Consider the following 144,179-nt stretch of genomic DNA (forward strand, 5'->3'; position numbering starts at 1 on the left):
CCTTTACATGCCTCTAGATGCCTTTACGTGGCTCTAGATGCCTTTACATGCCTCTAGATGCCTTACCTTGCCTTGCCTTGCCTTTACTTTACATGCCTTTACATGACATTAGATGCCTTGCCTTGCCTTTAGAGGCCTTTACATGCCTTTAGATGCCTCTTCTTGAATTGCCTTGCTTTGACTTTAGATGCCTTTACATGCCTTTATAGGCCTTGCATTGACTACCCTTGCCTTGCCTTCCCTTGCCTTTAGATGCTTTTTCATGCCTCTCGATGCCTTACCTTGCCTTGCCTTTACTTTAGATGTCTTTACATTCTTTTAGATGCCTTGCCTTGCTTTGCCTTGCCTTGCTGTGCCTTGTCTTGCCTTAATATAGATGGCTTTGCATGCCTACCCCTCTCTTGCCTTGCCTTGCCCTTCCTAGTCTTTACATGCCTTATGATGCCTTGCCTTTCCTTACTTTTAGATGCTTCTACATCCCTTTATATACCTTGCTTTACCTTGTATTGAGTTCCCATTAGGTTCCTTTACATGCTATTAGATGCCTTGCCTTCTCTTGCATTTAGATGCCTTCACATGCCTTTAGATGCCTTGCCTTGTCTAGCCTTGCCATTAGATACCTTTACATGCCTTTAGATGCCTTGCCTTGCCTTGTCTTGTTTTGACTTGTCCTGCCCTTAGATGCCTTTACAGGCCTTTAGATGCCTTGCCTTGCCCTTAGATGCCTTTAAATTTTTTTAGATGTTTTGGCCTTGCCTTACCTTGCCTTTAGATACCATTACATGCTTTTAGATGCATTTCCTTGCCTTGCCCTGCCTTTCCTGTAGATCCTTTTATATGTCTTTAGATGCCTTGCCTTGCTTTGCTGTGACTTGCCTTGCCTTGACTTGCCTTTAGATGGCTTTGCATTCCTTTGGATGCCTTGCCTTGCCTTGACTTGACTTGCCTTACCTTTAGTTGCCTGTACATGCCTTTAGGTGTCTTGCCTTGCCTTGCCTTGTCTTGCTTTGACTTGCCCTGCCTTTAGATGTCTTTACTTGTTTTGGGATGCATTGCCTTGCCTTGCTCTGCCTTGCCTTTAGATACTTCACATTGCTTTCCTTGCCTTTCCTTGCCTTTAGATGCTTTTTCATGCTTTTAGATGCCTTGCCTTGCCTTGCCTTTAGATGCTTTTATATGCTAATAGATTCCTTGCCTTACCTTTAGATGCCTTTACATGCCTTTACAGGCCTTGACTTGACTTGGCTTGACTTGCCTTGCATTTAGATGCCTTCCATGCTTTTAAATATCTTGCCTTGCTTTGCCTTCACTTGCCTCGCCTTTATATGCCTTTATGTGCCTTTAGATGCCTTGCTTTTCCTTGCCTTTAGATGCCTGTACATGCCTTTAAATGCCTTGCTTTGTTTTGCCTTGCTTTGCTTTTAGGTGCCTTTACTTGCTGTTAGATGCCTTTCCTTTCCTTGCCTTGCTGTAACTTGCCTTTAAATGTCTTTAAATATCTTTAAATGCCTTGCCTTGCCCGTAGATGCCTTTACATGCCTTTAGAGGCATTGCCTTCTCTTGCTCTGCCTTGCCTTTAGATGCCTTTACATGCCTTTAGATGCTTTTCCTTGCCTTGACTTGACTTGCCTTGACTTTAGATGCCTTTACATGTCTTTAGATGCCTTGTCTTGTCTTTAAATGTCTTTATATGCCTTTACATCCTTTAGATCCCTTGCCTTGCTTTACCTTGCCTTTAGATGCCTTTGCATGCCTTTAGATGCCTTTCCTTGCCTTTAGATGTTTTTACATGTCTTGCGTTGTTTTGCATTGACTTTCAATGTCTTTTCATGCCTTTAGATGTTTTGCCTTGCCTTGCTTTGCCTTTAGATGCTTTTATATGCTTTTAGATTCCTTGCCTTGCCTTTAGATGCCTTTACATGCCTTTAGATACCTTGCCTTGCCTTGTCTTGTTTTGACTTGTCCTGCCTTTAGATGCCTATACAGGCCTTTAGATGCCTTGCCTTGCCTTTAGAAGCTTTACATCCCTCAGATGCTTTGACTTGCCTTGTTTTGCCTTGCTTTTCGATGCCTCTAGATGCCTTACATTGCCTTGCCTCACCTCCCCTTTAGATGCCTTTACATGCCTTTAGATGACTTGCTGTGCCTGGCCTTGCCTTTAGATGCCTTTACACAATTTAGAAGCCTTGCCTATATTTTGCCTTGCTTTGCTTTTAGATGCCTTTACATGCCGTTAGATGCCTTTTTTGCCTTGCTGTGACATGCCTTCAGATGCCTTTAAATTCCTTTAGATGCCTTGCCTTGGCCTTAGATGCCTTTACTTGCCTTTAGAGGTATTACCTTGTCTTGCTCTGCCTTGCCTTTAGATGCCTTTACATGCCTTTAGATGCCTTGCCTTGCCTTGACTTGCCTTGCCTTGCATTTAGATGCTTTTACATGCCTTTAGATGCATTGTTTTGCCTCGCCTTGCCTTTTTATGCCTTTACATCCCTTTAGAAGCCTTACCTTTCCTTGCCTTTCTGTGCCTTGCCTTGCCTTGATTTATATGCCTTTACATGACTATACATGCATTGCCTTCCCTTGCCTTTAGATGCCTTTCAATGCCTTACCTAGAGTTGCCTTGCCTTTTTTGCTTTGCCTTCAGATGCCTTTACATGCCTTTGGAAGCCTTGCCTTGCCTTGTCTTGCTTTGACTTGCCTTGCCTTTAGATGCTTTTACATGCCTCTAGATGCCTTGCCTTCCCTTTAGATGCCTTTAAATGTTTTTAAATGTCTTGCCTTGCCTTTAGATGCCTTTAGATGCATTTAGATGCCTTGCCTTGTTTTGCCTTGCTTTGCTTTAAATGTTAGATGCCTTGCCTTCCCTTTAGATGCCTTAAAATGTTTTTAAATGCCTTGCCTTGCCTTTAGATGCCTTGTCTTGCCCTTAGATGCCTTTACATGCCTTTAGAGGCATTGCCTTGCCTTGACTTGACTTGCCTTGCCTTGACTTGACTTGCCTTGACTTTAGATGCCTTACATGCCTTTAGACGCCTTGCCTTGCCTTACCTTGCCTTCAGATGCTTTTACATGCCTTTAGACGCCTTGCCTTGCCTTTCCTTGCCTTTAGAAGCTTTACATGCCCTCAGATTCCTTGCCTTGCCTTGCCTTTATATGCTAATTTTTGTAATAGTAGAAGAGAAAAGATTTCACCATGATGACCAGGCTGGCCTGGAACTCCTGACCTCAAGTGGATCTACCTTCCTCTGCCTCCAATTTAGGTTTTAATGAAAAGATATTGGTCAACATTGGTGGCTCATGCCTTTAATCCCAGCATTTTTGGAGGCCGAGGCACACGGATCACCTGAGGTTGGTAGTTCTAGACCAGCCTGACCAAGATAGAGAAATCCCGTTACTATTAAATATACAAAATTAGCTGGGCATGGTGGCCCATGCCTGTAATCCCAGCCATTTAGGAGTCTGAGGCAGGATAATCACTTGAACCTGAGCAGTGAAGGTTTCAGTGAGCCAAGATCCTGCCACCGAACTCAAACCTGGGCAATGAGAGTAAAACTCTGTCTGAAAAAAAAAACACCTGGGCATGGTGGCAGGCACCTGTATTCCTAGCTACTCAGAAGGCTGAGGCAGCAGAGTCTGTTGAACGAGGAAGGTGGAGGATTCAGTTGGCTAAAATCACCCACTGCCCTTCTGCCTGGGCGACAGAGCAAGATTCTGTCTCAAACAAAACAGAAAGCAAAACAGAAGCAAACACTTCTGGGCTCATGCGATCCTCCTACCTCAGCCTGAGAAATTGCTGGGAGTATAAGCAAGTGCCACCATGCCCAGCCTGGGCCAAAATGTTAATGGAAAGTGGTCACCAGTGTGAGAAGTAAGGTATTGGGGGGTAAGCAGTTTCCAGACAGAGGCCACAGCATATAAGAGTGAGAATCTGCATTTTTAACACCCGGAGTTTTTCTCTCCACAGGACAAGTTGACAAGTGGTCTCCGTGTACAGGCGGTCCAAGCAATTTGAGAAAAAAACTTTGTAGCAAGATGATGATGTTTTCCGTAAAAACAATAAGTGACTAAATCCGTCAGCATGTTGTGCTTGGCTTCCGTGGGGGTCCTCAGCGGCCTGCCTGGACCTTGGTCTAGGGATTGGGCTTCGCCCCAGAAATCTTCTGAGCCGCTCTCTCCAGCGGATCCGCCCCAGAAGAGGCTGGTTCCCTGTGTGGCCGCCTCTACCCCTGGCTGGGCTTGCTGCTTTGTCTTTCCTCACACCTTCTCCGGACAGCAGTGCAGAGAAGCAGGGGTCCCTGGGCTTGGAGACCGAGGCAGCGCCCCTTGGTGGGTGGCCCAGGTGGAAGCGGGGCAAGGAGCCCATGGAGCCCGGCAACGTTCTCCTTACACCCTCCCGGAGGGTCCCAGGCATCTTTCTGGGTTCCACCGACCCCGCCACCCTTCACCAGACTGAATCTCCAGCCCCGCGGGACCCGATCCCAGCCGACGCCGTCCGATCCGGAATCCAGGGGGCAGAGCAGACCCGGGTGCGCACCTCACGGTCTCAAGCGCCCTCCGCATCCAGCCGACCCGAACAGCAAAGTCGGCTCAGGGAGGTCGGGAAGGTCGGGCTCTGCTCAGCTTGTGGCAGGCAGCCTCCTTCCCTGGGGCCGCCTCGGACGCCGCCGCCAGCATTTTCCGGTGCCCCTACGGCCCCCCTGCACGGAGCGCCCACGTTGCCGGGGCCAGCCGGGCACACCAATGCGCATGCGCAAGCGGCGCGTCAGACACGTGAGCTCCCACCCGGGGCTCGCGTCACAGTCACAGCCCCCGTGGCCTGCGGAACCGCCTTATCAGCGGCTGTGAAAACCACGGACCCTCCGTGGCAGTGCCTGGGCCTTGGGCAACAGCCTCCCCTCCCCGAGATCCTCGCCAGTGTCCCGCGATTTCAGGAGTCGGCCAGGGCGGGACCAGGCTGAGAAAAGCCGCAGCGGAGCTTCACGGATGTCCAGGCCGATCCCCAAGGATCCCCACGATGCTTCAGGCCTGCTCAGACGCTGTGGGGGGTGCGTGTCCTTGAAAGCTGTCCCTGCAGGGATTTCCAGGTACCGCCAGCCTGTGTGCCCGGTGGCTGCTCTCTCCCCGAGGGGCTTCCCGGTAGAGAGCAGAACCCCGCAGCCTCAGGAGCCGCCTGCGACTGTTGGATGTCTCCGTGTGTCTTGCTTTCTTCGTGCCTGTCTGTGTGTGTGTGTCCGTGTGTGTCTACAGGGACCCCTGGGCTTCCAGACCAAGGCAGGGCCCCTTGGTGGGTGGCCCAGGTGGAAGTGGGGCAGTGAGCTCATGGAGCCAGGGAATGTTCAGCTGTTGAAGGAACAGCAAGGAGGTCCCTGTGGCTGCAGCAGAGTGAGGAGTGGGAGAGAGGGAGGAGGAAAGGAAGACCTGTTGGGCAGGACCTGCAGGCTTTGGGGAGGTGAGGGAAGGTAAGCAGTTTATCTTTTAATGTAAGTGAGATGGGAAATAAGGAAGAAGGGAAGAAACAGTCCAATTTACGTTTTTGGGTTTTTTGTTTGTTTGTTTTTGTTTTTGAAGAAGGAGTCTCACTCTGTCACCCATGTGGGAGGGCAGAAGTGTGATCTCAGCTCACTGCAACCACCACCTCCCAGATTCAAGTGATACTTGTGGCTCAGCCTCCTGAAGTAGCGGGTATTATTGGCACCCACCTGCATGCCCGACTACTTTCTGTAATTGTAGTAGACAAAAGATTTCACCATGATGGCCCAGCTGGTCTGGAACTCCTGACCTCAAGCGGATCTACCTACCTCTGCCTCCAATTTAGGATTTAATGTAAAGATCTTGGTCAGGGTTGGTGGCTCATGCCTGTATTCCCAGCACTTTGGGGGGCCTAGGCAGGTGGGTCACCTGAGGTTGAGAGTTGGAGACCAGCCTGACCAAGACAAAGAAATCCCATTACTATTAAATATACAAAATTAGGTGAGCATGGTGGCCCATGCCTGTAATCCCAGCCATTTGGAAGGCTGAAGCAGGATAATCACTTGAACCTGAGAAGTGAAGGTTGCAGTAAGCCAAGGTCATACCACTGAACTTTAAACTGGGCAACAAGAGTAAAACACTGTCTCAAAAAAAAAAAATCATGGGCATGGTGGCAGGCACCTGTCATCCAAGCTACTCAGAAGACTGAGGCAGCAGAATCGCTTGAACCTGGAAGGTGGAGGTTTCAGTGGGCTGCAATCACCCACTGCACTCCTGCTGGTAACAGTGGAAGATTCTGTCAACAACAAAACAAAGAAAACAAACAAAACCAAACACTTCTGGGCCCTTGTGATTCTCCTACCTCAGTCTGCAAAATTGCTGGGATTATAAGCACTTGCCACCATGCCCAGCCTAGGACACGATCTTAATGGAAAAAGGTAACCAGTGTGAGAGGGAAGGTATTGGGGGTAAGCACTTTCCATACAGAGGGCACAGCCCATGCAAATGCCCTGGGGCAGGGCTATGTCAGGGGTCTTGAAGGAACAGCGAGGTGGTCCCTGTGGCTTGAGCAGAGTGAGGAGTGGGAGAGACTGAGGAGGGAAGGAGGATGGGTTGGGCAGGGCCTGCAGGCCTGGGGAGGGGAGGGAAGTTAAGCAGTTTATCTTTTAATGTGAGCGTGATCAGAAATCAGGAAGCAGGGAAGAAACAGTCCAATTTGAGTTTTTTGTTTTTTGTTTTCCTCGTGACAGACTCTCACTCTGTCACCCAGGTGGGAGTGCCGTGGTCTGATCTTGGCTCACTGCAACCTCTACCTCCCAGATTCAAGTGATTCTTGTGGCTCAGCCTCCTGAGTAGCTGGTGTTACAGGCACCCGCCACCATTCCTGGCTAATTTTTGTAATTGTAGTAGAGACAGGGTTTCACCATAATGGCCAGGCTGGTCTCGACTGCCTGACCTTAAGTGGATCAACCTGCCTCAGCCTCCAATTTATGTTTTAATATAAAGATATTGGTCTGGGTTGGTGGCTCATGCCTGTAATCCCAGCAATTTGGGAGGCCAAGGCAGTTGGATCACATGAGGTTCGGAGTTCAAGACCAGCCTTCCCAAGATGGAGAGATCCCATTTCTACTAAATATACAAAATTAGCTGGGCATGGTGGTGCATGCCTGTAATCCCAGCCATTTGGGAGCCTGGGGCAGAAGAATCACTTGAATTTGGAGGCAGAGGTGGCAGTGAGCCAAGATCCCGCCACTGAACTCCAACCTGAACAACAAAAGCCAAACTCTGTCTGAAAAGAAAATAGAAAAAGAAAAAAGACTGGGCATGGTGGCAGGAACCTGCAGTCCCAGCAACTCAGAAGGCTGAGGCAGCAGAATCGCTTGAACATGGAGGATGGAGGTTTCAGTGGGCTTAAATCACCCACTGCACACCTGCCTGGGTGACAAAGCAAGAATCTGTCTCAAACAAAATAAAAAACAACACGAAAGCAAACACGTCTGGACGCATGTGATCCTCCTACCTCGGCCTATGAAATTGCTGGGTTTGTAAGCATGTGCCACCATGCCAAACTAGAAGGTCTGGGGAGGACCGGACACACAAAGAGGAGCTGGTACCATTCCTTCTGAAACTATTCCAAATAATCCAAAAAGAGGGAATCCTTCCCAAATCATTTTGTGAGACCAACATCATCCTGATACCAAAACCTGGCAGAGACCGAACAAGAAAAGAAAACTTCAGGCCAATATCCTTGATAAACATAGATTCAAAAATATTCAATAAAATACTGGCAAGCCAATTGCAACAGCACATCAAAAAGTTTATCCATCATGGTCAAGTAGGATTTATCCCGGGGATGCAAGGCTGGTTCAGCATACGCAGGTCTACAAACGTAATTTCACCGCATAAACAGAACCAAAGACAAAAACCACATGATTATCTCAATTGATGCAGAGAAGGCATTTGAGAAAACTCAACAGCCCTTTATGCTAAAAATCCTCAATAAACTCGGTATTGGTGGAACGTATCTCAAATAATAAAAACTATTTATGACAAACCAACAGCCAATATCATACTGAATGGGCAAAAACTGGAAGCATTCCCTTTGAAATCTGGCACTAGACAAGGATGCCCTCTCTCACCACTCCTATTTAATATAGTACTGGAAGTTCTAGCCAGAGCAATCAGGCAAGAAAAAGAAATAAAGTGTATTCAAATAGGAAAGGTGGAAGCCAAATTGTCTCTATTTGCAGATGACATGATAGTATATCTAGAAGACCCCACCGTCTCAGCCCAAAATATCCTGAAACTGATAAGCAACTTCAGCAAAGTCTCAGGATACAAAATCAATGTGCAAAAATCACAAGCATTCCTATACACCAATAACAGACTGAAAGAGAGCCAAATCAAGAATGAACTGCCATTCACAATTGCTACAAAGAGAATAAAATACCTAGGAATACAACTCACAAGGAACGTAAGGGACCTCTTCAAGGAAAACTACAAACCACTGCTCAACGAAATCAGAGAGGACACAAACAGATGGAGAAACATTCCATGTTCATGGTTAGGAAGAATCAATATCGTGAAAATGGCCATACTGCCCAAAGTAACTTACAGACTCCATGCTATCCCCATCAAGCTACCATTTCATTTCTTCACAGAACTGGAAAAAACCACCATGAACTTCATATGGAACCAAAAGAGAGCCCACATAGCCAAGTCAATTCTAAGCAAAAAGAACACAGCGGGCGGCATCACACTACCGGACTTCAAACTATACTACAAGGCTACAGTGATCAAGACAGCATGGTACTGGTACAAAAACAGAGATATAGACCAATGGAACAACAAAACAGAGGCATTGGAGGCAACACAACATATCTACAACCCTACAAGCTTTGATATACCTGACAAAAGCAAGCAATGGGGAAAGGATTCCCTGTTTAATAAATGGTGTTGGGAAAACTGGCTAGCCATGTGCAGAAAGCAGCAACTGGAACCCTTCCTGACAACTTACACTAAAATTAACTCCAGATGGATTAAAGACTTAAACATAAGACCTGGCACCATAAAAACCCTAGAAGAAAATCTAGGCAAAACCATTCAGGACATAGGAGTAGGCAAGGACTTTATGAACAAAACACCAAAAGCATTGGCAACAAAAGCCAAAATAGACAAATGGGACCTAATCAAACTCCACAGCTTCTGCATGGCAAAAGAAACAGTCATTAGAGTGAATCGGCAACCAACAGAATGGGAAAATATTTCTGCAGTTTACCCATATGACAAAGGGCTGATTTCCAGAATTTACAAAGAACTCAAACAGATTTACAAGAAAAAAACAAACAAGCCCATTCAAAAATGGGCAAAGGATATGAACAGACACTTTACAAAAGAAGACATACATGAGGCCAACAAACATATGAAAAAAATGCTCATTATCACTGGTCATTAGAGAGATGCAAATCAAAACCACATTTAGATATCATCTCACGCCAGTTAGAATGGCGATTATTAAAAAATCTGGAGACAACAGATGCTGGAGAGGATGTGGAGAAATAGGAACACTTTTACACTACTGGTGGGAGATTAAGTTAGTTCAACCATTGTGGAAGACAGTGTGGCGATTCCTCAAGGACCTAGAAGTAGAAATTCCATTTGATCCAGCAATCCCATTACTGGGTATACATCCAAAGGACTATAAATCGTTCTACTATAAGGACACATGCACAGGAATGTTCATTGCAGCACTGTTTACAATAGCACAGACCTGGAACCAACCCAAATGCCCATCGATGATAGACTGGACTGGGAAAATGTGGCACATATGCACCATGGAATATTATGCAGCAATCAAAAATGATGAGTCCGTGTCCTTTGTAGGGACATGGATGAATCTGGAGAACATCATTCTCAGCAAACTGACACAAGAACAGAAAATGAAATACCGCATGTTCTCACTCATAGGTGGGTGATGAACTATGAGAACACATGGACACAGGGAGGGGAGCACTACACACTGGGGTCTATTGGGGGGATCTTGGAGGGACAGCGGGGACGGTAGTTGGGGAGGGATAGCATGGGGAGAAATGCCAGATGTGAGTGAAGGGGAGGAAGGCAGCAAAACACACTGCCATGTGTGTACCTATACCACTATCTTGCATGTTCTGCACATGTACCCCAAAACCTAAAATGCAATAAAAAAAACTAAAACAGTTTTACATGAAAACAACAAACCAAACCATTCAAAAGTGGGCAAGGATATGAACAGACACTTTTACAAAAGAAGACATTGAAAAATCGGAGACATCATTTTTCAACATATGAAAAAATGCTCATCATTACTGGTCATTAGAGAAATGCCAATCAAAACCACATTGAGATACCATCTCATGCCAGTTAGAATTGTGATCATTAAAAAACCTGGAGAAAACAGATGCTGCAGAGGATGTGGAGAAATAGGAACACTTTTACACTGTTGGTGGGAGTGTGAATTAATGCAACCATTGTGGAAGACAGTGTGGCAATTCCTCAAGGACCTAGAAATAGAAATTCCATTTGACCCAGCAATTACCTTATTGGGTATATACCCAAAGAATTATAAATTGTTCTATTATAAAGACACATGCACACGTATGTTCATTGCAACACTGTTTACAATAGCAAAGACCTGGAACCAACCCATATGTTCATCATCAATAGACTGGATAAAGAAAATGTTGCAAATATACACCATAGATTACTCCACAGCCATAAAAAACGATGAGTTCATGTCCTTCAGAGGGACATAGATGAATCTGGAAACCATCATTCTCAGCAAACTGACACAAGAACAGAAAACCAAATACCATATGTTATCACTCATAGGGGGGTGTTGAACAATTGGAACATGTGGACACAGGGAGGGGAGCATCACACACTGCGGTCAGCGGGTGGGGGGTGGAGGGGAGGAACAGTAGAGTTGAAGAGGGTGGGGAGGGATAATGAGGGGAGAAATACTAGATATAGGTGATGAGGGGAGGAAAGCAGCAAACCATCTTGCCATGTATGTACCTATGGAACAATCCTGCATGATCTGCACATGTATCCCAGAACCTAAATTACAATTAAAAAAAGAATGTATATGCACATATGTATGTATATACACGTACATATATATGTATATATATATATATACACATATAATCTATGAAGTGGAAATTTGATATTTTGAAAAGATGTTAGTTACCCCTGAATTAATCTATAGATTCAATGTACCTAATATAAATACTAGCAGCTTTAAAATAAAAATTGAAAAGCTAATTATGAAATTTATATGGAATTTTAAAGTCAGCTGTAACCAACATAATCCAAAGATGAATTTTTTTAAATCCAGTATAAAACTACAGTAATTAAAACTGTGTGATAAATATGGAAGAGTATACAAATAAATCAGTGGAGCAGGGGTGAGAAACCCACACATATATGGCGACTTGATTAATAACAAATGTGGTTCTGTGGTGCAGTAAGGAAAGTATAAGCTCTCCAACAAATGGTATGGGTTAATTACTTATCTTTATGGAAGAAAAAATAAAACTTGATCTGGACTGTAGATATAAATGTGAAAGCTAAAATAGCAAAGCTTCTAGGAAACGGGATAGAATAGCTCCACCTTGTTGTAGACAAATATTTCCTTTTCTATTTTTCTTTCTTTTTCTTTTTCTTTTTGATACAGCATCTGGATCTGCTGCCCAACCTGGAGTTCAGTGGCACCATGATCTTGGCTCACTGCAACCTCCATCTCCCAGATTCATGCAATTCTCATGCCTCAGCCTCCCAAGTTGCTGGGATTTACAGGCATGTGCCACCATGCCCAGGTAATATTTGTATTTTTAGTAGAGATGGTGTTTCACTATGTTGGCCAGGCTGGTCTCAAGCTCCTGACTTCAAGTGATCTGCCCACCATGACCTCCCACAGTGCTGGCATTGCAGGTGTGAGCCACTGCACCCAGTCAGACAAAAATTTATTAGAGAGGACACAGAAATTACTACTCATAAAAAAGGATTGATTAATTGTACTGCATTTAAGTCCAAATATTTATTGTTAAAACAGGAAAACACCATTATTGCAGTGAAAAAGGAAGTCAGAGATTGGGCAAATAATTTATGTTCCTTCAAAAAAAGACTTCTTGGTGAAGTTTCACAGTTCATTCCATATATATAATAAATTAGATACTCGTTTATATTTCTTTTGTTTCTGGTATACTTTTTACTCATAAAAACAAAAGATATGTTATTACATATCTCATTTTGTGTTAGTAACTCTATTCTATCATCCTCAACATGTGACAAGAAACTCCTGAATCAGGGTAGAGTTCTATGTGCATAACATTAAAAATGATTCCACACTTTTTTCCCAAATGTATCACTTAAATGTAGGCTGTATGCTTATTTTCAGGCATAATTGTAAGTAGTTTCTCTAGAAACCTTCCCCACTGATAAGTGCATCTTTTTAAATTTGTCTTATTTTGTTTCCATGCAGAAAAATTATGATTCATCCTTTTACTTAGAAATATTTATGTTAAGTCAAACTTCGTAGATCATTGACTACTTCTTTATCTGAGCAGAAGATTTAAAACTTATCATACCTTTACATGTAAGCAAGCAAATGATACTCCAGTGCTAAGAAGCTAACACACATCAATGAAGATACTGATTTTTGAATTAATTAAAATATGTGTGATATAATACATTTTAAATACGTGTTGTAAATTATAATAAATTTTTACTATTGCCAACTTCATAGTAACAACACAAATCACGAAGGTTAACACTGTTTTCTCTTTGCCACATATCTTCTGAAAATTTCTTTATCCTTCATTTTAGCACCTGCAACAAGACCTAAACCTGGTATGTGCTAAATAAATGTTTCATGGCCATGTGTGTACCTATGCAACTATCTTACATGTTCTGCACATGTACCCCAAAACCTAAAACGCAATAAAAAAATTAAAAAATTAATTTAAAAAACTTGTATGTAGAATATATAAAGAGCTTTTATGGATCAGTATGAAAAAGTGACAGCCAATAGAAAGAGGGTTGAAAGAGTCAAACAGGCATTTCCCTAAAACAGATTTTAGATGGTTAATAAGCAAAACTATGCCCAAAATCATAAGTCACCAGAAAAATGCAAATTAAAACCACAATGAGATACCATGACACATTTGGTGGAACATCTATAGTTAAATAAACAGATAATAATATCCAGTGTTGGTGAGGCTTTGGAGCAACTTTTCATACATTGTGGATGTGGTACAAGCTCTCTGGAAAATTGTTTGCCAACTAAACCTATGTAAACTCTAGGACCCAGTGATTTAATTCTTAAGTTTTTGTTCCAAAATTTTGTACAAATTCTTTAATTTAAGAATTAAATCACTGGGTCCTAGGGTTTACATGTGTAAAAAAGTAGATACATTTTTTAGTTAACTAAAAGATAGGAACAAGAATGTTAATAGCAGCACTCTGTAAAAGTCTCAAATTGGAAACAATCCAAATGCCTATCAATAGTAAAAAACATAAATGAACCATGGAGTATTTATACAGTGAAATACAATAGAGAAATGGCAACGCATCATTGCTGCTGGAAACTCAACAAGGGCTGAGGTGAAGTGGCGCCTGTCTTTAATTTCAGCACTTTAGGTGGCCAAGGCAGGCAGATTTCTTGAGACCAGGAGCTTGAGACCAGCCTGGGCAATATGGTGCAACACCATCGCTACTGAAAATACAAAAATTACCTGGTTGAGGGAGGACTCAAGATGGCGCTGTGAGAACAACCCAGGATTGGAGCTCTCCTTGAATCTGCGGAGAGGTGAGTCGGAGCTGTATTTCCAGACTGATCTTTGTTGCCCACAGAACGGGGAAATTCCCAAGTATAAAGGAGACACGGGACGCCTGGCAGTACCTCTGCCTGGCGAAGCTGGCAGCCGGGGTGGCGGCGGCCGACCCTACCCATCGCTCCCCTCAGGGCACGCTTGTCCAGGTGCCCTGTTGAACTGGCAACCTGAGACTTGAGAGGGCTGGACGTGAGACTGCACGAGATTTGGACAATGGGCCAGCCTAGGGGATTGCAGGGACAGAGTGCTTGGGCTAGCCCAGTGGGATGAACAAAACCGCAATTTCAAATGATCCCTGTACACTCGGTCCGAGACGCTCTGTGGGGGAGGGGCGTCCACCATTACCGAGGCGACCCACCCCAACTGAGATGCACGCCCACTGCTGACGCAGCAAGCCTATGCAGAAGCAACCCGTCCCTACTGAGATACACGCCCACAGCTGACGCAGCCTGCCGTTGCCGAGGCAACCCGTTACAACAGAGTGACTCCGCCTCAGGGCATGGCGGAGACCACAGCAGAAGAGCAGAGCCTGCCCCAACAGGGCGAGCCTCAGAACAGCAGGGCGGAGCCTTGGCAGGCAAACAGTGGCTAGTCTGCCTCCTAGCTGGGCAGAACACCTCAACGAACGTCCAAAAATAAAGCCCGAACCCACCACACAGAGCATTTCAGAAAAAAAGGGTTTTTTTAATGAGCTCTGTTGCAGCAGAATCAAACATAGCAGCCTAACAGAGCTGAATGAACAACAGAGATCAGAGCTCAGCAATTGAACTCCTATAAAGTACAGACTGTCGCCTCAAGCAGCTCCCTGACCCCTCTATATCCAAAAGACTGACATTTGGCAGGCATCATCCTGGGACAAAGATAGCAGAAAAAGAAACTGCTAGCATTCCTCACTGTGCCACAGCTGCTAGAGGTGCACCCCAGACAAGCAGGGCCTGGAGTGGACCTCAGAAGTCATACAGCGAAGGGGCTAGACTGGTAGAAGGAAAACCAAATAACAGAAATACTTCATCACCAACAATCTGGGTGACCACTCAGAGACGCAATCGAAAAGCCAGCAACTATGCAGACGACAAGCGGATAAATCCACAAAGATGGGAGGAAACCAGCGCAAAAAGGAGGAAAACACCCGAAACCAGAACACCTCACCTCCTAGAAAGGACCAAAACTCCTCACCAGCAAGGGAACAAAGCTGGACGGAGAATGACTGTGATGAAATGATGGAATTAGACTTCAGAAGGTGGATAATGAGAAACTTTTGTGAGCTAAAAGAACATGTATTAAATCAATGCAAAGAAACTAAGGAACTTAAAAAAAGATATGAGGAAATGATAACAAGAATGAATAACTTAGAGAGGAATATGAATGAATTAAAGGAGCTGAAAAACAATACGAGAACTCCGCGAAGCATGCACAAGTTTCAATAGCCGAATTGACCAAGCAGAAGAAAGAATATCTGAAGTCGAATACCAGCTCAATGAAATAAAATGCGAAACCAAGATTAGAGAAAAAAAGCGCAAAAAGGAATGAACAAAGTCTCCAAGAAATGTGGGACTATGTGAAAAGACCTAACCTACGTTTGATAGGTGTACCAGAAGGGGACAAAGAGAATAAATCTGGAAAATACTCTTCAGGACATCATCCAGGAAAACTTCCCCCACCAAGCAAGACATGCCAACACTCAAATGCAGGAAATACAGAGAACACCACAAAGATACTCCGCAAGAAGAGCAACCCCAAGGCACATAATCGTCAGATTCAACAAGGTTGAAATAAAGGAGAAAATACTGAGGGCAGCCAGAGAGAAAGGTCGGGTCACCCACAAAGGGAAGCCCATCAGACTCACAGCAGATCTCTCGGCAGAAACACTACAAGCCAGAAGAGAGTGGGGGCCAATATTCAACATTCTTGAAGAAAAGAACTTTCAACCCAGAATTACATATCCGGCCAAACTGAGCTTCAGAAGTGAAGGAAAAATAAAATCCTTTGCGAACAAGCAAGTACTCAGAGATTTTGTCACCACCAGGCCTGCTTTACAAGAGCTCCTAAAAGAGGCACTACACATAGAAAGGAACAACCAGCACCAGCCATTCCAAAATCACACTAATTGCTAAAGAGCATCAACATAATGAAGAATCTACAACAACTAACAGGCAAAACAGCCACTTAGCATCAAAATGGCAGTATCAAATTCACTCATAACAATATTAACCCTAAATGTAAATGGACTAAATGCACCAATCAAAAGACACAGACTGGCAAATTGGATAAAATTCCAAAACCCCTCAGTGTGCTGTATCCAGGAAACCCATCTCACATGCAAGGATAAACAAAGGCTCAAAATAAAGGAATGGAGGAAGACTTACCAAGCAAATGGAGAGCAAAGAAAAAGCAGGAGTTGCAATTCTCATCTCTGATAAAATATACTTTAAAGCAACAAAGATCAAAAGAGACAAAGAAGGCCATTACATAATGGTAAACGGATCGATACAACAAGAAGAGCTAACGATCCTAAACATATATGGACCCAATACAGGAGCACCCAGATACATAAGGCAAGTTCTTAATGACTTACAAAGAGACTTAGACTCCCACACAATAATAGTGAGAGACTTTAACACTCCACTGTCAATATTAGATAGATCAACCAGACAGAAAATTAACAAGGACATCCAGGGCTTGAACTCAGACCTGGAGCAAGCAAACCTGATAGACACTTACAGAACTCTCCACCCCAAATCCACAGATTATACATTCTTCTCAGCACCACATCACACCTACTCTAAAATTGACCACATAATTGGAAGTAAAGCACTGCTCAGCAAATGCAAAACAACTGAAATCATAACAAACAGCCTCTCAGATCATAGTGCAATCAAGTTAGAACTCAGAATACAGAAACCAACCCAGAACCACACAGCTTCATGGAAACTGAACAACTGGCTCTTGAATGTTGACTGGGTAAACAAAGAAATGAAGACAGAAATAAAGAAGTTCTTCGAAACCGATGAGAACGAAGACACAACATGCCAGAACCTCTGGGACACATTGAAAGCAGGCTCTAGAGGAAAGTATATCGCAATAAGTGCCCATATGAGGAAAATGGAGAGATCCAAAATTGACACCCTATCGTCAAAATTGAAAGAGCTAGAGGAGCAAGATCAAAAAAACTCAAAACCCAGCAGAAGACAAGAAATAACTAAGATCAGAGCTGCACTGAAGGAGATTGAGACACGAAAAACCCTTCAAAAAATCAATAAATCCAAGAGCTGGTTTTTTGAAAAGATCAACAAAATAGACAGACCACTAGCCAGATTGATTAAAAAGAAAAGAGAGAACAACCAAATAGATGCAATTAAAAATGATAAAGGAGAAATCACCACAGACTCCACAGAAATTCAAACCAACATCAGAGAATATTACAAACAACTCTATGCACATAAACTAGTAAACCTGGAAGAAATGGATAAATTCCTGGACTCCTGTGTCCTCCCAAGCCTAAACCAGGAGGAAGCTGAAACTATGAATAGACCAATAACAAGGTCAGACCTCGAGGCAGCAATTAAGAGCCTACCACACAAAAAAAGCCCAGGTCCAGACGGGTTCACAGCCGAATTCTACCAGACACACAAAGAGGAGCTGGTACCATTCCTTCTAAAACTATTCCAAATAATCCAAAAAGAGGGAATCCTTCCCAAATCATTTTATGAGACCAACATCATTCTGATACCAAAACCCGGCAGAGACCCAACAAGAAAAGAAAACTTCAGGCCGATATCCATGATGAACATAGATGCAAAAATCTGCAATAAAATATTGGCAAGCCGATTGCTACAGCAAATCAAAAAACTTATTCATCATGATCAAGTAGGATTCATCCCGGGGATGCAAGGCTGGTTCAACATACGCAAGTCTATCAACGTAATTCACCACATAAACAGAACCAAAAACAAAAACCACATGATTATCTCAATTGACGCAGAGAAGGCATTTGACAAAATTCAACAGCCCTTTATGCTAAAAACCCTCAATAAACTCGGTATCGATGGAACGTATCTCAAAGTAATAAAAGCTATTTATGACAAACCAACAGCCAATATCATACTGAATGGGCAAAAACTGGAAGCATTCCCTTTGAAATCTGGCACTATACAAGGATGCCCTCTTTCACCACTCCTATTCAATATAGTACTGGAAGTTCTAGCCACAGCAATCAGGCAAGAAAAAGAAATAAAGGGTATTCAAATAGGAAAGGTGGAAGCCAAATTGTCTCTATTTGCCGACGACATGATAGTATACCTAGAATACCCCATCGCCTCAGCCCAAAAACTCCTGAAACTGATAAACAACTTCAGGAAAGTCTCAGGATATAAAATCAATGTGCAAAAATCACAAGCATTCGTCTACACCAATAACAGACTTAAAGGAAGCCAAATCAAGAACGAACTGCCATTCGCAATTGCTACAAAAAGAATAAAATACCTTGGAATACAACTCACAAGGAACGTAAGGGACCTCTTCAAGGAGAACTACAAACCACTGCTCAACGAAATCAGAGGACACAAACAGATGGAGAAATATTCCATGTTCATGGTTAGGAAGAATTAATATCGTGAAAATGGCTATACTGCCCAAAGTAATTTACAGAATCAACGCTATCCCCATCAAGCTACCATTGACTTTCTTCACAGAACTGGAAAAAACCACCATGAACTTCATATGGAACCAAAAGAGAGCCCGCATAGCCAAGTCAATTCTAAGCAAAAAGAACACAGCGGGGGGCATCACACTACCGGATTTCAAACTATACTACAAGGCTACAGTAATCAAAACAGCATGGTACTGGTACCAAAACAGAGATATAGACCAATGGAACAAAACAGAGGCACCGGAGGCAACACAACATATCTACAACTATACAATCTTTGATAAACCTGACAAAAACAAGCAATGGGGAAAGGATTCCCTGTTTAACAAATGGTGTTGGGAAAACTGGCTAGCCATGTGCAGAAAGCAGAAACTGGACCCCTTCCTGACACCTTACACTAAAATTAACTCCAGATGGATTAAAGACTTAAACATAAGACCTGGCACCATAAAAACCCTAGAAGAAAATCTAGGCAAAACTATCCAGGACATAGGAGTAGGCACAGACTTTATGAACAAAACACCAAAAGCATTGGCAACAAAAGCCAAAATAGACAAATGGGACCTAATCAAACTCCACAGCTTCTGCATGGCAAAAGAAACAGTCACTAGAGTGGACTGGCAACCAACAGAATGGGAAAAAATTTTTGCAGTTTACCCATCTGACAAAGGGCTGATATCCAGAATTTACAAAGAACTCAAACAGATTTACAGGAAAGAAACAAACGAGCCCATTCAAAAGTGGGCAAAGATATGAACAGACACTTTATGAAAGAAGACATATATGAGGCCAACAATCATATGAAAAAATGCTCATCGTCACTGGTCATCAGAGAGATGCAAATCAAAACCACATTGGGATACCATCTCATGCCAGTTAGAATGGCGATCATTAAAAAATCTGGAGACAACAGATGCTGGAGAGGATGTGGAGAAAAAGGAACACTTTTACACTGTTGGTGGGAGTGTAAATTAGTCCAACCATTGTGGAAGACAGTGTGGCAAGTCCTCAAGGCCTTAGAAATAGAAATTCCATTTGACCCAGCAATCCCATTACTGGGTATATATCCAAAGGAATATAAATCGTTCTACTATAAGGATACATGTACATGAATGTTCATTGCAGCACTGTTTACAATAGCAAGGACCTGGAATCAACCCAAATGCCCTTTGAAAATAGACTGGATTGGAAAAATGTAGCACATATACACCATGGAATATTATGCAGCAATCAGAAATGATGAGTTTGTGTCGTTTGTAGGGACATGGATGAATCTGGAGAACATCATTCTCAGCAAACTGACACAAGAACAGAAAATGAAACACCACATATTCTCACTCATAGGCGGGTGACGAAAAATGAGAACACATGGACACAGGGAGGGGAGTACTAAACACTGGGGTGTATTGGAGGAAAAGGGGAGGGCCAGTGGGAGGGGGAGGTGGGGAGGGATAGCCTGGGGAGAAATGCCAAATGTGGATGAAGGGGAGAAAGGAAGCAAAACACATTGCCATGGGTGTACCTACGCAACTGTCTTGCATATTCTGCTCATGTACTCCAAAACCTAAAATGCAATAAAAAATTTTAAGAAATATACCAAAATTAGCTGGGTGTGGTAGGGGTGCCTGTAATCTCAGCTACTAGGGAGGTTGAGTCATAACAGGCTGAGGCTGAGACATAACCTACACCTGGGAGGTGTAGGTTACAGTGAGCTGAGATCATGCCACTGCACTTCAGCCTGTGCAACAGCAGCAAAACTCTGTCTCATCTCAAAATAAATAAATAAATAAAAATCAATTACCAGCACTCACATTTCTGATTTATTACTGCAGTTTGGGCAACATAGTAATACCACATCTCTACAGAAAAATAAAAGATAATTACCTGGGTGTGCGGGGGAGTGACTGTACTCCTAGGCATTCAGGAGGCAGAGACAGTAGGATCACTGAGTCCAGGAGATCAAGGCTGCCCTGAACTATGATCAGTTGTGCCACTGCATTTTAGCCTGGGTGACAGAGCAAGGCCCTGCCTCTAAAACAAACAAACAAAAACAAACAACAAGAAAAAGGAGAGCTGGGCATAGTGGCAGTGGCTCACACCTGTAGTCCCAACTACACAGGAGGCTGAGGCAAGAGGATTGCTTGAGCCCAGCCCTGGCAACATAGCAAGACCCCGTCTTAAAAAAATTTTTTTTAACTTGAAGCCAGAAGTTCAAGATCAGCCTGGCCAAGATGGTGAAAACCCAGCTCTACTAAAAATACACAGATTAGACAGGCATGGTGGCATGAATCTGTAATCCCAACTACTAGGGAGGCTGAAGCAGGAGAATCACTTGAACCCTGGAGGCAGAGGTTGCAGTGAGCCAATCGTGCCACTGCACTCCAGTCTGGGTGACAGAGCAAGACTCTGACTCAAAAAAAAAGAGGTAATTTTAATTTGGGGGGTTTAAGTCCTAACAAAGCAGCTCATTATTTGAGTATTGAAGAAGGCATGCCTAGTCTTGTATGAAAAATAAATGACTTTTGGTTTTCACTCAAAGGTTGTTAATAATTACTGAAAATTCAAAACTGAGTAAGTGTCATATGGCCATTTCATGAGAAGGATTCACTAGAAACCTACTGGTTAACAGAAAACAACTTTGATATTACCTAGTCACATACTGATACAAATTATTTATCAATGTAGACGTAATTTCCTACAATTATTTCTACATCTAAAGACAAACAAGAGAAGTGAAGAAGGCAGAGCAAGGTAGCAGAATAGAAAGCTTCACTGATCTTCCCCTGTTACAAGGATACCAAGCTAACAACCACATACACAGGAAAAACACCTTCATAAGAACTAAAAATCAAGTGAGCACTCATAGTGCCTGGCTTTAACTTCATATCATTAAAGAGATTTAAAAAAAAAAAAAAAAAAAACAGTGCTGAATCACCAACACCTGTCCTCTCCCCCAGCCCCAGCTCCCCACATGGAGGGAGCATTTCTTTTTTTTTTCTTTTTTTCTTTGACGGAGTTTCACTCTTGTTACACAGGCTGAAGTGCAATGGCGTGATCTCAGCTCACCGCAACCTCCACCTCCTGGGTTCAGGCAATTCTCCTGCCTCAGCCTCCTGAGTGGCTGGGATTACAGGCCTGCGCCACCGTGCCCAGCTAATTTTTTATATTTTTAGTAGAGACAGGGTTTCACCATGTTGACCAGGATGGTCTCGATCTCTTGACCTCGTGATCCACCCGCCTCGGCCTCCCAAAGTGCTGGGATTGCAGGCGTGAGCCACTGCACCCAGCTCGGAGGGAGCATTTCAACCACTCCTAGCCAGATGGGAATCCACTATCTAAGTGGTCTGAATTTGAGTGCCTGCAAACCAGGCCACCATGGGCCACAGCACTCTGTGTCTCCAAGTAAATGTGCAAGGCAGTCTAGGCCATAAGAACTGTAACTCTTGGATGAGTCCTAGTGCTTAACTAGGCCCCAGAGACAGTGGACTTGGGGGTTATGCCAGCTACTGAGACACCATCTGGGATGGTTAAGGGAGTGCTGGCATTACCCCTCCCCTAATCTCAGGCTGCATAGCTCACAGCTCCTAAAGAGACCCCTTTCTTGTGCTTGAAAAGAGGAAAGAGTGGGGAATACAGTGTCTTGCATCTAGAATACTAGTTGAGCCGCAGCATGATAGGGCACTGGTCAGAGTCATGAGGTCCTCATTTCAGGCCCCAGCTTCAAAACATTTCTAGATACACCCTGGGCCATAGGGAACCCACTGCCTTGAAGAAAAATATCTCAGTTCTGGCAGCATTCATTGTCTACTAACTGAAGAGCCCTCGGGCCCTCAATAACCACCAGTGATACCGAGGTACACATCAAGGTGAGCCTCTAAGACTTGGTGGCTTCAGGTGAGGCTCAGCACATAACCAGCTATGGTGGCAAGGTGGCAGAACTCCTTCTGCTTAAAAAAAGCAGAGGAAAAAGTAATGGGGACTTTGTTTTGCATCTTAGATACCAACATGGTTACAGGAGAATAGGGAACTGTGTAGACAAGGTATGAGGCCAGTTTTTCCAAGGGGCTTTTTATTGTCTTCATAAGTCAATTTTGACTCCAAAGTATTCTGTTTATATCTGTAAACATGCCATTACAGTCAAAGCCTTTGTAAAATAACCAGGGTCTCCAACTCTATTCTATTACAAAAGAAAACAGATTCTTATTGCAATTACACAAATAACTATACTGCCATAAGTTGAGAATACTCACAAATAGTTTCTAAATCCTGAAGAAATTAGGTAGAGAGAAAGCAACATGTTTCTAATTTTGTTTACTGGAGTATACTTTACTCAGATTGCTAAAAGTTATAAATAGCGCAAAAAAGAAAAATTTGTCTCAACTCTTAAAAACAGAAGGATTAGGCAATATTTAACATATTACCTTTCCATGACAGTCTTCGAAGTTTGGTGGGGTTTTTTTCCTCTCTAGACTAAAGTACAATGGCATGATCTTGGCTCACTACAACTTCTGCCTCCTGAGTTCAAGCAATTCTCCTGCCTCAGTTTTCTTAGTAGCTAGGATTACAGGCACACATCATCAGGCCTGGCTAATTTTCATATTTCTAGTAGAGACAGGATTTCACCATGTTGTCCAGGCTGGTCGCAAACTCCTGGCCTCAAGTTATCTGCCTGCCTTGGCACTCCAAAATTGCTAGAATTATAAGCCCAAAAGTCTTAAAGTTATCAGAGACATGCATTCAAGAGTACCCTCAGAGTTCTGTATATAGTTATAAACTACCTTTTCAAAAGGATTAAAACAAGACAACAATTGTCTGTGGGTGACAAATTCTCAGGACAGCCATAGTTAAATATGTATTTAAAAAAGAAATCCATCATCTCTATGACACACAACAATTTAGCATAAGAGTTATCATTATTACTGATAACATATTGAGTCACAGTTATAAGAATCTATGTTATAGCATATTTACATGAATGTAACCCAAAGTTAAACATCATTTCATATTTGACAATGCTTTCTGTATGATTTCAATACATCAAGTAAACTGAATATGTCTCCTTTGAATTTTAGAAAATCTATATTTTTTCTAACTTTAGAATTTGATATTGGAATGTTTGTCAAATATGAGAGGTTTAAATCACTGGATATCCCAAAAGAGAATCCCAGGTCACCATAAGTCATTCATTTAGTCAAAATTGTAACTCGAAAATTTTTTTAAGGGAAAAACTTTTACCCTGATTTATTTATTGTCTCTCAATATTAGATAAAATCTTTTTAAGGTGAAAATCAAATTTATTTTTGTATTAGTGCATCTTTAATGCTAAAGCTACTTTTTAATACAATTTTATGAATCTATCTAATTTTAATTAATCTGACTATGAGGTAATGTTTTCATAACTATTTATATCTCTTTTTTTCTTGTTAAAGAACAGAGATCAGTGTTCCCTAAAACTCTATTATTTTGACATATCGGCCCAGATTCTGGCTCTGTTTCAGCGTGCTTGTGTTTTAATACTTAATTTATGAAAGAACTAAATAATACCCTTTTAATTTTAGTCAACATGCTCACACCCAGAATTCTTTAATTTTTGTAAACCTCCTATAACTTGCTAAAACTTAATTTTCTTTCAAATAAAAATAATTCTTAAAATGTCTAAATTAGACAAAACTCATTTTTTTAAAAATCATATTCCTGAGAGAATCCCAAGATGGCTGAATAAGAGGCAGCTCCAGAAAGCACCTCCCAGTGAGAGAGACAGAAAAACCGAGTAGTCGCCACAATTCCAAATAAGGTACCAGGTTAATTTTGTGGGTCTGGGTGGACAGTGGGTATAAACAAAATAGGGCAAGTTGAGGCAAGGTGGGGCACTACCCCACCTAGGAGGTGCATGCAACTGACAGGAAAACTGGGGAATCTCCCCCTCTGGGACATTGGTTCAGATACAGTGCTCCACCTAAGCCCTCTACAACCCACAGAACAGACCATCACTGGGCTGAAAAGCCTCAGTGAGCTGCCTGAACATGGTAGAACAAAAACTTCAGCCAGCACTGGGGCTGTCAGCATAGATCTAGGTGAAAGCACTGGCTGACTTGAAAGCCAGAAAGCTGACTGGAAGGATCTACCCTTTCCCCAGAGGGAAGGGGAACTGAAAACAGGGAAACAGCCCATATAGCAGGACGGGTCCCCACCCACACCTCGACAAATCCCAGCAGACTGAAAAAAACTCTCATGCCAGAGTTTTGCACCTAGAGAGCAACCAGGAATGATCCAGCTCAGTGGAGGGAGGGCAGCCACCATTGCAGAAGCCAGCCTGACTTTTCTGAGTAAATAAAAGACACAGCAACTCCACTGAACTTGTGGCAGCCCCGCAGTCCTTCTGCTGGCAGACAAAGGAAATGCTGCCTCCCCAAGCAGTGACCTGAGATCAAAACAATATAGATCCAAAGAGATGGGAAAAAACAAGCACAAAAGTAATAAAACCATCAAAAACCAGATGCATCTCCCCCACCACAAGATCACAACTCCTCACAAGCAAGGGAACAAAGCTGGACAGAGAATGAATTTGACGAATTGACAGAAGCAGGCTTCAGAGGGTAGATGGTAACAAACTTCTCTGAGTTAAAGGAACATGTTCTAAACCAATGTGAAGAAACTAAAAACCTTGAAAAAAGGTTAGATGAAATGCTAACTAGAATAACCAGCTTAGAGAAGAACATAAATGACTTGACGGAGCTGAAAAACACAGCGCAAGAACTTCATGACAGATACACAAGTTTCAATAGCCAAATAGATCAAGCAGAAGAAAGAATATCAGAGATTGAAGATCAACTCAGTGAAACAAAATGAGAAGGCAAGAAAAGAGTGAAAAGAAATGAACAAAGCCTTCAAGAAATATGAGATTACTTGGAAAGACCTAATCTATGCTTGATCGGTATACCAGAAGATGATGGGGAGAATGATTCCAAGCTGGAAAACAGTCTTCAGGATATTATCCAGGAGAACTTCCCCAAACTTGAAAGGCAGGTCAACACTCAAATACAGAAAATAAAGAGAACACCACAATGATACTTCTCAAGAAGAACAACCCCAAGGCACATAATCATCAGGTTTGCCAGGGTTGAAATGAAGGGGAAAAAACTAAGGGCAGCCACAGAGAAAGGTCAGATCACACACAAAGGGAAGTACATCAGACTCACAGTGGATCTCTTAGCAGAAAACCTATAAGCCAGAAGAGAGGGGGGGCCAATATTTAACATCCTTAAAGAAAAGAACTTTCAATCCAGAATTTCACATCCAGCCAAACTAAGCTTCATAAGTGATGGAGAAATAAAATCCTTTATGGACAAGCAATTGCTGAGAAATTTTGTCACCACCAGACCTGCCCTACAAGAGTTTCTGAGGGAAGCACTAAACACAGAAAGGAAAAACCAGTACCAGCCACTGCAAAAAAGAACCAAATGGTAAACACCAACGATGTAATGAATAAATTATGCCAACCAAAGGGCAAAACAACCAACCAGTAATAAAATGGAAGGATCAAATTCATATATAACAATATTAACATAAATGTAAATGGACTAAATGCCCCAATCAAAAGACACAGACTGGAAAATTGGATAAAAAGTCAAGACCAATCGGTGTGCTGTATTCAGGAGACCCATCTCATGTGCAAAGACACACATAGACTCAAAATAAAGGGATGGAAGTAGATTTACCAAGCAAATGGAGAGCAAAAATAAGCAGGGGTGGCAATCTTAGTCTCTGATAAAATGGACTTTAAACCAACCAAGATCAAAAGAGACAAAAAAGGGACTTTTATAATGGTAAAAGGATCAATACTACAAGAAGAGCTAACGATCCTAAATATATACTCACCCAATACAGGAGCACCCCGATACATAAAATAAGTCCTTAATGACCTACAAAGAGACTTAGACTCCTGAACAATAATAATGGGAGACTTTAACCCTTCACTCTCAATATTGGACAGACCAATGAGACAGAAAATCAACAAGGAAATCCATGACTTGAATGCAGATCTGGACCAAGCAAACCTAATAGACATTTACAGAACTGTCCACCCCAAATCCACAGAATATACATTCTTCTCAGCACCACATCTCACTTACTCTAAAATCGACCATATAATTGGAAGTAGATCACTCCTCAACAAATGGAAAAAAAGAGAAATCATAACAAACATTCTCTCAAACCACAGTGCAATCAAATTAGAACTCAGGATTAAGAAACAATTTCAAAAGAGCACAACCTCATGGAAAATGAACAACCAGCTCCGGAATTTCGACTGCATAAACAATGAAATGAAGGCAGAAATAAAGATGTTCCTCGAAAATGAAGACACAACATACAGAATCTCTGGGACACATTCAAAGCAGTGTCTAGAGGGAAATTTATAGCAATAAATGCCCATGTGAGGAGGAAGGAAGGTCTAAAATTGACATCCTATCATCAAAATTGAAAGAGTTAGAGAAGCAAGATCAAAAAAAACTCAAAAGCTAGCAGAAGACAAGAAATAACTTAGATCAGAGCAGAACTGTAGGATATAGAGACACAAAAAAGTTCAAAAGATCAACAAATACAGGAGCTCGATTTTTTGAAAAGATCAACAAAATAGACCACTAGCCAGACTAATAAAAAAAGAAAAGAGAGAAGAATCAAATAGATTCAATAAAAAACGATAAAGGGGACATCACCACCGATTCCACAGAAATACAAACTACCATCAGAGATTACTACAAACAACTCTATGCACACAAACCAGTAAATCTGGAAGAAATGAATAAATTCCTGGACACTTGCACTCTCCCACGACTAAATCAGGTAGAAGTTTAAATCCTGAATAGACCAATGACAAGGTCTGAAGTTGAGGCAGCAATTAATAGCCTATCAACTAAAAAAAAAGCCAAGATCCAGATGGTTTTACAGCTGAATTCTACCAGACTTATAAAGAGGAGCTGGTACCATTCCTTCAGAAACTATTCCACACAATACAAAAACAGGAAAGCCTTCCCAAATCATTTTATGAGACCAACGTCATCCTAATACCAAAACCGGGAAGAGATACAACTAAAAAAGAAAACATCAAGCCAATATCCATGATGAACATAGATGCAAAAATCTTCAAGAAAATACTGGCAAACGGAATGCAATAGCAAGTCCAAAAGCTTATTTATCGTGATTAAGTAGGCTTCATCCCGGGGACGCAAGACTGGTTCAACATACGCAAGCCTATAAATGTAATCCACCGCATAAACAGAACCAAAGACAAAAACCACATGATTATCTCAATTGACACAGAGGTCTTCAACAAAATTAAAGAGTACTTTATGCTAAAAACCCTCAATAAACTAGGTATCAGTGGAACATACCACAAAATGATAAAACTATGACAAACCCACAGCCAATATCATACTGACTGGGCAAAAACTGGAAGCATTTCCTTTGAAATCTGGCATAAGGCAAGGATGACCTGTCACCACTCCTATTCAATATAGTATTGGAAGTTCTAGCCAGAGCAACTAGGCAAGAAAAAGAAATAAAGGGTACTCAATTAAGAAGAGAGGAAGCCAAATTGTCTCCATTTGCAGATAACATGACTGTATATTTAGAAGACCCCATCATCTCAGCCCAAAATCTCCTGAAACTGATAAGCAACTTCAGCAAAGTCTCAGGATACAAAATCAATGTGCAGAAATCACAAGCATTTCCATACACCAATAACAGACAAACAGAGAGCCAAATCAAAAGTGAACTCCCATTCACAATTGCACAAAGAGAATAAAATACCTAGGAATACAACTAACAAAGGATGTAAAGGATCTCTTCAAGGAGAATTACAAACCACTGCTCAATGAAATAAGAGAGAACAAACAGATGGAAAAACACCCCATGCTTATGGTTGGGAAGAATCAACATCATGAAAATAGCCATATTGTCCAAAGTAATTTATAGATTCAATGCTATAGCCTTCTTCTCAGAACTGGAAAAAAACACTTCAAACTTCATATGGAACCAAAAGAGAGCCTGCATAGCCAAAATAATCCTAAACAAAAGAAGCAAAGCTGGAGCCATCATGTTGCCTGACTTCAAACTATGGTACAAGGCCACAGTAATCAAAGCAGCATGGTACAGGTACCAAAACAGAGACATAGGCCAATGGAATAGAACAGAGGCCTCAGAAGCAACACCACACATTTGCAATCATCTGATGTTTAACAAACCTGACAAAAACAAGCAATGGAGAAAGGATTCCCTGTTTAACAAATGGTGTTGGGAAAACTGGCTAACAGGACAAAATCCAGACCTTCCCACTGGCACTCAAGGCCCATTTGTCTCTGCCACACCATCCCTTCACCAAGCAAGGGTGTCCTGTCCCATCCCAATGACTCCATCCCCTATAGCCCCATGGCGTTGAGGGCAAGGAGGCCCTGCAGTTGTCTTGTGTGTCCCCTCCGCATCTCCCTCCTGCAGTTTGGGAGCATGAGGTATAGGAGGAGGAGGCACTGAGCTGAACAGTGTGCCCCAGGCCCTGGGCCAACATGGGGCTGGCAGACTCCAGGGGGGATAGTGATTAGGAAAGGGGACAGCTTCCTGAAGGTGGTAGAAGTTCAGGGAGGATGTGCATGAGAGGACAGCAGGGCCTCTGTGGCAACACAGAGGGGAGGGTCTGTGGAGTCAGCGCAGATGCCCAGTCCATAGGCCCCACCCAGGGCTGACAGCCTGGATGATAGGTCCAGTCCTGTCCCCATTTGGAAAAACATCATTTTCTGGCTTCTGTTGTCCACCAGCCCCTGGGTGGGGTGGCTCCCTGGACCCACTCCTCAGCCCTGCAAGCATCCCCACCCAATAGCTGTCCATCCTGAGGCCCAAGAGGTGGAAGCCACTGACCCAAGATCCTACTGCCACTCAGGGGCCAGGTTTGGACCCACTTTTCTCTGTGGCAGGACCAACACCCAGGGAGGGCTTGGAGTTTTGACATTCTCTTTGCTTCCCTGCATCCCTTCTTCTGCAGAGGCCCCATATGCTGCACCTCATGGGGCCACACTCACACCTCCCTCTTCCTTAGCTCACCAAGCACAGGCTCCAATCAATTTACCTAAATGGGGTTCCTGGGGCTGCTGCAATGCTCTGTTCAGAGCTGCTGGTTTGCCAGCCATTTAAAAGGTCCCTGAGGAGGGCTGGCAGGAGGGCTGTCTACAGGGGAAAGCTGGTAAGACAGGGCCCCAGGAACCCCATTGCCTAAAGTCCAGCTTCTGGCCAGTGCCTGACCCAGGCCTGCAGGGGTAGAGCGGGAGAGTAGCAGGCAGCATTCCTACAAAAGGCCCACAGGGAATGAGTCCTGAGGGGCTGGCTGCAGTCTCCAGGCAGGGCAGCACTGAGGAGGCTTGCACAACTCTGCTATACTCGAGCCCTGGCCTTGCCAGTGGCTTGCTGGAGCCAGCTTGTGAGAGCTAATTTCCAAACTCAGGAGTTTTATCAGCCAGTGATGAAACAGTTGGTAGTCATGGAGGGAATATTTACACCATAGAAATTGTCAGTCGCTACACATCAGGGCTGTTTTCTGTGCCAGGGTACAATTGGTCCCTGCCTTTTCACCCACCCTAACCACGGTGACACCACAGAGGGGGCAGGTCCAGCCTCAGTCCACGTCACGCTCTCTGCTCAAGCCTCAGGATCTCCTTCTCAGGCCTGTCCTTTTTCCCTCCTTCTGCCACATCAACCAGAGCAAGCTCTCTAACCTCGAATCTGGTAGAGCCTCTTCTGGGTACAGCAGGCTCCACGTGGCTCCCCAACCAGGCTGAGGGATGGGAAAGGCTATTCCCACTGTGCGTCTCCTGCCCAGTCACAGGGACCACCTTCCTCATCTACCAAGCAGGTGCTTTTCCCTCATAGAAGCGGGCCACCATTTACTGTGCACCACACCAGGCCCTGAGCCAGCATGGCGCTAGTCAGTCCAGCCATCCTCAAGGCAGGTATTATTACCTCACTCCTCTTGTACTCTTGCAAGGCCACTGCCTAGAGAGGCAAATCAATCATACTATGTTTGGGTTTCGGTCCTGGCTCTGGCTGGGCTCAGTGGCTCAGATCTGTAATTCCAGCACTGTGGGAGGCCATGGCAAAAGGATAACTTCAGCCTGGGAGTTTCAGACCAGCCTGGGCCACTTAGCAAGGCCCCATTTCTACCAAAAAAAAATTAATTATTCAAATATAGTAGCTCACACGTGTAATCCCAGTTACTCAGGAGGCTGAGGCAGGAGGATTGCTTGAGCCCAGAAGTTCAAGACCAGCCTGGACAACATAGTGGGACACTGTCTCTACAAAAATAAAAAATATATATTAACCAAATTTGGTGGTGCATGTCTGTAGTCCCAGCTACTTGAGAGGCTGAGGCAGGAGGTTTGCTTGAGCTCAGGAGTTGAGGCTGCAGTGAGCCATGATTGTGTCCCCCCTCAAAAGACCCTAAGCCCTCAAGAAGAATATGGACAAGGGGCAGGGCAGAAAGTGCAAGAGGCCAGGAGGGCTGTTTATCACAAGGACCTTGGGGCCAGTTTTGTCCTTAGGGCAATGGAAAGCCATGGAAGACTTGCAAGCAAGTGGTATGTCTGTGCTGAGCTGGGGTCTCATCAGAAAAGTGGAGCAGGTGAAGGCCCCTGGGCCATGGAAGTGGGGCTGTGGCCAAAGGGAGGAGACCTGAGATTGAGATCTGACTTTCCTGCAGCCTGGACATGACCCTGGCCAGTCAACTGCCTCTGAGTCTCAGGCTCCCTGTCTGTAAAATGGGGATAACATAGGGCTTGAGGTTGCAAGGAGGTAATGCATGGAATATGCTCAGTGTACCTAGCCCATGGAAGAGGCTTAACCAACGCTAGCTGCCATTATTATGATGGGGATGGTGCTCGGCTGGGGGAATTCCTGGGGGCCAACTGACCCCTGCACCCCTTTATCTACCCCTGCAGAAATGGCAGAGGCTAGGCAGCCTGGTGCCACCCAAGCCTGCATCAGGCAGGGACTTGAAGGCTCCCACTGCCACCCCACCTCCTGCCTCTGACTGAATCTGGTGTTTTCAGCCTTCAGCACCTCCACCTTCACTAGGTGTGTCTTCATGACTTTCAGCAAACTTTCTGCCATCTGTCTGTCTGTCTGTCTGACTGCTCTTTTCGTGTCTTTCTGGCCATACCTCTAACTCCCTTGGTGTCATTGCACCATTGTCCTGGTCCTTCTTCAAGTCTGTGTACCTGCTTTTCTCTCCCTGTGTCTCTACACTCCGCCTTTGCCCCTCACTCCGTTGTCTGTATCTGTCTGTCCATCTCTGTCCATCTCTACCCCATCGTCTTTACATTCCCTCCCTCCTTGGGCTCCCCCTGTATTCATCTGTGTGTCTCTGTCTGAGAGAAGTGCTTGCAGGTGTCATGGATGGTCCATTAGAAAAAGATTAACAGGTATGGTGAATGGAAAAACAGCTGTTGTGAGGGAGGAGGAGGTGCCTTTTGGATGGCAGTGGCTCCCTGAATCCATGATGGGGATGTGTGTGGTGCGTGTGGCCGGCACCAGCTGATCACCATCATGGAGTGTCAGTGCCTGCGGTGTTCATCTCTGCAGACATTGCTTGCTGGGCTGGCAAATTGCTGGCTCTGAGCAGCACCGGGCTCAGCCAGGGGTGCTGGGCCCCAGCCCTCCCTATCGTTACCCACGAGCTCTTTGACTATGTTGTCTTGACCTTCATCTCTTCATGTTTCTCAAGGGCATCACCATCGCCCTGGAGTGACCTCAGATCAAGGCTGGCAGCACAGTGAGTGGCTCCAGCCCTTGGGCAGGGCAGGGCTGGGCTCAAGGACAGAGTGCCAGGGCTGAGCAGGGCAGGGAGACCTCACCAAATGCCATGGGGGAGGTAGGACAGGGAATTTGCCTCTGGAGAGGGAAAAGCCTCCGTGAACTGCGAGGTGGCAACCAGGGCAGCTGTGGGGGCCTCTGGGCCCATGGCATCTCCAGAGGCTTTCAGGAATGTATCTTCCTCAACGTATCCAGCTACATCTTTATGGCCATCTTCGTGGGCAAGATGACACTAAGGATAGCTCCTGGCTTCACCTGTATCGTCTGCCACCCCCTGCCATTGGTCTCATTCCACTCATTGCTCCACAGCCCACCCTGCTGGGTGCCAGCCCCTAGGCTGGGCTCCCATGACCCAAAATAGGTCACCCATATCCTCACTCACAGGAGTCACAACGCCACCAGACAAGCAAGTGCACAGAACACTGAATGTGAGGGAAGCACCTGCTGGAATGTGGGGCAGGGGAAGCATTCCGTCTAGGGGGCTTCCCAGGGCCGGTAGTTTTGAATTGGGTTTGCCAGAGGTGCCGTGAAACCTAACTGGGCTGGCACACTGGGCCCTCCAGGCCACTACCTGCCTGACCCCTCCCCTTTCCCCTGGATGCCCACCTGGCCTCATCTAGCCCCCTCAAGTGGAGCCCAGCTGCCCCCAACACTGCCCCACCCCTCCAGCTACAGCCAAGCCTCACCCCCGCCCATGGTGGTCTGGCTAGGCCTGTACTCCAGGAGCTGGCTTACCTGCACATCAGCTGGAACATGCTGAAGGGCTTCCTTGTCTTCTTGCCCATCACTGACATCATGTCCGTGGCAGGGAGAAGTCTTGTGGCTCCTGCTTGCCCTACACCCATGGCCGATGGGGGAGAGTGATGCTGCACTGTACAGAGAGGCCACCAGATCAAATGGGGCCCTCACCCCACTCCTCCCCACCCACCCAGAGTGCCTGCCAAGCACCCTGAGCTCTGTCCTTGGGGGAGGGGTTGGAAGACCCTGGGGTTGGTGTATACTGGAAGAGCAGGGTTGAAGGTAGATCCCAGTATTGCTACCCCACTCTTTGTGTCCCTGGATGGCTCACTGCCATCTCTGGACATCAGTCCCTAGACCAGGGTGTAGTGTGGACCCTGAGGGGCTGGGTACAGTGAGGGGTGAGGGCAGGCACCTTCTCCTGCTGCAGATATGAGGCCTGGGTACAGCTCACCTCCTGCTCTGCCTATATCTAGGTTGCCTGGTCACTTTCTCTGCATTCCCTCTGACTTTCCTCATGCCCTAGGATGTTCAGCCCTGGTGAGCACTAGGGTGCTCAGTCCTGGTGACTCCAGGGTGAATGGGGGCTGCCTGCCAGCCTAGCTGAGGGCTCATGAACCTGGCATCTCCCTACCTGCAGTGTCACCGGCAGGACACCGAGCCTGAAGCTTATGGTGGAGACACTCATCTCCTCCCTCAAACCCACTGGCAACATTGTGCTCATCTGCTGTGCCTTCTTCATCATCTTTGGCATCCTGATAGTGCAGATGAGGGGTGCCCAGGCTGGGCAGAGACTGGGTTCTGGGATTGGGGCAGAGGAAGCCTCACACAGCCAGGGGAGAGACTCCACAGTCCAACCCCCAACACCGAATGCACAAGGCAGGCTGAGGAGATGTCATCGAGAGGTGGGTTCCTCTCTGGCTTGCAACACCCACCCATAAGAGCACCATCCTTGTCCCTCTTTCCCCAGATCTTCAAGGGCAATTCCACCACTGTCTGGGCATGGACACTCACAACATCACTGACCGCTCTGACCACATGACCGCCAACTGCCACTGGGTCCATCATATCACAAATACAAGTTCCTCAACCTGGCTCAGGTGAGCACCGCCCACCTACCCCTGATCAGACCCTCCCCTCTTTTTTTATGCCAGTGGCTCTGGGAGTCACAGACCCAGCTTCAGTTTTGCACTGCCAGGACTGACTGACACTAACTTTCTCCTCTGCAAACCTCAGTTTCTTCTTCTGCAAAATGGGTAAGGGGAGCACTCACCACTCAGGTGGAGTGAGGCTTAGAGAGTCTGTGTGCAGAGTTCCCAGCAAGTGCCTGCACTTAGTAGGTGCTTTGTGAACACTGGTTCTTGGCCCCCATCCACCACCCAGGACACCCTGACAAGAATTTTAGTCAACCAGTCATGAATGTGAATCCAGCTCTGCCGCTTCCCGTAGGCCTGTCCTCCCCGAGCCTCAGTTTAGGGAATGTTATAGCCTGCCAAGCAGGCCATGGTAGAGATGTAAAGGTATGAAGCCCTGGGCCCGGGTGAGGTTCCCTCTCCTGTTACCCACCCACTGCTCTCCACTTCCTTTACAGGCAGCCCCTGCCTGGTTTCTGCCTTGCCCTTGGTCTTCTCTCCTGGGGGCCTGCCAGGCATGAGCCATCTGGGCACTACCACAGGTAAGAGCTCTTGGCCAGCTGCTTCTTTTTTCAGAGCTGGGCCCTCCCATTTCTTGAGGGCCCACTCAGGAGGCCAGGTCTGTCCAGACACAGTCATGCCTTGCCCCAGGGCACACAGGGAAGAGGAGGAGCAGGATCCAGGCCTGTGTCTCCCACCTGCTGGTGGGCCACCTCCAGCTGGTTCCCACTGGAGTGCTCACCCCCCAGTGCCCCCTAGGAAGGGAGCCATGGGGCCTTGGAGGAGCAATGAGTGCCCAGGGAAAGGGTGTCAGGAACCAGGCCAGTCACAGTCCCTGCCCACTATGGGAAAAGATGTCTTAGGAAGCTGAAGGGGCCCTACCAGGGGTCTTTTGTGCCCATGCTCCTTCACACATGGTCCCCATCCCAGCACCAGCCTCATCCCTTTGGAGCATTTCTGGGTGTGCCTGCCATAGGGCTCTCTTGGAATCCCATGTTCTCAGCACTGGCAGCCACCTGGAGGGTTCCAGCCTGGCCTGAAGCCTCTGACTCAGTGAGGCTTACCGGCTGTGTGCCCTCAGACAAGTGTCAGACCCTCTGCTTCAGTGTCCTCATCCTTCAACAGGGACAGTGATGGCAGGTCCTTGATGATGGTAGGAGCCTCAGGTACCACTGTGTCCCCTACCTTGCCTTCTCCTGGGTCTGAACTTTTTCTGGACACCCTTGGCACCATTCTCACCTGGAACTAGAAGAGGAAGGGTCTGTACTCTGGATGGTGGAAAGGAGGGGCAAGTGCAGGCCCAGAGACTCATTCCAGAGCTCCAAGTCCTGGCCCACAGTGACAGGGGCACAGAGGAAAGCATGACCACCTCTGCTTGGGGGAGAGGGCTTCCTGAGTAGAGCATGGGCAGTTTCTAGTGAAATGGGACCTGCTATGAACCCACTAACTACTGGCACAAGGATGACACAGGAGGCTGCACTCAAGTTCAGTTCAGAAAACTTTTCTTGAGCATCTCCTCTGTGCAAGGCTCTGTGCTGGGTACTGCTGCACCAGATGTGACTTCACTGAGGGGACACAAGGTTGATAGTCTGCCATATCTTTGGGAGCCTTGCATGGCTGTCTTCTGGGGACCACCTCTTTCTCAAAATTGCTCAAACTCGGAAGAGGAATTATTGCCATTTTACAGATGAGGAAATGAGCCCAGAGACATGGAGGAACTTGCCCCAAATCACACAACTAGCGAGTGGCAGGGGCTGGGCTCTGACCCAGGGCTCCTGACTCTTCTCATGAGCTCCTGTCTTCAGGTTCTGGGGAAAGCGTGTCTCACACACCAGAGTAAGGGTGCCAGGGACCTTCTGGTTGAGCCTCAGCTGGCCCTCCCAGCACACCTGCCAGACAGGCACTTGTTAGCTCCATTCTGTGGATGAGGGGGCAGGAGCTCATGAATTTTCTTGTCCAAGATCACGCAGCTGGTTAACTTCAAAGCTGAGACCAAAATCCAGCACCATGCGTCCAGTGCTCTTTCTTCTGCAACAACTACAGAGTATGTGGCAACCACATAGTAAGTCCTTAGGAAATGTTTGTTGGATGAGGGCACAACCCTGCCACAGAGGGAAAGCCTCTTGTCCCTCCACCTTCCCGAGACAGAAGAATGGAGGGGGTGGCTTGTGAGGAGGGGTGGCTGCCTCTGGAGTCACTCACACCCCTCACCCCTGCATTCCCCCTTCCCATGTCTCCCAGGCTCTGATGTCCTTCTTTGTCATGGCATCCAAGGATGGCTGAATGAACATCATGTACAATGTACTGGAGATGGTTGCTGTGGACAAGCAGGTGAGTATAGCTGGGACCAGGCCAAGCCAGGATAGGAGGAGGGACATGGTGTTCTTGGGGCACAGTGGTTTAGGGTGCCAGGGACACCACATCCCAGTGTCTCCCCACTGTTAGCACAGTCCACCTCTCACATCCTGGCCCACATCTTCACCATTGGGACTGCTCCTCGGGTAGCATAAATCATTGTTCCATTTGCTTCTGCAAATGCCCCCTGCTCTGTGAGGAGAGGGATCTGAGCCGCTCCTCACTGGAGGGGTGCAGAGCCTGGTGGGTGGAGAACCAAGTGCAGGCAGAGAAGAGGGGCTGAGCCAGCTGGCAGAGGGACAGAGAGAGAGAGAGAGTGATGTGTTTAGGGAATTGGGATTTGGGGGCCAGGAGTAGAAAATGAGAGGCAGCAGGTGGGAGGAGGAGGCAGACATGACTGTGTGGTCTACAAGCCCCAGTGTGTGCTGTGGCAATGGGCAAAGGTTTACTCTGAGGGCAACGAGGGCCAGTGAGGGCCTCACACCAAGAGTGGCGCCCCTGCTTGTCAGTTCTGCAGGTTGCTGGGGGAAGATGGGTTTGGGGAGGGGATTGGAGGGAGGAGGTCAGGGGAGAGACTGAACCTTGGCTTCTGAGACCTTTCAGGGAGCAGGGCATCCTCCGGAGTTAGGCGGGGACTTTAGGCAAGACATGTGGCTGATCAGGGTTAGACATGTCCAGACTGAGTGCCTCACTGGGAGAAGGAACAGGGAGATTCTCTAGGTCAGGACAGGGCCCATTCAGTGGTGAAAGCAGGGCTTTGTGCAACTCCCAGGCCTGTAATGGACCTCTGGCCCTTGGCTTCGTGGATCCCACTAGGTAAGACTCTGGAGCTAGAAGTGGGGGTGCTGGTGTGGGGTGGGAGAAGTGAGAACACTTGGACATATCGTCCTCCACTTCCTTGTCTGCTCTGTTCCCTCAACCCCACCAGTGCACACATGCACATACATACATGGATTCCAAGGCAATGTTCTCCGCTCTGCTGGCCACCTTGTTTTCTGCCTTGTTTCTAGATGGTTAAATAAGTTGATGGATGGATGGGTGGATAGATGGGTGGGTAGATGGATACATGGTGGAATTGATACATTGAAGGGGGGATGGGTGAGTGTATGGGTGGAAGGATAAATGGGTGGGTGGGTGGGTGGATGGATGGGTGGGTGGATAGACAGATGAGTGAGTAGATAGATGGATGGGTGACTGGCTCACTAGTGAGTGGATGGATAGGTGAAGGGATGGCGGATGGATGGGTGGGTGAGTGAGTGGAAAGACAGATGGACAAATGGATGGATGGGTGGTGGATGGATGGGTGGGTGAGTGGAAAGAGGATGGATGGATGGATGGATGGATGGATGCATAGGTGAATGAATGGATAGGTGAATGAGAGAAAAAGATGGTCCAGGAGGCAGCAGCTGAGCAGGGAAGGAGAGGAGGCACTCTCTGCTGAACACTTTATTGCGCCATGCCCAGGGTTTTTACTTCATACCTACTGTCTCATTTAGACCTTACAGCACCTTCCTGGAGGCAGGCTTCTCATGCCCTCACTCCATGGAGGCTCAGCCATGTTTTGCACCTGCCCATGGCCCTGCACGGCCTGGTCAGCCACCACAGCCCCCTCTGGCTCCCCTGCAGCCTGTGACCAACTGCAATCCCTGGATGTTGCTGTACTTCAACCCTTCCTGATTATCATCACCTTCTTCATGTGTGTGGGTATCACAGTGGAGAATTCCACAAGTGCCAGGAGCACCAGGAGGTTGACGAGGCACTGCAGTACCTGGAGAAGAAGCACCAGAGTGAGTGGGCACCTGCGAAGGGCATGGGCCACCAAGCTTTGGCCCCTCTGCCTTGGCCTGACCCCAGCCTCCTAGGCCTTTGGAGCTGGAAGAGAAGAAAAGGTACAGCCCCTGTTCCCAGGGCTCAGTTGCTTCTCCCAGCATCTTCCGGTACAGGGGACAGCCCCATCAGTGTCCACCCAGAGTCCAATGGCTGACACCACTGCCAACCTGAGTGATGCTCTGGGGGGTTCAGTCCAGGCAGAGGACAAAGGCAGAGGATGGTTGCCCTGTGCTGGGTCCTGGGCCATGGGAGACCTGCCCTCTCTAAAGGCAGGCCCAGAGCCCCAGCCACAGGCTTGTGTGGGGCAGATGGGGAGAATCAGTGTGCTGTCTTTACTGTCACCCTTCCTCATGATTTCTCCTGGTGCTGCTGCTGCGTGGAGGAGATCTAACACCGATCCCAGTGCCTGGGATGGACCAACATCTTTCCTCTTGCTTCCTTCCTTTTTCCAACTCTCTGTCCTTTGTGCTCTGTGCCCTTCCTCTTGGCCCCAACCCTCTGTGGTCTGTGCTACTCCCCCTGCACCCCATGCAGATGCACAGTGGCTGCCCTACTCTGCCACCTTTTGTCTGCCACCTGGCTGCTCATCCACTCCATGTGTGCCAGCCGCTACCTGAACATCTTCACCATCATCTGCCTCAGTGTGGCCACCATGTCCCTGGGATCAGGCCCTCATGATCCCACTGGGTGATGACCTGAGTCTCAAGGACCCCACAGCCTGCCCACCTGGCCCCAAAGACAGCCAGGTGTGCTCCCCTGGGGGCTCCTGGGTGGGGGGTCTGTCATTGAAGGCTGGCCCTTGCCTTTCCAGGCAGGACCCCCACTTCTTTTCAGTCTACCATGTAAGTGGTACTCACTGTGTGCTAGGCCTTCATTTCCTGTTGGTTAGATGAGGGCAGCAGGGCTCAGAGAGGTGGAGCAACTTGCTTAAGGTTACACAACAACAAGCCCAGCCACCAGGCTCCAACCCTGACACCAGCAAGCGCTCACTGCTGCCTCTTGTTTCTGGTATTTTTTGTCCATTCAGTGAGGACCATCCCTGTCTAGTGGGATTTTGGGGCTGAAGCAAACAGGGGAGTCACACCAGGCACAAGCACCTACTGTGTGCAGGAACTCTGCCTGTGCCAGCTGTTTGTCTGCCCCACAGTTCTGTGTGACAGGGATGACTTGTCCCTGCCTCACACTCAAGGAAATGGGAGTTCTGAGAAGTACGGTGATGTCCACATCACATGGCCAGAAATGATAGAGCAGGGTGATACCCATGGGGCTAAGGCCAAAACCTCTGTGTCCCAGTCTGAGAAATTCTGCAGGGCAGGAAGGGCCCCTTGCTGATCTTGTAGAATTTGGGGGTTAGACATCAAGACAAAGGCTCATGACCTCAAGGCCAAGGTGGTCCTGCCCTGCTTGGGGTGGAGGGTGAGGGGTGTAAGGGACAGCCTGTGGGATACCCTGTGCTTGACACCTCTGACTTCCAGAATGACCCTCCATCAATTCGGCATAGGCTGGGGAGTGGGGGAGAGTTCTTCCTACCCCTTCCATGCCATTTCTGTCCCCTCCCTGATTGTTAACAGTTCCTGCAGCTTCCTGCACCCCCATGGTGCTCTCCTACAGAGGATGTCAGGGCACAGAGTTTCTGGGACTCAGTTGGGCAGGGTGCAGTCTTTTGTGCCAGACCCAGCAAGTCATAGGAGGCTGGGATGGAATGAGGTCATCTGCCTCGCAGGAGCATTAAGGTAGCTCTTGAGGAGTTTTCTCTGCAGGAGTCACTGTGGGTTGCAGACTGAGGAATCCAGGGGCCAGGGAATGCCTAGGAAGGAATGGCAGGGCCAGCTGTTTTGTATGCAACACCCCAGCACAGTGGCTGGGAAGAAGGGGTTACTCTCCTTTGATGTGGAAACTGAGGCTCACCAAAGAGAAGGGACCCACCCAAGGTGAAGCTCATGGAACACACGTGTTGACCACTCAGTCTGTCTTCTGATGCCTTCTCAAGCCATGCCTGGGCTTCTGCACTTGTCCAAGGTCTGTACCAGGGGAAGTCACTAACTGCCTGGATCATCTGATGGGCGTTCTGGAGGTGGGGTCCTTTCACCCAAGTTTTGGAAGACGGCCAGGTAGAGGAGGTGAGAGGAAGGTCATGCTAGCCCTGAGGATAGCCCAAGCAAGGTGCTGTGGAGCAGACCATGAAGGCAGCTGCCCTCCTCGTCCATTTTGCCCCATCCTACCTCCCTTTCCTTGCAGAGTGAGCCAGACCCATCTGAGCCCATCCATATGGGAGACCTGGGCAAATGCTTCTTCCCCTTATCCTCTACAGCCATCTCACCAAGACAACTTCCTGTGTGAGATGGAAGAGATGCCATTCAACCCGGTCTGGTCCTGGATGAAACATGAGAACAGTTAAGGTGAGGGGTGGGAGCCCTGTCAACCCTCACAGACCTCATCTTGGGCATCTGCTTCACAGGGAGATAATGGGTTGAGTTTTTTCATTAGTATTTTTACCCAGAATTTTACATTTAGTCCAGAATAAACCAGATGGATATCTGACAATAAGAGATAGACTCAGGCCTGATAGAATAATGACAAAAAATCCAGAGCCAAATAGTACAAAAGATGAGGTAATTATAGCAGAAACCCAGGCTAAAGGAAGCTTCATGCTGAGCTTCCTAGGAACCATGGTGAAAAGGGAAATGGGCACACACAGCTCTAGTTATCAAACAGAAGGAAAAGCTGCAAGATTATTATGGTGTTTTTCTAGAGCTGAATTTGAGAAGTGTTAAGCCCACAGATCTTCATATACAAGGGGATGTTAAACATGGGAAAGCCCTTTTGTCTATTCCTGATACAGAGGAGAATCTGGATCCTGACCTTTCTGTGGAACCCAGGGCCACAGAGGAGAATCTGCGTCCTGATCCTACCTGGGTGCCAGAGCAGAGCCACAGGGGAAAATCTGGTGTGGTACTGCCTGACTTCTTCTGCACCACTGGGGATTCAGTGCATGGATCCCACCTTAGTGCCTGAGACTGACTGCAGGTGACCCGTGCTTGTGGGTCAGAGGCAGGTCCAGTCCCTTTGCTGACTATGTGGGTGCCTGTTTTACTCTGTCTCATCTCTGTTTAAACCAGATTGGCTCTCATGGCCCTGAAGGATGAGGGGTCACCCTCTAGCCTCACCTGTTCCCTTTCCTCCTTCTCTTGGCTTTATCACTTCAGGTCTCATCTTGATTGTCACCTCCTTTGGGAAGCCCTCCCCACTGCCCTATGGCTGAGGCAGGTGCTCGTTTGTCCCATGACCTCCACTGTTTCCTTCATGCCAGGCCTCCCTCCCAGACATCATTGTCTGTTTCTTGAGTGAGTCCCCATAAGATTGCACTGACCCAAGGACAGGAACCATGTTTACTCCCATTCGGAGTCTGGTGCAGGTTACGCATCAGCAAATGGCAGCTACGTGGCTGTGTTTTGGAAGCAGAAGGGATTTCAAAGACCCACTAACATCTCTCATTTTTCCACTTGAGGAAACAGGCCAACAAGTAGCTCTGAGATTTGTTCCTCTGCCTAGTTGCCAAGACATTTTTTCATGGTTTTGGCTGCTAGAGATGCTAGTGGGATGACTTTGGGGGTTCACTGAGCATCGGCTCAGATTGAGTTCAGGGCCCTGGCACATATATGGGGCAGTACCAACCCTTGAGTATGAATTATGCCTGGATCTGTGCACTCACTCTTACGTGTTCATTTCCAAGTGGCATCTCTGATCTACAGTATTTAACAGGGGCAGGGATGGTGATTGGTGTCCTTTCATCTATGCACTGCACTCTGCTTCTGGCACCCAGCATGGTCACTACAGGTCAGCACCTGGCTCCAAACTACTTATGGGCCCACTCCCCAAAGACAGTCATGCATCTGTCCTTCAAGTGTTTTGGCTCCATGTCCTGCAAGGCCCTTTCGCCTCCAGTTGATGTGGTGACTTTTGGGTTTGCTGGTTTGGTCTTAGGTTATGCCAGATGAAGGATGGATAATCTTTTCACAGTGGGACTTTCTTTCTTGTGCTGCAATAGGCCCCTCACCTCTGTTTCCTGTTGTGCTCACAAGTGGAAAGTCAACACAGAAAGATCATGCTTTAGGAATGATGCAATTACATCCATAAAAGCTCAAAAGACACGTGGAAGGAAGACGTATTATCCTCCATTTATGCCATTAAATTCTGCTAATAAATACAAACCCAATTATCCTTCCCATCAGCCTTCATACCCGAGGTGAGACATACATGTGTGGTCATCAGTGCTGAAGCCAAGTCATGACAACTTCCTGGGATGACGTCCACCTACTTCTTGTTCAAGAGATCATTGCCCTGGAATAAGCTCTTTCATAGTTTTGAAATCAGCATATCAATTCCTCCAAATTTGAATACAATTCAGAAGTACATTTGTATCAAATTCATAGATCAACTGAAGGAGAACGAACATCAGTACAATATAAAGTCTTCAGATCCGTTAGGTGTTATCTTCTTTTCATTAATGGTTTATCAGTGGTTTAATAAAATCCCATGTAGTTTCTTTTTCCTTTTCCTTTTCCTTTTTCTTTTTCTTTTTTCTTTTTTGGAAATGGAGTCTCCCTCTGTTGCCCAGGCAGGAGTCCCGTGGTGTGATCTCGGCTCACTGCAATCTCCACCTTCCAGGTTCAGGCTATTCTCCTGCCTCAGCCTATAGGCACATACCACCACACCCAGCTGACTTTTGTATTTTCAGTAGAGATGGAGTTTCACCATGTTGGCCAGGCTGGTCTCAAACTCCTGATTTCAAATAATCCACCTGCATCAGACTCCCAAAGTGCTGAGATTACAGGCATGAGCCACCACACCCGTCCCATTATTATGTGGCTGGATTTGAATATTTTAACAGCCTTCCTTTGTTAACCTTTCAATCTATGATGATTATATATCTCTTCATTTATGAAATTATTTCTAAAGTATCTATTAATATAGCTTTTTAATTTTTTTGAGACAGAGTTTCACTCTATTGCCAAGGTTGGGATGCAGTGGCAACAATCTCAGCTCACTGTAACCTCTGCTTCATGGGTTCAAATGATTCTCTTGCCTCAGGCTCCTGAGTAGCCAGGAATACAGGTGTACCACCACTCCTAGCTAATTTTTGTATTTTTAGTAGAGATGTGGTTTCATCATGTTGGTCAGGGTGGTCTTGAACTCCTGACAGGTGATCCACCCACCTTGGCCTCCCAAAGTGCTAGGATTATAGGTGTGAGCCACCGTTCCTGGCCAATAGAGCTTTTTAAAACAACGAGGAATAATTAACATCTTCATAGTACTGAGTTTTTAACCATGAATATGGTATAACTTTGCATTTATTTAGGTCCACTTATGTACCTTTGAACATAGCTTTGGAATTTTCACTCAAAGGCATTGAACTATCTGCAGTCATTGTGGCCACTTAATGTGTCTGTGCTATGGGAAATGTTACCTCTTCTAAATATTTCTTTTTCTGCTAGTTTGTTCTTGGTTCATAAGATCAATTGATCTCTGTACTGATTTTGAATGCAGAAAACTTGCTACACATTTAGGATTCTAAAGGTGAACATAGATTCTTGGGTTTCTGAGAACACAATAACGTCATTGTGAAACAATGATAGTTTTGTATCTTCCTTTCCAGTTTTAAGTACTTTTATTCTGTTTGCTTGTTTGTTTTTGTTTTCCTTCTGGTTTTACTGCATTTTCTAGTACCCTTAGTATAATCTTGGGAAGTTATAACTATGTGAACTCATGTATTTTGCCTGAGCTAAAATAAAATATTCTTAACACGACACTGTTCCGTATGATATTGATGATAGGACTCTGTGCAGGTGCCTTTCTCAGGTTAAGGCATTTTCTTTCTCAGCCAATGGAGGCTGGGGCACAAGAATTGCTTGAATTCACCTGGCTAATTTTTTTTGTAGTTTTAGTAGAGACAGGGTTTCACCATGTTGGGCAGGCCTGTCTCAAACTCCTGGCCTCAAGTGATCTGCCCATCTCAGCCTCCCAAAGTGCTGGGATTAGAGGCATGAGCTACCACATCTAGGAGTATTTCCTTTCTACTACTAGTTTCCTGAGTTTCCTTTTGAATCATGTTTACTTTATATGAGTTATTACAAATTACACTGATTAACTTAAATGTTATACAGACACATCCAACAGACACAAAGGAAAAAAAAAAATATATATATATATATATAGTGAACTCTTATGTCTCAATTTCAATAATTATAAACACTTGTCCTATTCTGTTTTTTATGTACAAAGTTTCCATTTTTTATATTTATTATTTTAAGTAAAATCTCATATAGTATGAGCTGGGCATGGTGGCTCGTGCCTGTAATCCCAGCACTTCGGGAGGCTGAGGTGGGTGGATCACCTGAGGTCAAGAGTTCAGGATCAGTCCAACCAACATGGTGAAACCCCATTTCTACTAAAAATTCAATAATTAGCCAGACATGATGATACGCACCTGTAGTCCCAGCTACTCAGGAGGCTGAGGCAAGAGAATTGCTTGAACCTGGGAGGTGGAGGTTGCACTGAGCAGAGATCATGCCACTGCATTCCAACCTGGGCAACACAGTGAGACTCCATCTCAAAAAAAAACTCACATAGTACAAAACTTTACCATAATTTCATAGTATGATTTGCTACCATGCAATTCACATAGATAGATGATAGATAGATAGATAGATAGATAGATAGATAGATAGATAGATAGATAGATAGATGATAGGATGGATAGATAGATAGGGTGGATTGATATATAGATAGATATAAAGATAGAAAACTTGCATGCTATTAGCACACCTAATAAATTAATTTTTAAAAGATTTAATACTTCCAGATATCCACTGCATACTCAAATGTTGTGATTTACTCAGGAATGTCTTCTTCAAATCAAAATCAAAGTCATGGTACACAGGTTTCTCTAGCTGTGCCTCACAGTGTTTTTATATTCTGGTAATCAGACATTCTCCTTTATTCATGCCATTTTTTTTCTAGGAAAACTGGGTTGTTTTGTGGACAGTCCTACAATGTTTTGCTTATTGTTTCTTCATGGTGTCCTTTTACACATTCCTCTTGCAGAATTAGAGTGCAGGCAAAGGAGGAGAAAGTCCTAGCAGGAAGACTGAGACCCAGAGACTTCCTATTCTGCAGAGCAGTTAGTACATTGTTATGAGGTCGCATATCAGGACAGTCTTTCACAAGCCTGGGGAAGAGGAAAAGGAGCAACATCAGCAGATCTGTTGCTTCTTGCAGATCCAGTGTTGCTTTCAATAGTGCTCACATTAATCAGTGATCCAGGAACCAGCCTTCCCCTGTAGACACATTCATATGTATAAGATTTTTCAGGATGCCAATTACTGTGAAAATATGAAATAGAATCAGTTAATTCTCAAAATCACAAGCAGGGACAGGACACACTAAGCCATGCCTAACTAGGTCCTCACCATCAAGGTCCCAGAAGAAGATCTGCCCACCTGAGTGGGGGCCCAGCCTCTTGGATTGTTGAGAAATTCCAAGAAACAAAAAATCCTTGTTATATTTTATAGCAGAGTTTTGACCGCAGTGAACTATTGACATTTGGAGTCATATCACCATGTGTGGTGAGAGGCAGTCCTGTGCACTGAAGGGTAGTGAGCAGCATCCCTGGGCTCCACCCACATGATGCCAGTGCATCCCCACCTCCACTGAGACAACCCAAAATATTTTCAGACAGTGCCAAGTATCCCTAAGAGGAAAACAATCTCCTGTTGAGTGCTGCCATCTTCTAGCAATCGTCTGGTGCAACCTTTTGATTGTACATTAAACCAATTAGGTGGAAATAGATAAGTGACCTGACATCTCTGGATCCCTAGACCTAAGTTTGAAGACATGAGGTCTTTCAGATTTGGCATACAAGAAGTGCTAAGTCTGTGGAATGAGTCCCTGTCCTCTTTTATAATGTCTCTTGAAATGCTAATAACATTTATCCATCCATTGATTCATTCATTCACTCCACAATCATATGTTGAGCACATTGTTGCATACCAAGTGTTCTGATGGGCACCAGAGACATGTAGGTGTGTACCCCTCTGCCCTCAAGTCGCAGGCTGTCTGTTGGGTAACACATACATAGGCAAAGAAGATCCTAATAGAGCTAGAATCACAAAAATCTCAATAGGGTGTGGCTGGGACAGTAGGAGAGTCTCATTAATTTATGCTAGGCACAAGATGGATCTTCTACAAAAGTCATATTGCAATTTGCCAGACTGAAAATAAAGTGTGTTATGGGTAGATGGCATGGCAAGAGCAACTTCAGAATAAGATACCTGTCAATGTCTACAAAGAGGACTCATCCAGCACTTAGCTAATGTAAAGACACAGGCAGCATGTGAGAGGGTAGGAGGTGAGAATGTCAAGATTAATGATCGTCCATGTGTGGGCACTGAGCAGTGCCATGGAAAACAGTCTGGACTTTATCCATGTGAGTTGAGTGCTTGGATATTTTTAAGCCACGTTCAAGACACATTGTAAAAATATAGCACCATGGCCTTGAGCAGAACATAGGTTGAGAAGGGCAGGATTAGATCTACAGCAATTGTTCTGCCCAGAAACTTTGAGCCCTGAGCTGAGGCAGAAGCAATGGCATGAAGACTAGTAGGAGTTCTCAGGAGAGGTCCAGCAGGCTGGGGCGAAACTCTCATAAGGTGCATGGAAATCAAGGAAAGTTCAAAGACAGGTGATAGCCGGTCTTGGAGGGTTGTTAAATGCCATGCTGGAAAGTTAGATTACCCAGGCAGTTTCTTCCAGTGTGTTTACTAGTAATTCTAGATAACTCCAGAGGAACTCTACCTCTTAATAAAGCTGGAAATCCCACATTCTCTAACACCCTCCATGAAGTATACTATCCTCTTTAATATATTATGGATACTGTGATGATCTTGAACAATGAATTCTTGTTAGATGTTGTTTAATCTATGGTTTGCAAGCATGTGTGCACATGCACACAGACAAACACACACACACCCACACACACACAGAGAGACGTTTGCAGCTAACAAAATTAAGCATCAGAACCATAGATAAGCAGTTTGGTTTATAGAAAACTAGAACTGAGATGGTGAGAAAACCCTCAAATGGCCTCTCCCCAGCTCCAGGGAGAATTCTGAATGGGGTTGAGGGGCTCTGAGTCCCCATACTGACACTCGCATGAAGATGAGGGCTGAGCCTTATTGCCAATTATAGATGCCTTTTCAGTATCCTTGCCTGAGGCCAGTCCAGTAGGCAACATCTTTATCTGGACTCAGGAAATTCTAAATAGACAGAATGCAGGTTCAGTCAAGATATACAGGACCAGACCTAGATGTTCCCAAGGGCCGGGAGCATTGTTCAGGGTAGCAGTTGTGTGCACTGGCTAAAAGCTCTGGATAGACCTTGTTTCCAACCTGACCATAGCATATGTGCTCAGCACATCATAGGCCTCTGTGATCCTCAGGCTCTTCATCTATAAAATGGGGATACCAATGGCAGGTGCCTTCCAGATGTTTCTGACAGTTCAGTGAGGAAGTAAGAGCATGCTGTGGATGAGTGGTAGTGAGGAGTATCATTCAACAGCATGGAAGACAGGGCAAGGAATTTAGGCTCTGCTCAATGCTGGCAATCAAATGGATTCCACTGACAAAGGTGCACCCCTGCTTTATGTACAGCCCAGTTCCAGGCATTATGGACTCTAAAGCAAGTAAGATTCAGTCCTTGCCTGTGGGATTCCTCATGTGTGGGGTGATGGAGCCATGTCTGCAAGAAGAGTCCAGAGTTAAGAAGGAGATCAGGGAAGGGTATTAATGGATGGTGTTCGAGCTGCCTATAAAGTAGTAGGAATCATCCATGCAGATTAAAGGAGAAAGCGTATTCCAGACAGAGGGCAGCATGAATAATTGCCCAGAAGCCAGGCACCAATGAATGGTGACCACTCCTTGTCCTGAGAGTCGACATAAATTACAAAGAGTTAAATGAAGAATTTGCTCTTATTTCTACAAGGGTCAGGGACAGGAGCTTGCAATGCCTTGAAAGGTCCCTAAAATGCCCCATCTGTCTTCACCTGCTCTGCTTGGCTGTTGATGATGCCCTGGTGAACTCCCTCCTCAGCACAGCAATCCTTGGCTTGGAACCAGGTATGTGTGTTTGTAGGAAATTTATAACAGGAGCTATCAAATGCCAGCCAGGCTGCAGGGCAGGGCTCGCAGGAGGATCCTGCAAAGGAAGGCAGGTCAGTTCTGCTGGGGCTGGGAGCTGCACTAGCCACCAAACTGAGCCTACAACAAGGCAAAATGATTCAACATGACCCATCAGCTGCATCCTTCACACATTGTCATGGGGAGCACATGAACTCCCCAGGCATCCATTCCCGGGATGGACATGACTGGAAGGCAGAATACTGTGAGGCAGAATGGCTCAAACTTCATGTGAGCATCAACTGTGAGTGGGGCCTTGGTTAAAATAACCCTCATAGATTCACAGATAGCAAAACCCACTATTGTCAATACTGTGAAGAGGAGAAACATCTCATCATCTCCCAACTCTCACTCCCTACCACCAGCCCCACCCATGCCCCCTTACCATTGCCTGCCCACAGAGTCACCACCTGCCAGAACATTTCTCTCTGAAAAATGCCTCACTTATGTGCAGCATCTGCCAGACCCCATAGAACTGAGACCCATGGAGGAAGAATGGTCAAGACCTGGAGAGGGGAAGGGGCAGGAGCAGAGAGGCCCACCGTTTTCAATCCGCACTCATACTGCACCCAGTTGCTTCAGCTCCTGCTCCATCTTGTACACAAACAGCAAGACTGGGAAGATGGGGAGGATAAAATGATACACTCTGGATCTTTAGGCCACTGGGCTATTTTCCTACCTCTAATATCTTCTGGCTAGGGTGGGGAGAACAGTCTCTTTCTAAAATCATTATGTCCTATAACAGCCCAGTCATCCCTTCCTCCTCATCACTGACAGGCCCTCCTCTGAAGATGGCAGGATTAGGAGGAGCCTGGTGCCTTCTTCTCATCATCCATTCCCATAGCTCTGGCCATCTTAGCTTGAACCAGGACAACTCCAAGGATAAGGACCAAAAGAAAAAAGATCAGGGTCATTATCAGGCAAAAAAAAAAACTTCCAGGGATCATCCTGCAGTGGCTTTGGTTCTTGCTGCGCTGTGAAAGGGGCCAGGATCACTGCACATAAGCTCAGAAAATTGCTTGAAGGGTCAAGACCTCTAGGATGGTGGAGGGAGAAAGCTGAATATCTCATCACTGGAGTGGTGAGACAGAGTGGCCATTGGTACTGAGGAGGGAAATGTCCCTCAAGGTCCCTAGTCCATTTGTCCTTCTAGGCTTCTGGTCAGATTCGTTTCTGAAGATCTTGCAGTTTTTCAGAAATAAAACTGTGGTTATTTCAACATAGGGGCCACTCCTATAATTCTCTCTCAGAGTGTGTGGCCAAAGTCATTCCCACCCATTGAGGTATAACTTTAGTATTAAATGGAAACTGTGTTGTAGCTGCGGGGAGAAGTGAGGCGATGCTTATGGAGAGCCCTCCAGTTATCAAACTTCCTGTGAGAAAACCTGTACACATTCTCTCACTTAATGTGTTTTACCTCTGGGTGCTGTCATAATTTTTATCCTTCTCTTTTTCTATTACATTTTGACTAGGATGCATGTATGTGCATGTGCATACACACATTTAGGAATTTATCCTGCTTGGGATTCTCTTAGCTATTATGATCTGTGTTTTTATTATCTTTCGTGATTTTTATAGAATTCTCAGAATTCTGAGCCCCAGATTTCCTGCTGTGACCTGAAATCGCCTAGCCTCTGAACTTCAGTTGCCTCGTCTGTAAAAGGGAAATTATTACAAAACCTACCTCCTAAGCACGTTCTCAGGTTTGAAGGCACAGTACCTGGTGGCTCATGTCTGCTGGGAAAACTCAGCTAAGGTCTTACAGGATACAGTGTGCTGTTTTGAGACTTGACCAATCAGGGTATCTACCTAGGCATTGAACACCCAGGGACCCAGACTTTCATATGTCATCCTCCAAGATAAGCCTCCTCTAGTGACAGAACAGACAAGGCTATCTGACTTCCACAAGGGGCCTCCAGGCCCAGAATGAGTCTGAGTTGAGTCCCAGAGACAAGAAAGTATGGCCTCGAACTTTTCAAAGCTCCCTCTGGTGCCTGGAAGGTAAGCAGTATAATTACATTCTCTTCTGTAATTGTTACAGTCCTGGGCTTATCAGAGCTTTAAAACCCTTTCTAAGGCTCCAAAGGTATCATGTGATTCTATGGGCATTAGAATCTTAATGTCATCGAAGTTGAAATGAGTGTTCTTTCTTGTGTGCCACACTGCCCAACAACCCATGAAAATATTCTTAAAGTACCACATTTAAACCAATAACTGCACATTTTCCAAGGAAAGGGTGGCCTTGCCTAGTAAAGGGGTTTCCTGCATCTGCTGTCAGCCTGGATACACCACTCCCTACCCCTGCTAGTGAGGAACTGGAAACCAGGAAGGGTCCTGGGGGCCACTGTAGGAGGCAGCTCTGGGCAACACTTGGTGTAGTGGCATGGGCCTGGCTGGTGGCCCAGGATGGCCAGAGGCTTGGGTCTGCAAAGGTGAACCCAGAACTAATAGGGGGCTTTCCCTGGCCAGGAGGAGAAGCCTGAAAAGCAGGCATTGCCCACAAGGGAGGGGGAGGCCCTGTAGGAGGAAGAAGTGGGGAGAGGCCAGCATGAGGGGAGTTAGGTAAGGTTCTGGGTGCAGCGGAGAAGGGGGCAGGCTGCCCATGTGCTCCCCTCCTTGTGCCAAGCTGCTCAGGTCCAGGACCCCTAGGGCTGGGACTGGGAAGGGGAGGGGTCACTGCTGGACAGAGGATGACTTGGGGTCATGCTGGGAGGGCTGCTTCACCGTGGTGTTTGTTATCCTTCACTGCAAGGTGAGGCTGTGTCTTCCCCCTCTCAGGGTGGCTCTGATCTGGGAGTCAGTTGCCAGTACTGAGTAGCTGGAGTTAGGACTTAGCTGGAACTTCACCACACCACCATGGGAAGGCAAATCACACAGGAATCAGCACGTGTGCACGACAGCACTGATCCAAACAAGGGTCCAACTCTGTGTGCATAGCTGGACTGTGGCAAAGTGAGTGGAGATGTCACCAGCACTGCCAGTCGCAGCCCGGGCCCCGCTCAGGGAGTCTCCTGCCTAGGGGCCTGGCTTAGCCACTGGAACATACGTGCTGAGGAGGCAATTTAATAATTACCAGGTCTCACCAAGAAAAGCCCAGAGAGGCTGGGCACAGTGGTTCATGCCTGTAATCCCAGCAGTTTGGGAGGCCAAGGTAGGCAGACCACTTGAGGCCAGGAGTTTGAGATTCACCTGGCTAACGTAGTGAAACCCTGTCTCTAGTAAAAATACAAAAATTAGCAGGGCATGTTGGCCCATGCTGGTAATCCTAGCTACTCGGGGGGCTAAGGCATGAGAATCGCGTAAACCTGGGAAGTGGAGGTTGCAGTGAGCCGAGATTGTGCCACTGTACTCCAGTCTGGGCCACAGAGAAAGACTCCATCTTAAGATGGAGTCTTTTTTAAAACAAAAAAGTCCAGGTATGCAAGAAGGTAATAATTGTTGTAGAACACAAGTCACACAAAAGCACAGGGATTTGGGTATTGGATAAATCTTCAGCATGCTCATGGGAGCACTCCAGAATGAGGAGGGGCCTCCTTAACAGGAAAGCATTGCTGTAGAAGCTCACTTCCTCACTATCCCTGCAGGCTGGGCCTCATCCTATGTGGGTAAGTTTCCAAATCTCCTCACAGGAACCAGCCTGCACACTAATTACAGGCCAGTGCTCACAGTGATGTGCACAGGTCTTGGCAGCCAATCGAAATGCTCATGAATTGAAATAACAAAAGAAAATGCTTCTGCTGTCACAGAAAATGAAGGAAAATATCACAGCTGTACTTGCAGAACAACTCTGCCCACTGGCCCATAGTTAGAAGTCTGTGCCCCGAGTCAGCACAGATCTGGGCTCCAGCCTAGTACTGTCCCACAGCACTGAGTGACCTCAGGCTGGTTACTCATCTGCGAAATGGGGTGAGTACTGAGGGAGAATGGTATGATCATGTCAAATCCAAGCACAGAGAAAGGACACAAGCGAGAATCTAAAAAATGCTGATAACAATAACTAGAAACAGAAGCAAATCATCCTGAGTATCTCTGGTGACATTCTTTTTTGTGAGACTAGAGTCTTGCTTTGTCACCCAGGCTGGAGTGCAATGATGTGATCTGGGCTCACTGCAACATCTGCCTCCCAGGTTCAAGCAATTCTCCTGCCTCAGCCTCCCAAGTAGCTGGGATTACAGGCACATGCCACCATGCCCAGCTAATTTTTGTATTTTTAGTGGAGATAGGGGTTCACCATGTTGGCCAGGCTGGTCTCGAACTCCTGACCTCAAATGGTCTGCTCACCTCAACTTCCCAAAGTGCTGGGATTATAGGCATGAGCCACTACACCCAGCCTACTAGATGATTTGACAATGGAAGATTTTCTACAAATCTTTTTCCTATCTGATTTTATAGAACAACCATAGATTGTACACTTTGCACTAATTCTCAGTGGATGACTTGGGCCAGCCACAGCAGCACACTGGAGCTTCCCGGGCAGCAGAGATCCATGGTTCTTGAAACCTCAACTTAGCGTTAATAAAAATAAACCTACCAGGGTAGGCTCATGTCTGTAATCCCAGGATGTTGGGAGGCTGAGGCAGGCAGATCACTTGAGGACAAGAATTTGAGACCAGCCTGGCCAACATGGTGAAACCCTATCTCCACTAAAAATGCAAAAACTAGCTGTGGGTGGTGGCCCGCACCTGTAATCCCAGCTACTCAGGAGGCTTAGGCACAAAAATCGCTTGAATGTAAGAGGCGGAGGTTGCAGTGAACCAAGATCTTGCCACTGCACTCCAGGTGGGCGACAGAGTAACAATTTGTCTCAAAAAAAAAAAAACGTGAAAATCACCTACGGAAATGCAGCCAGAGAATAAACAAACATAAGCTTCCTTTGGTGGGGGAGCATTACTACCAAAAAAGGGTTTGGCTAGGCCAGAACACTGTGGTGGTAGAGCCAATGCCCTTTGTGGCTCGAGCTCCTGGCCTCCTGGAGGACCAGCACCAACTGACTCTTGGGGACTGAAGTGCAGCCACACTTTGGGTTGGGCTGCACATGCCCGTGTGCTTGTAAGCAAGAAGCATGCAAGAAACATGTACAGGAAAACAGTTCAAAACAGCGAAAGCCTGGAAAGGCCCATTCTCTCTCCTCAGGAGAATGGACACAGTATGATTCCATCAGCAATGGAAAGAGACCTGAGACTGAATAAAGGAGCATGGTGCAGATTATGCAGGGCCACCTGTTTATAAAGCTCAGATGTAGCAAAACCAATACATCCCTCAGGAAGACACAAATATGGGTGCAACTATTTGCAAGAAGTAAGGGATTGATTAACAAAAACTCCAGAGAGCAGTGGTGGGAAGAGGCTGGGAAAGATGGGCTGGGCCATCATGACTGTGAGTGACAGGAGCACTTTGCAGAACTGCTGGTGAGTATCAAATACGTTAATTACAGAAACAAGCTCTCACCTCGGTCCCTGACTCTGCAAGCATCTAAGTTCAAGAGCAAAACTCTTAGTCTCACACAAATTCTTGCTTCTTATTTTTTAGAAGCACACTATAATAGCTAATTTTATTGGTTCAAGGACTCATATTGCAAGCATTAAGCCACGCATGGGCTTTGATTCTGTGAGCCCAAAATCACATACTGAAGAAGACAAACGCAAATTGTGATCCATGTACATGGACAAAAACTAAAGGCTCAAGGTTAATCTCACTGTAGTTTTAAAGTTTTACAGCCTACAGTTCAGTAGTCTGCACATTCAGGATAGTGGCAAAATAATTCTCACACGCAAGCCACATGGTTCTGTAAAGGTTCTCTAAGTGCAAAGAGATAAATGGAAATAAATTTGGAGAAGGAAGCTGATACATACAATACAGTGATTACCACTGAAGAGGAGAATATGGTTTTGGGAATGAGAAAAGGGGAATGGGGAAATTGAACACTGAACATTTCCAAATAAAATGTGTTAGTTGACCAGGCATGGTGGCCTACGCCTGTAATCCAGCACTTTGGGAGGCTGAGGCAGGCGGATCACTTGAGGTCAGGAGTTCGAGACCAGCCTGGCCAACATGATGAAACACCGTCTCTACAAAAATTAAAAAAAAAAATTAGCCAGGTACGGTGGCACACACCTGTAATCCCAGCTTTTAAGGAGATTGAGGCAGGAGAATCACTTGAACTCAGGATGTGGATGTTGCAGTGAGCCAAGATCATGCCACTGCACTCCAGCCTGGGCAACAGAGGGAGACTCCATCTCAAAAGTAAATAAATTAATAAAATAAATAAAATGTGTTTGTGTAGCATTGGTATAATCAAGAAAAGGCAGGGTTCTGACATCTTCCTGAATTACACATCATTCTTAAAGTTATTTTCTAAAACTAAGAAGACATTCCAGGTGAAAGGAATTCCATTTCTTTGATTCAGTCAAAGTCAGGGCCTGCATAGTGGGCAATGAATGGCACAGCAGGCAACCTCTACAGGGGTTGAGCCATGTCCAGGGACACAAGCAGGACAGGTGAGCACTGGCCCATTTCAGCACTGCTCTGAGACATCAGACTCCATGTGGGATTCACTTTTCTCTAGAGTTCATTCATCATGAACAGTTCCACATTTTTTACTTGCTGCAATGTTGAGACATCTACAGAAGCCTCCCTCATCTAGCTGAGAATTGACAGTAATTCTCAAAAGGAGATGGGCTTGCATGCCTGGACAGAGGTCCTCACTGTGAGCTGTTACACAGGGACCAGGTGAGTGGCTTCTGGTCACCAAGAGAAGTTGTGTCACCTGGACATGAGGGCAGACCCCAGGTGAGAGCATGAGCAGGACAATGCAGTTCTGTGCTCACAGCCACAGACACATATACACCATGGAATACTATGCAGCAATCAAAAACGATGAGTTCATGTCCTTTGTAAGGACATGGATGAAACTGGAGAACATCATTCTCAGCAAACTGACACAAGAACAGAAAATGAAATACCACATATTCTCACTCATAGGTGGGTGAGGAAAAATGAGAACACATGGACACAGGGAAGGGAGTACTACACATTGGGGTCTATTGGGGGGAATGGGGAGGGACAGCGGGGGTGGGGAGCTGGGGAGGGATAGCCTGGGGAGAAATGCCAAATGTGGGTGAGGGGCAGGAAGGCAGCAAAACACCCTGCCATGTGTGTACCTATGCAACTATTTTGCAGGTTCTGCACATGTACCCCAAAACCTAAAATGCAATATAAAGGAAAAAAAAAGAAACAGGAGATTATGTAGTTACCACTAAAGTGCAATGTTTATGTGCAGAAAGAGGTGGAAATGAGACGTGGAGAGTAAGTTGCATCCTACAAATCACAAAATCTGAGCCAAAGTCCTGGAGTTGAAAGGCAAAGGCTAGGCTCTCTTGGTCCCTCTTCCTCACCCTAACTGTGTACAGGTTAATCCTTGTGGCAAATATTAGATGTTATTTATGAAATTTTTTACCTTTTACTTTTTTCTTCTTCTCATAAGCCATTACAAATCTCAGTAAGTGGAAGAAACATGAACATATTGCTTTATTATTATCAAAGCTTCAAACTGATAACTTTGCCAAGGATTCAAACATAACCCTACCACATAAATTTGCTATTTATAGAAAAATAAAGCAAGCTAGGAAAATTAGAGTTATAGAACATGGAGATCTCAGGAAGAATTAAGCGTATTTACCACAGAATGGAATGTGGCTTCACTAAGAACATAGCTATTTGGGGAGAGGCAAGGATTGTAGGTAAAGGTTCATGTTTTATGCAGCAGGACTCTCCTCTCTTAGAGTCTTATAGAATATTCTTCCCATTAAAAACTGTATGTAGAAAAGTAGAGACATCAGAACAATTATTAGATCTAGTTTTATAAAAATGAAACACAGGAAGTGGTATGGTGAAGACTGAAGCCACCAGGATTAAACATGATTTTAAATATCAGTTCTACCACTTATCAAATGTAGAACCTAAGGAAATAAATGAATATTATTAATGCTTATTTTTATTATCTGAAATCATAGGAAAACATTACATCCATTTCATAGGGTTGTTGGAAGATGAAATGAGACAATAAAAAAATATAGCAGATGTTGGGACATACTAAATGCTCAGTAAATGTCAATTATGCTGATTACAGGTATTATTTGAAAGGACTCTTTGTTTCTAAATATGTTCTTAGTTATATCTCAGAATATTCTCTTTGAAATGTTCGTTAAAAATACTATTTCCTCCTAATTTTTTCTGAGACAGTCTCATTATTTTTATATATCACGTATATATTTTTAAAATTCCTCCATTTATGTTTTATTACTAAAAAATCAAATTTCTCTCCAAATGGGATTAGTTATTTCTAGAGCTATTATAACTATTTACTTTAAACTCCTATTCTAACAAAACCTATAATCACATTTATAATGAATATAAGAAAAAATAAAATCTGGTCATACTATAAAAAAAAAAAGAAATTGATGGGGATGCTTCCGGCTTCAGTGCTTATGTTTTTTGCTCAATGGCTGAGATGGTCTGTGATGATAAAGAAAGAAATAGTGAAGTGCAGACATGATCCACAGGATTCAGATTCTACTTACAACTTATTTACTTAAAAAGTGCACCCTGTCTGGCCTGGACGTTCCCATGGTTCTTACTCCTGGACCCTATCACCCCTTGTGTCTCTGCACAGACCTCTATTCCAATCCCAGCCGGTGACCTGCCCTTGGCATCCTAGGCTTGAGTGATGACCACAAGGGCAGGTGGAGTCTGCAGTAACAATGATCATCAATGGCAAGAGGTCACCTGGCCTCACCTGAAATGCACAGCCCTGACCACACACCCCCTGGCACGTGAGTTTATCCACAATGGAACAAAGCTGAGATGAGACAATTTCACTTCATAACTTGTTCATGTGACATCCCTTAAGTATGCTAGCATTATTAACACTGGAAGTTCTTTTGAAGATTTTAAAGTTTTAATTGTCATGAGATTTTTCCAAAGGAGTTTAGAACGTGTTTCCAAACATGAACTTCATGATATGGATTTTTTAAATTGTATTTAATTTAAGTTACATTTCAATCCAAATATAAATCTAAAACTGATAGACCTTGGTCGGGCATAGTAGCTTATGCCTAATCCCAGCACTTTGGGAGGCTAAGGTGGGCATAACACCTGAGGTCAGGAACACCTGGCCAACATGGCAAAACCCCATCTCCATTAAAAATGCAAAAAAATAGCTAGGCGTGTTTGCTCATGCCTGTAATCCCAGCTACTTGGATGACTGAGGCAAGGCACATAAAGATCTCGCCATTGCACTCCAGCCTGGGTAACAAGAGCGAAACTCCGTCTCAAAAAAAAAAAGGAAATAAATTTGGAGAAGAAAGTTGATACATAAGTTTGAACCCAGGAGGCAGAGGTTACAGTGAACCGAGATTGCATCACTGTATTCCAGCCCAGGTGACAGAGCAAGATTCTGTCTCAAAAATAAAATAAAATAAAATTGATAGACCTGGTAATTTCAGGTAATTAGCACCTTTATTTGTTTTTGTTTTTATTTTTTTGAGACAGAGTCTCAGTCTCACTCAGGCTGGAGTACAGTGGTGTGATCTCAGCTCACTAAAACCTTCACCTCCTAGGTTCAAACAATTCTTGTGCCTCAGCCTCCCAAGTAGGTGGGACTACAGGCACACACCACCAAGCCCAGCTAATGTTTGATTTTTAGTATATACGAGGTTTCACCACATTGGCCAGGCTGGTTTCAAACCCCTGACCTCAGGTGACCCACCACCTTGGCTTCCCAAAGTGCTGAGATTACAGGCATTAGCCACCATGCCTAGCCCTGTATTTTATTTTTTAAATGAAGTAATATATTTGGATTTGATCCTTTTAATAGGTTTTTTTTTTTTTGAGATGGAGTCTCGCTGTTGCTACCTAGGCTGGAGTGCAGTCTTGGCTCACTGCAGCCTCCACCTCCTGGGTTCAGGTGATTCTCATGCCTCAGCCTCCCGAGTGTCTTGGATTACAGGCATGAGCCACACTGCCTGGACTTAATTACTTTCTCATTTTCAGCATCAGTTTCTTGTTTTCAAACAGCTCTGATCTCTCTTGTGTATATTTATCTTGTCTTGTATCTACTGCCTCCTCCATCTTATTATGCCTGTAAAGGTGAATAAAATAGCTTTAACAGCTCATAACTTCACTAATATTCATATCTATGGCATGAGCATAAGCTTTCATTTTCTGCACTGAGAAGCTCGTGAAAACCTGCCACTCTCATTTTGACTTTTCTAATTTATCTTTTAACATCAAGATTTCTTTCTTCAAGGCCAACTGGTGGCTTTCTGAATCATGCATCTCGTTCTTCAGAGTTTTCACTGCTAGCAAGCACATGGGAGGCCTCATGTCTGACCAATTCCTCTTCATAACATAATGTGTTCATCTCAGGCATGCATTTTATTTTGGAAATCTCTTGCTGATGCTCTAAAGGGGAAGCTGGTTCCTGGCCCCCTTGCTTTACCTTGTAGATAGATGATGGTTAACATAAATTGACAAATCTGTGTGTCCTTGAGGGTCATACTGTCCTTTCATCCTCAGCAAGTGTAGACACCTTCCCAATGACCATTTGTATGCCGGAGTACCCCAGATGATGTTGCTGACCTGGATAATGTGATCCAAACTTTGGTGGCTGCCTTGTAGGGAGACATACCCAGATCTGCCTGGGACCCCAGAATAATTCATTCATCCATGCAACATTCTTTTGAGGGCTGACTCTGTGCCCAGCACTCTTCTGGTGCCTGGGGTGACTTTGAGGTGTCTGCTGTCATAGGTGGGTGTGGGAGGGAATGACAGCCAACCAGTGAAGAACACACAAACACAGGCTGAGTCATAGGAATGGAGGGCATGCCGGGATGGTTAGGAACACCAGCATCTGTCAGGTGGTGACCTATTAAGTGAGGTGTCAGGCCAGGGACAAGGAACAAAGCCTGGGTGAGGGGGTGAGGTGGGAATGCACCAGCAGTGCTCACAGCACAGAGAGAGGCCAGTGTGTCTGGAATGGTAGAGGGAAAGGTGCAGGAGAGGCACTGCCAGGCTGCTGGAGAGCTGTGGAATGATGGGGGTCCTGGCTGCGAAAGTGATGTGCTCTAACTTCAGCCTGCCAAGCTCACTCTGGCTCCCATGTGGAGAGGAGATTCAAGGGCTGAGAAAAAGCCAGGGAGGTCCAGGTATAAGCAGGCTGAGTTCCAGCCAAGCTGAGCTGCTGGTGACTGGACCAGGCAGCCGCAAAGATGATGGAGAGAAGCAGACATCTTGGGCACATGTGCTGGAGGAAGAGCTGACAGATCACTGAGGCATGAAGGAGAGGGGAGACCCATTACACCCACATCACACAGGAGGAGACTCGGGCCATGCTATACTGCCAGGAGACCCATTCATTGACCCAAGCCATGCTATGCTACCTGGAGACTCGTCCACCAACCCAGGCCACACTACACTGTCACAAGACCTGCCCACTGACCCAAGCCACACTATGCTGCCAGGAGACCTGTCCACTAACACGGGCCACAGTACACTACTACAAGATCTGCCCACTGACCCAGGCCATGCTACACTGCCATGAGACCTGTCCACTGACTCAGGCCACACCACATCGCCAGGAAACCTGCCACTGACCCAGGCCATGCTATGCTACCAGGAAACCCATCCACTGACCAAGGCCACATGACTTCCAGGAGACCCATCCACTGACCAAGGCCACATGACACTGCCAGGAGACCCATCCACGGACCAAGGCCATATTACACTGCCAGGAGACCTGTCCACTGATCAAAGCCACACTATACTGCCAAGAGACCTCCCACTGACCCCTTGCCCATGCTCAGCCACTGTAGCCTTCTCTGTTCAGTCCCTCCTTGGCCTCCATGGCACCCTGCGATCCCACCAGCTGATCACAATGGATGGCCAGCCTGTCTTTTTTCTGGTCAGTAGCATGTCATGGGCTTTAAGGAGCTTTTCTAAAACTGAACTGCACTGAATTTAGAAAACCAGGATATGAAGAAGGATATAAACTGATTGGACTGAACTAGGATAGGAGTTGATTAGATATTAGTTTACTGGGATTTACCATGAATTGCCTGAACCTTTTATATAGAAAATATATTTGGATTTGTGTTCCTGCACAAATCTCATGTGGAATTGCATGAGATTCCCAGTGTATGAGGAGAGACTTGGTGGGATATGACTAGATTATGGGATCAGATTTCCCTCTTGCTTTGCTTGTGATAGTGAGTTGTCACAAGATCTGGTTGTTTAAAGATGTGTAGTATCTCCCTGATCTCTCTCTTCCTTCTGCTCTGGCCATGTGCTTGTGTCCCCTTCTGCTGTGATTGTAAGTTTCCCAAGGCCTCCCCAGAAGCAGAAGCCTGTACAGCCTGCAGAACTGTGAGCCAATTAAACCTCTTTATAAATTACCTAGTCTCGGGTGATTCATTTTTCTTTTTTTGAGATGGAGTCTCACTATGTCACACAGACTGGAGAGCAATGGTGCGATCTTGGCTCACTGCAACCTCTACTTCCCAGGTTCAAGTGAGTCTCCTGCCTCAGACTCCTGAGTAGCTGAGATTTCAGGTGCTCACCATCATGCCCAGCTAATTTTTGATATTTTTAGTAAAGTGGGGGTTTCACCATGTTGCTCAGGCTAGTCTCAAACTCCTGACCTCAGATGATCTATCCACCTCAGCCTCCCAAAGTGCTGGGATTACAGGCATGAGCCACCATACCCCACCTGAGTAATGTTTTTCATTTTTGAGATGGAGTCTTGCTCTGTCACCCAGGCTGGAATGCAGTATTGCGACTTCGGCTCACTGCAACCTCCACCTCCCGGGTTCAAACAGTTCTTCTGCCTTAGCCTCCTAAGTAGCTGGGATTATAGGCACACACCATCACATCCAGCTAAGGTAATTCTTTATAACCATGAGAAAATGGACTAATAAACTTGGCTTTCAAAAATGAAAGCTATCACAAAGGCAGTGTCCTGCCCCACCTTTCCACATCCCTGTCCTGTCTGGAACTGCTTTGGGTAATGCTCAGCTGGGAGTAGCACATTACACAAGGTGATGCCCTTCAGGTGGGCATGTAATGGCATCAGCAAGGATGAGCTTTCTGTCTCGGTTAAGAGTAAAGACTCTTAAACTAGCACCGCCTCAAGGGCTTGGGGCTCACTTTCTGTTTGCTTGAAGACCGTGCTATGCTCACAAAGTCTGTGCTCCTTTGAGGTCTTGGCAATAGCATTCTCAAGCTGAGCTTCCAGCTACCATTAACACAAAGCAAGCATGGCCTCACCAGTTAGATCTTCACACAAAGTACCTCTAAGAGAACAAGACCTTAAAAGACCTTTGTATTTTTTTACCCTTCATCAAATCTTATCACAAATTAAAGTTTCAGAAATACACTTCAGGGCTTGGCTGAAATGGTTGGTTAGTAATAAAACAAGTTCAAATTCTAATTTAGGTTGATACTTTGAGATTAGATTCCAAGAAAGGAGACTGACTTGTGAACATAAGTACTTCTGATATCTGCAGAACACTAATTTCAAACACATGCAGAAAAAGAGCAATGAACTCCATGTGCCTGGCTCCCAGCTTTTGCAGTGAGCAACTTCAGCCAAGCCTGCTTCATCGCTGCCTACACCCAAACCATTTGAGAGCAAATCCCAGGCAACATATCACTGTATCCATATGTGGAACAGAATCCTTAGTTAGGGGTTTCATTAACTCAAGTTGCAACTGGCTACAACTACAAATATATTTGGTTTGCAAAATCAACTGTCTAAGAAAACAAATAGGCATTCTGTGGCTAAACAGCAAAAGCCCTGAACTTGAAAGGAACATGAGCATGTGCTTCCAGGCCTTCTCATTCATGGGATTCATTAAGTAAATTTTTTCTTTTTTTTTTATTTTGAGATTGAGTTGCCCAAGCTAGAGTGCAGTGGCATGATTTTGGCTCACTGCAAATCTCTGCCTCCCAGGTCAAATGATTCTCCTGCCTTAGCCTCCCCAGTAGCTGGGATTACAGCCACCTGCCACCACACCCAGTTAATTTTTTGTATTTTTAGTAGAGATGGGGTTTCACCATGTTGGCCAGGCTGATCTCAAACTCCTGACCTCAGGTAATCCACCCACCTCAGCCTCCCAAAATGCCGGGATTATAGGCATGAGACACCACCTCGTTGAGTCAATTTTAATCAAACTTTTTCTCTGTCACCAAGGCTGAAGTATAGTGGTGTAATCTTGGCTCACTCCAATCTCCACCTCCCAGGCTCAAGTGATCCTCCCATGTCAGCTTCCTGAGTACTTCATACCACAGGTGCACACCACAATGCCCAGCTAATTTTTTTTGAGATAGGGTCTCCCTCTGTGGCCCAGGCAGCAGTGCAATGGTGCCATCTCAGCTCACTGCAGCCTCCGTCTCTGGAGTTCAAACAATTCTCCCACCTCAGCCTCCTGAGTAGCTGGGATTACAGGAATGAGCCACCACAGGCCAGCTAATTTTTGTGTTTTTAGTAGAGATGGGGTTTTACCATCTTCATCAGGCTGGTCTCAAATGCCTGACCTCAGGTGATCTGCCCACCTCAGCCTCCCAAAGTGCTAGGATTGCAGCTGTAAGCATCCACACCTGGCCACATCCAGCGAAATTTTTTGTAGAGAAGGGGTTTCGCCATGTTGCCCAGGCTGGTTTTGAACTCCTGAACTCAAGTGATCTGCCTGTCTTGGCCTCCCAAAGTGCTAGGATTAAAGATATGAGCCACCGCCCTTGACTTTAATCAAATTTTAAACTAAGCCCTGATTAAAACATGTCTTGAACTCCCGACCTTAAGTGCTTGGATTACAGGTGTGAGCCACCGCACCAGGCCAAAACATGTCACTCATCAACAGCAGGGCATTCAGAATACCTATGGCAGCAGTTCGCCAAGTTAGGGCTGAGAATCCTGGAATCCTGAGATGTCAGAGCATAAATACCCTCTACTTACTTAAAGGGAGGTTTTTAAAACTTAGTACCACAGGAACCTCTTTGATTAATTAGGTATCTGTAGGATCCAGGAGTTCTTCGTATTCTTCATCCAGAAGGGTACATCAAAACAGATTGAATGCAGAGACAGACATAAGAACCCAAGTATTATCTATTAAGCCAGATATTAAAGAAACATTTAAAAATGTAAAGACGTGGCCCGGCACGGTGGCTCAAGCCTGTAATCCCAGCACTTTGGGAGGCTGAGGTGGGTGGATCACGAGGTCAACAGATCGAGACCATCCTGGTCGACATGGTGAAACCCCGTCTCTACAAAAAATTAGCTGGGCATGGTGGCACGTGCCTGTAATCCCAGCTACTCCGGAGGTTGAGGCAGGAGAATTGCCTGAACCCAGGAAGTGGAGGTTGTGGTGAGCCGAGATCACGCCATTGCACTCCAGCCTGGGTAACAAGAGTGAAACTCCGTCTCAAAAAAAAAAAAATGTGAGGGAGGAACTCAAGATGGCGCTGTGACAACAACCCAGGATTTAAGCTCTCAGTTAATCCCTGGAGAGGTGAGTCAAAGCTATATTTTCAGACTGATCTTTGTTGCCCACAGAACGGGGAAATTCCCAAGTATAAAGGAGACACGGGACACCAGGCAGAGGCTCTGCCTGGAGAAGCCAGCAGCCAGGGTGGCAGCGGCCAGCCCTACCCAGTGATCCCCACAGGGTGCGCTTGTCCGGGTGCCCTGTTGAAACGGCAACCTGAGACTTGAGAGGGCTGAACTCGAGACTGAAAGGGACTTGGGCAGTGGGCCAGCCCAGGGGATTGCAGGGACACAGCGTGTGGGATAGCACAGTGGGACAGACAAAATGGCGATTCCAAACGCTCGCCATGGAGACCGTCCCTGAGGCACTCCGTGGGGGAAGGGCATCCACCATTACTGAGGCAACCCGCCCTGACTGAGACACACGCCCACTGCTGATGCAGCCTGCAGTTGCCGAGGCAACCCGCCCCTACTGAGATACACGCCCACTGCTGAGGCAGCCTGCCATTGCCGAGGCAACCCGCTACAACAGAGAGACTCCGCTGCAGGGAATAGCCCATGGTGGAGAATGCAGCAGAACAGCAAGAGCCTGCAGCAACAGGGCGAGCCTCACAACAGCAGGGTGGAGCCTCGGCAGTCAAAGAGTGATTAGACTGCCTCCTAGCTGGGCAGGACACCTCAACAGACATCCAAAAACAAAGCCCCAATCCCCCAAGACAGAGCATTTGAGAAAAGAAGGGGTTTTTTAATGAGCTCTGTTGCAGCAGAATCAAACATAGCAGCCTAACAGCCCTGAATGAACAACAGAGCTCACAGCTCAGCAATTGAGCTCCTATAAAGTACAGACTGTCTCCTCAAGCAGCTCCCTGACCCCTCTATATCCAAAAGACTGACATTTGGCAGGCATCATCCTGGGACAAAGATAGCAGAAAAAGAAACTGGTAGCATCCCTCACTGTTCCGCAGCTGCTATAGGTGTACCCCAGACAAGCAAGGTCTGGAGTGCACCTCAGCAGTCGCACAGTGAAGGGGCTAAACTGGTAGAAGGAAAACCAAGTAACAGAAATACTTCATCACCAACAATCTGGGTGTCCACTAAGAGACCCAATCGAAAAGTCAGCAACTACGCAAACGACAACTGGATAAATCCACAAAGATGGGAAGAAATCAGCGCAAAAAGGAGGAAAACACCCGAAACCAGAACACCTCACCTTCTAGAAAGGACCAAAACTCCTCACCAGCAAGGGAACAAAGCTGGATGGAGAATGACTGTGATGAAATGACAGAATTAGACTTCAGAAGATGGATAATGAGAAACATCCATGAGCTAAAAGAACATGTTCTAAATCAATGCAAAGAAACTAAGAACATTGAAAAAAGATTTGAGGAAATGATGACAAGAATGGATAACTTAGAGAGGAATATGAATGAACTAAAGGAGCTGAAAAACACAATACAAGAACTTCGCGAAGCATGCCCAAGTTTCAATAGCCGAATTGACCAAGCAGAAGAAAGAATATATGAAGTCGAAGACCAACTCAATGAAATAAAACAAGAAACCAAGATCAGAGAAAAAAGCACAAAAAGGAATGAACAAAGTCTCCAAGAAATGTGGGACTATGTGAAAAGACCTAACCTACGTTTGATAGGTGTACCAGAAGGGGACGAAGAGAATGAATCCAAGCTGGAAAATACTCTTCAGGACATCATCCAGGAAAATTTCCCCCACCTAGCAAGACAGGTCAACACTCAAATGCAGGAAATACAGAGAACACCACAAAGATATTCCACAAGAAGAGCAACCCCAAGGCACATAATCGTCAGATTCAACAAGGTTGAAATAAAGGAGAAAATACTAAGGGCAGCCAGAGAGAAAGGTCGGGTCACCCACAAAGGGAAGCCCATCAGACTCACAGCAGATCTCTCAGCAGAAACACTACAAGCCAGAAGAGAGTGGGGGCCAATATTCAACATTCTTAAAGAAAAGAACTTTCAACCCAGAATTTCATATCCAGCCAAACTGAGCTTCAGAAGTGAAGGAAAAATAAAATCCTTTGCGAACAAGCAAGTACTCAGAGATTTTGTCACCACCAGACCTGCTGTACAAGAGCTCCTGAAAGAGGCACTACACACAGAAAGGAACAACCAGTACCAGCCATTCCAAAATCACACTAAATGCTAAAGAGCATCACCATAATGAAGAATCTACAACAACTAACAGGCAAAACAGCCACTTAGCATCAAAATGGCAGTATCAAATTCACACATAACAATATTAACCCTAAATGTAAATGGACTAAATGCACCAATCAAAAGACAAAGACTGGCGAATTGGATAAAAATACAAAACCCATCAGTGTGCTGTATTCAGGAAACCCATCTCAAATGCAAGGATACAAAAAGACTCAAAATAAAGGGATGGAGGAAGATTTACCAAGCAAATGGAGAGCAAAAAAAAGCAGGAGTTGCAATTCTCATCTCTGATAAAATAGTCTTTAAAGCAACAAAGATCAAAAGAGACAAAGAAGGCCATTACATAATGCTAAAAGGATCGATACAAGAAGAGCTAACGATCCTAAACATATATGGGCCCAATGCAGGAGCACCCAGATACATAAGGCAAGTTCTTAATGACTTACAAAGAGACTTAGACTCCCACACAATAATAGTGGGAGACTTTAACACTCCACTGTCAATATTAGACAGATCAACCAGACAGAAAATCAACAAGGATATCCAGGGCTTGAACTCAGACCTGGAGCAAGCAAACCTGATAGACATTTACAGAACTCTCCACCCCAAATCCACAGAATATACATTCTTCTCAGCACCACATCACACCTACTCAAAAATTGACCACATAATTGGAAGTAAAGCACTGCTCAACAAATACAAAACAACTGAAATCATAACAAACAGCCTCTGAGACCATAGTGCAATCAAGTTAGAACTCAGAATTCAGAAACCAACCCAGAACCGCACAGCTTCATGGAAACTGAACAACTGGCTCTTGAATGTTGACTGGGTAAACAATGAAATGAAGGCAGAAATAAAGAAGTTCTTCAAAACCAATGAGAACGAAGACACAACATGCCAGAATCTCTGGGACACATTTAAAGCAGTCTGTAGAGGAAAGGATATAGCAATAAGTGCCCATATGAGGAGAATGGAGAGATCCAAAATTGACACCCTATAATCCAAATTGAAAAAGCTAGAGGAGCAAGATCAAAAAAACTCAAAACCCAGCAGAAGACAAGAAATAACTAATATCAGAGCTGAACTGAAGGAGATTGAGACACGAAAAACCCTCCAAAAAAATCAATAAATCCAAGAGCTCGTTTTTTGAAAAGATCAACAAAATAGACAGACCACTAGCCAGACTGATTAAAAAGAAAAGAGAGAACAACCAAATAGATGCAATTAAAAATGATAAAGGAGAAATCACCACAGGCTCCACAGAAATTCAAACCATCATCAGAGAATATTACAAAGAACTCTATGCACATAAAATAGTAAACCTGGAAGAAATGGATAAATTCCTGGACTCCTGTGTCCTCCCAAGCCTAAACCAGGAGGAAGCTGAAACTACGAATAGACCAATAACAAGGTCAGAAGTCGAGGGAGCAATTAAGAGCCTACCAAACAAAAAAAGCCCAGGTCCAGACGGGTTCACAGCCAAATTCTACCAGACACACAAAGAGGAGCTGGTACCATTCCTTCTAAAACTATTCCAAATAATCCAAAAAGAGGGAATCCTTCCCAAATCATTTTATGAGACCAACATCAACCTGATACCAAAACCCGGCAGAGACCCAACAAGAAAAGAAAACTTCTGGCCAATATCCATAATGAACATAGATGCAAAAATCTTCAATAAAATACTGGCAAGCCGATTGCAACATCAAATCAAAAAACTTATTCATCACGATCAAGTAGGATTCATCCCGGGGATGCAAGGCTGGTTCAACATACGAAAGCCTATCAACGTAATTCACCACATAAACAGAACCAAAAACAAAAACCACATGATTATCTCAATTGATGCAGAGAAGGCATTTGACAAAATACAACAGCCCTTTATGCTAAAAACGCTCAATAAACTCGGTAGAGATGGAACGTATCTCAAAGTAATAAATGCTATTTATTACAAACCAACAGCCAATATCATACTGAATGGGCAAAAACTGGAAGCATTCCCTTTGAAATCCGGCACTAGACAAGGATGCCCTCTCTCACCACTCCTATTCAATATAGTACTGGAAGTTCTAGCCAGAGCAATCAGGCAAGAAAAAGAAATAAAGGGTATTCAAATAGGAAAGGTGGAAGCCAAATTGTCTCTACTTGCAGACGACATGATAGTATACCTAGAAGACCCCATCGCCTCAGCCCAAAAACTCCTGAAACTGATAAGCAACTTCAGCAAAGTCTCAGGATATAAAATCAGTGTGCAAAAATCACAACCATTCATCTACACCAACAACAGACTTAAAGAGAGCCAAATCAAGAACGAACTGCCATTCGCAATTGCTACAAAAAGAATAAAATACCTTGGATTACAACTCACAAGGAACGTAAGAGCCCTCTTGAAGGAGGACTACAAGACACTGCTCAACGAAGTCAGAGAGGACACAAACAGATGGAGAAACATTCCATGTTCATGGTTAGGAAGAATTAATATCGTGAAAATGGCTATACTGCCCAAAGTAATTTACAGAATCAATGCTATCCCCATCAAGCTACCATTGACTTTCTTCACAGAACTGGAAAAACCACCATGAACTTCATATGGAACCAAAAGAGAGCCCGCATAGCCAAATCAATTCTAAGCAAAAAGAACACAGCGGGCGGCATCACACTACCGGATTTCAAACTATACTACAAGGCTACAGTAATCAAAACAGCATGGTACTGGTACAAAAACAGAGATATAGACCAATGGAACAAAACAGAGGCACTGGAGGCAACACAGCATATCTACAACTATACAATCTTTGATAAACCTGACAAAAACAAGCAATGGGGAAAGGATTCCCTATTTAACAAATGGTGTTGGGAAAACTGGCTAGCCATGTGCAGAAAGCAGAAACTGGACCCCTTCCTGACACCTTACACTAAAATTAACTCCAGATGGATTAAAGACTTAAACATAAGACCTGGCACCATAAAAACCCTAGAAGGAAATCTAGGCAAAACTATCCAGGACATAGGAGTAGGCAAGGACTTCATGAACAAAACACCAAAAGCATTGGCAACAAAAGCCAAAATAGACAAATGGGACCTAATCAAACTCCACAGCTTCTGCACGGCAAAAGAAACAGTCACTAGAGTGAATCGGCAACCAACAGAATGGGAAAAAATTTTTGCAGTTTACCCATCTGACAAAGGGCTGATATCCAGAATTTACAAAGAACTCAAATGGATTTACAAGAAAAAAACAAACAAGCCCATTCAAAAGTGGGCAAAGGTTATGAACCGACACTTTATGAAAGAAGACATATAGGAGGCCAACAATCATATGAAAAAATGCTCATCGTCACTGGTCATCAGAGAGATGCAAATCAAAACCACACTGAGATACCGTCTCACGCGAGTTAGAATGGCGATCATTAAAAAATCTGGAGACAACAGATGCTGGAGAGGATGTGGAGAAAAAGGAGCACTTTTACACTGTTGGTGGCAGTGTAAATTAGTCCAACCATTGTGGAAGACAGTGTGGCGATTCCTCAAGGCCTTAGAAATAGAAATTCCATTTGACCCAGCAATCCCATTACTGGGTATATACCCAAAGGACTATAAATCATTCTTCTACAAGGACACATGCACACGAATGTTTATTGCAGCACTGTTAACAATAGCAAAGACCTGGAATCAACCCAAATGCCCATTGATGATACACTGGATTGGGAAAATGTCGCACATATACACCATGGAATATTATGCAGCAATCAGAAATGATGAGTTCGTGTCGTTTGTAGGGACATGGATGAATCTGGAGAACATCATTCTCAGCAAACTGACACAAGAACAGAAAATGAAACACCGCATATTCTCACTCATAGGCGGGTGATGAAAAATGAGAACACATGGACAGAGAAAGGAGAGTACTAAACACTGGGGTCTATTGGGGTAAAAGGGGAGGGCCAGTGGGAGGGGGAGATGGGGAGGGATAGCCTGAGGAGAAACGCCAAATGTGGGTGAAGGGGTGAAAGCAAACAGAACACACTGCCATGTGTGTACCTATGAAACTGTATTGCATGCTCTGCACATGTACCCCAAAACCTAAAATGCAATTAAAAAAAATAATAAAAAAAAATGTAAAGACGCCATTCTTCTCAATAAAATTTTTTTAAAGTTACTTTTAATTACAAATGTTATGCTAACATATAATGGGTTTTTGTTGTATTGGAAGAATTCTGTTTTGATTTCTGCCATGGTGCAGAAAGCTGCAATCTACATAAGTAGAAGCTCTTTGGGGTCCTAAATAATTTGTAAGAGTGTAAAGGAATGCTAAGGTCAAGATGCTTCAGAAGCACTGGTCTAAAGCAAGTGGCTTGAAACATCCTCAGCTGTGATTTGCCTTTCTGCTGCCACCGGCCTTGTATGGACTGCAGGTGCTCTTATTCACTTAAGCCAGGCCATATCACAGCATAGTGTAAATACCCTCTACTACTTAAAAGGGAATTTTAAAAACTTAGCACCACAGGAAACTCTTTTAATAATTTCACAAATAGATATTGAGGGATGAGAACAAAATAAATGCCTACCAGATCAACTTACTTGGCTTCACAAAAACTTAAGAATCCATTTTAAAGTAATTTATATAATGCAGCCCAAGTTTTCAAAGATGTTTTATTAAGGTCGTACAAAAGTCTAATCAATACCATCGTATTGATTAACCATCTAACGTCTAAACAGCTTCCTCTCTCTGAGCTTCTTGATCTTCGTATCTCCTGCCACATCATGTGGACTTTCTGCATGGCTACCTCCATCTCCTCCTCCTTGTCCCAAACCTTCTGCTTCTGAGAGCAGAGCTCTGCGATGGCTCACTGAGCTCCAAGAACTCCTGCAGGGCCAGCTTTTCCTGCTGACAGGTATATTTGAGTTCTTTGGGCTGGGATTTCTGTAACTCTAAAGCTTTGACCAATTGCTGGAAAAAAAAATTACAGATGTTTTATGTTTGTTTAACAAAGGCCTAGAAGGCTGGAGTTTAGTCTTACACTACACTAAAGAGTTACAAGTGACAGCCAATGCTGGTTACAGATTAAAACCACCGATCGGAGAAATCCCCTGCTTGGAAAAAGCCCTGTGATCACCTCACCCCATCTCAATATGCAATGGGAAGACCACCTAGGCTCAGGTGCTGAGCACCAACTCCACACCAAGAAAGATCCTTCAACTGCATGGAGTAGCTTACAGCATGACATCTGGCTCTGTATTGTCAACCTCTGCCTGATGTCTTCTGTATTACTGCAAAGGTGAATAAAGCATTTGGGCACTCAATCTAGTTACTTAAACATAAGCAGAAACAGATAAGATACGTGTGTGTGTGTGTGTGTGTGTGTGTGTGTGTGTGTGTGTGTATGTATATATATACACACACACAAAGTGCTTAAGATTTAAATCAGGTCAGGCACAGTGGCTCACCCCTGTAAGCTCAGCACTTTGGGAGCCTGAGGTGGGAGGATCGTTTGAGCCCAAGACCAGCGCCTGGGCAAAATGGTGAGACCTCGTCTCTTAAAAAATAAAAAAGAAAGAAAGAAAATAAAATTAAGAAGAAAAATATTTAAATCAAAGTTTCCCTGGATGGAGAGTGACAAGTAGGACTTACTATGAGATCAGCTGCACTGAGAACCCAACCTTACCACTTGCTGCACTGATGACCCTGACCTCCCTGCCGGCAATCTGGTCAACAATCTAGCTGTTTAGTCACTGTCACACATGCAGGACTAAGACTGAAAGTAACACAACCTGGATCAAGATGGCAGGGCAGCTCCCACACAGGGAGGAAAGGCATCCCCAGACCTCTCTGGGCCTGGCTCAGAGTTATAGTGACTGCATCAAGCAATGAGATGCCACACAGCCCACACTGCACTCCCACACAAGTCATGCAGGTGGATGACACCACAGATGATCTTTTTTTATATTTTTTTATTTTTTCTTATTTTTTTATTGCATTTTAGGTTTTGGGGTACATGGGCAGAGCATGCAATACAGTTGCATAGGTACACACATGGCAGTGTGTTCTGTTTGCTTTCAACCCTTCACCCACATTTGGCGTTTCTCCCCAGGCTATCCCTCCCCACCTCCCCCTCCCACTGACCCTCCCCTTTTTACCCCAATAGACCCCAGTGTTTAGTACTCCCCTCTCTGTGTCCATGTGGCGATACCACAGATGATCTTAAGAAGCAATTTGGGTTTAAAATCTGGCACATTTTGGAGGACAGATCACAAACCACAGATTCAAGGACTTAAGTGTATTAATGCATATATTTTAGAAAACAGAACCTAATTGTGCTATTACTATACTGGCATTTGAACATGAAGTTTCATATATCTTACTAAAAACCAATTATAAAGAGTGATGGGGGAATCACCCACATTTAACAAATAGGTCCCTTTCGCAGTTCCCTCTCATCACTAAGATGCCCCTTCTAAGACCAGAGGGCATGGTGGGGAGAGAAAGGGGAGGTCGTTGGTGTCAGGTGCAGCGTATCACTGTAGATAACACAGACATGGTTCCCCATTCATAATGGTTGGGGTGGGGGAGGTGCTGCTTACTCTGTGGGGTTGAATGAACTGGACAAGACATATGACTGTTAAGTGGGTGCCTGCCGTAGACAGGGTGCCAAAAGGCACCCATAACTGGGAACCAAGCTCAGATAGCTGACACAGGCTGTGCAGCAACCGGGCACAGCAGGGGCCCTAGAACCAGGCTCGGCCCTAGTGTCCTGCATGCAGCAGGGACAGTCCATGAGCAGGAGTCATGAGGAGGTCTTTAAACATCTGTGTGAACTCAACCTTACAAAACTCTGCAAAGTCTCGTAAGCCTTTTTCACCCAAAACTGAGCTGCCTGCCTTGTGCAGGTCCTCCTTCTGCTGCACCGTGCTGCTTCTCTGCCCTCCCCCCACCAGCTGCTGCATGAAATCTTGGCAAAGTGTCACTTTGTCCTCAAGTTGTCACTCAAGCCTGTTTGAATTTGAGCAAAAGAGGAAATAATTTGTATTCCTTTCTGTATAGCGACTATACATAAACTTTGTTAGCTGACTTATTGCAAGGATTTAATAATTCACACATTTTTTTAGTGCTGTATACTAAATAAAATACACAAGGCAGCAATACCTAGGGGCCAGAAACACTGTTTACTACAAGTCAGTTATGAAATCATAACTTACAGTAAAAATGGGCATGTCCCAGGCTCAATTTTTCCTGTTTTTTTGTCATTTACAGAATAGAGATTTTGTTGCTAATTTTCCACACTCTCTACTGGGCATATGTGTTACTTTTATAATCAGGAAAATAAATATTTCAGTCATGTGGCATATAATGATATTTCAGTCAACAACAGACAGGCTATATAACAGGGGTCCCATAAGATTATAATACCGTATTTTTCCTGTAGCTTTTCAGGTTTTATTTATTTATTTTTCTGGTTTTAGATACACAAATCCTTACTGTACAGGTCTGTAGCTGAGGGGCAATATGCTGTACCATGTGGCCTAGGTGTGCAGTAGGCTGCACCATCTAGGTTGGTCTAAGTACACTCTATGATGTTCTCACATCAACAAAACCTCCTGATGCATTTCTGAGACTATATCCCAGCCTCTGAGGGACACATGACTGTACTGAAGAGCAGCATGTGATGTGGGCTACAGCTGAATTCTGTGCATGATGTGGTTGGAGCCCCGAGGAAGGGGAGAATTATGAACTGAACTGTGTCCACCCCAATATTAGACACTGAAGCTCCAATCCCCAATGTGACTGTATTTGGGGACAGGGCCTATAAGGAAATGATGAAGATTAAGTGAGGTCATAAGGGCGGACCCTGATCCAACAGGATTTGTGTCCTTATAAGGGACCAGAGAGCTTGGGTGCCACCTCTCCCCACCCGCAGTGGGAGGACATTATAAGAAAGTGGCTGTGTGCAAGCCAGGAAGAGAGGCCTCTGGGACTTTTAGCCTCTAGAACTGTGAGAAAATAAAACTCTGTTGCTAAGCCACTCAGTCAATTGCATTTTTTGAGCGCACCCAGAACTGACTAAGATGGAAGAATTCACCCTTCTGGGGAGGAGAGGAAGGGGACCAGTTTCCTCCTCTGGTTTCCCTGGCTCTCTGCAGAACCCCCTCCCTGCCCTTCCTCCTTGTGCCAAAGCATCCTTCTAAGGGCAGACCTGACTGCACTGTTCGGAGCACCCCTTGGCCCACATCAAACTCTCAACTCTTAGACATCATGTGTCACATCCCAATGGGGGAGCTCCCTCTCTTCCCTGCTCTCCTCTCAGGAGGGAAAGTTAAGGGCCTGTTTGACCACCCTGGAGGGAGACGCCAGAATGCGACGCTCCATTCTGGTGATGAGCTTGGGTAAGCCAGCACGTCTCCTGTGCTTTCCTCAGAACTGAATACACACTAAGATTATCTTTAGGAGTGGAAGAATCAAATTGGAAGGAGTCACACACCCGGAGTCCCAGCCTACAAGGAAGGCTGAGACAGAAGGATCACTTGAGCCCAGAGTTTTGAGTCCAGCCTGGTCAACATGGTGAGAACCAGTGTCCAAAAAATAAATAAATAATAAACAAAGAAAGAAGAATCATGTGACTGTTCCAAACTCCTCCAGAATGGGTATCGGGTCCCTAGTCTGCTCTTACCAGGACAGGGCTGTGCCTTTCCCATTTCTGGTGGCCATAAACTCACTCCCTCTCACTAGAGAAATGAGAAAAGAAAACATGCTCCAAGCACTGTGAGTTATGTGAGGTGTGCAGAATGTATCAGGCCCAGAGAGACAGGGATATGGGACTTCAATCACACACCTCATACCCATTCCTGGGGGTGACTGTTTAAAGACATTTTGTTCTGGATTGGCTTAACCCATTTAGCTTCCTGTTCCTGGAATTTGTGATACAAAAGGCAACGTAGAGCCAATAAATAGCTTATGTTATTTTAATATAAATTCCTCTGACCAGGCCGGCCAAGGTGGGAAGATCTCTTCAGGCCAGGATTCAAGACCAGCCTGGGCAACACAGCAAGACTCCATCTCCATTTTAAAAATTATTGGTAAACAACTTATGAACTGCCCTTTCTTCCCTTTAAAAACCCACTTGCAACTGCTGCTAATAAGAGTATATTAAGGTAACTTGCATCTCCAGGGTTGCAATTCTCAAACCGGGCCCAAATAAACTCTATTTCTTTTCTCTGAGATAGAGTCTCCCTCTGTTGCCCTGGCTGGAGTGCAGTGGCATGGCTCACTGCAACTTCCACCTCCCGGGCCCAAGCAGATTCTCGTGCCTCAGTCTCCCAAATAGCTGGAATTACAGGCGCCCGCCACCATGCCCCGCTGATTTTTTTAATATATACTTTTGTAGAAATGGGGGCAGGGTGGGTCTCACCACGTTGCCCAGGCTGGTCAAGGGATCTTCCCGAGGTGGCCTTCAAAAGCACTGGAATTACAGGCCTAAGCCACTGTGCCTGGCCCAATCACTGCACCTATATTAATTTTAGCTCAGCTTCTTCCGTTTCTTTTTCTTATTTTTTCCGAGACAGAGTCTCTCTCTGTCACCCAGGCTGGAGTGCAGTGGCACGATCTTGGCTCACTGCAACCTCCACCTTCCGGGTTCAAGCAATTATCCTGACTCAGCCTCCCGAGTAGCTGAAACTACAGGCACGTGTCACCACACACACCCAGCTAATTTTTGTATTTTTAGTAGGGACGGGGCTTCGCCATGTTGGCCAGGCAACTCTCAAACTCCTGACCTCAAGTGATCCGCCAGCCTCTGCCTCCCCAGGCTCTGGGATTACAGGTGTGAGTCACTGCAACCAGCCCGCTTTTTCCTTTTAGGTCACAAAAGTGTTGGAATCCTTCCACTTCCTGGTGCTGGGTGGGAATGGGGGATGATTGCGGTGCAGCTGTGACTTGGGTAGACAGCAAGAAGGCTTCTCAAAGGCGGTCCTGTTTGCAAAGATCTGAATAAAGCACATCCATAAGAGCAGGCCTGGGGCAACCAGGCAGCAGGCAGCAGTGTAAGGTCATGGTCAAGCCACTCACAGGCTGGGAGCTTACCTGCAAGGCAATGCATGATCAACAAAAGCTAGGTAGCTGCTCCAATCCGGGTCAGAGGATGCCCGGAAATGCCTCAGCCCTGGCACCGCCTTCAATGACGTAGCTGCCTTCCCGCCAACACTGCATCCAATCAGAGGACATCCCCACTACGTGTGTTGAGTATGGCCAATCGTAACTGGGATCTGGGCCTCCGCCCGCCTTCCAGGAGCTCTGGACCAATGGCAACCTGGCACTGGTGGACCAATCCTGGGCAGTGTGCGCTGCAAGAGACTGCCGTTGGGTGCGCGGTTGCATCAGCCGTTGGGTGCGCAGTGGCAGCAGCGGTTGAGGTCAAGTAGTAGCACTGGGCTGCAGCTGCAGAGCTCACCATGGTAAGGCCCGGCTCACTCCCACCTGGCAGACGCCCAGGCAGAAGGGTGGAGGGAGGGATGCTGTTGTGGTCCTGGGTGCGGAGAGGAGGCCAAGAAGGACATGAGGCCCAGGGCGGGGCATGAGGACACGAGATCGTTTCCTGGGTCTGTGGGTCCTAGGGCAGGGACGGCGGCTTTTGTTTTAAAGGAGGCTGATGGCCTTGACTCGGTGGATGGGGACCATTGACGGTGTCCAGCCCCGCAGAGAGCAAAAGTGGTGTCACCTCCTGAAGACTGGAGGGCGCTGCTCTGGCTTTCCAGTCTCCAAATGTCTCTGTGCTACTGGAAATGACTCGGGAGCCCAGAAGCCTTTGCTGAAGGGGGTTGGGACTGTGGACATTGGTCAGATTAGGAATTAAAGCTCAGACACTACTGAAATATTGCCTGATTCGCCTAAAAACAACACTGTGGGCCAGGCATGGTGGCTCATGTCTGGAAAGCCCGCTCCTGGGGAGGTCGAGGTGGGCGGCACAGTGTGGGGGTGGGGGTTGTGGAGCCACAGAGTTCAGGATTTTGAGACCAGCCTGGCCAAGGTGGCAAAACCCCCTCTCTACTAAAAATATGAACATTCCCCGAGTGTAATGGTGTGGATCTGGGGTTCCAGCTACTGGGGAGGCTGAGATGGGAGGATCAGCTGAGCCCAGGACTTAGAGGCTGCACTGAGTCATGATGGTGCCACTGCACTCCAGCCTGGGTGACAGAGACCCTACCTCAAAAAAGGAAGAAAATAAAAGTAACCCATTAACATAAAGAACAGACTCCCAAAACCCAACAAGTCACAAGTCTAAATAGCCATTGCTGTGGCTTGTCAGTTATCTCTCCTTTTTGTTTTTCCTCTGAGACCGGGCTCAACAACAGCTCTATTGCCCAGACTGGAGCACAGTTGTGGGATCTCAGCTCCCTGCAGCCTTGAACCCCTGGGCTCCAACAATCTTCCTGCCTCAGCCTACTGAGTAGCTGGGACCACAGGTGTGTACCACCACACCTGGCTAATGTTTAAATTTTTCGTAGGCCCAGACTGATCTCAAACTGGTCCCAAGCAATCCTCTTGCCTCAATGCCCCAAAGTGCTGGGATGAGCAACCACACCCTACTTGGCAGCACTTAAAGAAACCACCAAAGGACAGTGCAGTGTCCCAGCACTGATGACATCTGGGAGCCATTACACTACTAGGCTTCAAGGGGTGGAGGGAGGGCGTGATTACAAAAATATTGAGAGGGTAGCTTTATGTAGAGGGCCACCTGCCAAAAGTGTGGCCTTGATGAAGGGATTCGGGTCACCCACGGCAGTTGATCAGGAACGGGCCGAGGAGGGATTACCCAGAGAATTACTGTGACTGGCTATAATGTGGGGTTGATTATTGACATTACATGACTTCCAGGTTTTAAAAGGACCTAATTTTTGTGTAATGGCAAACATTAGGTTCTAGGGTTACCTCTGGATCATAGTATTAGGATGGTTTAGAGCAAGTTTTCACAGGGATAGAGAGGTCAGTCTCCTAATCTTCCTAGGAAATATTAGTTACAAAAGCACCAGACACTGATGCACCATACAAACACTAAATTAGAATATTTTGCATGTCATACAGTTTCAAGTTGCCCTGAAATAAGTGGGCTCACATTTATGTTCTGGTTCACAGCGCGAGTGTATCTCTATCCATGTGGGGCAGGCAGGGGTCCAGATCGGCAATGCCTGCTGGGAGCTGTACTGTCTTGAACATGGAATTCAGCCTGATGGTCAAATGCCAAGTGATAAAACCATCGGTGGTGGAGACGACTCCTTCAACACATTCTTCAGTGAGACTGGGGCTGGCAAGCACGTGCCCAGAGCAGTGTTTGTGGACCTGGAGCCCACTGTGGTCGGTAGGTGTGTGGGCACTGGATGGCAGGTTTCCTGGGAGGGTGGGAGAGCCTTATCAGTAAAGCCCCGTGTGGGCTCCTTTGAATCCTCCTGCAGAAAGGATGGGATAGACGAGCATATGCCTATGGCATTGTTAACAGAGAAACTGAAGGGTTTATGATGAAAGTGTCTGTGACACTCAGCTTCTAATTTAGGAAGACCTGACCTACAGGGAAAAGATGCTTTGCCAGCAGTAAGATGGGCTGTGGAGTGATTCCCTCATGGCTGCCTCAGCCCTGTTTAGGTGGCCCCATGTACAGGGCACAGCGGCATTTGTTCCCTCCTGAATGCTGTGCACTCTCTTTCACTGGTGCACAAGAGTCTTGACCTGCAGGTCTCAGGCATAGAAGGTTAAGGACAGAACAGCCATTTGCTTCCTCCAGATTAGAAGCCCGACGTAGTTTACAAGGGGAGCTGCAAAGAGCCAGCACCTTTCAGTGGCCCACCAGGAGATGACAATGTGACCTAAAAGCTCATAGGGGCCCAGGCCACACAGGGTGCCCTATGGGACTGCCCTGAAGAAGTCATACTAACCTGGTGGCTGCCAAGTTTGTAAAAATTTCTAACTTACAGCCTTTGATGTAGGAGAGGATTATGTACCTGTAGAATTACCTGTGTTGGGGGGTGCTAGAGCTTATTTCCCTTCACTGGGAACTGGTCATGCTGACATTTATACTGCAAGCTGAGTTTAACTTCTAGAGTCATAAATTATACTTGCAGTTTGGTTATCACACAGAAACATTTTCTACCAGACCCTGCCACTGTTGACTTAACGACATGTAGGTCATGTACTTTGAACAGCATACTTTATAGAAAGTGAACAGTCCCGGAATGTATCCATCTTGGTGAATACAGGCCTTATAGATTCACAGCACACATGATCTCTTTTGTAGATGAAGTGCGCACAGGGACTTACAGGCAGCTCTTCCACCCGGAGCAGCTGATAACCGGGAAGGAAGATGCAGCCAATAATTATGCCAGAGGCCATTACACCATCGGCAAGGAGATCGTCGACCTGGTCCTGGACCGGATCCGCAAACTGGTAAGAAGAGAAGGCTTCATTTGGACATTGTCCTGCATGGGAGGGTAGGTCTTGGATTGTGAAGGGAAGGTCATTTTGTCAAAACTTAGACCAGCACCTTGACCAGGCACAGTGGCTCACACCTGTAATCCCAGCACTTTGAGAGGTCAAGGTGGGCAGATCACCTAAGGTCAGAAGTTTGAGACCAGCCTGGCCAACATGGTGAAACCCCATCTCTACTAAAAGTACAAAAATTAGCCAGGCATGGTGGGGCATGCCTGTAGTCCCAGCTACTTGGGAAACTGAGACAGGAGAATGGCTTGAATCCAGGAGATGGAGGTGGCGGTGAGCCAAAATCACACCACTGCACTCCAGCCTGGGCAACAGGGTGAGACTGTCTCAAAAAAGGAAACAGATCAGCATCTTGAGTCCTACTGAGTCTGCAGGTGTCTTACTCTAAGTATGCATGGTGATTTGTCTGTAGATCTTTGTCTGCTTTCTTTGCTTCAAAGTGTAATGTGTGTTTATTATGGATGATTTGAATCCACATCAACTCTTCAGAGGCAAAGAGAAATGGCCCTGGCTTCTTAGAGGTTAGTGGTGTGGCTTCCAAGGGCATTGGCTCACATCGTCTGGTTTCTCTCAGGCAGATCTGTGTACAGGACTGCAGGGCTTCCTCATCTTCCACAGCTTTGGGGGCGGCACTGGCTCTGGGTTTGCATCTCTACTCATGGAGCGGCTCTCAGTGGATTATGGCAAGAAGTCCAAGCTAGAGTTTGCCATTTACCCAGCACCCCAGGTCTCCACAGCAGTGGTAGAGCCCTACAACTCCATCCTGACCACCCACACAACCCTGGAACATTCTGACTGCGCCTTCATGGTCGACAACGAAGCCATCTATGACATATGTCGGCGCAACCTGGACATCGAGCGTCCCACATACACCAACCTCAATCGTCTGATTGGGCAGATCGTGTCCTCCATCACAGCCTCCCTGCGATTTGATGGGGCCCTGAATGTGGACTTGACAGAATTCCAGACCAACCTAGTGCCATACCCCCGCATCCACTTCCCCCTGGCCACCTATGCCCCGGTCATCTCAGCTGAGAAGGCCTACCATGAGCAGCTGTCCGTGGCCGAGATCACCAATGCTTGCTTCGAGCCAGCCAATCAGATGGTCAAGTGTGACCCTCGCCATGGCAAGTACATGGCCTGCTGCATGTTGTACCGGGGGGACGTGGTCCCAAAAGATGTCAATGCAGCCATCGCCACCATCAAGACCAAGCGCACCATCCAGTTTGTGGATTGGTGCCCGACTGGATTTAAGGTATGGCTGGGTGATGTGAAGTCCTTGTGCCTTTCAGCAAGCAGCAGACACGCAGAATAATGCTACCCCTGAAGGCCCACATCCTTTGGGGAGCCTACCCCTGTACCATGGGCTAGGTACATGGGCATAAATTAGTGAATCAGAGTAAGAATTCAGCGATGTCTCTTTTTTTTGGAGACAGAGTCTAGCTCTGTCACTCCAGCTGGAATGCAGTGGTGTGATGTCAGCTCACTGCAGTCTCCATCAGCCTCTCAAGTAGCTGGAATTATAGGCATTTGCCACCATGCCCGGCTAATTTTCGGGAGTGTTTGTGTCAAGTACCTGGGACCACACACATGCACCACCACACCCAGCTAATTCTTTTATTTTTCATAGAGATGGGGTTTTTCACTATGTTGCCCAGCTGGCCTCAAACTCCTGGGCTCAAGTGATCCACCCGCCCCAGCCTCCCAAAGTGCTAAGATTACAGGCATGAGACACCGTGCCCAGTTTTTGTTGTTGTTTGTTTTGTTTTTTGTTTTAAGAATTAGGCATTCTCTAAAGGATGTTTGTGCCCTTTCGTGGGTGGCAGAATTCATGTGAAAAAGGTAAGTCAAACTTAGAAATTTATGGGCATTTTGGGGAATCATGTGGATGGTGTATATATTTTGTCTTAACTTGGCTATTACTAGAAACTGTTTCACTAGCTCTTTCACTGTCTTATGCAGTGTTTGAGTTAAAGAAAGAATGAGTCTTTGTGATGACAACAGCAAAAGGAGCAGTGGCTCACACCTGTAATCCCAGCTCTCTGGGAAGCCAAGCAGATTGGTTCTACTGAGGAATTTGAGAACAGCCTTGGCAACATGGCAAGACCCTGCCTCTACCAAAAAAACAAAAAAAATAGCCAGGTGTGGTGGTGTGCACCTGTGGTCCCAGAAGGCTGAGGTGGGAGGATCGCTTGAGCCTGGAGGGCAGAGGTTGCAATGAGCAAAGATCCCACCATTGTCTGGGTGACAGAGTGAGATGGTCTCAAAAAAAAAAAAACAGCTTTATTTCTCTCCTGTAAAGCCTAGTAATTTTTGCCTGGGTTTGCCTCAGACACAAAGTCTGTCCCCACCTTCCACTGACACACAAAAGAGACCTTGCTGTCTTCTTTGGGCTTTTCCAATAGTTGGTTACTAAATTCTTTCCGCATCTCTCTATTGGACCTGTATGTTCTTGTGCTGTGCTTTTCCTGCCACCCCTGGCTCAGACCCCCACTGCCTCTAGAAAGACTACTGCAGTCAGCTCTGACTGGAATTTCCTACTCTGGCTGTCTCTTCCTCTCCTTCAGGGGTTAGCACAGCTGTTGGACTAGCTGCCTAATTTTGTAAGTAAGGGCTTTATCTGGACACAGCCACCACACCCATTCATTTGCAAATTGATTTTGCTATCTAACAGAAGAGTGGGGTAGGTGTGACAGAGGTTATGTGACCTATAAGGCCTAGAATTTGTATGACCTTGGCTTTTTGTTTGTTTGTTTAGACAGAGTGCTGTCACCCAGACTGGAGTGCAGTAGTGTGATCTCTGCTCACCGCAACTGCCACTTCCTGGGTTCCAGCAATTCTCCTGCCTCAGCCTCCTGAGTAGCTGGAATCTATAGGCACCTGCCACCATGCCTGGCTAATTTTTGTATTTTTAGTACAGATGGGGTTTTACCATGTTGGCCAGGCTGGTGTCAAATGCCTGACCTCAGGTGATCCACCCTGCTCAGCCTCTCAAAGTGCTGAATTACAGGTATTAGCCACCATAGCTGGCCAAGTTTTGAATTTTTATTAGATATATTAGGGTTCTGCCATTTGGCCAGGCTGGTCTCAAACTCCTGATCTCAAGCAATCTGCCAGACTTGGCCTCCCAAAATGCTAGAATTACAGACTTGAGCCACCAAACCTGGCTTGTCATTTATAGAACAAGTTTGCTGACCCCTGCTCTACACCCCATGCACTGCAGCCAGGACCTCAGGTCATGTTATTCCCAAGTTCTGAAACGTGGAATGCTTCCCCCTTGGGTCCCCCCCTTGGAATGTCATCCCCCTACCGAAGGAGGCATGTGGACCACTTTCTGCTGCTGTGGTAGTAGCATTCACATGACTCTTGACTCATCATCTGTCACCTTTGCATATCCTCAGTGACTTCTTTGGTGAGTCAGCAGAAGGTATGATCTCCCCTGAGAAATGAGGAAGAGTTGTGTACTCTGAATCTATCTGGGTGGGAAAAGTGTGGCTATAGAATTTCATTGTAATCTACAAAGAAGACAATCAGCCTACATTTTCAGAGGGAAGACTGTCTAACATATCATAGTTGCTAGGACACAGCCCTTCAGGCAGCTTGGGGTCCTGTCAGGGTGGCTACCTCTAAGGTTCCTTTCTCTTTATTCCTCATCTGGAATGTCACCCTGCCTGGCACAGAGAAGGGCTTAGTGACATTTGTGATCTGAACTGAGCATTCACCTGGTCACTTAAAGGGTGTCTCCTGATTGAGGAAAAGTAGCACCATTTCTAGGTTTGATATAAGCTTCACAGACTGCCTTCTTCCCATTCTCCGGCAGGTCGGCATTAACTACCAGCCCCCCACGGTGGTCCCTGGGGGAGACCTGGCCAAGGTGCAGCGGGCTGTGTGCATGCTGAGCAACACCACAGCCATCGCAGAGGCCTGGGGCCGCCTGGACCATAAGTTTGATCTCATGTATGCCAAGCGGGCCTTTGTGCACTGGTACGTGGGGGAAGGCATGGAGGAGGGAGAGTTCTCCGAGGCACGAGAGGACCTGGCAGCTCTGGAGAAGGATTATGAAGAGGTGGGCATGGATTCCGTGGAAGCTGAGGCTGAAGAAGTCGAAGAATACTGAGGGGAGGGTGTCATGGGTTCTCCCCTGCCCTCCCCAAGCATGGCAATTTTCAAGTTGATTGCAATTAAAGGTTCCATATAAAACCAAGATGTCTGTGTATTGTGCTGTTTAGCTCTGCCTATAGGAGCAGGTGGGACCCCAGAGCTTGCATGGACAGCCAGTGGTGTGTCAGCCTGTCCTGGTGTGGGGTTGGGTACAGCAGTACCATACACATACTTACAGAGCTGCCGCGGAAGTAACTTGACCAGGGGAAAACAGTGTTTCTTCAAATCCAAGTATTCAGTGCATAGATTTCCTAAATTCTAGGAAAGCTGAATCAGGGTTTTCAAGTAAATTTGCAATTTTTCAGCTTCTCTATTGGTGGGTCTTCTCTATTGCTGGCTAAAAAGAAAAGCTTAGAAGCTGAGTGTTTAAATCTGAGGCCTGTGGATGCAGCTTATCCATGAAATCCCTAAAACTGTGCATCAAATATGTAAGGTCAGGACAGCTCTGGGGGGGAAAGAGTGTTACTGAGTTCTGCACAGCAATCATGACCCACAGAAGGTCACAACACACCCCGCCTCTCAGCACTGTCAGTCAGCCATCTTGGTAGAAAATCTGCCACCTTTCACTTCAAGTGAAACTTGTTAACATGCTTATAAAAGACCTGGCAATCCAGATACCTTTTCTCAGAACCCAAATCGGGTCCAGGAAGTTGAACCTGGTTAGTTCAGCTGTGGCACAACCAGGGCCAGCAGAAAACCCTCATTTTAAGTCTGTGCCTTAATATCATCAAAAAATGGTAAGGAACATCTGACCTGGACCCTCTGCATCTCAGAAAGGTTTATTATCAATTGAAGGAGACAACACATAGCCTTTGCCGGGACAGTGATGTGACAAGTCTCTGCCCCATCCTAGGTGTTGCCCCATGTAGGGCTCTTCCCACGCCTGCCCCTCTTGGGCAGCCTGGTAGCTCTGGGCTGGTGCAGCATCCTGTGGCTGGATCCTTTGCAGCCACTGTGTTCCGCCAGGGCCAGCACTCCCTCAAGGGCGGTGCTGCTTTGTGTCTCCCTGAGGAGACAAAGCACAATAATTAGGAATAGGCAAGCCCCATAACTGCAGCACCTGCTGTACTCATGCTCCTTGAGCGACATTTGTGTCTACTCATTTCCATCAAAGCTGCTTCAGCTAGAGGCCCTGCATCAGCCCCGAGTCCTGAGGCTCAGAACCGCTAAAGACAGGTCATGCCCAGAAGCCCTTGGCAGTGTGCAGGGGACCCTTTGGGATGTGTCCCAGGAGCCAAGCCATGCATAGAACACACTGCCAAGGGAAAATTTTGAAGACACATGCCAGGGGTCCATTTAGAGAAAGGTCCACACGTGGCCTGGACTGCAAACCTGGTCTGCCCTGACGGTTCTGGGACTCACTGCCTCAACCTCCAGGTGTGTTCATGCTCCGTACATCTGAGCTGCCCCAGACAGTGACAGGCAGCAAGTATTGGAGCCACCAAGTCCTGGAATCAGGTTTCTGATTTTGATTTTGGAAACTCTTACATTGTTTCCTACCTACCTTGAGTACAGCAAACAGTGGTCAAGCCTCTTACTCGGGTAAAGCTACCAGATTCCATGACTGGGTTCCTGCTATGGTCTGAATGCTTGAGACTTTCCTTCTGACCACCAGAGAGTCTCATTCAGATGAAGACCACTGGTCAGAGTTTCTTTGATTTGTAATTTGCTTACTTTACTCTTTTTCGTGAAGATAGCCAAGAAAGATCTGGAATCACACTTGAGCCAGAGCTTTATTTTAATGGGATGGATTTCTCTAGGCTCAGGGTGTTGACAGCATCAGCAAAACTTACTGAGAGGACCCTCCAGGGGACAAACATGCCTGGGTAGCAGGCTTGCCTGTGGGGTCACAGTCCCCCATGCGGAGCGCCTTGGCCAGGGTTCTCCTCTGCTCTGACCTGGCAGGGTCTGCCCCATGGGCTCTAACCAGGGCATGTGTCCCCTGCTTGACTCACAGTATTGGATCTCCCATTTCATCCCCCCAGCTTTTCCTTTGTCCTGCCTGACATAGTGCTTTGACTGCTCTGTGACCTGGTCAGCTGCATGTTCCCCTGCAGGCTCAAACCCTGTCTGGGGCCTTGCATCTTCCCAGACACTGATAAACATGGCTAGGTTGTTGCCTGAAACACTGAAAGAGCTGATGTGTTGCTAAGCATGTGGAAACTGGCCCTGCCCCAGCCAAATTCCTTGCATCTTCACATAAACTCCACTCCCCACTCACCGTGGCATGCTTAGGCAGAACCTGTTTCTGACTGTCCCTCATGAGACCACACTGCATCCCCCTCTGTATATAAGTTTCCCTAACAAATGCTTTGGACTGACTACCCTGGCATTAAGTGCTTTTCCTTTGGAACCTCAGCTGGCTCTCATTCTGGGAAGGTTTAGGGCAGTCCCTTGCAGGAATTCCCCTGCCATCACTTTGGGCTGACTCCAGACAAGGGTTCAGCCAACAGAACACCCAGCGTCAATCCTGTTTCTTCCCTGGCCTCTTAACAAGTTTAGTCAAATAACCTGCAATTGGAAACTATGTTCTTGGAGAAAACATGCAACTGGGTGTCTAGGGATTCATTGTGTCACTTCTATTTCACCATAAGGGTGGAGGCTCCTGTGTCTGAGACACCGTGGACCCTGGCTCCTCCAGAGGCACCTCCAGCTCCCTTTAGATGATAAAGTAAATGAAAATGCAGGATTAAATCAAATACCTTAATTAATCTAAAATATCTAACATATTATTTCAATATGTAATCACTACATAAGTTATTCATAAGATGTTGCATTCACTTTTGTTCTTGATTTTGTGTGTGTATTTGTAGATATGGGGTCTTGGTATTTTGCCCAGGCTGGTCTCAAACTCCTAGCTTCAAGAGATCCTCCTGCCTCAGTCTCCCCAAATGTTGAGATTACAGGTGTGAGCCACCACATCCAGCTCATTTACTTTTGGGTTTTTTGTTTGTTTTTGAAACAGGGTCTCACTTGTTGCCCAGGCTGGAATGCAGTGGTGCAGTCACAGCTCAATGCAACCTCAACCTCTCGGGGTCAAGCAATACTCCCACTTCAGCCTCACAAGTAGCTATAACTACAGATGTGCACCACCATGCCATACTAATTTTTATATTTTTTGTAGGTATGGGGCCTCACTGTGTTTCCCTTGCTGGTTTTGAACTGTTGAACTCAAGAGATCCACCAGTCCCGTCCTCCCAAGGTGTGGTGGGGTTTTTGCATTACCTCTTGTACCAGTCCTTTGGCATCTCCTGTGCATAACACATACAGTGCAGTGACCACCCCAGCCATGTGTGGCTTATGGTTCCTATATCAGGCAGCACAGCTCATGTGAGACATGATCACAGCTTTCACACTCCAAACGTCTATCTTACATGCTCTGGACAAGCTTTTTAAATGTATAGTTTCCCTAAACCTAAACAGAGAATGCTTGACTAAATTTATTTTTCCCTCAGTGACTCCAGACCATCACCATGACAAGCATCGCCCCTCTGTGCTTCTGGGGTCTTCTGTTTTTCCCTCCCTGTGGGTACGAGTGAGACTAGTGGTGATGGTCCCTACAGGCCATCTAGATGGCTGGGGGACAGGCGTCCAGAAACCCAAGGCACCTACTGCAGCTCACAGAGGCAGGCCCATGGCCTGGAGAACTCCACACCCAAGTCCTGTGGGAAATCTGGGGCCTCCATGCCCCCCAGCTGGATCACTCCAACAAGACCCCTTATGTTCTTCACCCCAGATTCTGCCATTACCAGGGCAGCTGGAGCTCCATGTGGTCAGATGCTGTAACATGCGGGCCTCAGAGATCTCTTGGCATTCCATCCGTGGCCTCTGCTTCTCACTCTGCAGCACATTCCTGTGTGGCCCCACGTCCACCCCTCTCCTCCACCTCCTCCCCAGGTTTCCCTATATTCCCATAGGGCCTCCGTGCTCTTATGTCCTGGCCTTCTGCCGCCCAGCCCATAGGACTGGTCCTGGGATATGCTTCCAGGACAGAGCCTTCAAGGAGCACATGACCCTGAAGGGCCCAGTACTCCATGCCACTCCTGTCCTTGTGCTAGGGGCTTCCTCCTGCTTCTCCCGGAGCCCCCATTCACTCAGATGGCACCCCCTGATCCTCCCAGCCCCTCTATGCCAGCGTTCCCAGTGCCACAACCCCTGCATACATCTTGACTGTGCCCCCTACCTCCCTCATCTTGCCTCAGGCCTAACAGCACCTGGACAGCACTCTGCCTTGCCCACCACCCACCTCCCACCACCCCAGCTCACACCTGTGGGGTCCTGCTGACCCCTCCTGTTCTACCACATGTAACCCTTGCCACTTTCTGGGATCTGAAGCTTCCTCCTATCTCAATCACTGTCAGGGTTTTTTTTATTGTTGTTGTTGTTTGAGATGGAGTCTTGCTCTGTTACCCAGGCTGGAATGCAACAGCGTGATCTTGCCTCACTGTAACCTCAACTTCTCAGGCTCAAGCAATCCTCCCACCTCAGCTTCCCAAATAGCTGAAACTATAGACAAGTGCCACCACACCTGGCCGATTTGTTTTTATTTTTTATAGAGATGTGGTCTCAGTATGTTGCCCAGACTGGTCTCAAACTCCTGAGCCCACCTGCCTTGACCCCCCAAAGTGCTGGGATTACAGGAGTGAGCCACTGCACCTGGCCTAGCCATTATGTTTTTTTAAAGACAGGGTCTTACTCTGTTGCACAGACTGGAGTGCAGTGGCTCAATGATCACTCAAACCATCCTCTCACCTCAGTGACTACAGGCATGCATCACCACAGCCAGCTAATTTAAAAAGAAAAGTGGCCAGGTACAGTGCCTCAGGCCTGTAATCCCAGCACTTTGGGAGGCCAAGGCAGGCAGATCATGAGGTCAAAAGATTGAGATCATCCTGGCCAACATGGTGAAATGCCATCTCTACTAAAAATGCAAAAATTAGCTGGGTGTGATGCTGCATGCCTGTAGTCGCACCTACTCAGGGGGGCGAGACAGGAGAATTGCTTGAGCCTGGGAGGCAGAGGTGGCAGTGAGCTGAGATCATGCCACTGCACTCCAGCCTAGTGACAGAGCAAGACTCTGTCTCAAAAAGAAGAACTATAATAGAGAGATGGGGGGCCTCACTGTGTTGCCCAGGCTGGTCTTGAGCTCCGGGCCTCAGAAATTCTCCTGCCTCAGCTTCCCAAGTAGCTAGAATTAACAGGTACAAGTCACCCCACTTAGTTAACTTTTTATTTTGAAATAATTTCAGACATACAGAAAAGTTTCCAGACATAATAAAAAGAACTTGCAGGCTGAGCATGGTGGTTCACACCTGTAATCTCAACACTTTGGGAGGCCAAAGTAGGAGGACTGCTTGAGGCCAGGAATTTGAGACCAGCGTGGGCAACATAGGGAGACCTCATTTCTGCAAAAAAATAAAATCAGCCAAGCATGGTAATGTCCAACTATGGTCTTAGCTACTCAGGAGACTGAGGTGGGAGGATCATTTGTGCCCAGGAGTTCAAGGTTACAGTGAGCTATGATTGTGCCACTGCACTCTAGCCTGGAGAAATAGAACAAGATCCTGTCTCAGAAAAAAAAAAAAAAAAAGAAAGAAAGAAAACTTCATAGACCCTTCACCCAGATTTCCAAATCGTTGATGCTTTGCTGCATCTGCTTTATCCTATCTCTATTTTATGTGGTTTTTTTCACAAAGCCAATATGAGCAAGGTACAGGATATGATACCCCTTGACTTCTTACAATTTCAGTGTATTTCCCAGAAGTGAATGCATTATCCTATATAGTCACAGTGCTTATAAACACACCAGTAAATTAGTGTTGCCACCAGACCACACCTAGTCATCAGACCCCACTCAGGGTTCACCACTAGCTACCCACTCGTGCCCATTACCTGGCCAGAGTCCAGCACAGGCTCATCCATTCTGTGCAGTGATGTTTTTAGTTCCCTTCAGTCAGGAATGGTCCCTCAAAAGATTGAGATCATCCTGGCCAACATGGTGAAACACCATCTCTACTAAAAATGCAAAAATTAGCTGGGTGTGATGGTGCATGCCTGTAGTCGCACCTACTCGGGGGGGGTGAGACAGGAGAATCGCTTGAGCCTGGGAGGCAGAGATGGCAGTGAGCTGAGATCATGCCACTGCACTCCAGCCTAGTGACAGAGCAAGACTCTGTCGCAAAAAGAAGAAGTCTTTCCTGACTTTGACCCCTCCAAAGCATGTGGTCGCCCTTTGGGCTGTCTGATATTTGCTGGTGATTAGGCACAGCTTGGGCCTTGTTGGCAGGAGCACCACAGTGGAACATCTGGTCCTTGCCAAGTGTCCCATCAGGAGGTCTGCAGTGCCCCTTTGCCCCATTACTGGTGATGTTAGTTTATCACTGGGCTGAAAGGATGTCAGCCAGGTTTGGCCCCTATAAAATTAGTACTTCGTGCCCAGATTAAATAGTAATCTGGTGGTGGCTTATGCCTGTAATCCCAGCACTTTGGGAGGCCAAGGCAGGCATATCACTGGAGTTCAGGAGTTCGAGACCAGCCCAGGAAATAGAGCAAAACCCCATCTCTACCAAAAATCTAAAAGTTCCAGGCATAGTAGTATGCGCCTGTAATCCCAGCCACTTGGGAGACTGAGTTTGGAGGATCACTTGCACCCAAAATGCCTGGGTGCATGACCCCTCATGCCTGACATTACTGTTGATGGAGGTGGCAGTGAGCCAAGATCATGCCACTGTACTCCAGCCTGGGCTACAGAGACCTTATCTCAAAAAAAAAAAATAGTAATGAGTGCCTGGATAACATAACATGACCTTGTTTCTACTAAAAAGAAAAACATTAGCCAGGCCTGGTGATGTGTGCCTGTGATCCCAGCTACTTGGCAGGCGTAAGTCTAAGAGGTTGAGGTTGCAGTGAGCTGTGATCTCATCATTGCACTCCAGGCTGAGCAACAGAATAAGACCCTGTTTCAAAAATTAAAAAAAAAAATCGGGGAGGAGGACTCAAGATGGCGCTGTGAGGACAACCCAGGATTGGAGCTCTTCTCGTTGAATCCGCAAATGGTGAGTCAGAGCGGCATTTCCAGACTGATCTTTGTTGCCCACAGATCGGGGAAACTCCCAAGTATAAAAAAGACACGGGACGCCAGGCAGTAGGTCTGCCTGGCGAAGCTGGCAGCTGGGGTGGCAGCGGCCGGCCCTACCCAACAATCCCCACAGGGCGCGCTTGTCCGGGTGCCCTGTTGAACTGGCAACCTGAGACTTGAGAGGGCTGGACTTGAGACTGAACGAGACTTGGACAGTAGGCCAGCCCAGGGGATTGCAGGGATTGGGATACCTAGTGGGACGAACAAAACCGCGATTTCAAACTATCCCGAGCAGACGGCCCGAGACGCTCTGTGGGGGAGGGGCGTCCACCACTACCGAGGCAACCCGCCCCAACTGATATACACACCCACTGGTGACGCAGCCAGCCGTTGCCGAGGCAACCTGCCCCAACTGAGATACACGCCCACGCAGCCAGCCGTTGCCGAGGCAACCCGCCCCAACTGAGATACACGCCCACTGCTGACGCAGCCAGCCGTTGCCGAGGCAACCAGCCCCAACTGAGATACACGCCCACTGCTGACACAGCCTGCCGTTGCTGAAGCAACACGCTACAACAAAGAGACTCCGCAGCAGGGCGTGGCGGAGACCACAGCAGAGCCGGCAGGAACAGCATGAATCACACAACAGCAGGTCGGAGCCTCGGCAGCCAAACAGTGGCTAGTCTGCCTTCTAGCTGGGCAGGACACCTGATCGGACATCCAAAAATAAAGCCCAAACCCCTCAACACAGAGCATTTGAGAAAAAAAAAAGGGGGTTTTTTAATGAGCTCTGTTGCAGCAGAATCAAACATAGCAGCCTAACAGCCCTGAATGAACAACAGCGTGCACAGCTCAGCAATTAAACCCCTATAAAGTACAAACTGTCTCCTCAAGCAGCTCCCTGACCCCTCTATATCCAAAAGACTGACATTAGGCAGGCATCATCCTGGGACAAAGAGAGCAGAAAAAGAAACTGGTAGCATCCCTCGCTGTGCCACAGCTATTAGAGGTACACCCAAGACAAACAGGGTCTGGAGTGGACCTCAGCAGTTGTACAGCGAAGGGGCTAGACTGGTAGAAGGAAAACCAAGCAACAGAAATACTTCATCATCAACATTCTGGGTGTCCACTCAGAGACCCAAATGAAAAGTCAGCAACTACGCAGACGACCAGTGGACAAATCCACAAAGATGGGAAGAAACCAGCGCAAAAAGGAGGAAAACACCCGAAACCAGAACACCTCGCCTCCTAGAAAGGACCAAAACTCCTCACCAGCAAGGGAGCAAAGCTGGACAGAGAATGACTGTGACGAAATGACGGAATTAGACTTCAGAAGATGGATAATGAGAAACTTTTGTGAGCTAAAAGATCATGTATTAAATCAATGCAAAGAAACTAAGAACCTTCAAAAAAGATTTGAAAAAAGATTCGAGGAAATGATAACAAGAATGGATACCTTAGAGAGGAATATGAATGAATTAAAGGAGCTGAAAAACACAATACGAGAACTTCGCGAAGCAAACGCAAGTCTCAATAGCCGAATTGACCAAGCAGAAGAAAGAATATCTGAAGTCGAAGACCAACTCAATGAAATAAAACGAGAAACCAAGATCAGAGAAAAAAACGCAAAAAGGAATGAACAAAGTCTCCAAGAAATGTGGGACTATGTGAAAAGACCTAACCTACGTTTGATAGGTGTACCAGAAGGGGAAAAAGAGAATAAATCCAAGCTGGAAAATACTCTTCAGGACATCATCCGGGAAAATTTCCCCCACCTAGCAAGACAAGCCAACACTCAATTGCAGGAAATACAGAGAACACCACAAAGATATTCCGCAAGAAGAGCAACCCCAAGGCACATAATCGTCAGATTCAACAGGGTTGAAATAAAGGAGAGAATACTAAGGGCAGCCAGAGAGAAAGGTCGGGTCACCCACAAAGGGAAGCCCATCAGACTCACAGCAGATCTCTCGGCAGAAACACTACAAGCCAGAAGAGAGTTGGGGCCAATATTCAACATTCTTAAAGAAAAGAACTTTCAACCCAGAATTTCATATCCAGCCAAACTGAGCTTCAGAAGTGAAGGAAGAATAAAATCCTTTGCGAACAAGCAAGTACTCAGAGATTTTGTCACCACCAGGCCTGCTTTACAAGACCTCCTCAAAGAGGCACTACACATAGAAAGGATCAATCAGTACCAGCCATTCCAAAACCACACTGAATGCTAAAGAGCTTCAACATAATGAAGAATCTACAACAACTAACAGGCAAAACAGCCACTTAGCATCAAAATGGCAGTATCAAATTCACACATAACAATATTAACCCTAAATGTAAATGGACTAAATGCACCAATCAAAAGACACAGACTGGCAAATTGGATAAAAATCCAAAACCCCTCAGTGTGCTGTATCCAGGAAACCCATCTCACATGCAAGGATAAACAAAGGCTCAAAATAAAGGGATGGAGGAAGATTTACCAAGCTAATGGAAAGCAAAAAAAAGCAGGAGTTGCAATTCTCATCTCTGATAAAATAGACTTTAAAGCAACAAAGATCAAAAGAGACAAAGAAGGCCATTACATAATGCTAAAAGGATCGATACAACAAGAAGAGCTAACGATCCTAAACATATATGGACCCAACACAGGAGCACCCAGATACATAAGGCAAGTTCTTAATGACTTACAGAAGGACTTAGACTCCCACACAAGAATAGTGGGAGACTTTAACACTCCACTGTCAATACTAGACAGATCAACCAGACAGAAAATCAACAAGGATACCCAGGGCTTGAACTCAGACCTGGAGCAAGCAAACCTGATAGACATTTACAGAACTCTCCACCCCAAATCCACAGAATACACATTCTTCTCAGCACCACATCACACCTACTCTAAAATTGACCACTTAATTGGAAGTAAAGCACTGCTAAACAAATGCAAAACAACTGAAATCATAACAAACAGCCTCTCAGACCATAGTGCAATCAAGTTAGAACTCAGAATTCAGAAACCGACCCAGAACCGCACAGCTTCATGGAAACTGAACAACTGGCTCTTGAATGTTGACTGGGTAAACAACGAAATGAAGGCAGAAATAAAGAAGTTCTTCGAAACCAATGAGAACGAAGACACAACGTGCCAGAACCTCTGGGACACATTTAAAGCAGTCTCTAGAGGAAAGTATATAGCAATAAGTGCCCATATGAGGAGAATGGAGAGATCCAAAATTGACACCCTATCGTCAAAATTGAAAGAGCTAGAGGAGCAAGATCAAAAAAACTCAAAACCCAGCAGAAGACAAGAAATTACTAAGATCAGAGCTGAGCTGAAGGAGATTGAGACACGAAAAACCCTTCAAAAAATCAATAAATCCAAGAGCTGGTTTTTTGAAAAGATCAACAAAATAGACAGACCACTAGCCAGATTGATTAAAAATAAAAGAGAGAACAACCAAATAGATGCAATAAAAAATGATAACGGGGAAATCACCACAGATTCCACAGAAATTCAAACCATCATCAGAGAATATTACAAACAACTCTATGCACATAAACTAGTAAACCTGGAAGAAATGGATAAATTCCTGGACTCCTGTGTCCTCCCAAGCCTAAACCAGGAGGAAGCTGAAACTATGAATAGACCAATAACAAGGTCTAAAGTTGAGGCAGCAATTAAGAGCCTACCACACAAAAAAAGCCCAGGTCCAGACGGGTTCACAGCCGAATTCTACCAGACACACAAGGAGGAGCTGGTACCATTCCTTCTAAAACTATTTCAAACAATCCAAAAAGAGGGAATCCTTCCCAAATCATTTTATGAGACCAACATCATCCTGATACCAAAACCCGGCAGAGACCCAACGAGAAAAGAAAACTTCAGGCCGATATCCATGATGAACATAGATGCAAAAATCTTCAATAAAATATTGGCAAGCCGATTGCAACAGCAAATCAAAAAACTTATTCATCATGATCAAGTAGGATTCATCCCGGGGATGCAAGGCTGGTTCAACATACGCAAGTCTATCAACGTAATTCACCACATAAACAGAACCAAAAACAAAAACCACATGATTATCTCAATTGACGCAGAGAAGGCATTTGACAAAATTCAACAGCCCTTTATGCTAAAAACCCTCAATAAACTCGGTATCGATGGAACGTATCTCAAAGTAATAAAAGCTATTTATGACAAACCAACAGCCAATATCATACTGAATGGGCAAAAACTGGAAGCATTCCCTTTGAAATCTGGCACTAGACAAGGATGCCCTCTTTCACCACTCCTATTCAATATAGTTCTGGAAGTTCTAGCCAGAGCAATCAGGCAAGAAAAAGAAATAAAGGGTATTCAAATAGGAAAGGAGGAAGCCAAATTGTCTCTATTTGCAGACGACATGATAGTATACCTAGAAGACCCCATGGCCTCAGCCCAAAAACTCATGAAACTAATAAGCAACTTCAGCAAAGTCTCAGGATATAAAATCAATGTGCAAAAATCACAAGCATTCCTCTACACCAATAACAGACTTAAAGAAAGCCAAATCAAGAATGAACTGCCATTCACAATTGCTACAAAAAGAATAAAATACCTTGGAATACAACTCACAAGTAACGTAAGGGACCTCTTCAAGGAGAGCTACAAACCACTGCTCAACGAAATCAGAGAGGACACAAACAGATGGAGAAACATTTCATGTTCATGGTTAGGAAGAATTAACATCGTGAAAATGGCTATACTGCCCAAAGTAATTTACAGAATCAACGCTATCCCCATCAAGCTACCATTGACTTTCTTCACAGAACTGGAAAAAACCACCATGAACTTCATATGGAACCAAAAGAGAGCCCGCATAGCCAAGTCAATTCTAAGCAAAAAGAACACAGTGGGGGGCATCACACTACCGGATTTCAAATTATACTACAAGGCTACAGTAATCAAAACAGCATGGTACTGGTACCAAAACAGAGATATAGACCAATGGAACAAAACAGAGGCACTGGAGGCAACACAACATATCTACAACTATACAATCTTTGATAAACCTGACAAAAACAAGCAAGGGGGAAAGGATTCCCTGTTTAACAAATGGTGTTGGGAAAACTGGCTAGCCATGGGCAGAAAGCAGAAACTGGATCCCTTCCTGGCACCTTACACTAAAATTAACTCCAGTTGGATTAAAGACTTAAACATAAGACCTGGCACCATAAAAACCCTAGAAGAAAATCTAGGCAAAACTATCCAGGACATAGGAGTAGGCAAGGACTTCATGAACAAACACCAAAAGCATTGGCAACAAAAGCCAAAATAGACAAATGGGACCTAATGAAACTCCACAGCTTCTGCACGGCAAAAGAAACAGTCACTAGAGTGGATCGGCAACCAACAGAATGGGAAAAAATTTTTGCAGTTTACCCATCTGACAAAGGGCTGATATCCAGAATTTACAAAGAACTCAAACAGATTTACAGGAAAAAAACAAACAAGCCCATTCAAAAGTGGACAAAGGATATGAACAGATACTTTACGAAAGAAGACATATATGAGGCCAACAATCATATGAAAAAATGCTCATCGTCACTGGTCATCAGAGAGATGCAAATCAAAACCGCATTGAGATACCATCTCACGCCAGTTAGAATGGCGATCATTAAAAAATCTGGAGACAACAGATGCTGGAGAGGATGTGGAGAAAAAGGAACACTTTTACACTGTTGGTGGGAGTGTAAATTAGTTCAATCATTGTGGAAGACAGTGTGGCGATTCCTCAAGGCCTTAGAAATAGAAATTCCATTTGACCCAGCAATCCCATTACTGGGTATATATCCAAAAGACTATAAATCGTTCTACTATAAGGACACATGTACACGAATGTTCATTGCAGCACTGTTTACAATAGCAAAGATCTGGAATCAACCCAAATGCCCATTGATAATAGACTGGATTGGAAAAATGTGGCACATATACACCATGGAATATTATGCAGCAATCAGAAATGATGAGTTTGTGTCGTTTGTAGGGACATGGATGAATGTGGAGAACGTCATCCTCAGCAAACTGACACAAGAACCGAAAATGAAACACCGCATATTCTCACTCATATGCGGGTGATGAAAAATGAGAACACATGGACACAGAAAGGGGAGTACTAAACACTGGGGTCTATTGGGGGGAAAAGGGGAGGGCCAGTGGGGGGGGAGGTGGGGAGGGATAGCCTGGGGAGAAATGCCAAATGTGGGTGAAGGGGAGAAGGAAAGAAAAGCACACTGCCATGTGTGTTCCTACACAACTGTTTTGCATGCTCTGCTCATGTACCCCAAAACCTAAAATCCAATAAAAAATTAAAAAAAAAAAAAAAAAGAACTAAGTCAGGCACCAACCTGCCCAACTGCACACAGTAGGACAACATCCCAAGAAACCTCTGCCACACATTGTTATTGTCGCCCCCCTTCCAGTAGATGGAGTAGTGAGCATGTGCAGCTCCCTCAGGCACAGCCACTGCAGTGCTGAGTCCTCTGCAGTGTACCCTGAGGCCAACTCCACAGCCTGTAGGAAGGGCGTTAACACAGGCATGTTAATGAGGCATGAGTTGTCTCCCCAGCCTCACTCCTGCTTTCCTCCAGACCCAACGCTTGATATGTCCTTGTCCTCTTGAAAAGCTCCTTCCTGAAAACCAGCTTCCACAACATCAAAAGCTTCGGCCTAGATTACTGAATAATGGGGGCCAAGTGGAAAGAGACCCTGGAGGATGAGAAACCATCTTCAAGGTCACAGCCCAAGCTAGGCTCCCAGTTGAATGAACCTGCAGACGTGACTTCAGCTTCACCACGTAGAGCAGAAGCACCACCCACTTGAGCCCCATCAACTATAGTTGCTTGAAGTCACTTAGTTTGCGGGTTGTTTGTTGACTAGCAGATAACTGAAATACCCTAAAAGAGAAATTCTCTGATCCAAGTGTTAGAGGTCGTTTAATGCCAATAATAGTTTAAGTTAGCAAAGCAGAATAATCTCAACATCCCATTTCTTTACATCGTGGTCCTAAATATATTTTTTTTTGAATCAGGGTCTCACTGTGTGGGCCAGGCTGGAGTGCAGTGGCACAATCATGGCTCACTGCAGCCTCAACCACAAGTGCTCAAGCAATCCCTCAGGCTTCTTAGGACTACAGGCATGGGCACCACCATGCCCAGCTAATTTTTTATAAATTTTTGTAGAGACAGGTCTCACTATGTTGCCCATGCTGGCCTAAATATATTTCTATAGTCTACATTTTATACAAATTAGTTATATAATTCCATGCTTAGTTAATAATATATCATTTTAAGAGGTAAGCACAGATAGTTAGACTCTGCTCTCTGACCTTAGTCATTTCAATCCATTAGTTTTCCCTGATTCTTAGGGACCAAGGGACCTATTTTGTAGGTCAAGCACAGCTGTTTTATTAAAAATGACATACTAGAGGAATGCAGATGGCATTCTAAGAATGTTTTTATGTTTCAGCTTTTTTTCTAATGATAAAACTAATATATGGTTATTTTCTGAAATCTGGGGAAAAAAAGAAAATTATAAACAAGAAACACCACTATTATTCTATCATTTTAAAGGAACAATCAGTTAATGTTTTAAATTCTAGCATTTAAAGAAATCAGGCCAGGCATGATGGCTCATGCCTGTAATCCCAGCATTTTGGGAGGCCAAAGCAGGTGAATCACTTGAGCTCAGGAGTCCAAGACCAACCTGCACAACATGGAAAAACCCCATCTGTATAAAAAATACAAAAATCATCCCAGCAAGGTGGTTTGTGCCTGTAGTCCCAGCTACTCAGGAGGCTGAGGTGGGAAGATTGCTTGAGCACAGGAGGTAGAGGCTGTAGTGAGCCGTAATCATACCACTGCACTCCATTCAAACTAAGTGACAAGAGCAAGACCTGGTCTTAAAAAAACTCAATCAATCAATTATAGGCTGGGGATGGTGGCTCATGCTTGTAATCCCAGTACTTCGGGAGACTGAGGCAGGAGGATTGCTTGTGCCCAAGAGTTCAAGACCAGCCTGAGCAACATGGAAAGACCCTTTCTCTAGAAAAACTTTAAAAAAAATTAACCAGGCATGGTGGCAGGTGCCTTTGGTCCCAGCTATGAGAGAGGCAGAAGTGGGAGGATCGCTTGAGCCTAGGAAGTTTGAGACGGCAGCGAACTGTGACTGCACCGCTCCACTTCAGCTTAGGTGAAGAAACAACACCTTGTCTCAAAAAAAAAGATAATAAAATATAACAAAGAATTCACAGATAGTTTTGGATGCTGCGTGTTACCACTGTGTAAAAGGCTGTGTCGGCATGGTACTGGTACCAAAACAGATACATAGACCAATGGAACAGAGCAGAGACCTCAGAAATAACACCACACATCTACAACCATCTGATATTTGATGGAAAAAAAACAAGCAATGAGTAAAGATTCCTTATTTAATAAATGGTGCTGGAAAAACTGGCTAGCCATATGCAGAAAACAGAAACCTGACCCCTTTCCTTACAACTTATACAAAAATTAACTCCAGATGGATTCAACACTTAAACATAAAACCCAAAACTATGAAAACCCTAGAAGAAAACTTAGGCGATATCATCCAGGACATAGGCATGGGCAAAGACTTCATGACTAAAACACCAACAACAACTGCAACAAAAGCCAAAATTGACAAATGGGATCTAATTAAACTAAAGAGATTCTGCACAGCAAAATAAACAGCAACCTACAGAATGAGAGAAAATTTTTGCAATCTACCTATCTGGCAAAGGTCTGATATCTAGAATCTATAAGAAACTTAAACAAATTTACAAGAAAAAAACAAACTGCATCAAAAAGTGGGCAAAGGATATGAACAGACACTTCTCAAAAGAAGACATTTATGTGGCCTGCAAACATATGAAGAAAAAACTCATCATGACTGGTCATTAGAGAAATACAAATCAAAACCACAATGAGATGCCATCTCACGCCAGTTAGAATGGCACATGTTCTCACTCATCGACGGGTGTTGAACAATGAGAACACATGGACACAGGGAGGGGAGCATCACACAGAGGTCTGTGCAGGGGTGCTAGGGGAGAGACAGTGTGGGGTAGGGAGTTGGGAAGGGATAACATGGGGAGAAATGCCAGATATAGGTGATGGGGATGGAGGCATCAAATCACATTGCCATGTATGTACCTATGCAGCAATTCTGCATGTTCTTCACATGTACCCCAGAAACTAAAATGTAATAAAATATATATTTAAAAAAAAGAATGACAATTATTAAAAAGTCTGGAAACCACAGATGCTGGCAAGGCTGTGGAAAATAGGAATGCTTTTACACTGTTGGTGGGAGTGTAAATTAGTTCAACCATTGTGGAAGAGACAGTGTAGATCATTGTGGAAGAGATCAGTTCTAGATTCAGAACTAGAAATACCCATTGATCCAGCAATCCCATTACTGGGTATATACCCAAAGGGTTATAAATCATTCTACTATAAAGACACATGCACATGTATGTTTACTGCAGCACTATTCACAATAGCAAAGACTTGGAACCAACCCAAATGTCCATCAATGTTAGACTGGATAAAGAAAACTTGGCACATATACACCATGAAATACTATGTAGCCATAAAACTCATTCTTATGAGTTCATGTCCTTTGCAGGGATATGGATAAGGCTGGAAACCATCATTCTCAGCAAACTGACACAAGAACAGAAAACCAATCACGGATGTTCTCACTCACAAGTGGGAGTCCAACAATGAGAACACATGGACTCAGGGAGGGGCACAACACACACTGGGGCCTGTCGGGGTAGGATAGCAAGGGGAGTGTGAGCATTAGGACAAATCCCTAATGCATGTGAGGCTTAAAACCTAGACGACAGGTTGATGGGTACAGCAAATCACCATAGCACATGTATACCTATGTAACAAACCTGCACATTCTGCACATGTATCCAAGAACTTAAAATTAAATTAATTAATTAATATAAAAGGCTGTGTCACCAATTTCTGAAAGAATGTATCCTGATTCTGCTCGCTTTTCACCACCTCCATCACTACTTCACCCTCAGTCCAACACGTTATCTTCCACCTGCTCTGTGGCAATAGCTTCCTACTAATCTCATTCTTGGCCCCTTCTCCCATGCTGTATTGTTTTAAAGGATGTTTCTTTACAAAATTTTTCATAATACTAAAATATATACAAAAAACACTAGTAATCGCCCCTTACTATCCCTCCAGATACAGCAGTTATCAAGATTTTGACATTTGCTTCATCTCTCCCAAACATTGTAGTTTCACCCCTACACATTTCAGTGTGTATCACTATAATAGATATTATCTGTAATAATTACAAGGTAATCACTTATTAGTAGTAATAATTCTTGACATTATCTAATATTGAGTCCATAATTCAATTTCCCCAATTTTCTCAAAAATGCTTTTTACAGGCTGGATGCTGTGGCTCATGTCTGTAGTCCTAGCTCTTTGGGAGGCTGTGGTCAGAGGATTGCTTGAACCCAGGTGTTCAAGACCTGTCTGGGCAACATTGAGACCCATGATCATTTAAAAAAAAAACAATGAAACAGAGAGAAAAAAGGAAAAAAAATACTTTTTACAGTTGGTTTGTTTGATTCAGAAACCAAACAAGACCCATACATGACATATATCTTTAAGTCTCTTCTATCTTTAGTTTATTCTTAACCCCAAACCTACAATGAAACTTTAAAACAAGATCCCATCATCTTCCTGCTCATCACTTTTCAAGAGTTTCCCATCTCACTTGGAATAAAATCTGAATACCTTGCAAGACGCTACAAGATATGGCCCTGAGTAAGCTCTCCACCTTCATTCCCCCTCGCTCACTCTCATCATTCCGCTTGAGACGCACAGAACTTCCTGTTGTTCTTCCTCAATATGCCAGGCCCATGCCTAACTCAGGGGCCTCTGCGCATGCCATTTCCTGTCTGTCATGCTCTTCTGCCACATCTCTACATGTCTCGTTTATTTATCTAATTCAGGTATCAATTCAAATACCACCTCCTTAGTGATGCTTCCCTGATCAGTACCTAGAATAGTCCCCCATCAAACACACACAAAATCGTGTTTCTATTGCTTTATTCTACTTCATCTTCATACCTGAAACTGCTTCCGTCTCCTCCACTAGAATGTAAGCTCCATGAGGACAGCGATCTCACTGTTTTATCTTTACTATATCACCAGCTTCTAGGATACAACCTGGCATGTAGAAGGCCCTCCATAATGTAGAAGAGAGATGAATGAATATGTACAGACATAGCTGTCTATACTTGAGGCTACTGCATGAAGTGCCCAGGACTCACATAAGTAAGTTTGGGTGGGAAGTTTCCATTTGTATACAGTGAACTAAGATCACAAGCATGCCACAAAATAAGTAAGCCAGGAAAAAATATTTCGTGAGGGATGTTATTGAAAGGCTTATAATACACCCTGTGAGGAGCCAAGCCAGCTGGTTGCATTAATAGCTTAACTGCCCCAGCACATAGAAGTAGCACCACCTGCTGTTATCATTTTGAATTGCAGCTACAGGAGTCCAAGAGAGAATGACTTAATCAGGCTGTTGTGAGTTTGTCATGATGAGAGACAGGTCATCTTTTCCAAAACCAAATAAAAGTAATGAGCAGCAAGTAGCCAACCTAACTGTCTGAACTAGCTGCCTAAGCTTCCCAGCACGGACTCTTCCCATCAACTTGTTCATACTTTCTCTTCAGCAGAGTTTATCTCTCGACTTCTGCTCCTTTGCCTACCTATTTATTAGATGCTCAGCTCAAGTCCCATCAAATCCATAAAAACCTTTCCACAGTGAATTTTACTCTCTGTGTTCTAATCTTCCACAGTATTTTTCTAACAGAAATATTTTGATACAGGAATTTATTGCTCAACTATTGATGTTTAGTTTTTCATGAGAGTTGTCTCATCCCTCATCCACTCAAACAGGTTATAAGCTCACCAGAAACAAACATGTATAGATATAAATTCTTATTAGAGGAATATAACTCATAACATTATATAAATATAGTATATGTTCACAATTATATGACTGTTGTATAAACTAAAAAATATTTATGATTAAGTGAATTACCCAGAAATGTCTGATGATGTGAAATCAAATGAATAAAAATCTTAAAAACAACTATCAAAGGATTAGAAATAATCTTTCATAAATCTTCATACAATGTAAGATGATGCAACCATAAACATTTAAGAATGATCTTAACACGCTGTTACAGAATAAACATAAGTGTATATGACTAAGTTTAAAAAGCAAGGTACAATTTTATTTTAATAATGAAGCAAGGTACAGAAGAATGTATATAATAAACCACCATTTGTGAACAAAATAGAAAAGGTAAAACAAAAATACACACATGCATTTGTTTGTATGTGCTCAGACAGACTCTGAAATGATATGGAAGAAAATGTTAACATCACTTGGGTCTGAGGAGGGAAACTGGGCTAGGAAGGAGTGTAGATGGGAGACTTGTACTTTCTGATTTTTATAACTATGTGACTATATTATCTGTTAAGAACATTTTTAAAACATTAAAACAACATAGCTATCACTAATTTGAAGAGAAAGTTATCAGTATTTCTTTTTCTTTGTTTCTCTTTTTTAAGGGGAGACAGTGTCTCACTCTGTCTCCCAGGCTGGACTGCAGTGATGCAATCATAGCTCACTACAGCCTTGACCTCCCAGGTTCAAGTGATCCTCCCCTACCTCAGCCCCCCGTCGCTGGGACTATAGGGAAGTCCCACTATGCCAGGTTAATGTTTCTTTTTTATTTTCTGGAGACACGAGGTCTCATTTGGTTGCCCAGGCTGGTCTCCTTTTTTCTTTTCTGCATCATTCCAATTTTGCTATCTGTGCCAATAGAGCAAGCACTTACCGGTACTCCTAAGTATTGGAGTGAAATCATAATTCTCAGAAAATCAAATTCTTGCCAACAGTTACTATTAAGCACATCTATATGACAAGTATCTATATTATTTAGAAATAAAAATCAATCATAACTCAGTAGAGAATTTCAGGGCTAGAACTCTGTGAATCATTTCATCTGAAGCATTATTTCACAAAGTTTTTTGCCTGGTTTGGCCCGGGCAATTCACAGGATGTCTATGGCTAAGCATTATTATATGTGAATTTTGAAACAAGTGATTTTATTAGCTATTTAATCACTTAAATTTTTAAAAATAAGATTAAATATTTCAATGTCTCCACAATCCACTCCACCATCCCCTCCAATTCCTCTCCTGCTTCGACATTCAATCCCTGAAGAAAATGAGCTATTCTTCTGTATATTGTCCTCCCTACCTCACCCTCAGCCAACTCCATCTGGCTGCCACTCCTATTACTCCCCAAAAACAGCTCTTGGGGGACTCCAACAGCTAAGTTGCAATGGCCTCCATATTATACATTCAAAATACCTCTTTCAGTCTGAACCTTGACTTTTCCAGAAGAAATCAATGCTGCTAAACAAGTTGTCTATTTAAAAAGAACTTTTTTAGCCCTCTGTCAGATGCGTAGATTGCAAAAACTTTTTCCCATTCTGTTGTTTGCCGTTTCACTCTAAAGATTGTTTATTTTGCCGTGCAGACGCTCTTAAGTTTAATTAAATCCCATTTGCCTATTTTGGCTTTTGTTGCCATTGCTTTTGTTGTTTAGTCATTAAGTCCTTGCCTATGCCTATGTCCTGAATAGTATTGTCCAGGTTTGCTTTATGGTGTCAGATCTTATGTTTAAAAAACAAACAACTCCATCAAAAAGTGGATGAATGATATGAACAGACACTTTTCAAAAGAAGACACTGATGCAGCCAACAAACATGAAAAAATGTTCATCATCACTGGTCACTAGAGAAATGCAAATCAAAACCACATTGAGATACCATCTCATGCCAGTTAGAATGACAACCATTAAAAAAATCTAGAGACAACAGATGCTGGAGAGGATGTGGAGAAATAGGAACACTTTTACACTGTTGTTAGGAATGTAAATTAGTTCAACCATCATGGAAGACACTGTGGTGATTCCTCAAGGATCTAGAAATAGAAATACCATTTGACCCAGCAAGCCCATTACTGGGAATATGCCCAAAGGATTATAACTCGATCTATTATAAAGACACATGTACATGTATGCTCATTCTGGTACTGTTTACAATAGCATAGACTTGTAGCCAACCCAAATACCCATAAATAAGAGACCGGATAAAGAAAATGTGGCACATACACACCGTGGAATACTATGCAGTCATAAAAAATGATGAGTTTGTGTCTTTTGTAGGGACATGGATGAATCTGGAAAACATCATTCTCAGCAAACTGACACAAGAACAGAAAAGCAAACACTGCATGTTTTCACTCATAAGCAAGAGCTGAACGATGAGAATACATGGACACAGGGAGGGGAACATCACACACCGGGGACTGTCAGGGGGTGGGGGGCTAGGGGTGTGATAGCATTAGGAGAAATACCTAATGTCCATGACAGGGTGATGAATGCAGCCAACCACCATGGCACATGCATACCTATGTAACAAACCTGCCTGTTCTGTACATGTACCCCAGAACTTAAAGTACAATTTTTATAAAAAGGTGTGTATTGACAAGTAAATTCTTAAGGTTTTTATGTGTAGTAAAATGTTAATTTCTTGAGGTGTTTTTTATTTAATTTTAAAATAAAAGAAAAAGCAATTTAATTTTTTTTATTTTAGAAAATTTATCTAGTTCTCAAAGCCTATATCAGGTAACGAGAAGGAAAAAAAGATTGGCCTGAGTTGTATCATACCTTGAAAACAATGCTTGGCTCCTGCTTACATTGCTACAGAATCATGGTAATGAGCAATCAGAACTTGCTTGAATCAGTGAATAGTGGTTTGATTGCTCTCATCCAGGATTTGGCAAATTTTTTTGTGAAAAGACAGATGGAAAATCATTTTGGCTTTGCAGTCCTTATGGTCTCTGTCACCTTACTCAACTCTGCTGTTGAAATGCAAAAGTAGCCACAGAAAATATGTAAATGACCAGTGTGACTGCTTTCCTTTAAGACTTTATTTACACAAAGAGGTGGCAGTCCACTTTTGGCCTACAGTCCATACTTTGGCAATCCAGACTTAAAGTATGCATTATCTGCAAGGAAAATGGGTGAACAAATGCACTAAATGTACAAATGAACTGAAACCCCTGAAAACTGGGATAATAGTTTGTAGATCATATCCTTATTTGAGCCTCCATTTGATCAGTGCCATCTGCATACTGTGACCTTTGCCAAAACTGGCAGGTTTAGTGCTATTCTAGCCCAGCAGCAAGCAAGGTGCTACCTCAGGTTCTAGGCACTACCCATGTGTGGACTTGTGTGGTTGGATGAGCAATGTCTCTGTGTAGACTCTGCTGCCTATGGACAGTTCTGCCCCCACCACAGCCAGCAGGCATCAGGGCTTGATGTGGGTACTGTTGATATTGCACCATCCTTGATATCTGGGGAGGGTCTCATATCCTCATCACCAGAGGACCCCCAACTTCCATTCCAGGCATTGCTGTAAATAAGCCAGCATCTTCTCTGGATCCCATGAGAACAGCTGCTAGGCTTCTTCAACATGACCATTACCTCTGATAGACTGCAATTAAGTAGATACAGCCAACTGGGCATTGTTTTAGTTCTATTTACCTGGAACCACACCAGTGTCAACAGAATTAGACTGTGACACCCTTGACAGAATGTATGAGGCACCCTCCATGGAGGCTAGGAGACACACTGGTCTCATGGAGTCATGTGGAGGCTCTCAGGAAGAACTGCTCTGCTCTACTCACAGGACTCACTCACTTCCACTTCAGAAGTACAGAGTCCTGCCTGAGTAGCTGGCTCACAGCCAATATCTGCCAGACACTAATAGCACCCTCCATCCCACCTCCTAGGTGACTTTTAGTTAACAGACTCCATTGAATTTAACACTTTTAAAATAACAATGTTGTTTCTGTTGGTGGTGTCTTCCCAGAGAGATGAAGTGTTCCCGAAGTCCATATTTCTCCTGGTTTACCAGGACTGCATCCTCCCACTTCTGTATTCCACACACCTGCCCCCATGCAATTGGGCAGAAGAAGACACCGAGGCTGCACAATGGGAAGTTACCACTGACTTCCTTCAGCTAAAACAAGAAAATCAGGGCACCCTCCAAGCCCTGCTATCACCAGATGAAGTTCATGAACCTTCTGAGCTTTCAGAGCAGAACTCTGGGCCTTCTTGGGTGAAGTGAGAAAGAATGTGGCATGCCAGTGGCAGCCCCTGCCCTCAGCTTTCTGTGGAATGCATGGATCCTTCACAATCACTTGAGTAAAATAATCATAAATTTAGCTTTTGACAAAGTCTTGCTTTTATAGAAATCTTCACTGGCAACTTAAAACTTAAGTAGTTGGTTTTGAAAAACAATTCTCTTTAAATTTAGATATAAAAGTATTCCTTATAAACATTTCATTTATGGTTTAAAACATATTCAAATTACTGCATAAACATTTCTTTAAAAATATGGCCTGTTAAAAAAATTGAGTAAATCCTAAATTATAAAGTGATGGTGACTGTGACTTTAGTATCCTGAGACTTTGCTGAAGTTGCTTATCATCTTAAGGAGATTTTGGGCTGAGACCATGGGTCTTCTAAATAAACAATCATGTCATCTGCAAATAGAAACAATTTGACTTCCTCTTTTTCTAATTGTATACCCTTTATTTCTTTTTCTTGCCTGATTGTTCTGGTTAGAACTTCCAGTACTATATTGAATAGGAGTGGTGAGAGAGGGCACCCTTGTCTAGCACCAGTTTTCAAAGGGAATGCTTCCAGTTTTTGCCCATTCAGTATGATATTGGCTGTGGGTTTGTCATAAATACCTTTTATTATTTCGAACTATGCTCCATTGATACCTAGTTTATTGAGAGTTTTTAGCATAAAGGGCTGTTGAATGTTGTCGAAGGCCTCTGCATCTGTTGAGGTGAGCATGTGGTTTTTGTCTTTGGTTCTGTTTATGTGGTGAATTACGTTTATAGACTTGTATATGTTGAACCAGCCTTGCATCCCCAAATGAAGCCTACTTGATCATGATGAATAAGCTTTTGATGTGCTGTTGCATTCTGCTTACCAGTGTTTTATTGAAGATTTTTGCATCCATGTTCATCATGAATATTGGCCTGAAGTTTTCTTTTTTAGTTGTGTCTCTGCCAGGTTTTGGTATCAGGATGATGTTGGTTTTATAAAATGAGTTAGGGAGTATTCCCTCTTTTTGTATTCTTTGGAATAGTTTCAGAAGGAATGGTGACTGCTCCTCTTTGTATGTCTGGTAGAATTCAGCTGTGAACCCGTCTGGTCCTGGACTTTTTTTGGTAGGTAAGCTATTAATTGCTGCCTCAACTTCCAACCTTGTTGTTGATCCATTCAGGGATTCAACTTCTTCCTGGTTTAGGCTTGGGAGGGTGTACGTGTCCAGGAATGTATTCATTTCTTCTAGATTTACTGGTTTATGTGCATAGAGTTGTTTGTAGTAATCTCTGATGGAAGTTTGTATTTCTGTGGAATTGGTGGTGATGTCCCCTTTGTCATTTTTTATTGCATCTAGTCGATTCTTTTCTCTTTTCTTTTTTATCAATCTGGCCAGAAGTCTGTCTATTTTGTTGATCTTTTCGAAAAACCAGCTCCTGGATTTATTGATATTTTGAAGAGACTTTGTGTCTCTATCTTCTTCAGTTCTGCTCTGATCTTAGTTATTTCTTGTCTTATGCTAGCTTTTGAATTTGTTCGATGTTGCTCCTCTAGCTCTTTCAATTTTGATGATAGGGTGTCGATTTTAGATCATTCCTCATTTCTCATGTGGGCATTTAACTTATTCTTACCATTACGCCAGGGCTGGCACATTTTAAATGAAAGAAAATACTAGCGAGTTTCTTTTAGTGAATGTATAACATAAAGGAAGATAAATCTTTTTTCAGAATATATTTTTTAGACACTCTTCCATGCTCATTTGAGAATGTGACAAAGGAAGTTGACAAATGTGCCCAACTTCAGAGTTTTTGACACATTGAAAAGTATAGGGACAGTAGAGAAAAAGCTTCAGTCATGCTTAGGCCAGAAAGTGAGGCACATCTGCAGGGGACAGACCCACAGGGGTGTGGGCATCTCTGCCATTAAGAGACTCCACCTTCTCTTCAGTCAGTGGAATCTCTTTTTTTTTTGTATGTTCAGTAGAGACGGGGTTTCACCATGCTGGCCATGCTGGTCTCAAACTCCTGATCTCAGGTGATCTTCCTGTCTCTCTTTGATTTTTTAAATGACATTTTTTGGCTTCCAAAGCAGGAAGAGGTTGTCAGGGAGCCAAAAACATCCTGGAAAGGAGTACATGGGGGTTCTGTGTCAAGGAGTGTAACTTAGCAACACACTGAATTAATTGTGAGAGCTATGGTGGTGGGGCCAGGCAGCAGCAGAGCAGCCAGCAGACCTTCGCCAAGTGGCCATGCTTGCGGTGCCTACCTGTGAGGCTGGGGGAACTCACCACAGCAGAACAATGGGAGGGTGGGCAGTGAGGGGAGTCTGGACTGTGAACTACATGGCCCACTCCTCCCTGCCTTCCCAGCCTCTTTTCATTGGTGAAGTGTCCTATCTGTCAGGCCCACAGAGGTGAGAAACGTTGCAGCTCCTTTTCCTGGGTGTTTGCGATGGATGGCTAGGGGCAGATGTTAAAGAGCAGGCATAGTCTCAGTCTTCAGTGGTATTGTGGTTGAATGTGCGAGGCTGGAGCAATTCACATAAAGCCAGTTGAAATATATACTACCATGTACAAATGGAGCAAATGTGACTTGCCAACTCAGTAGCAGTTGGGAAGCTCACCAGTTTAACAAAAGAAGGAGCCAGCCATGTTCTCTGCCAGTGGAGGGCTTTGTCAGTTTGCAGCATTATAGAATATCCTTTGCTGTGGACTGGCTCAGCTTCCTTTTGTGTGAAGCATTGCCAGTTGGGAGGCTTTCTTGGGTTGTGGAGGTGGTCAGAGATAGCTGTCACCTGGCCACTGTGTTCTACTTCCTTAAAACAAAGAGGCAGAGAGAGAAGCCTACTTACTTAGGGTACTGTGCATCTAAGGGTTACAATTGTTCATTCATTCATTTATTCAGCATGTATTCATGGAGCACCTCCTCTGCTCCAGGCATAGCACCAGGCTTTGAGGATGTGGTGAGAGCAGTCCTGATAAGATCTCTGTCCTTACGATACATAAGGTAGGCAGTAATCACACAACACCATCATCAGAATTGTTCTTGTATTTAAATTCCGACAGTACTGTGGACTGGGCTGTTAGTGGCCCTGTGGCAGGCACATAGTCAACAGTAAGTGTACAGGTGCACCATCCTACCCTCACTCTCACTCTCCAAACCCCACTGTCTGTTGTTGCCAACCAGCTGGATTCAAATAAATTTTCAGATGAATCCCTCACTATTTGAACTCCCACATCCACTGTCTGAAACTCAAGAACACATGGATTTGGCAACACTGTATCCCTGAAAACTCAGACTTGCTATGGGAATTCCAATATTTAGATAGCAAGTTTGGCTGACCCAAGGAGACCCGGTCTTAAAAACAAAGAAAAAAAATAAGTGAATTGTGAATAAAGGGCAACACTGTATCATAGGCAGCAACACGGAGGCCAGGAGTGCTCTGGCTTGGTGATTAATGACACTGAATGAGAGCATGCGAGTCTGTGTGCAGCAATATAAACAGAAATCATTAATGGAATACAGCTGACACTCAGGACTTTGGTAGTATGTCTGGCATTTAGTCCATTTCTCATACTCTGTAAGACAGACTGGACCTTAACCTGCTCATTTATATCTGACTTTCCCAGCAAAGATTTGCAGTGGAATGGAAAGACAGACAGAAGAGAAGTGATTTTAGGATTACAATTAGATGAACAAGTACTCATTAACATCTGCTGTATGCCAGAATTGTCCTAGATGTTTTCATATATATTATCTAATTTAATCCTCTCCAGCCACAAATGAAAAAACAAAGCTGTGATCACAGTAATCCTCAGTACTAGTGTTGTTTGCATGCCTTTCAGGATTAAGTCACCAAAGTCAAACTCTTAAGTCACCAATTTCCATGAGGTGGAAACCAGTCAACCCTTTGTAGATGAGTCTGGAAGACCCTTCTTCGGGGCCTGACATTCCCCACAACCTCACACCAGACTTTGACCTTGTGTCTAAATACATTCATACCTGCAGACCCAGAGACACATTGACTGGACTGGAAGGCGAACATGTTATTCTTCTACTTCCAAACTTCTGTCTCGCATAGGATCTCACTCATAATGCAGTGCACTACAAATCCTAGAGTGTTCTTATAAGTCACCCAGTTAGTGTGCTACACTTTGTTGCATTTAAGAAAACACCATGGCTGGGAACAGTGGCTCATGCCTGTAATCTCAGCACTTTGGGAGTTCAAGATGAATGGATCATGAGGTCAGGAGTTCGAGAACAGCCTGGTCAAGATGGTGAAACCCCGTCTCTACCAAAAATACAAAAATCAGCTGGGCATGGTGGTAAGCGCCTGTAATCCCAGCTACTTGGGAGGCTGATGCAGGGGAATTGCTTGAACCTAGGAGGCAGAGGTCGTAGTAAGCCATGATTGCACCACTGCCCTCTAGCCTGGGGAACAGAGCAAGACTCTGTCTCAAAAAAAGAAAGAAAGAAAGAAAATATCATTTGACAAAATGTAAACATATATACCAAAATTTTCATAAAGTTATTTGGTATATATGTAAGCATATATACCAAAATATTTTATAAAGTTATATAAAAAATGAATTCATATCTTCATTTCAGAATATACTAATCACTTCAGACGTTGGAAGTGGCTCAGGCCCTCTCAACTTAAGAGGCTAAGGGGCTGTGGGTTGTATTATTAGCTCCAGGAAATTTCATAGATGAGACATGAGCCTCAGAAGGGTTGTTTTTCCTCTTAGTTTACCTTAAGCTTTTTCTACAGTGCCATGTTATCCATGAGCAAATCAAAGGTATCCTACAGTTTGTAAAAGTGGCACAGTGCTTATTTGGAGCCTTTGGGAGAGGTGACAAGGAGTGGGATTTCTGGAGAAGTGCCTGCTTTCCTTGGATGAATCCTGTAAACAAGATGATGCAGGTGGTATTAGGGCCTCCCTTTCTCCCTAGTTTCTGTAGCCTGGGAAAAAGGGATGACCAATCTGGTTTGAGATCCACTGGGGTGCCCATTGCCTTTCCTTGCTCTTGGCTTCATTTTTCCAAACTCCTCTCTCCCTTAGCTCTCCCAGACCTGTGGCCTTGAGAGCAGGCCCTGGAATTCACTGTTCCTGCTATTTAGGTCAGGACGTGAACCCTTACAATTACCTAAGCCATCAGGGCAATCTTCCCCACGTCCTCCACACCAGGGAGCAGCAAGAGGCAGGGAAAAGGGACCCCAACCCCGAGCATTCTGGGCAGACTCTGGGACGCTAGCTCTTTCAGGGTGGGTCAGGAAAATAAAGGTTCACCAATTCAAAGGTGGAAAGGAAAAATAGTTCAGTCTTTGGGACCTGTCTTTGGTGTGAAAGGAGTTGCTTGCCTCTGGCTCACAGCCCTGCTGCAGCCAGCTCCACTGCTTGGCCCCAAACCCAGTTTTCCAGGAGGCACTGCTGGGAGGTGGGCCAGGGAGGGAAGGAGGATCTCCGCTTGGGGAAGCAGCCAGCCAGCCCAGCCCTTCTCAGGTGCCTGCCAGGGTAGCCCTCTCCCAAAGAGGGGGTACCTTTCTCCATTTGCCCCATGAGGAAAAGAGGAGAGGAGGACCAGGGAGAGGGATCTAGAGAAAAAAGGAAGCAGCAAGTCTCAGGGATGCACTAGAAGAGACAGCTTCTCCTCCCGCTTGGGACTGGGGGCTGAGAACTGCCCCACACCCCTAGGAGTGACTGAGGAGGGAGCCGGGCAAGACCCAGCCTTGTTAGTGAGCAGCTCTGTGGCCTTGGCTTGATCCCGTGATTCTGTCTCCTCACTTAGGAAAGGGCAAGACAGGGACGTGCAGGCTGTGGTGGGACAGGCTGTCTGCAGGTAGCTTGGCTCAGAGTCGGTCCTTAGAACACAGCCTTAGTCATGACCATGCAGCCCGAACTCACACTCTGGGCCCAGGGCAGTGGCTGTAGCTGGCATCCCCTGATGTAACGAAGATTTCTTAGTTGGAAAGTCTGGAAAGAGCCTCCAGCTCTGATTGCCTCCTGCCCCAGCCTGTGCCACACCCACCTGCCCCACCCCCCCCGACTCCTCTCTGGACAAGCAGAGCTGTCCCTGCCACTGGGCCTCTCGCTGGGGACCTGTTGGCTGCAGTGAGTGGAAGGACCTGCTCAGCTGGACCAGTTTTTTTCCCTGCCCAGGCCCAGTGGGTGTGTTGGGTAGGAGGTGATATTTGACGGCTGCACTTCGGCAGCTGCCTCAGAGCCACTGTGCCTGGCACGGGCTGACAACATGGCCTTGGGCGACCTCCCACCACGCACTGTGACTGTCCGCCTGCTGTGCCCTTGGGGAGCTGGTAAGTGTGGCCCAGCCACTTGCATAGGGAGAAAGAGACAGGGAAGCTGGCCTGGGGGCCAGACCCAACTGCGCTCCCCTCCCAGGAGAAGACGAACCCAGGCTCAGAGCGGATGCAGCTGCAGGCAGTCAGTAGATCCCACTCCGTGACCTCCCTTAGGTGGCAAGTGTGGCTTTCCTCCAAAACAAAACCCGCTATGAGTCAGGGACTGGCAGGCCTCCTGGCTGTTAGAGGCTGGGGGAGCACTACTGAAATACCAGGCCAGGGTCCTCAGGAAGATGCTGGAAATGGATTTTTATTACATGGGTTCTTTTGTCCAACATTTGTGCCTTTCTGAAGTTTGAAGTGCAGAGGCTGTACCTGTCCTTCTGAGAGCAAGTCTTCAGCATTAATTATCATGCCAGCTGACTTTGAACTTTGCAGGGTCCGCACACAAGGTAGCTTGTGGCAACATCTGCCATCAAACAGTCATGTGAGGCACCCTGGTTACAAGTGAGAACCTGTCGCTGTGTTACACTCTGGGGTGCCATACAGCTGACGGTGGCCCTGATCTCTGCAGAACCTGGCGTGCTCCATCTGCAGAGCTGCTCAAGTCCCCTCTGAGCCAGCTGGTACCACACCCTCTTCACTGAGGGGCACACTCAAGTCTGAGTTCCAATCAGAGCAAAGGAGTGTGCCTTGTTTTTCCAACACCTTCTGAAATATCTAGCTTATGGGTGATATTCTCTTGCCCACCCTTAATTTGGCAGTGCTATCTGTGAACAGGGAGAAAAAGATAGACAGTGAATCCCGTTCTAAATTAGACATGACCAGCCCTTCTCACTCTGACTCATCTGCCTTGGCGGTTGAGTGACTTTTAGGCAAACTGGCTAAAGTGTGGCCATCAATGGCAGTCAAAAAGGGAACCAGGCAGGGTGGGCCTAGCATCTGTGTGGCTCTGGCTGAAGCCCCACTTCAGAGGCAGGCTTCTGCCAGGGCTGCCACCCCAGGCACAAGCATGGGCATCTTGCCAGAGTGGCAACATTGTTGTGCTCTGGTGAGTCCTGTGTGCCAGCCCCCCACCTGAAACAGCCACGTGAGCAGCCAGGGTACTGACTGACTCCAGCTCTTCCTGTTGAGCCTGCACTCTATGTCAGACCTGCAAGCCCCCAGTGGCTCCCTGTCTGCCGGGGATAGACTCACGAGCATTTCCTCCCCACAGTCCGACGGCGGCCCCAGCAAGGGGTCCAGGTCAGTCTGTCCAGGTCAGTGAGGGGTCCAGACTGTCACTGAGAGTTGGACCTCAAAGAACAGGCTTTTCCAGGCTAGGGATGAGGGGCAGGAGAGGGAAAGGCCTAGAGGTCAGGGGAGAGCAGCTGACGGGGGGCTAGAGGGATGAAACTTCTAGAATCAGGGAAGTACCCAAGGGGAGGATTGTGAGACTATCTTCAGGGTTTCCACCTGCCCTGCTCCTGCCGGGGGAACTCCTGGAAGAGCAAAGTGCATGCTCCTGTTTGGCTCTGGGGCATAAGTGGTTTGGTAAGGGGGTGAGGGGCTCAATGACAATCAAAACTGACATTAGCTTAATCTTCTCTCTTTATTTGTGTTATTAAGTAACGTTGGATAGTGCAGGAATAGTGCAGAAAGTTCTGTGTGCTCTTCACTCAGCTGCCCCTAATGCCCACATCTTCGGTGGTACAGCTTTTGAAATCAGGAAACTAACACTGATACTGCACTTTTGGGCATTCTATAAACCTCTCTCCAGTTTGCTCATTTCCCCACTACTGTTGTTTCTCTGGTCCAGGGTCCTGACCAGGATCCCACACTGCATTTAGCTCTCCTAGCTCTTCATCTCCTTTAATCTGGGACAATACCTCCATCTTTATCTTGACCCTTGAAGAGTTCTGATCAGTTATTTTTGTACAATGTCTTTCCATTTGGTCTTGTCTAATGTTTCCTCATTACAACTTGTGTTTTTTTGAGACAAGTTTTGCTCTTGTTGCCTGGGCTGGAGTGCAATGGCATGATCTCGGCTCACTGCAACCTCCACCTCCCGGGTTCAAGTGATTATCCTGCCTCAGCCTCCCAAGTAGCTGGGATTACAGGTGCATGCCATCAAGCCTGGCTAATTTTTTGTGTTTTTAGTAGAAACAGGCTTTCACCATGTTAGTCAGGCTGGTCTCGAACTCCTGACCTCAGGTGATCAGCCTGCCTTGGCCTCCCAAGGTGCTGGGATTACAGGTGTTAGCCACCATGCCCAGCCCATTTATTTTTAATTCATGAGTAATCCTATTCATTATCAAAAATTGTGAAAGCACGGAAATATTATGCAATCCATATTTGTGCCCATACTCACGTACGTGCACATCCCTATTTGATGGGGTTATTCTGGACCTCCCATTCTCACCTGCTTTTCCCATAAATGAGTGTTCCTACCATGGAAGTAGAATCATGTCTGCCTTATATCCAGGGTGAGGGATGGGGAGGTAAATGGGAGAAGGGGAGAACGTCAAGGTGGGTGAGTGATTCTAATCCCATTGAGCAGAATATATGCTGGCTGGAAAGGTGAATGCAGAATCAGCCTAGCACAGTTCCCCCTCTGCCTCAGTCTCCTGGGTGTGCAGCCACTGCTGCCCACTGGGGCTGACCCCAGAGCACCAGGCCTTAGGGGCCCAGCAGATCCTGTCTGAGGGCCTGAGACCTCATGGACAGGCCTATGTTTTTCTAAGGATGTGAGTTCAGAAAGTGGGTCATAACACCAGGCCAGCAAAGAGGGACAGAAAATGCGAAATCCAGTCAAGGGATCTGTGATTCGGATGCTGTCCATGGTGGGGGCAGCCCAGGGAGGACCTTCTCCTTGAGGGAATTCAAGAGAAGGCCCATGCTGCTGACCTTCCATATGAACGAAGGGCCAAAAACACCAGGAAAGCCATCAGTCAGGAGCTCAAACGAGGCCCAGGCTGCTCCGCCGGCTCCCCTAGGCCCCAAACCACCCCACTGGCCAGGATGGCTCCCCTGTGCTACTTGATGATGACAGACTTGAATGGGCCTGACCCTGGGAATCTGCACTTTCTACCACTTCTGCTCCCCTGAGCTTGCTGTCATAGATTGCTGCCTAAAATAGTTGATTTTCAAGACTTTGTCATTAAAATTCACATTTTTAAACTCTTTATTTTGTAATAATTATAGATTTATAGGAAGTTGCAGAGATAGTTCAGACAGGCCTTCTGTTCCATCCCCAGCCTCCCTCAGTGACTGCATCTTTTCTAAGGATAGTACAGTATCAGAGCCAGGAAGCTGCCCTTCGGGCCTTGCAACTCCACTTTTCTCACGTGTGAGGATTCAGGGAATCACCACCACATCGAGACACAGGGCTGCCTGCTGCTCACCACAAAGAGCTCCCTTGTGCTAGCATTTTAGGGAGTCCCTCCACCATCCTGGCCTCCCTCACCGTCTTCTAAACAGATCCCTGGAAGCCATTACTTCCACACCTATAATTTGGTTATTTCCGTAAATTCATGTAAATCAGTGGAACCATGCAGTATGTGAGCTTCAAGGGTAGCTTCTTCCACCCAGCATGATGCTCTGTAGCCCATCTGAGCTGCGACGGCATCAGTAGCTCACTGCTGCTTACTGCTGAGTAGCGTCTGTGGAATGGATTCACTGGCGATCATTCAAACATCCACCGATTGAGAAACAGTTAGCTTGCTTCCAGTTCTCGGCTGTTCCAAATAAAGCTGCTGTGAACACTCTTGTGCAGCCTTTTCTGTGAGCGTAATGTTCATTTCTCTGGGGAAAATGCCCTGTATGATTGTTGGGTGTAATAAGTATATGCTTTATTACAAAACTGAGAAACTGCTTTCCAGAGCAGCTGGAAAATAACTTTGCATTTTACATTCCCGCCAGTAACTTAAGAGACTGTAGCATTAAAGTTCATGTTTTATTTTTTTTTATTGCATTTTAGGTTTTGGGGTACATGTGCAGAATATGCAAGACATTTGCATAGGTACACACATGGCAGTGTGTTTTGCTGCCTTCCTCCCCTTCACCCACATTTGGCATTTCTCCCCAGGCTATCCCTCCCCAGCTCCCCCCCCCGCTGGCCCTGCCCTCTTCCCCCCAATAGACCCCACTGTTTGGTACTCCCTTCCCTGTGTCCTTGTGTTCTCATTTTTCATCACCCACCTATGAGTGAGACTATGCGGTATTTCATTTTCTGTTCTTGTGTCAGTTTGCTGAGAATGATGTTCTCCAGATTCATCCATGTCCCTACAAACGACACAAACTCATCATTTTTGATTGCTGCATAATATTCCATGTTGTATATGTGCCACATTTTCCCAATCCAGTCTATCATCAATGGGCACTTGGGTTGGTTCCAGGTCTTTGCTATTGTAAACAGTGCTGCAATGAACATTCATGTGCATGTGTCCTTATAGTAGAATGATTTATAGTCCTTTGGATATATACCCAGTAATGGGATTACTGGGTCAAATGGAATTTCTATTTCTAAGGCCTTGAGGAATCGCCACACCGTCTTCCACAATGGTTGAACTAATTTACACTCCCACCAGCAGTGTAAGAGTGTTCCTATTTCTCCACATCCTCTCCAGCATCTGTTGTCTCCAGATTTTTTAATGATCGCCATTCTAACTGGCATGAGATAGTATCTCAATGTGGTTTTGATTTGCATCTCTCTAATGACCAGTGATGATGAACATTTTTTCATATGTTTGTTGGCTCTTGTATGTCTTCTTTTGTAAAGTGTCTGTTCATATCCTTTGCCCATTTTTGAATGGGCTTGTTTGTTTTTTTCTTGTAAATCTGTTTCAGTTCTTTGTAAACTCTGGATATCAGCCCTTTGTCAGATGGGTAGGCTGTAAAAATTTTTTTCCATTCTGTTGGTTGCCGATTCACTCTAGTGACTGTTTCTTTTGCCGTGCAGAAGCTGTGGAGTTTGATTAGGTCCTATTTGTCTATTTTGGCTTTTGTTACCAATGCTTTTGGTGTTTTGGTCATGAAGTCCTTGCCTACTCCTATGTCCTGAATGGTTTTGCCTAGATTTTCTTCTAGGGTTTTTATGGTTCCAGGTCTTATGTTTAAGTCTTTAATCCATCTGGAGTTAATTTTAGTGTAAGGTGTCAGGAAGGGGTCCAGTTTCTGCTTTCTGCACATGGCTAGCCAGTTTTCCCAACACCATTTATTAAACAGGGAATCCATTTCCCATTGCTTGTTTTTGTCAGGTTTATCAAAGATTGTATGGTTGTAAATATGTTGTGTTGCCTCCGATGCCTCTGTTTTGTTCCATTGGTCTATATCTCTGTTTTGGTACCAGTACCATGCTGCTTTGATTACTGTAGCCTTGTAGTATAGTTTGAAATCCGGTAGTGTGATGCCCCTGCTGTGTTCTTTTTGCTTAGAACTGACTTGGCTATGCGGGCCCTCTTTTGGTTCCATATGAAGTTCATGGTGGTTTTTCCAGTTCTGTGAAGAAAGTCAGTGGTAGCTTGATGGGGATACTGTTGAATCTGTAAATTACTTTGGGCAGTATAGCCATTTTCACGATATTAATTCTTCCTAACCATGAACATGGAATGTTTCTCCATCTGTTTGTGTCCTCTCTGATTTCATTGAGTAGTGGTTTGTAGTTTTCCTTGAAGAGGTCCCTTACGTTCCTTGTGAGTTGTATTCCAAGGTATTTTATTCTTTTTGTAGCAATTGTGAATGGCAGTTCGTTCTTGATTTGGCTTTCTTTAAGTCTGTTACTGGTGTAGACGAATGCTTGTGATTTTTGCACTTTAATTTTATATCCTGAGACTTTGCTGAAGTTGCTTATCAGTTTCAGGAATTTTGAGGCTGAGGTGATGGGGTCTTCTAGGTATACTATCATGTCGTCTGAAAATAGTGACAATTTGGCTTCCACCTTTCCTATTTGAATACCCTTTATTTCTTTTTCTTGCCTGATTGCTCTGGCTAGAACTTCCAGTACTATATTGAATAGGAGTGATGAGAGAGGGCATCCTTGTCTAGTGCCGGATTTCAAAGGGAATGCTTCCAGTTTTTGCCCATTCAGTATGATATTGGCTGTTGGTTTGTCATAAATAGCTTTTATTACTTTGAGATATGTTCCACCGATACCGAGTTTATTCAGGGTTTTTAGCAAAAATGGCTGTTGAATTTTGTCAAATGCCTTCTCTGCATCAATTGAGATAATCATGTGGGTTTTGTTTTTGGTTCTGTTTATGTGGTGAATTATGTTTATAGACTTGCGTATGTTGAACCAGCCTTGCATCCCCGGGATGAATCCTACTTGATCATGATGGATAAGTTTTTTGATGTGTTGTTGCAATCGGCTTGAGAGTATTTTATTGGAGATTTTTGCATCTATGTTCATCATGGATATTGGCCTGAAGTTTTCTTTTCTTGTTTGGTCTCTGCCAGGTTTTGGTATCAGGATGATGTTGGTCTCATGAAATGATTTGGGCAGGATTCCCTCTTTTTGGATTATTTGGAATAGTTTCCAAAGGAATGGTACCAGCTCCTCTTTGTGTGTCTGGTAGAATTCGGCTGTGAACTCATCTGGACCTGGACTTTTTTTGTGTGGTAGGCTCTTAATTGCTGCCTCGACTTCTGACCTTGTTATTGGTCTATTCATAGTTTCAGCTTCCTCCTGGTTTAGGCTTGGGAGGACACAGGTGTCCAGGAATGTATCCATTTCTTCCAGGTTTACTAATTTATGTGCATAGGTTGTTTGTAATATTCTCTGATGATGGTTTGAATTTCTGTGGAATCTGTGGTGATTTCCCCTTTATCGTTTTTTATTGCATCTATTTGGTTGTTCTCTCTTTTCTTTTTATCAATCTGGCTAGTGGTCTGTCTATTTTGTTGATCTTTTCAATAAACCAGCTCTTGGATTTATTGATTTTTTTGGGGGGTTTTTCGTGTCTCTATCTCCTTCAGTTCTGCTCTGATCTTAGTTATTTCTTGCCTTCTTCTAGGTTTTGAGTTTTTTTTATCTTGCTCCTCTAGCTCTTTCAATTTTGACGATAGGGTGTCAATTTTGGATCTCTCCACTCTTCCCTTATGGGCACTTATTGCTATATATTTTCCTCTAGAGACTGCTTTAAATGTGTCCCAGAGATTCTGATATGTTGTGTCTTCGTTCTTGTTGGTTTCAAAGAACTTCTGTATTTCTGCCTTCATTTCATTATTTATCCAGTCAACATTCAAGAGCCAGTTGTTCAGTTTCCATGAAGCTGTGCGGTTCTGGGTTAGTTTCTGAATTCTGAGTTCTAACTTGATTGCACTAATGTCTGAGAGACTGTTTGTTATGATTTCCGTTGTTTTGCATTTGCTGAGGAGTGCTTTACTTCCAATATTTGGTCAATTTTAGAGTAGGTGTGATGTGGTGCTGAGAAGAATGTATATTCTGTGGATTTGGGGTGGAGAGTTCTGTAAATGTCTATCTATCAGGTTTGCTTGTTCCAGGTCTGAGTTCAAGCCCTGGATATCCTTGTTGATTTTCTGTCTGGTTGATCTGTCTAATATTGACAGTGGAGTGTTAAAGTCTCCCACTATTATTGTGTGGGAGTCTAAGTCTCTTTGTAAGTCATTAAGAACTTGCCTTATGTATCTGGGTGCTCCTGCATTGGGTCCATATATGTTTAGGATCGTTAGCTCTTCTTGTTGTATTGATCCTTTTACCATTATGTAATGACCTTCTTTGTCTCTTTTGATCTTTGTTGCTTTAAAGTCTATTTTATCAGAGAAGGGGAATTGCAATTCCAGCTTTTTTTTTTTTTTTTTTTTTTTTTTTTTTTTTTTTTTTTTTTTTTGCTCTCCATTTGCTTGGTAAATCTTCCTCCATCCGTTTATTTTGAACCTTTGTGTATCCTTGCCTGTGAGATGGGTTTCCTGGATACAGCACACTGATGGGTTTTGGTTTTTTATCCAATTTGCCAGTCTGTGTCTTTTGATTGGTGCATTTAGCTCTTTTACATTTAAGGTTAATATTATTATGTGTGAATTTGATACTGCCATTTTGATGCTAGCTGGCTGTTTTGCCCATTAGTTGATGAAGATTCTTCATTTTGTTGATGCTCTTTAGCATTTATTGTGTTTTTGTAATGGCTGGTACTGGTTGTTCCTTTCTATGTGTAGTGCTTCTTTCAGGAGCTCTTATAAAGCAAGCCTGGTGGTGACAAAATCTCTGAGTACTTGCTTGTTCACAAAGGATTTTATTTTTCCTTCACTTATGAAGCTCAGTTTGGCTGGATATGTAATTCCGGGTTGAAAGTTCTTTTCTTTAAGGATGTTGAATATTGGCCCCCACTCTTTTCTGGCTTGTAGAGTTTCTGCCAAGAGATCTGCTGTGAGTCTGATGGGCTTCCCTTTGTGGCTGACCCGACCTTTCTCTCTGGCTGCCCTTAGTATTTTCTCCTTCATTTCAACCCTGGTGAATCTGAAAACTCTTGGGGTTGCTCTTCTTGTGGAGTATCTTTGTGGTGTTCTCTGTATTTCCTGGATTTGAGTGTTGGCCTGCCTTGCTAGGTTGGGGAAATTTCCTGGATAATATCCTGAAGAGTATTTTCCAGCTTGGATTCATTCTCTTCATCCCCTTCTGATACACCTATCAAACATAGGTTAGGTCTCTTCACATAGTCCCACATTTCTTGGAGACTTTGTTCATTCCTTTTTGCATTTTTTTCTCCAATCTTGGTTTCTCATTTTATTTCATTGAGTTGATCTTTGATTTCTGATATTCTTTCTTCTGCTTGGTCAATTCGGCTATTGAAACTTGTGTTTGCTTCACAAAGTTCTCGTGTTGTGTTTTTCAGCTCCTTCAATTCATTCATATTCCTCTCTAAGTTATCCATTCTTGTTATCATTTCCTTGAATCTTTTTTCAAGGTTCTTAGTTTCTTTGCATTGATTTAGAACATGTTCTTTTAGCTCACAGAAGTTTCTTATTACCCACCTTATGAAGTCTGATTCCATCATTTCGTCACAGTCATTCTTCGTCCAGCTTTGTTCCCTTGCTGGTGAGGAGTTTTAGTCCTCTGTAGGAGGCGAGGTGTTCTGGTTTCAGGTGTTTTCCTCCTTTTTGCGCTGGTTTCTTCCCATCTTTGTGGATTCATCCACCTGTCGTCTGAGTAGTTGCTGACTTTTCGATTGGGTCTCTGAGTGGATGCCCAGATTGTTGATGATGAGGTATTTCTGTTACTTGGTTTTCCTTCTACCAGTGTAGCTTCTCTGCTGTACAACTGCTGAGGTCCACTCCAGGCCCTGCTTGTCTGGTGTACGCCTGTAACAGCTGCAGAACAGTGAGGGATGCTACCAGTTTCTTCTTCTGCTATCTTTGTCCCAGAATGATGCCTGCCTAATGTCAGTCTGATCAGTCCTTTTTGAGGTGACTCTGAATATACAGGGGTCAGGGAGCTGCTTGAGGAGACGGTCTGTATTTATAGGAGCTCAAGTGCCGAGCTGTGAGCTCTGTTGTTCATTCAGGGCTGTTAGGCTGCTACGTTTATGTCTGCTGCAGCAGAACTCTTAAAACCCCTTTTTTTTCCTCAGATGCTCTGTCTCGGGGAGTTGGTGCTTTCTTTATGAGTCTCTGTTGCACTATCCTGCCCAGCTAGGAGGCAGTCTAGTCACTGTTTGCTTGCCGAGGTTCCACCTTGCTGGCATGGGGTCCGCTCTGTTGTTGCGGGCTCTGCCCTGCTGCCACGGGCTCTGCCCTGCGGCAGAGTCTCTCTGTTATGGCGGGTTGCCTCTGCAATGGCAGGCTGCGTCAGCAATGGGCATGTACCTCAGTAGGGGAAGATCGCCTCAGTAATGGCAGACGCCCCACCCCCACTGAGCTGCACCATCCTGGGTTCAGCTGTGCCCGCAGTGAAACTCTCCACCTGGAGCATTTCGGATTGCCGTTTTATTTGTTCCTGTGGGGGTGAAACCCACCGAGCCTGCTTGCCTGGCTCCCTGCCTCAGAGTGCCTTTCTTTTTTTTAAGTTGAATGGATGGCTCTCTCCCAGGTGTTTCGGTTGCCCGCTGTTAGGGCACCGGGACCTGTGTGATTTCCTGTGCAGCGAGCCACTGCACTAGCTCAAATGCCACTTCCCAGGAATCTCCTGGTCTGTCTCACTGTCCAAGTCCTGTTTAATCAGATGGATATGCTAATCTGCCCTCCCAAATCTCAGATTGCCGGTTTAGCAGGGCACCCGGAGCAGTGTGTTTTGTGCGGAGTGTTGCGGAGCGCCACTGTGCTGTGGCCCCAGCCGAAGCAGCCGCAACAGCCAAAACGGCTGCACTTGTGTCCCGTGTCTCTCCTACACCTGGGAATTTCCCCGTTCTGTGGGCAACAAAGATCCATCTGGAAATGCGGCTTTGACTCACTCACCCTCTGCGCGTTCACTGAGAGCTGGGATCCTGAGTTGTTCTTACCATGCCATCTTGAATCAATCTCCTAAAGTTCATGTTTTATGCAATTTACTGGTGAATTTAGATTTCTTATTTAAAAACAACATGAATTTCTAAATGTAACCTCCAAGTGCAAGGAAGCTTTGCATGGATGATTGTTAAAATGAGAACAGACATCCATTTATTTTCTCTCTCCTTCATGCAGCAAGTGTGTGTGCCTCACAGACCTGCCCTTCTCTGGGCCAGCTGTCTGCAGGTGCTGAAGGACGACCACAGCATTACCTGTGTGGTATGAGCTGACTCTTCAGCTCTTTTACGAGCTGAATGGTGGAAGCTGCAAGCTCACCCAGGTGACTGTGACCAGGGAAATGCTTTATGAACGGGAGTCCAGTAAATTCTTTTATCTGTCAACCTTGTCACTAGTTGACTTAGGAGATTTTTGACTCATTAAAAAAACAGCTAAGATTTCTAGAGGCTCAGAAAGTTAAACGAGGAGTCCGTGCAAACACTTTGATGTTGGATGTTTTCTTTGAACTGCTTAACTTGCCTGCACATGGGTCAGAGGGAAATCCTATGAGGTATTAGAAGTTCATCCCGAGCTCTTCCAGCTCAGCACATTTATCATGTCTTACCCAATGTCCGTCATTCTAACCTGTGGCTGCTTTTACTATCGCCTTCATTCTAACCTGTGGCTGCTTTTACTCTGTTTAAAGAGCCTATTTGAAATTCACTGAAGCCAATCTTAGGAGCCTCCCAGGATCCCCTAGGACTCTGTGTGGACTGAAAGTGACTGAATGGGTCTGCAGGAAGGCATCAGGGCTCCTATAAGGCCTGGACTCAGTCAAGTATCTTCCCCTTCCTTCTAACATTTCCTTAGGAGCTGAGTTTTCCAAAAGGAAAAATCATCTCCCTTGCTTTCCTCTGTCCCCTTGTCAGCTCTCCATACTTCCAGGAGCAGCAAAAGTTAACTCAATTTGCCCCAGTTTTATTTCATCATGTGCCTTTCACACTTCTGCCTTTTTGCTCTTCTCCCTCTTTCACTCCTCTCACTGCCACACAGCCTCTTCCCATCCTGGGCCAGGATCCCACAGGACACAGCCCTTCCTTCCCTTCTGTTCTCCTGCAGGATGGAAGCCACCAACCTCTGTGCCCATGGGACCCCTGAGTCCAGTTGGAATGATGCCTGAGGGTATTCCCTGGAAGACAAGGAAGGGAGAACACAGGGAAAGGGAAGGCCTTGGCCTGGGAAAGAGCAAGGCCTCCCGGGAGAGCCGATGAGAGGGGCCATGGGATGGGAGTTGGGGAAGCCTCCCACGCTGGCTGTGGCCACCTTGGCTGCCCTCTGCCAGGCCCAGCCCCTACTCTGGGAGACCACAGTGTGTTCAGGTTCAGTGAAATAGAGTCAGTTAGGATGGGGTCCAAAGCCTGCCTGGCTCTGCTGCCTCATGACTGTGAGACCCTGGGCAGGTTACTTAACCACTCTGAACAGCAGTTTTCTCGACAATGGAAAGAGTAACAGGAAAGAGAAGCCAGGATCCTGTAAGACAGCTGTGGGGTTTGGATACGGACTTCACAGGACATGTCAGGACAGGGCGAGTGAGTGCTCCATAACGTCAGCCCCTACTACTTTGTCCTTGGTGGTCACTGGGCCTCTTATTAGAAAGTGAGGGTCTCAAATGGGACCTAATTAAACTAAAGAGCTTCTGCGCAGCAAAAGAAACTATCAACAGAGTAAACAGGCAACCTACAGAATGGGAGAAAAATTTTGCAAACTATGTATCTGACAAACATCTAGTATCCGGTATTTATAAGGAATTTAAACAAATTTACAAGAAAAAAAACCTCATTAAAAAGTGGGCAAAGGACGTGAACAGACACTTCTCAAAAGAAGACATTCATGTGGCCAATAATCATATGAAAAAGCTCGTTATAACTGATCGTTAGAGAAAATTAAAACCCCAGTGAGATATCATCTCACACCAGTCAGAATGGCTATTATTAAAAGTCAAAAAATAACAGATGCTGGTGAGGTTGTGGGAAAAAAGGAACACTTTTACACTGTTAGTGGGAGTACAAATTAGTTCAACCATTGTGGAAGACAGTGTGGCAATTCCTCAAAAACCTAAAGATAGAAATACTATTCAACCCAGCAATCCCATTACTGGGTATATACCCAAAGGAGTATAAGTCATTCTTTTATAAAGACACATGCACACACATGTTCATTGAGGCACTATTCACAATAGCAAAGACACAGAATCAACCTAAATGCTCGTCAATGATAGACTAAAGAAAATGTGATACATACACATGATGGAATACTATGCAGCCATTTAAAAAGAATGAGATTATGTCCTTTGCCGGAACATGGATGGAGCTGCAGGCCATTATCCATAGCAAACTATAGCAGGAACAGGAAACCAAATACCACATGTTCTCCTTTACACGTGGGAGCTAAGTGATGAGAACACATGGACACACAGAGGGGAACGACACACCCTTGGGTCTACCAGAGGGTGGAAGGTGGGAGGAGGGAGAGAATCAGGAAAAATAACTAACGGATACTAGGCTTAATACCTGGGTGATGAAATAATCTGTACAACAAACCCCCATGACACACATTTACCTATGTAACAAACCTGCACATCCTGCACCTGTGCCCCAGAACAGAAAAAAAAGTTTAAAAAAGGTCTCTTATAAAACAAATACAAATTGTAAGTCAGCAAGTGTTTATTGAGATGCTACCACTCTGTGCTCTGCTCTTAGGGGGATAGAAAAATAAGACAGTCATCAGGGGGATAAGGTAAGGCATGGGCTTCTCCCTGAATGAATGGTGCAACTGGCACAAACTGAGTGTGCGACCAGCACCCCAGGGCAGGAGGCAGGTGAAAAGCAGAGGCTGCACAGCCACAGCTGCCCAGAGGCCCCAGGAACCAGAATGGCATCAAGACAAGCTGACTCAAAGAGGAGGTTGGCATTCTTGTAAGACTTAGATTGAGGGGCTACACATTTGCTTGTTCAGAGGGGGACTGCCTAGGACCAGGAGGTAAATATATAAAGCCTGGATATAAGGGAAAAGGAAGACTAAATCCCAAGTATGCATTCAACCAATATTTGTTGAGCAGCTACTGCCATCTGCCAAGCACTGGTTATACAAAAATGAACAAGACAGACATGGCCCCCGCCTTGTGGAGGTTGACAGCTAACGAGAGAAATGGAAAACAGCCAAGGGAACCAATAAAGATTGCTGTGCCCATCACAGTCCAGCAGGAAACAGAAGCCACGACCAGTACTTCACATGGAGGGGATTCAGCACAGGGGCTTGTTGACACAGTTGCTGGAAGGCAGAAAGAGCAGAGAGGAGGTCCTGAATAACCCAGAGAATAATACTCACTCACAGCAGCTGCCACCCACCCCCAGAGTCAGGCACAGGAGGGTAACGGGGTCTGCTGTTCAAACTCTAGACAAAGCAATCCCTGCCTCGCTGGTGCACAGACCTGTGCAGGGGTGCTGGAAGACAGTGGTCACCCCAGAAAGGGCACAGGGATCCTCGTCTGTAGCTGTTGCTGCTGCTGCTGGAGACAGTGGCAAGCCTAGAAAAGGCAGCAGGAAACCCTACACTTCTCCTAACATCCCAGCCTCCCTCCAAGTCTTCTACTTCCAGAATCTAGCAAGGACCCAGCTGCCAAGAAAGCCCACATCACGGAGCACAGAGACCCTCCGAACCAGCTGGCCCGGTCCCTCTTCCACCCCTGGCTCTGCCAGTGTCTGAATTTCCAGCCCTGGTCTTTCCCTGACCTTCCAGCCAGTCCACAAGCAACCTTCCCTTCCCTCTCCACTCAGCCAAGACAGACAACCAGGCACCCTGCCAGAGAGCCAGCCCACCTGGAGGGCCCACAGAAGTGACAGGTGCCCTGAAGGAAGCCGCTGGCTGCTGTGATGGAGCCTAAGAGGGAGGGCCCAGGCAGTCTGACCTGCTGGACCCAGGGGCTCTTTCCCTGGAGAACTTTCCCCTGGGCAGGGCAGATCTGTGGGAGTCAGGAGAGGCTTCTAGAATGTTGCCCAGACTAGCAACTAAAAGGCCAAGAGCCAGAGTTGGGAGGAATTCCAAGGGCCCCCGCATCTCTTGGCCCCATCTCTCTCCAGCCTCTTCCCTGCCTCGTCCATCCTGCCAGCCAGCCCCCAGCCTCAGGCCCCCATCGCCTCCTGAAAAGACCAGCCTGTCCCTCAGTCATCACCTGGCCCCTGACAAGCTGTCCCTAGAAGATACAAGCTGGGCCACAGAGTGCAGACTCAGTGGGCTCCTGTCCAGAGGGCCAGGTACCATGGGTCTGGGACTGCATAATCTTCAGGTCTCTCAGACCCTCGCCTGTGCTAGATTCTCTGAGCTTTACTTCTCTGTCTTGCCACTGTTTACAGCTTTCCCCATCCGCCCATTGGGACCCTCTCTCTGCCACAGTGACGCTGGGGGAGGTGTGACAGAGGTGTGTGTATTTGAGCACCATTCTCTCTGACAGCACATTTTTGTGTACGAGGGCAGTAGGGCATCTCAGGATGAGGAAGGGTGCAGGTGGGGTCATGGAAGAAGCAGAGGTGGGAAAAGACTTCCCAGGAAGTTCCAGATGGAAGGTTGCTCCCTCTGGGAGAATGTCTAGGGGCTGGGCAGTGATGGAGCAGGAAACGGGTAGGGAAGAAACTAACAAGCATCTGGTCCAGGCTCCTGACAGGAACCAGGTCTGAGGCTGGGCCACGGTGGAAGGCCCAGAAGGTGCCAGGTGATGCCACCTTCACAGGCATCTGTCCCAGGACACTGAGGCTGTGAGCGACTAACAAGTGATGTGTCCAGCAGCCGCCTTCTCCTTTCTCCAGTGGGGGAGCAACAGATATCAAACACCTGCTTTATGCCAGGCTCCGTGCTGTACTCCAGGGCACAGAGACCTCAGGGCACAGTGCTGCCTCCAAGAGCTCAGGGTCCTGGCAGGAGGCAGGACAGAGACACAGAGAGACAATGAAATTGGAGTGACCCTAAGGGAGGTGTGCTGGGAGCTTGGTAGTCAAGGGTGGCCTCTTGGAGGAAGTGACTTTGGTGACATTGTCCCTTGCCTTGCAAGGTCTGGTCATAGGCTGGGGGTGGTCTGGGGGAAGGGGAGCAGGCAATCAATCAACCAGGACTCAGTGACTGGGGCCTACAGGCAGGAACATGATTACTGGTCACAAAATATCTATGGATTCCTGGTGGAAGAGGAGGATGTGGGGATCTCCCCTAAGCCCAAATCCAGGGCTCATCTGGCAAATTCCTGGGGACATGGAAAGGGATATGAAGTTAATCCATGCAACTGGGCCAAACAGAGTGGGAAAGAGGAGACCAAGCAGGAGGCCAGGGTGAGTGGGACCCCAGCCTCAGGGCCACTGAGGGAGCAGGATGCCTTCACCTGGCTGCTTTACTGCCTTTCTGTACTTTGTAACTTTTCTAAGGTACATGGTAGAAAAAAAACAGGAAAATTCCCCCAAAACGTTCAGTGTTTAATTTTGTCCTTTTTTAAAAAAAAAAAAAAGAGACAAAAAAAAAGGCCTTTAGATATTACATGGAAGAGAATGTTCTACTTAATCCATTTTATGTGACATTGTAAATCTCTGCTCTTTAGTCAATAAAATGCTGGGACAGTCAGTCTGAATGGGCTGGTGTGGTCCTGGGAGAGGAGGACGCAGAAAAGGGAGGCCTGGCCCTGACTCCTGGCCCCTCTCACACTGTGCTTCCTGCACTCCCCAGGGAGGTCCAGCACACTGCCAGCCCCATTCTGGGACTGCTTATAGGTGCCAAGGACCCCCTTTATGACTGGCTCTTCCAGGAGCAGCTGAGGAACAGAAAGGACCTGAACTGTGCACTTAAAAATAGTTAGGATGGTTAATTTTTTGATGTGCATTTAACCACACTATTTAACAAGGGAAGCATATAATGGACAAGAGACCCTGGAAAGCAGCATGTACTGTGCACACTTGAATGTGAGGGTCAATAGTTTCCTTCGTCTTGAAACATCACACTGTCAAAGGGAGGCTTCGTGGCATCCGGGTTCCCTTCGGGGGCAACACCTGCCTGTGTCCTTCATGGAGCCCAGTCCTCCCGGGCCCTTGGTGGGACTAGGAGGCCCCTGCTTTCCAGTGTGCTAAGGACACAAGACTTGCCCATCTTGATTTGGGCCTTTTCCTCACAGCCAAAAGTTTTTGAGGTTTCCTGGTACAACCTGCAGCCACCCGAGTACCAGAGAAGGGAAGGAGAGGCAAAGCTGTCATGGAAATAAAGACAATTAGTAGAGACAGAATCTGGGGTTGGCAGCACGTGAAACCTGCCGTGCTGAAGTAATGCCTGGCTATGCAGAAAACCTGCCACCGGGGTACCCGCCCCTCCCCACTTCCCAGCTCCTCATCTGCCCCTGCCCAAACCCACACTTCCCAGCTCCTCATCTGCCCCTGCCCAAACCCACACTTCCCAGCCACAGCCCAGAGCCCTGCCACACTGACCTGAGAGCATGCATCTTGTTGACACCTTGTTTGCCGTTCCCAGAGGGTCATTACTTGGGTAGTGTCTGTCACAGTGTGTGAAGTTCACTCCTCAGCAGCAGCCCCCGCCTGCCAATGAGAGGCTTCTGGCTGCTCTGTGCAATGGAGCAGATCCACTCTCCCCGGATGCCATCCTCCTTATCCCTTCCCATCTCAATGCTATCTCACCAACCCAGCCGCTTGTTCCCAGGAGTGAACTTCCCATCCCTTAGGGACATTTCCTCCTCTAGGTTTTTCTCACGGAACCTCCCCTCCTGCCCTCTGTGCCATTCCAAATGGTTATGGTTATTACGGCCAACACTCACCGTGTGCCAGAGAAGTTTCAAGGACCATGATGATAGAGGAGCCAGCAAGACCCCACCTCCTCTATTTGATGGACAGGGACACAGAGGCACAGGTGAGTCCAATGACCTGCCCACCAGGCAGAGCTGGGATTCAAATCCAAGAGGAGCGCTGCTGCCTGATGCATGGATTGAGGGTGAGAGTGGAGACAGAGCTGAGCTTGGGCTTCCTCAGCGCCGGCCACATGGTCTGGGGAACTTTCAACAATGCACCCTCCCTTACCTGTTCAAACAGAATCTCTAGGCAGGACCCTGACCCCCAGACTTACTTCAAGTCCGCAAAGCATTCTAGGAAGAGCAGGAGCAGGACTCAGAGTGCTGCCTGGAGGGTAGTGCTCAGGTATCCATGGTGTGTGTGTTTGTTTGTTTGTTTTGAAATGGAGTTTCTTGTCATTCAGGCTGGAGTGCAATGGTGCAATCTTGGCTCACTACAACCTCCGCCTTCTGGCTTCAAGCAATTCTCCTGCCTCAGCCTCCCAAGTAGCTGGGATTACAGATGCCTATCACCATGTCCAGCTAATTTTTGTATTTTTAGTAGAGACAGGGTTTCATCATGTTGGCCAGGCTGGTCTCGAACTCCTGACCTCAGGTGATCCACCCTCCTTGGCCTCCCAAAGTGCTGGGATTACAGGCATGAGCCACTGCACCAAGCTGTATCCATGTTCTTATAAGCTCTTTGCCCCCATATCATATTTTTTGCTTGCCTCTTTTCCTTTAAAACGGTTTTCAAAATAATGAGCGTCCTCCAAAAGTGACCAAAGAAGTTTTTGTTTTAGGTATCATTTTGAACCTATGGATCTCAACTTAGTTGGTGCATTCCAATCCACTGTAGCTAACAGAAGCTCAGGCAGTCTCATCTTTCACCAGCAGGAGCCTGCTGAGTCCTTTCGACCAGACCCCAGTAGCCTTTGGAAGTTTTCTCACTATCTGCTGTGGTAACATCCAGGCTCAACCTCCCTCTCCAAACCTGGTGTCAGCTATTTCTTCCTAGAACCCAATTTGGGGGTTATTACCCCAATTCTCATATTCTAGTCTTAACCAACTTTCTAAACATAAGGGGGCTCTTCTACATGTTCTAGAGAAGAATGGGTTAACACACCTATTGTTAAGCTCCATCCTTCCTTAAGAAGTCCTTTCAAGTTTAAGTTCAGCCTTTTGGGAAATGTATGCATGACTGTGTGTGTTTGCTTATAAAAAGAAATGATTCTGCCAAAGTTATACTTGAAATATACTCACTCTAAATGGCTCACTGTAATCAAATATTTCTCCACTTTGAAGGCCAGTCCCAACCACTGAAAAATATCTCCTGCTCTCAGGAAATACACAAATAAGCATTAAAATAGGAGGGCAGTTTAGACCACCAGGAAATTTGGAAAACTAAGTATGAGTTTTAATTAAAAAGTAAAAACAAATACTCAAAGCTTTCACACCTAGAAAGAATTCAACCTAGACTACTTGAGACAGAAATGAGATAGCAAACTGTACTGGGTTTAAATCCACCTGTAGTCCTTGGCTTTGATCCCTTCTACTACCTAGGAGGTAGTGGGATGTGGAAATCGGAAGTGAGTGACTTTCTTCTGCACATCATTGATTCTGCAACACTGAAGCCATGACAGGAAGGCTCCCACAATGCTTGAGTAGATTCCCAAATGCTCAGGGGCCCCTGGCCTGACGTGAAAGGTAGGACAGGGATTCCTAAACCATGGCTGGCACCTAGAGAGAGAGGTCACTGATGGCCTCCATGGGACTGCAGGCATGATGTCCCCATCAAGGCTCCTAATTCCCCAAGCAGACCTTGGCTGAGGCTCTGGCAGGCCACCCTCTGGGCACATTTCAGGAGCCTCTACCTGCCCCTGCCCTCAGGTGTGAAATCTGGTTTTGGGGAGAGACCCACAAGTGTCCTCTACCATGTCCAGGCCACACCATGCCCTGCCTGGTGACCTTGGGCCCCAGTCCCCTCCAGGGGGACTTCCTGGACTATAGCACCACTTCCTGGACTATGGCAAAGATTAAATGTGCAAATGTAATTACGGTGTATATGGCTGCATCTGGCCAGGGCAGCTTCTGATGGCAGGAGGGGGACTGTGACCCCTCTGTAGGCACTGTCTGACAAAATAGGGCCCAGGTGCCCTTGCTGGCCCCACGCCTAGCACAGGTGAGCTGGCAGTGAGCAGCGGAAGGTAGCAAATGGCTTGTCTTACCAAGGGAGTTAGAGTTGCTGCGTGGACTAACTGAGACAGTCTGAGTGAGTGCATCTTGTAAACTATAAAGTGCCTGATGAATGTGAGGAGGTGGTGGTGTTATTACAGATTCATTCAAAAGAATGTGCTTTGACGTCCCTCCCTCCCTTTTCAGAACCTGAGCTGGGCACCAGTGAGTGGCACAGCCAGTCAGGCTGCTGGAGGTGTTTCTCACTGCCACCTCCTCACATTCAGCAGGTGCCCTACAGTTTATAAAATGCGCTCACCCACACTGCCTCATTTAGTTCACATGACAACTCTGACTTCCTTGGCAGGACCAGAGAATTGCCATCTATACCTTCTGCTGTTTGAATTCCTTGCCAAGGAGTCTCTGCCATGTGGTCACCTTCCTATTCTATTCTGGCTTTTCCTTCCTTTTCCCTTTTTCTCCTTAACAGCCCATAAATCCAAAAGTGCTTTTGCTCCTTAAGACAACCACGTTGAAAGCCTGAGAAAGGACAAGGTGACATATATATATCTATCTATTGGCCAGTCGTAAGATAAGAACTGCCAGTCCCAGAAAGCCGGGGATATATTTTGAAAAGCAGAACCTAAAGCTGTGTATCTTTTTGCTGAGCTACACAGAAGGGAGTGAAGGTCGGGCACAGTGGCTCACACCTGTAAACTGCAGCACTTTGGGAGACCAAGGCAGGAGAATTGCTTGAGGCCATGAGTTCAAGACCAGCCTGGGCAACATAGCAAGACCCTGTCTCTACAAAAAATAAAATTAAAATTGGCCGAGCATTGTGGTGTGTGGCTGTAATACTAGCTACTTGGGAGGCTGAGATGGGAGGATCACTTGAGCCCAGGAGTTGGAGGCATCAGTGAGTCACGACTGCACCCCTGAACTCCAGCCTGAGTGATGGAGAAAAACTCTGTCAAAAAAAAAAAAAGTAAAAGTTTGGTCTAGAAAAACTGTAATACATCATTCAGAACTGAGCTACCTACACAGACATGAGGTCCCAATAAAAACTCACTACACATAGGAAAAAACAAGTGAACTGGAATTGAAGTTAATAGAAGTAACTGCAGAATCAAGCTGTTAAGACTCAGTGGTGGAATTTTCCGATATTGAATGTAGAATGAATGCCAAGCAGAAGTAATGAAAAGATATCCACATCTCAACACCTCGTAGTGGATTTCACAAACTGCAGAACACCAAAGGCTAAGTGAAGACTCTAAATGCAGCCAAATATCGAAGACAAGTTCCTACAAAGCAATAGGCCAGCTCTCAACGGCAACAGTGGAATCCAGAATACAACAGAATAATGTGGAAAAATATAGAACACAGTGGGACTATATCTTGGAAGTGCTGAGAGAAATTAATTGTCAGGGGAAATTTAAGGACATTGTCTTTTTCTTTTGGTTTTGTTTTTTGTTTTGCAAAGAAGCAATTTATTAGGCAGGGAAAGAGAGAAAAAGAGAAGGAGAGAGCTCCCACGCTGCTGTAGGAGGGGAAACCAGAGGAGGTATCTGCACAGGTAGAGAGAGAGAGACAGCTCCCACATTGCTGTGGGACGGGATCCGGAGGAGTCCCTTTAAGGACATTTTCTAACAAATCAAACTGAATACTTCCAACTGACATTTACTAAAGAGATTACTAATGGATGCACTTCAGGAAGAAAGAAAATTATTCCGGAAGGGAGGTCTCAGATGCAAGAATATCTTCGTGACTTGAGGTAGAGAAAGATTTCTTAAACATAATAAAAACCACAGCCAATAAAGGAAAAGACTGACATATTCAACGGCATTAAAGTTAAGGACTTAGTTCATCAAAGGACAGCATAAAATACGTGAGTGCCAGCTGAATATATTTGAATGTTTATGACAGTCAGTGAGATCCACACTATCAGCAAGAATTCCTATCAGTCAATAAGAAAAGTCTTTTTTAAAAAAATGTAACTGACAAAAACAGTGAAAACTTTACAGAAGAGGTAATATGAATGGCTAACAATATACCAAAGAACAACAACAAACATCCTCTTGAAACTAATAAGTAACCTTAGCAAGTTTCAGGATAAAATGTCAACACATAAAAAATAAATTATATTGTTATCTACCAGCAATGGACAATTGAGAAACAAAAGTTTCCAAAAGCAATAATATTTACAACAGCTCCCACAAAATGAAATACTTAGGCAAAATATAACAAGATGTATACAGCCACAGTATGCTAAAAACTACAAAGCATTGGTTAAAGAAGTCAGAGAACACCTTAATAACTTGGGAAACATACCATGTTCATAGATTAGAAGACTCAACATAGTAAGGATGTCAGTTCTCCCAAATTCATCTATAGATTTGACACAATAAGAACACCAGCAGATAGATATTGCAGACGTTGACAAGCTGATTCTAAAATTTATGTGGAAAGGCAACAGAACTGGGAAGGAGAAAAATTGTCTCCTGAGATGGGCAAAAATGTGAGTCACCTGCACTGACAACTCTTTTGATTACCTAACTTTATAGAAAGTTTTAAAATATGGGAATATAATTTTTCCAAATCACAAATTCAGAAGTCATTCCTGGCCTCCCTACCCTATCACCCCAAACCTCCACTGGTCTACCAATCCAGTAGACTCTTGTTCTTTTTCAAAATTGTTTTATTACTTTATAAAAAATAAACCCCTGTGTACCCACTATGAATAGAAAGAGAACTTTATCATTATCTTTGGAGGCCTCTATTCACCCATTTCCCATCCTACAACTTTCTCTCTCCCAGATGAATCATTTTCAGCAACGGCTGGGGAGGGTGGATTCTGAAGGCATGGGGGAGTGGTAATAAGTTCAGATTTTGTACCTGTTAAATTTGAGGGGTTTTAGGGCAAGAATCAGGATGGGAGTGGGGCAAACAAGCTGCCTGGGGTGCTCATTTTAATAAGACACTCACTCTTGAGATTATGCAAGTACAGATTGACTCAGCAAAAGGACATGCAAGCAGAGATAGCCACTGGACAGGTGGGTAATGGGGACACAGAGAGATTGAACTCTACATGGGTTCTGGAGATCTCCAGCCTGTGTGGCTTAAAAGCACAGACTTAACAGGAGAAAGGAGGGAGAACCCAGGAGGGCTGTAGTGACCTCCTAAGGAGGCCCCAGAAAGGAGAGGAACTCAAAAAGTTGGAGACAAACTGAAAACAAAACTACCTGATGCCCGTGCCACCCGTTTCCTCCAAGTCTCTAGCTGGACATGCCATCTGTTGGTCATGTCACTTCCTCCCCTGAGCTCACCAACATGGGTGCAAGTCCAGCCTGAAAGCAAATAAAAGCAAAGCTCAGAGAGACAGACAGGGGAAAGGTTTGGTTTCTCCACCAAGGGGATAACAAATAGCTGGACAGAGTTGAGAGGTGATGGACCTGGAACTATATTGCCCAGCTGGTAACTGGCCCGAGAGCATCAGATACTATAACCTGGAGGTGCCAAACCAAATGCTCACAGGGGCACCAGGCAGGCACTTTCAGGGGATAGAAGGAGCTGAGAACGAGTACTATTCCACAGTGTCAGCAAGCCACAGGGAATGTGCCACAGCATGGCATGGGGGTAGTAGGGCTGGGGGACGTGGTCCACTGAGTACTCCAGGTCCTTTTAAAGGAGAAAGTTCAGCATTCTATGACCTGGAAAATGGAAATCCTGTAGCTAGAACCATCGATTTCCAAAGCAATGTCCCAAATCTGGATTTTTCATGGGAAATATCCTGTTTTATAGGTTGGCAACTTATTTGGAATTGTTTAAAAGTGTATATGCCAACACTGCTTGGGTCAAGAAGACACATCCTCAGACCAAACTTGGCTGAAAGTCCCTCCGTTCACAACCTCTGCATTAACTCCTTCAATTTTCTAACAATAGAACCTGACTACCGTGACTCAGGGGGCCAGCCTTCCTTCTCTATTTCCCTCTGGGTTCCCTCCTAACTTCATCTGAGCTATTAACCAGAGACAGAAAAGAGATGCCCTGCAAAGGGAAACATGCCCCACGCGAGCTACTGAAGCCCCTTCTTTGATTCTTTTCTCTTCCAAATATTTGGGTGCTGGGTCTGGGTCCTGATAGCCGCCAGCCAGGTTGCAAACCCTTTGCTTCAATGATGGGTGACGTATGTCTCACTCACCTCCTTTCTCTTCTCCCTAAGGTTGCTGTTGTCTTCCTTGTTTGTATTTCACAAAAGATAATTCCTGGGGAGTTCTGGTAAGAACTGGCAGCATGACTCCTCCTAGGTGGATGTCCCAGGTGTGGTGAGGACAATTAGCACTTCTGGGCAGGGAGGAGAATCAGAGACCCTGGGCTAGACTCTTATAGACCCAAGATTTTTGATATTAGCGTGTTTACTACTAGGCCAGAATGAGGACATTTCCCTGCAGGAGTAGATTTTCCTTCCATTCACCTCCACTGCCTTCCCTGTTAGGAAAATAGTGCCCTGTAATTGAGCACGTTCTGATGTGTTTCCCCAAAACTTTCTTCCTGGTAAAATCCTTGGAGCAACAGAGGAAAATGCTGGTAGGAAAAAGGAAATCACTGCAGTCTCTAGGCCCTGTCACAGTTCCTGTGACAGGTTCTTTCTTCCATATTCTGCGTGAACTTTATGCAAAGTATATACACACTTTAATTACACTCTACAAATCATTTTGGGTCTAGAGGCTTTCATTTAATGTTACATCATTAATTTTTTATGTGGTCACATCATCTCAATAAGCATTTAAAAGTGTTCCACGTTGAACAATGGCAGACATATATGAAAGTACAGAATATTGTATTACAGACCCTCCGGTAGCCCAGATTCCAGCATTATCCAGATTTTACCACATTTGTCTCATCTTGTCTTTTTTCCCCCTAAGGAATTTTAAAGCAAACCTTAGTCATCATGTCATCCTCTTCTGCACTGCTCAGTATGTTTCCAAAAACAGTGCAAACTTTCTCACATTATCACATTTATAGAAAGTTAACAATTCCTCAATATGCCTAAGACAGTATACAGTGGTCCCCCTTGTCTCTGGGGGATGTGTTCCAAGGATGCCTGAAAGCTCAGAAGCACTGAACCCTGAATCTAATATGCACACATTTCTATTTCCTTCACTACAGTTTCACAGATAGACAATTCATTCTTACTGTACATCTTAACTATCTCAGCATGTGATTTTTTTCTTTCCTTATTAAGTTGAAAACTTTTGCTTCTTCACTTAAATGAAGCATTTCCCAGCTTCTCATTGGCATATCCATACTGCAACACTCTTGTGACCCGGGGCCACTGTGGAGGACGTAAGGCTTCCTTGAACACAGGCTCAGCAACACTGCAGCAGACCATCTGCTCACCCAGATGGCTACGAAGTGACAACATGAGAGGCGTCTACAGTGTGGGCAGGCTGGGCAAAGAAATGATTCACGTCCCAGTGGCACAGGGTGGGAAAAAGGTATTTGTTGATTGGATAAATGAATGAGGAGAGTGTTGAGTGGACAGTGGGGCCGAGTGAGGCTGAGACAGTTGGTGGGGCCTGGAAGGCACATTGGGGGTGACGGCCCCTACCCTGAGAAAACAGCAGCGCCATCGCATGGCTTCAGCATGGCCACACAATCGTGTTTCCCTCTGGGGGCAGATTCGAGGGGCAGGGCAGGGAGAAGTGGACCAATGAGGCTGTGAGGAGTCCTGATAGGGTGCTGGTGGCTGAGACGAGGGAGAAGTGCATGTCCACAGAGACTCACCAGAAAACCAGTAGCCTTTGGAGTGACTTTGCACATGGCTGGCAAGGGAGGGAGGGGAGTTAGGGCACAGGTGTCTGGCTAGAAATCTGGGCCAGAGGAGGCTCCTGGGGCCTACTGGGTTCCTGAAGCTTGTGAGGAAACATCAGGAGCTCATTGTGGTCCGGGAAGAGCTGGAGGGCCATCTAAACATTCACAAGGAGCTGAGGAGCAGGCACTCAGAGTGCAGTTCTGGGCCTGCGAGTGGAGGTATGGGAGGCGTCAGAACATAGGGTGGATAGAGGAGGGCAGAGGAGAGTGGGCCTTGGGTAGGAGGTCAGCGAGGGACGAGGGCCCAGTGTGGGTAAGGGGAGCCTGCTTGGTGGCCAGGTGCAGATGAGATGGGGACGGCATGGTCAGGGCAGGACACCAGGAGGACCCCAGGGATGCCCTGAGGGAAAAGTTTCCAGGAAAGGAAGTGGATGCTGCCCTCAGGCCAGGCAGTGGGTGACCCGACAGAGTCACACGTGGCCTCCTGGGCTTCGAGGGCCCAGGGTCCCTGCAGTGGAGCAGGACCTGGCATTGCTGTCTCTAACAGTCACTGCGCCTCCTTCCAGCTCTTCACCGTTGTCACCATGTTGCTCTATGTTCTCCGGCCTTCATCATCTGTCACCACTGACACACAGGGGCTAGGCTGAGGGGAAACATTCTTTGAAAGCCAGGATTGTTCATCCCCAACGGCAGCTTCCAATGTTTGCCATCTGGATGATAAAGAGTCAGGCAGCCCCTCCAAGGACTTGAGGCCAGTCTCAGCCGTGGGTCCGATTCTGCCCATCTCTTACTCTAAATCCTTCCCTGCCCTCAGGATGAAGCCCACGCCTTTTGAAAAGTGACCTCTCAGGCCTTAATTGCAGATCTGACCTGGCCCCAGGGCCAGTTGCATCTTCCACTACCCTGCTGCCCAGCCGTGATGGTCCAGCATCAGCACGGCTGTGGTGGCCAGCTTGGCTCTGCTGCTGTATCCGTGCACACTGTGGGCACTCTGTCCCCTCTCCTGGGAACACTGAGGCCTGACCCTCTTCTTGTCTACATGAAAAACTCTTCTTACCTGGAAGTCTTTCTCAAAGACCCACCCCTCCTTCGGGGGCCTCTGTGCCTGTGCTGTCCTGTGTTGTGTGTCCTGTGCTGTGTGAGCTGTGTGTCCTGTGTGTATTGTGTGTGCTGTGCTGTGTGTGTTGTGAGCTGTGTGCGCTGTGTTGTGTGTGCTGTGTGTGTTATGTGGGCTGTGTGGTTGTGTGTTGTGAGTGCTGTGTGTGCTGTGCTATGTGTGTTGTGTGTGCTGTGTTGTGTGTACTGTGAGTACTGTGCTATGTGTGCTGTGTTGTGTGTGCTGTGCTGTGGCACCCCTACTTGTAGTGCTGGTCTCCCCAACAAGACTATGATATTCCATGGGCAGGGATTTGGCTCTTGGATGTTTTAGTCATCTTTGCCCTTCCCTAAGTCCCATGTCTAGCAAGTTCTCCTGACCCCACCAACCTCAGCTCTGAGTGCTTTGCTCACATCATTGACAGAAATGAGGACTTCAAAAGCCACAGCCAGGCTACAGGAATTAATGACAGAGCTGACTCCTGAGCCTTCCCAGTCTTTACCCCCAACCCATGGATTACACTAGCCCGGACAAAAGGCTGTTTTCTGCCTCCTTCCTTTCCTTCTTGGTCCACCCTATGGCAGATCAGGTCCTTTCACCCTAAAATTCCACCTGTATAAAGAAGAGCCTAGCCCACCACTGCCAGGGCCCAGCCCAGTTTTGGTGGCCCTGTGTGGCCCTGAACCATGCCAAGCCAAGGCTGCCCCAGCTGTGGGGAAGGCTGGTCCACTGAGGAAGGGCCCAGCTTGATTCCAGGCCACCCCTGGCTCTGGGCCCAGCGCTAGTAGGTATCTACCTAAAAGGAAGAGGCTGAGGCACAAAAGATAAAGGGTTGCCTTGAGCCAAAGTGAGGACAGCTGCCTGGAAGACTCAGACCCAAGTAACCTTGGAAAGGAGCTTCACTGGGCCATTGTTAATAAGCAGTTTTTAAAGGCAAAAGGAGTGGGCAAGAAGTGGGATGATACAAATAGGTCAGGGATTCTCATTGGTTTACAGAAATAACATTGATTCATGATTGGCTCTTCATTATTAAGCTCCAGGGTGTGGGTTCTGGTGTCTGGTGTGGCATTATTAAGTTGATATGTGGCTCCTTGTGGCAATAGCATGCAGTTTCCAGAGACGAATATATAGTTCAAGGCTGATTGCTATTTCATTTTACTGTCTCTCTGGGCCTGATAATTTATAATTTCTTTCTTCATAGGCCTAAGAAGAATGTGTTTAAGTGCCCCAGAGCCCTGAGATCCTGTGTATCATTGGGAATCTCTTCTAATGGAAGTGCTAAAACAATGCCTACAAAGACATCAGAGCCAAACTCTGGATTTGGGGGCCGGGAGTGGCAATCATGGCCTTTGAGTGAGCCTGAGCAGGGGTCTTCACTCTCCCTCTGGAGAAAGGTGAAGCTGGTGGGAGCACTCTGCTCAGGGCGCCTCCTTCCTCTGTCTTTGATTCTTACATGAAGACTATGACACTGTGACTTATAATAAGAAATAAAACCCCTAAACTCCTTGGAATCTCCAAAGTAATGCATACCTTTTTGCAGTTAATGAGATGACTGAGGCCTGGGGGCTCCTGGATGGCCTCAAGATGGCGATGGCTGGCAGGGAAACCAACCATGTGATTAGAAGGTTGGAATGTTCAGCCTGACCGCCCACTGACCTCCGGTTGGGGAGAGGAGCTGGGGATGGAGTTAATCACCAGTGGCCAGTGATTTACTCAATCATGCCGACAAAATGAAGCCTCCATTTTAAAAATGCCAGCATAATGAACTCTGCTAAAAGGAGGATGTTGGGAGAGCTTCTGGGTTAATGAACACATGGAGGCGCTGGGAAGGTAGTGTGCCCAGAGGTGGCCTGCAAGCCCTATGCCCCTTCCCCATACCTTGCCACATGCATCTCTTCCACTGGCTGTCCCAGAGTTGCATGCTTTGCAATAAATAATAGTAACTAAACTGTTTTCCCACATTCTGTGAGCCATTCTAGCAAATTAACAAACATAAGGGAGGGCCATGGGAACGTACGCCTGATTAGTCAGAAGCACAGGTGCCAACCTGGACTTGCAGCTGGCATCTGAAATGGGGGTGGTCTTGTGGGACTAAGCCCTTAACTTGTGGGATCTGACACTAATTCCGGGTAGACAGTATCAGAAGTGAGTTAAATTGCAAGGCACTCAGTTGCTATTCTGAGAACTGGAGAAGTGGTTAGTATCAAGCACTGGAAGTGAAGCATTGAGAGCAGTCGTCGTAAGGAAACAGAGTGTACATTTCAGAGACACACAGGGAACGACCCTCTCAGGGCAGCTCCACCAAGCTACCTGACCCAGGCCACAAACTTGGAGTTCAGGGAGGAAAGAACATAGAAGAGGCCACTTCTGCTGCTTTTTCTGACCTTGCTAACTCAGGAAAGTCATTTCACTGCTGCAAGACTCGAATTTTTGCCCATAAATTGGGATGCATGGAGAGCCCTACACTGTATTTCAAGGTATAGTTACATCACTGAGGGTGATGCCACCTTGCCTAGGGGTTATGCCAAGGGGCACTTAGGTTAGGTGTAATTACAACAAGGTGCAGCAATCCCAAGGTCTGGATATAGCAAGATAGTTAGGTCAAGAGACCATCGTGTTAAGGTGCAGTTATGTCAAGGTGGGTGCTATGGACTGAATTGTGTGTCCCCGCCCCCCAAATTCATATGTTGAAGCTCTAGTCCCCAGTGTAACTACATTTGGAGATAGGGTTTTTAGGAGATAATTAAGGTTTAAATGAGGTCATAAGAATGGGCCCTCATTCAATAGGGCTGGTGCCCTTAGTAGAAAAGGAAGAGAGCTCACACTCTCTTATGAGCTCACAGTGAGGACACAGTGAGATGATAAGGCTGCCACGTGCAAGCCAGGAAGACAGCCCTCACCAGAAATGCAATCGCTGGCCCCTTGATCTTGGACTTCCAGCCTCCAGGACTGTGAGGAATAAATTTACATTGTTTAAGCCACCCAGTCTCGTGTTTTGTTATGGCGGCCTAAGCGGGCCAAGACAGTGGGGCTATGCCAAGGTGCACTTGAGAGGTACCTGTGCAAGTGTGCAGAGGTATGTTTGGGAGCCCAGGAAGAGCTATCAGTACTGATTTGCATCATCAACCTGGCGGGAACCTGCACGGTGACATTCCTTCAGCCTGAGAGGAAACAATGCCACCACTTTTCCAATACTATTTCTCGCTGCAGAGTTAAGACCCTTTGGAAGGGAAAGTAACTGGGGCTCCCGCTGGAGGCGGGATCCGGTTGAGCGCTGGGTCGGTCACCGAGCGCCCCACTAGGTGTCGCGTGGGCTCCGCGCGCAGGCGGAGAGCGCGGCCACCGGTGGGGTCGGTTGGGCAGAGCCCCAGCCTCCGATCTTCCCTGGAAGGCGCGGGCGAAGGAGGACCCGCGGTGCCTGGGAGGGGAGGACGCTGCTGCCTGAAGCCTGTTCTCGTCAGGCCGGTCACCGCGCACCTGCGCTGGAGCAAGACACCGGCTGGTGCTGGCGGCTCTGAGGGCGCTGAGGGACGATGGCCCGGGACGTGGGCTCACAGAGCTACAGGAGAAGGATGGCGACTGTGCGCATTGTTAGAAGCTAGCCTGGAGAAAACCAAACACCCATGTTACCACTCATAAGTGGGTGTTGAACAGTGAGGACACGCACAGGGAGGGGAATATCACACGCCGGGGTCTGGTGGCTGAGAAGCTATGGGAGGAACCGCAGGGGGCGCGGACACTGGGGAGGGACAGCATTGGGAGAAATACCTAATGTAGATGGCGGGGCGACGGATGCAGCGAGCCGCCACCATGGCACTGTACACCTATGCTACAAACGCACGATCTGCACATGCACCCAAGAACTTAAAGCACAATAAATAAAAAAATAAATAAGAAAAATGTTAAAAGAAGAAGAAGAAGCGAACTGTTTCTTCTTCCTCTGCTGCTGTCTGGTGTACCTCCAGGTCTCTAGAAGCTTTCAGGGGCACCCTGACCCCCGCAGCTCCCACCCTCCCACTCCTGGACCCTCTGAGACGCATTTACACAGGGGTTTCTCACACCCGGGGCCCTGTTATTCGGCCCTACCCACTGACGAAATTCTGCCCCGGGGGTCCGAAGAGAGGCTGCCC

The 144,179-nt window shown here is 45.7% G+C and overlaps 2 protein-coding genes and 1 long non-coding RNA gene across 4 annotated transcripts; 2 read left to right on the forward strand and 1 right to left on the reverse strand.

Annotated features, from left to right (window-relative positions):
* Positions 1-4,811: 4,811 nt before the first annotated feature.
* On the forward strand, positions 4,812-44,570 carry LOC118147193 (uncharacterized). The gene is made up of 7 exons (XM_054244474.2): positions 4,812-5,045; positions 34,052-34,181; positions 34,673-34,756; positions 36,176-36,258; positions 36,456-36,545; positions 38,196-40,798; positions 42,448-44,570. Exons 1-6 carry the CDS (start codon positions 5,015-5,017, stop codon positions 38,429-38,431), a joined length of 654 nt encoding a protein of 217 aa, XP_054100449.1. The 5' UTR covers positions 4,812-5,014; the 3' UTR covers positions 38,432-40,798; positions 42,448-44,570.
* Positions 44,571-45,255: 685 nt separating this feature from the next.
* On the reverse strand, positions 45,256-76,558 carry LOC118147194 (uncharacterized). Of its 2 annotated transcripts, none has more exons than XR_013526246.1 (3): positions 76,437-76,558; positions 76,130-76,339; positions 45,256-45,781 (listed from the first exon to the last, which is right to left on the reverse strand). It is a non-coding gene; the product is annotated as an uncharacterized LOC118147194 (long non-coding RNA). The 2 variants fall into 2 exon arrangements; XR_004733331.3 differs by lacking the exon at positions 45,256-45,781 and adding an exon at positions 70,988-71,312.
* Positions 76,559-76,688: 130 nt separating this feature from the next.
* Positions 76,689-84,042, forward strand: LOC100404055 (tubulin alpha-3 chain). Its single transcript, XM_008991068.4, has 5 exons — positions 76,689-76,807; positions 78,486-78,708; positions 79,639-79,787; positions 80,413-81,093; positions 83,659-84,042. Exons 1-5 carry the CDS (start codon positions 76,805-76,807, stop codon positions 83,953-83,955), a joined length of 1,353 nt encoding a protein of 450 aa, XP_008989316.1. The 5' UTR covers positions 76,689-76,804; the 3' UTR covers positions 83,956-84,042.
* The last annotated feature ends 60,137 nt before the right edge of the window (positions 84,043-144,179 follow it).

Source organism: Callithrix jacchus, chromosome 14, assembly GCF_049354715.1.
Source record: "Callithrix jacchus isolate 240 chromosome 14, calJac240_pri, whole genome shotgun sequence".
Lineage (NCBI taxonomy): Eukaryota > Metazoa > Chordata > Mammalia > Primates > Cebidae > Callithrix > Callithrix jacchus.

Bases quoted from the DNA above. Each gene is read 5' to 3' on its own strand.
- LOC118147193 (XM_054244474.2), top strand. From the start codon at position 5,015: ATGCTTCAGGCCTGCTCAGACGCTGTGGGGG. The intron at 36,259-36,455 runs GTATGTGGCAAC...CATGTCTCCCAG, and splicing joins TCTTCTGCAACAACTACAGA to GCTCTGATGTCCTTCTTTGT. The intron at 36,546-38,195 runs GTGAGTATAGCT...GCTCCCCTGCAG, and splicing joins TGGTTGCTGTGGACAAGCAG to CCTGTGACCAACTGCAATCC.
- LOC100404055 (XM_008991068.4), top strand. The intron at 78,709-79,638 runs GTAGGTGTGTGG...TCTCTTTTGTAG, and splicing joins CCTGGAGCCCACTGTGGTCG to ATGAAGTGCGCACAGGGACT. The intron at 81,094-83,658 runs GTATGGCTGGGT...ATTCTCCGGCAG, and splicing joins GGTGCCCGACTGGATTTAAG to GTCGGCATTAACTACCAGCC.